Here is a 144,179-nt window from a genome sequence, read left to right on the forward strand (position 1 = left end):
CAAAATCATAAAAGAAAAGTCTATTATATCTCCCAGCTGGGGCAATATAGTTTAATTGTTTAACGTATGAGGATGACTGGCATTAGATTCAATCTGGGCTCCAACAAATCTTCCCTTTTGTAATAAATCACTTCATTCCAAAGAGACACTGTGAAAGAGATAACCTATCAGTTTATGGACTTAAATTTTTTTCCTATCGCTTTAGGAAGACTTTTCTTGATGATGCTCCATTATTTCACTGGAATGTTTCTGTACCACCTCTGACATCCATCTTTTCTGAGTTTTGCTATAGAACGGATTAGTATAATTCCTTTTTATTGGCATAAAAACATGTTGTAGTAGAAAAAGGAAAATACAGATTTTCTCAAAATACATTATCTTTGGGCGGAGTAGTCTTTACTTAGGCAAAGGGATTCAAAACGGCAATAGTTGTTGCCTCCAAGTAAAGCTCTGGAAATATCCATTCTTTTACTTTTGTTCTACTGGAGTTTCTGTTGGCTGGAGAACCTCCATTTGTCCCTCCAGACCTGTTATCCCCTTGCTCTGTGCCCCTGGGGCAGACTGACCTGTAGGGATTGCTTCAGTGTCTGCCTAGCCTTATGGTCACCAGCTTGGTTTGGTCAGTGGGAGGTCCTGGCAGAGACTGCAGGGAGGACAGTGGGCTCAGGATGTTTACTCTGCCTTGTTCTCTAGCTCCTGCCAGGTGGCCCTCCCTACAGCAACTCCTCTCTCTCCAGGATTTGGTAATGGCCCTCAGTTATTGCCAGCTCAGGGCTGTTTCGCCATCCTTGTTGGTTTTCTTCCGCCCACACCTGTGTAAAGAATTGCAATGTTCCCATTTGTGCGTGCTATGTATTTCTGCCTGGGACACCGATATGCAAGTCTTCTTATGACAACCTCTATGGCGAGAGTGGTTATTTGGCCTCAGACTTGTTTTTGGAAATGTTTTCATCATGAACAGAATTTACAGCAAGGCTGTGGACCATTTAAGCACTCCCTGCTGTTTGTCTTTCACTACTAGACTTGTAAATTGTTTACATTCTCACAGAATGTAAAAGAGGAAGGATGCAGTTTTGTAAGGTATATGTACAATTCAACCAGTTCTCAAGCCGGGCTGCTGACATCTTGCTAGAGCTCCCAGAGGCTTGTCAAGTGATGGTTTTACCACCGTGGCCCAGGGTCAGATGAATGTGGTACCGAGTGGGCCCTCATCTCGGCAGTATCTTCTTTCCTGGAGCCACCTGTGCTGCAGGGAGCATGGATGCCTGCTAATTCCCTTACCTGCTTGCTTCCTTACCCCATTACCCTCCTGAGTGCTGACTCTAACACTTCAAGAGAACTCAGGCAAAGTTCCTGAAACAAAGTGCTCTGAAGCTGATTCTAATCACCTGTCCTAAAAGGTGGGGTGAGAAATTCACTCATTTTGAGCACAGTCTTTTTTCAGGTTCATCACTGAAAGAGTTGGGCTTCAAGTTGGTTACTTACGCTATTTCTCTTTTCCCCCATAATTGGGATGGATGACTCTTATTTTGCGAGTGTGATGAGGTCAGTAAATTGTGATCTTCTGATAAATTCTATTAGCAAGGACCACTTCTTGAAAAAACAAATCATAAAATTAGAGAAAGCATTGATATTTAGGCTTATTCCACACATCTTTTTATAGAAACATCTGTAAGTTGTGTGTATTCTGGGTCCCAGATAGATAGATGGAAAAACCTGGGGAAAGGGTCAATGGGTTACATTGACACTGAGAGCCTATGTCCTGATTCCTAAAAGGAAAGTCCTGTAACTTCTCTGTCCCTTGTCTTTCCCTTCAATCATTGGAGGTAACACCTACCTGACAAAACTGATAAGAATACAATGAGATAGAGGATAGTAAAGTGCTTTGAAAATTTAAAGATTCTAAAAACACCAATTATTGTTGTTGCCTAAAAATATATAGTCTAAAACAGTGGTTTTTAACCTTTTTTGGGTGATTAATGCCTTTAGAGACTTGATGAAAGCTACAGATCCTCTCTCCAGAAAAGTACAAGCCATCAGAGGATTTTCTTTTACAATTTCAAGGCATCCATGGATCTTCTGAAGCCCATCAATCCTTGGAACAATTTCATAAAATACATCTTATTTTCTTTTTAAAGATTGCTAAATGCAAAAGTTAATGTGTTAGATATGATTTTCATCAGCATTCATTTATAACACTTGACATTTAAAATTCTTCACAAGATATATAAATTACAAACCAAAAGAAAAAGAATCAAAAGGAAGTATCAAACTATTTTAAGTTCTTGAACAAAATTTAAATGCATTAGGTTATTGAGCTAGAATAATGATGGTTGAAAAGATCCTGAAGTATAAAATCAAGAAAGCTACGTTAATTAATTCATTCAATAAATATTTCTTGAGCACCTGTATGTGTCAAGGGACATTCTAAGGCCTCAGGATACCCTAGTGAATCACACAGTCAGAATATCTAAAATACAGAGGTGGTACCTTCTGTTCATTGCTAAAGCTGTTAAAGCTCCAGGTAATGTATGAATCCTGGCAGCTAATGAGTTCATTAGTTGCACAATTCATGCTTTACTCCTTATGTGGAACAACTGAATAACTTTGTATTGGTCATAAAACTACATTTCTGTCTGGTCATCCCTCTCTTAACATTTAGTTTGCATGTTTTAAATTTATAGCTTGGGACTTCCCTGGTGGCGCAATGGTTAAGAATCTGCCTGCCAATACAGGGGACATGGGTTTGATTCCTGGTCCGGGAAGATCTCACATGCCGTGGAGCAACTAAGCCCGTGCACCACAACTACTGAGCCTATGCTCTAGAGCCTGCGAGCCGCAACTACTGAGCCCATGCACCTAGAGCCCATGCTCTGCAACAAGAGAAGCCACCACAATGAGAAGCCCACGCACTGCAACGTAGAGTAGCCCCTGCTCACCGCAACTAGAGAAGGCCCCTGCGCAGCAACGAAGACCCTATGCAGCCAAAAATAAATAAACAAAAAAATTTTTTAAATAAATTTATAACTACTATAAATCTTCCACATTGAAAGTAACAAAATATTGTGAACTTAATGGTTTCATCCCAGGTATGAAGCTACCACACAGATTACTGTCTTTGGTCCACAGTTAGAATTTACATATTGTTTTTGAAGCAAATGAAATCATTTGCATGAATCACTCTCATTAACTTGAGAAACACCTGAATGACATGAATACTTTCAAACATTTTGAAATATTTTTAGACTATGTGTCTCTGAAATGACTGGAAGGAAAGGAATGAAAAGTATTGTGGCCTTCCTAACTTTGTGGGTTATTTATCATTTTAGTGTTTGGCAAAAAGTCAGAATATTTTCAATTCCATGAGCATTATATAATAAGACACATGTAGTAAAGTATTAGAATCTAGGTCAGAATGTTTTTTCCTGTGTGTGAGAGTTTGTGTATGTGTGTGTGGGTGTATGTGTGTGTGTTGGGGGTAGTAGTGGAGGTGTCACCTTGTCAGCACTGAAATGGGAAGAGGTGTACTTATTAAAAACAATAAATAGGGTAAATATCCCTTTTGAGGTTGTTCACATGGAGTTAGGCTTAAAGAATATTTGGGGTTGATTGGGTATCAGCCCTGCTTTTCACTTTTTCAGGGTTTCCTACTTGAGACATTTTACCTCTCACTGAGTCACCCATCCTTCCCGCTACCTCCTGCCTCTTTTTTTCTTCTCTCCTTGCTCAGCTAATCATATTTACCTGCAAAACGCACCCTTATTTCCCATTCCTACTTTCCAAGGGAATTGCATCACTTGCTACCCTGTGCTCTGTATTGCAACATTAGTAATCTGATTTTCTTACATGAAATTTGCCTTTTTGTCCTGAGAAATGAACAAAATTCAACCTTCCACTAATTAGATTAGGGTCTCAATCTTTGTGTGTGTGTTGTGGTCGTTTTGGAATAATTTTTTAAGTGCATAAAATGAATGAGATTATAAGGACACCAATTAACTTGAAATATAGTTCTCAAAATATTTAAAAATCTATACTATTCATTTAAGTACTTTCAAAATAACACATGAAATAACAACTTAGTGGCAGGTCTAACGGCCACAGTGATTTTGTAGTCATGATGAAGATAAGCCATATTTTGAGATAGCTACAACTATAATGTGTTCTAATAAATCTGTGATTTCTGTGGGTGCCAAAGCCACCAGGTCTGTTAATACTTCTGTGGTTTGTTGACCGTGTTGATAATTGATGTAAATGCTACATTTCAGTTAAAAGTTAGTGGAAATAAAGATGTATTTTTTCCTATCTGAGTTCACAGACCCCTAGAGGGTATGGAGACCCCAGATTAAGTACTGTCCCCCCCTAGACTGCAAGCCCCTTGATGCAGAGACAGGCTTTTTTTTTTTTTGTCCCTGCACAGCCAGTACTTAGCAGTGTCTGACATAGAATAATTCCTCAACAAACATCTGAATTAAGTGAAACGCAAAGCAAGGAAACCGACTTATGATTATTGCCAGGGCTCGTCACCTCTTATCTCAGTGAATCTTCAGTTAACTGCCAGGGAAATATTACCTTTCTCAGATGAGGAAACTGGGACTCAGAGGATAGCTGTGCGGCAGAGCAGAATTTAAACTCAGGTCTGTTTGACTCCAGAGTCCACGTCGTTTCCACCTCATATTTTTGTCTCTTACAAAACTTGTCTGGGTCCAGAGAATAACACAGATGAGGTTATTTCAGATAGTTGTTGTCTCCAAACTTCTTAAAAGGACTCAGTAGAATTTCAACAATTCTCTCCTAACTCAGCAAGTCTACTTTATAGGGATATCTTGTTGAAGTTTTGTGACAATGTCTTAATCTATATGATCTTGTTACTATGAGCATAAATTCTCACCCATCCAGGCAAGACTGTCCTAGAACAGACCAGGACTTGGGTAAGTCAAGCAAGCTGTATTCTGTCTGATGCCTTAATACCCATACCTTGCCCTTTCGTGAGATTTTGTCCCAGGCAGGTTTGCGGTTGTGTTGGCCTTAATGGGGGTCACAGGAGGATCCTATATTCCACAAAACAGTGGCATTTATGGCACAAGAATGGATCAGGCAACATTATCATTTTTTTTTTTTTTTTTTGGCTGTGTTGGGTCTTCATTGCTGTGTGTGGGCTTTCTCTAGTTGCGACGAGCGGGGGCTACTCTTCATAGCAGTGCGCGGGCTTCTCATTGCAGTGGCTTCTCTTGTTGCGGAGCACGGGCTCTAGGCGTGTGGGCTCAGTAGTTGTGGCTCATGGGCTTACTTGCTCCGCGGCATGTGGGATCTTCCCGGACCAGGCCTCGAACCTGTGTCCCCTGCATTGGCAGGTGGATTCTTAACCACTGCGCCACCAGGGAAGCCTGCAACATTATCATATTGCGTTTTCTGCTGCAAAGAGGTTTATCCATGGAGGAATCATGTATAATCATGTACAGTAAGTGGAAGATATTTTGTAGTTTATAGAACTGACATTTTCTGCAATACAGCTGAGAATTTGTTCTCGTAACAACTGAAGTTTCTAGCCTTTCTTTTGAGGGAAGCTCACCAATTTTGTACAACTTGTGTCATAAAAGCACAGATTCCCCCAGCAGTCCCTGGGAAAGCTGGGCCTGTCATTATTTCCTTCAGCTAAGTGCTTTTAACTTCCCTGATTTGGAAATGTCCGCCTCTAGGTTGCCTCTGCTATCTGGCCCACCTGTTCCAGGCCTGACTCTGGGCCGCTGAACCATGTTGGAAAAAGTGACTCCTTTTGCTTTTCTTTCTTCACTCTTCTTGGTTTGCTTCCCCACAACCTTTGTCCCAAAGTCCCTCTGTTATCCTCCAGCTCCCAGCCCAGCCCTTAGCAGGTGACCTGCACTTGACTCCCCCAGGAGGAGAAAGGGTATGAAGTCCACTCCATCACCTGTTCTCCCATCAGAATTTCTCTGCAACACTATTTTTCACATCTTCCTTTTCTCCTGTTTCTGGGAAAGAAATCGCCCCCTCCCCATTCCCTTAGCTAGCTAAGACGCATCAGTCTGCTCTGGATTACCTTCCTCCTGGATTTCAATCCTTTATTTTTTCCCCTCTCCATCCTCTCTCCTCTGTTTATAGAAGTGCTCAGATACGCTCATTTAAAAAAGTATGTAAGGGCCTCCCTGGTGGCGCAGTGGTTGAGAGTCCGCCTGCCGATGCAGGGGATACGGGTTCGTGCCCCGGTCTGGGAGGATCCCATATGCCGCGGAGCGGCTGGGCCCGTGAGCCATGGCCGCTGGGCCTGCGCATCCGGAGCCTGTGCTCCGCAACGGGGGAGGCCACAACAGTGAGAGGCCCGCATACCGCAAAAAAAAAAAAAAAAAAAAAAAAAGTATGTAAAAGAAAACAAAACCTTTCCTCTTTCTTGTTACTCCCTGTGTCTATTCTTTTTTTAAAAAATAATTTTTTTTTTTTTTTTTTCCAGTACGTGGGCCTCTCACTGTTGTGGCCTCTCCCATTGCGGAGCACAGGCTCCGGACGCACAGGCTCAGTGGCCATGGCTCACGGGCCCAGCCGCTCCGTGGCATGTGGGATCTTCCCAGACTGGGGCACGAACCCAGGTCCCCTGCATCGGCAGGCGGACTCTCAACCACTGCGCCACCAGGGAAGCCCTAAAAAATAATTTTAATTAGATTCTAATAACAATGTTAGCTTTGTGTGTGTGTGTGTGTGTGTGTACGCGAGCCTCTCACTGCTGTGGCCTCTCCCGTTGCAGAGCACAGGCTCCGGACGCGCAGGCCCAGTGGCCATGGCTCATGGCCCCGGCCGCTCCGTGTCATGTGGGATCTTCCCGGACCGGGGCACGAACCCGCGTCCCCCGCATCGGCAGGCGGACTCCCAACCACTGCACCACCAGGGAAGCCCTCCCTGTGTCTATTTTTATATCTCCTGCCTTCCCTTCATTGTCAAACGTCTTGGACTGCTCTGTAATCACTGCTTCAGTGCCCACACGTGCCTTCAGCTTTTGGAATCTGGCTTCAGTCTCCACCATCCTACTGAGACCTGTTCTCTGGAAGGTCACTAAGACCCTTGTTTGTCAAATCCAGCGACCTTTTCTCTGTTCTAATTCCTAAGTCTGTGGAATCTGACACTGTTTGTTACCATGTTCTTGAGGCTCACCACCCCCTGGGCTTCCAGAACACCTTTTCACCTCCTGGCTTTCTGGCCGATCTTTTTCTCTCCCTTTGGGAGTTTCTCTTTTTCTATCCCACTCCTGTGGCTTCAGTGGCAACTTCTACATAGATAACTCTCTGATGTTTATCTCCAGGTCCAGCCTATCAAATTTTTAGCATTTCCCCCTGCTTACTGCACATCTCCTCCTGAGCCCAGCATCTCAACATACCTCGTCCAGCAGTCAACATCGCCTCTTATTTAGTTCCTCTCCTGTGCTTTGATTCTGACTTTCAATTCTTTCATCTGCCCCAGATTCAGACACCGGAAAACCCTGAAGTTCTATGGTAACCCTATTTCACTTCTGATCCCTCCCTTCCATTCCCACAGCTGCTTTGGTTTTGGGTTCTTGACTCTTAATTGGTTTCTCTTTCCCTGATTCTAGTTCTACCCTGGTTTGTCCCACAGGTGTTCCAGGTTAAGGTATAAGTTCTGGCTCTTGCCCGCTCAGAACCTTTCCATGGCTTTCTACTAGTGAAGGAGTTAAGTACAGAGCCACAGTTTGGCATTCAAGGCCTTCACAGCAAGGCAGGAAAAGTAAAATGGAATTTTATGTTCTCTAGGTAGTTTGAAAAACACCTGAAATAAAACTTCAAACAAACTAGTTGTCAACAAAACTATAATGTCCCTACACTTTAGTAAAAGGGTTGTAAGAAAAAGAACACTTTTTTTTGCAACAGTGGATACTTTTTTCCCAAATGAAATATTTCTCAGAAATATATGTAAGGAGAATGATAATTTAATCTCTGTGCCAAACAGCACGAATTAGATCCTTCTTTGTGACAGTGCTGTCTGCTGTATTTGCTGGCATCCTTTTTACTCAAATGTGGTGCATTGGGAAGGAGATTTGACTGGGGAATCAAGAGCTTTGTGTTCTAATTTTAGACCTAGATGGTCTGGCTTTTGGTAAGTCACTTAAAATCTCTAGGCATTAGTTTCCACATCTGCAAACTGTTGGTAAGTCACTTAAAATCTCTAGGCATTAGTTTCCACATCTGCAAACTGCAGGTCCGGGACAATGTCAATATCTGGCTGCACATTACAATCACCTGGGGAGTGTGTTTAAAACATAGCCGGTGCAAACTCTCCTCCTGGGGATGGTTTCAGTAGGTCTGGTTAGGGCCCAGATAGGTATATTTTGAAAAGCTCCTCATGTGTAGCCAGGGCTGAGAACCACTGGCTTGGTAACAAGTGCCTTTTCAGCTTTAACATAGAGTCACTCTTGGATTTGCTCTTCCTCTCAGTTACAAGATGGTTTTCATTTGAATTTACTCAGCACATTCTACCTCCTATTGTAATTATGGTTATTTTTGTCCTGTTTCCTATGCTTTAGTTCCCGCAGACACAGAATGTGTCTTACTCATCTTTGTGTGCTTGTTATTCCTTGACACCTGGACTTTAAGTTTGCTAAACTTCATGAAGTTAATAAGCTTACTTAAACAATATCCCTTTTTCTTAACAAAATGAATTACAACTCAAACTAAACAAAAACACCTGATTCTGTGGTTCTTGGTAACTTGCTGGTGAGCTTCAGGAAGGGCAAGCTGAAGGTTCTCAGAGGCTCTTAAAATATTTTCAAAGTGAAATGTTGGTGGAACCATTTGTTCTTACATAATAATGTGGTTTAATTTTATCTACAATTGTGTTAATTATATGTTTGAGAATGTGTGTTAAGTTTTGTAGGCAAATGACCGTTGCAGTTTAAACTCTATTGATGAGTCCTTTAGCAAATAATGTTGCTCTGGGAAGATGGTGGTTATTAAAAATCTCTACATCACAGGAATGGCTGCAAGGGTAAAATATACCACTGATTAGGAAAGAGGTTGTTGATGAGAGGAAGCTATATAAGGTATTTCTCTTCAGTGGCCATAGTGAAGCTATGAGAATACCAGGCATAGTTTTACTAAATGAAGTCACCATCCGAGTTTTAAAAATCCAGTTAAACTCTGAATAATACATTCTTTCTGTTGAAGCTGAGGCATCCGAAACTTCAGACGCCTCAGTGCTTTTTGACAGTTCTAAGAGGTTTACAACTTTTAAAGACTCTCTGTGTTTTTACGGTCATTCGAATTCTTGAAATAAAATTTGAAGTATGAAAAATGCAAGGCAAAGTCTCATTGAGAAAAGCAAAGCTCTCCAGCCAGAAAAATATGACATACTCATGGGGTTTTAGTAATTGGGTAAATGACTTAAGACTATTTGGCTATATTTACATTAAAAAAAGAAATATACGAAACATCACCATATAACATATTCTCTTTGGAACTTTGGCTCATGTAATTCTCCCAGCAGTTTATTTTTTTCCCCATAGCTATGATTTAATCTCTCCCTTACATTTACAATTTACAGTAAAAGCAAACCATTAGAAAATTAGGTTTACCCAATACTAGAGCTAGAAAGTAGTAAAAGAGAGCGAAAAGCAAGGTATCCATGGCTTTTAAAAAAAATAATTTTATTGAAATATAATTGGCATACAACTCTATGGCTTTTCATCATGAATATATGCATGTACTCAGGTAATACATACATTATAAATTTACACATTCACAAATATAAATGAATAGCTGCCTCGAAGACAGGAATAAAAAAAGACATTGTGAAAAAACGATATATGAAAATGAAATTGTCTCAACCTAAACATTTATCTTCCCTGGTGTCTTATCAAGAGTTTGAAGCTGTATAAGAAAAAGTGATGCAGAATCCGTCACTAAGTAGTTCACTTGGTGAGACTTGGGGGTTGACTTAGAAGTCGGCTATAGGAGAAACAGAGACCGAGCACTAGGAGATGCGCAGCCACAAGTACGCCCTCCCGGCTGCGTCCCCGTGACCCGCGCACGCCGCGCCACCGCCTCCCGGCGTGCCCCGAACGTCGCCGAAGTCCCGCAGCCCCAGCCAACCGGCCGCCGCACAGGGGGCGGGACCCGGGGGCCGGCGCGCGCCGCCGCCTCACAATCGGGGCCCGGCGCCGGCGTGACGTCCCCCTTCCGCGGCCCGCCTTCTGCGCCCGGAAAGAGGCGGTCGACCATTGGCTGCGCCGCTGGCGGCCTCGGGGCCAATGACAGGGCGACGAGCGGTGGGGTCTGCCTTGACGTTGTGCTGCTTGCCGTGGGTTTTTTTGGCTCCGGGGCCCTTCACCGCCGCCATTAGGAGCCCGCTGCTCCCGAGGCCACCCCCCCTCCTCTCTCCCCCTCCCCTCCTGTGTCCCCCCGCCTCCGTGCCTGCTCTCCGCCCCTCTGCCCCCGCCTCCGGCAGCGGGAGTCGCGCGCGGGCCCGCGGTGACCATGTCCTGACTGAGGGGAGAGGGCGGAGGCGGCAGCAGCGGGGCGGGCGGCGGCGCGGAGGGAGGCGGAGAGGGGCCGGGCTCGGCTCGTCGCCGCGGGCTGCTCGGGGAGTCGCCGCCGCCGCCGCGGCCGCCGGGCGCCGAGCGTCGGACGGGGAGGAGGATCAGGAGCTGGAGGAAGAGCCACCGCCGCCGCCAGGTAACCGGGCCCCGGGAGGGCGCCCCGCTGCAGGCCCCTCGCGGCTCCGCCGCGGCCTGCCCGGACCCCTCGCTCCCTGATGGCGCCCAGGCCGCTGGGTCTCCCGGGCCGTCCGCCAGCGACCCCCGGGGAGGCGTCGGAGGCGAGGAGAGGGGAGGCGGCAAGGTCTGGCCCCGCCGCGCTTCCATCTTGGGCTTTCCCGATGCGGGGACAGGCCCGGGGCTGTGGGAGGGTGGGTCCGCTCGGCTTGTTTACCGGCCATGGATCAGCCGCGGCTGGACGCGCCGCCTGCCCTGCCACCTCTCTTCCGCCAGATTACCCCCCTTCCCCCCGACTTCTTTTCCTGCCACCTGCGGGCTGGGGAGTGGGGTTTCGCTCGCATTCTGCGGTAGGCCCTAAATACTTGGGTCCATCGCCACAAGTTGGTGCTGGTCCCCAAACTTTGGTCCCTTGGCCGCTTCCTCTTCGCCTCCCGCGGTGGCCTTCCGTTGTTGCCTTTTCTGTTTAAGAAAATAAAGATGGGGGGCGACGGGGGTGGGCTGGGGAGGAGGAGCTGGAACTCGTGGCAAGATCGTCTAGCCCTCTCGCTCTCGATAACGATGGTTCCGTGCAACTCTCTATTATTTTCTCCGCTGTGGTTTGGTGTGGGTCGTTTCACAGACAAAAGGACTGTAATGAATACTTGCGTTAAGCACAAGGGACCAGCAGTTTAGGTTCAGCCTGGAAGTTTGAACCGGCCCATTATCTTTGAGATAACACTGGTGTTTTGAAACTCTGGCTGAGAATTTGGTATTTCAGTCAATTGATTCCATAACTCCGTAGGCTATCAGGTTAAACGCCGTCCCCTCTATCCAATATTTTGGTCTATTTGCTCACCGTATGATCTGTTATGTTGTTGTCAGTAAATTTAATGTACAGTTGAAAAGAAATCTTTATCTCTTGGAAACGTTATATAATGAGTGTTTTTTCTATCCGAAGTCTCTTTTTTTAGTTGACTTCTTTATCACTTTTGCGACCTCAAGGGTACCCATGTTTTGATCAAACGTGGATGACTCAGTATTCAAACCATAAGCCAGGGGAAACCATAAGGAATATTGATCTTGGCTTGTGCCAGGGGTCTTAGGAAAGTCATTAAACTAGGTTTGTGAAAAATTAAGCTGGATCTCTCCTCCTGGTTTATTAATATTATTAATTAAATGAGGCAATTGTAAAGAAATCTAGAATCCTGATTCCCCCTTGATTTTTGGATCTTATGATATGCAGTCACCTTCTTATACTAAAGTTTCCTAAAATTATTTTTATAGGCTGTCAGGGGGACTGAGAGGACAGTAATGGCACATTTTAATCTTTGGGGAGGATATTTGAATGTCATGAGGGATTTTTATTTCTGTTGATGTTTCAACACCTTTTGTTAATGCTTCAGAACATTGAGACACCCATTTATTTACTCTTGAAATGTGTTTGGGTTAGTATGATGAACTCATTCATGGTAGCTTATGGCCTTGATCCAGCTCTGTATGCTGATAAGGGTTTGGCATATTGCATTTAAAGTCTGAGGATTAGCATAGTTTTGGAACTCATGATCCAGATGTAGGATATTTGAGGTAAATTGCCTCCTGTGTGTAACTGATATAGTGAGAGCTCTTCAATGTGCTTTATACTTATATCGCTTTTATAGTAGATGGAGGCTTTAAATAAACGGGCGCTGCAAAAGTAGACCACTGTAGCTTTTTATTTAACTTGGTTCAGTGTTATTATTTGAGCATTGCCGCTCACTTCCCTCCTTCCCCAATAAGAAGCTTTTGCACCTGGGCTTTGAATACGTTTTCTCCCAGTGATGTGTTTCACCTGGAATATTTGTGCTCTGCTAATGCCTTGGGTAAATAATATCTTGCACATGTTAACACTCACCTTCTCACATCACAACATAAAAAGTTCCGGAACTCTCCTTGTTACATGCAAAGTAAGGTTTAAGCTCCTTGGTGTGGTTTTCAGGTTTCTCTGTAATCTGGCCCTGATGCATTCTTCAGTCTTAACTCATTTCTTCCCTTTGTGAATCTTTAGTTCCAGCCAAACTAACTTGTTTGTTGTTCCTGTGAAGTCCCTCCTCTTGGCCTTTCTTTGTGCCTTTCTTTCTGTTTGAAACTCTTTTCTGCTTGTATTCACGGATACTCCCTTTACTCTGGGCCCAGTCGAATCCCAGTCCTGTCTTTTGAGAAACCTTTTTGACTAGTTCAACCCCAAGGGATCTATTCATACCTCTCCTGTGTGGGACTGTTTTCTTCTTCTTCTTTTTTTTTTTCTTAGCATATGCTAGCCTGGATTTCAGTTTATCTTTTTATGTTTTTATTCGGCTTCCCAGTTAGATTTTTAAGACCTTTGAGGAGTGGGTATGAACCCTAAACCATGTATCTGTGGAGATCATATATTAAGCACTGAAGATATGAATACTTTGAAAAAGTATTTTGGGTATAGAGTTGTTCTAGAATATGAAGTTTGTACTCCTCTGAGTATTGGAGTTGCTGATTTCAAAGTTGGACTTTGATGTTTTTTTTTAAAAAATTTACTTATTTATTTATTTTTGGCTGCGTTCGGTCTTCGTTGCTGCGCCCAGGCTTTCAAGTTGTGGCGAGCGGGGGCTACTCTTCGTTGCGGTGCACGGGCTTCTCATTGCAGTGGCTTCTCTTGTTGCGGAGCACGGGCTCTAGGCGTGTGGGCTTCAGTAGTTGTGGCACGCGGGCTTAGTAGTTGCGGCTCGCGGGCTCTAGAGCGCAGGCTCAGTAGTTGTGGCGCACGGGCTTAGTTGCTCCGCAGCATGGGGGAATCTTCCGGGACCAGGGCTCGAACCCGTGTCCCCTGCATTGGCAGGCGGATTCTTAACCATTGCGCACCAGGGAAGCCTGGGCTTTGATGATTTAATGAGACAAAATATTTGAAACCATGGCTGTCTCTAAGAAGTTTTTTTTGGCCAGTACGTTTATATCTATTATCAGCATGGTTCTGTTTCTGTAGAGGATGCTCAACATTTAGATGATGGTATAAGTACTACGGGTCTGTAGTCTACTTCAGATTTGAGTTTGGGGCGGTTACTTTGGTTTGAGTTTGGCACCAGTGCCACTGTCATCATTCCATATTTATACGTAGGTAACGTTTAGCATCATGGGCAGGAGACAGTAATCTGCAGTCTCAGTTTGCATCCTTAACCTCAAATGTTGGCAGCATGTGTCATTGATCATGAGGCAGATGAGACTCAGGAGAATGTGTGATCCACTGCTACCTGTCAGCACTGTTGGAAGAAACACAAACAAGCCCATCCATAGTATTTTTGTATCCCAAGGATAATTACGTGTAATTATGCAGCACATGGGTGGTTGCCGATGTAGTTGGAAAACAGGTGTGTACGTTCCTGTTGAGTTGTATGTGTGAGTGGGAGGCCTGATGTTTTATGGATACATAGTCTCCTAGCAGTAAATCATCTTGATTTACCCACTGCATCTTTGTGGAAACTTGTGTTCTTCCTCCAGTTCATCAAAATATTTTTTCCCCTGAAATTGACTGGTTTTTAGAAACTAGTTTACATAAAAACTTTTTTTTTAAGCTTCAGAAACCTTTTTAGCATAATTGAAGCTAAAATTAATCTGTTAACCTTCCAGAAATACTAAGCATTTTTACTTAGGCTACTTGCATTTGTAAAAGGGACTTGCACAGAATTACATCAGTAATTTCACCACTTGAGAAATCTGGATCAGTAAGCATTCTTTGCTCTCTGGGAGGGTGGTATTTTGGTTAAGATTAAATTTTTGAAAAGAGTCATTAGTTTGAATTTTAAAGTGGAGGTTGGTCAGGAACATAAAATTAATTTTTCAGGTGCCTAGTGAATTGAACTTTTCAGTAATGAAAAAACTAATTTCCTTTATTTTTTATAGTTTATTTATTGAGGGAAAATTGCCCTACCCCCTATCAGCCAGCACAGCACACTTTTGGCTTTTTATTTTGTACTGTTTGGCAAGTCAGATTTTTTTTTTTTTGCTGTACACAGGCCTCTCACTGTTGTGGCCTCTCCCGTTGCAGAGCACAGGCTCCGGACGCGCAGGCTCAGCGGCCATAGCTCACGGGCCCAGCCGCTCCGCGGCACGTGGGATCTTCCCGGACCAGGGCACGAACCCGTGTCCCCTGCATCGGCAGGCGGACTCTCAACCACTGCGCCACCAGGGAAGCTCTTGGCAAGTCAGATTTTTATGTGGATTGAATTTACATAAATAAAAAATATTCGAGTGGATGAGGCATTGTTGGAAATCAGTTGCATATATGTCCGTCTTTTTAAAAATTTTTAACAATAACAGCTTAATTGAGGTTTATTTCATAAAACAAAAAATTCACCCTTTTAAAGTTTGGAATTCATTGGTTTTTAGTGTATTTACAAAGTTTTGTAACCATCACCACTATTCAGAACATGTTCATCACCCCCAAAAGAGAGCTTGTACCCATTAGCAGTCATTCCCTCTTTGCCCCAGTTCCTGGCAACCAGTAATCTACTTCTGTCTTTATGGATTTACCTGTTCTGTACATTTCATATAAATGGAATCAGACAATATCGTTGTCCTTTGGTATCTGTGGGGGATTGGTTCCAGGATCCCTCTTGGATCCCCAAATCCAGGGATACTCAATTCCCTTATATAAAATGGCAAAGTATTTGCATATAACCTATGCACAACCTCCTGTATACTTTAAATCATATCTATATTACTTATAATACCTAATACAATATAAATGCTATGTAAATAGTTGTCAGTGCGTGAAAATTCAAGTTTTGCTTTTTGGAACTTTCTGTATATGACCTTTGGTATCTGGCTTTGTTCACTTAACTTACCGTTTTCAAGGTTTATCCATCTTGTAGCATGTATCTATACTTCATTCCTTTTTATGGCTGAATAATATTCCATGTATGGGTACATACCACATTTTGTTTATATTTATCTATTCATTGATTGATGGGCATTTAAGTAGTTTCCACTTTTTGGCTTTTTATGAAATATGCTGCTGTGAACATTTGTGTACAAACTTGTGTGTGGACATAAGTTTTCTTTTTTTGGGGGGGTATATATTGATACCTAGGAGTGGAATTGCCGGTTCATATGGTAACTCTGTGTTTAACCTTTGAGGAACTTTGTGACTGTTCTCTAAAGTGGTTGTACCATTTTTGCATTTATCCAGCAACGTATGAGGGTTCCATTTCTCTACATCCTCACCAACACTTCTTATTATCTGTCTTTTTTATTATAACCGTCTTAGTGAAGTGGAATCTCCTAGTTTTTATTTGCATTTCCCTAATGGCTGGTGGTATTGAGTATCTTTTCATGTGCTTATTGGTCGTTTGTGTATCTTTAGAGAATGTCTACTCCAATCGTTTGCCCATTTTTCAATTGGGTTATTTGTCTTTTTATTGTTGAGTTGTGAGAGTTTTTTATATATTCTGCATGCAAGTCAGATGACTTGCAAATAATTTGCAAATACTTTCTCCTGTTCTGTGGGTTCTCTCTTTACTTTCTTGATGGCGTCCTTTGAAACGCAGAAGATTTTAATTTTGATAAAGTCCAGTTTATCTGTTTTCTTTTGTCACTTGTGCCTTTGGTGCCATCTCTAAGAAGCCACTGTGTAATCCAAGGTCAAGAAGATTTGCGTTTCTTCTAAGAATTCTACAGTTCTTAGCTCTTACATTTAGGTCGTTGATAAATTTTGAGTTAAGTTTTGTATATAGTATGAGATAGGGGTCCAAATTTATTCTTTTGCAGAGGGTTGTCTAGTTGTCCCAGCATCATTTGCTGAAATTTAGTTAGCTTTAGAAACATAATTATTCTCAGCCATAAATTGATTATTGCAAGACAGCATTCCCTGGATGTATGAAGAAATTATTCTTACTTTGCAGATGGAGAAAAGGATTTCTACTGAGTGTTGCTCATTAAGTTGCAGCAGTACGCTTGTGATTGGGATTCTGAAGGCAAGACATCATTTCTGTAATTTTTTTTTTTTTTTTTTTTGGCCTTGCCGTGAGGCCTATCATTTCTGTAATTTTTTAACAAACCACTTTTAAATCCTTTTCTGGTTGGGGTGGGTAATTAACTTCATTTTTTGGTATTTAATGAAGTTAAAGTTTGTTTTTAAACAGGGGAACGACAGGAATTTGTAGAACTTTAGAGAAATCTGTTTGGAATACTATCCGTTGATACCAGGAGAATATTGAATGGCTTTTTATTGTCTAAGTGATTAGTGAGCAACTGTTTTATAGCAAACACTGTTTATAGAGACGTAAAAGTGAATTTTTCACAGTTGATCATTAGAAACAAACCTTATTCCACTAAACTAAGTACTATGAAGTGGTAAAGAAGTGACTAAATTAGCACAAGATTAGGATTGGGTCAAGAAGGGTTTTACAGAAGTGGGAACATTTGAGCTAGTCTTTGAAGAAGGAGTGACAAGTTTCTAGGTATATATAGAACCAGGTAAGAATGGGAGGTGGGAGTGGGAGAGCATCATGTGCAGAAGCAATCATAGGTGAAGGCATGGAGACATGAAAATTACATGCCACATATAAGGACCAGCAGAGGGTACAGTATGGCTAAAGCATGTGGATGAGGTTGGAATGGCGCTCATAGCACCTGGATATGAATGCCTTATTCCTTCTCCAGTCCCTGATCCTCCTTTTCCCCTTGAGCTCGTATTGTCAAGGAGCTGGGAAATAGAAAGGAGAAGTGATCCTCTTCTGTGTGGATCATCTTTACAGGTGGGAAGAGGGAAGGGTTCTCTGTCTCCGTGTGTGTGTGTGTGTGTGTGTGTGTGTGTGTGTGTAGGGGGATTTGTTTGAGGATATTTGTTGTATTAAGCTTAAAATCTGAAAGCCTTGTTTTTATAGAAATTCATTCAAATTAAGTTAATAATTGTTGGGCACCTGCTGTGTGATCTGAGGTTGTTTAGGATTTTCAAAAAAGTAGATTACATAAAATACTGTTACAAAGACTACCAAGTTAAAACATTTAGTAACGACTTGTTCAGTGTTAAGCATTTTAGAAAGTAATTGTACTGGATGTTCAGATAACCCTACAAACAAGGCAAAGTCTCTGTTACTTGTATTTACCTTCTAGTATAGAGAGAGAGCAAACAAGGAAGAACAAAAATAAAAACAAAAAACCCCCAAACCAAACCCAGGTAGTGATAAGTGCCCTGCAGTTAATATAATGAAAGTAGGGTAATGTGGTGGAGAATGACATCAGTCTGCTGAGGGAAGATCTTTCTGAGGTGTTATTTAAACCTAGCTTTTGATGACAAGAGCTGGCCGTGTGAAAATATGGGGAAAGAGAATTCTAGGCAGAGGAGATCTCTAATACAAAACTCCTACGGTGAGAATGAGCGTGCTTGTAAAAGGAACAGAACAAAACCCGCTTTTATGTAAAGATTTGCAAGAAAGACTGGGGAATTTTAATTTTATTCTGAGTGGGTTGGGAAGCCATTAGAGGATTTTAAGTCCTCGTGTTGTGACCTGGTTTTTGTTTCTAAAGGATCCACCTGGCTTCCATGCGAGGATGGTGGATAGAATAGAAGCAGCAGGATTAGTGGGAAGGTTATGTAGTAATCCATGTGGGAGTTGATGGTGGCTTGGTCTAGGGGTATGGTAGGGTAATCTGGAGAAAAATTCAGATTTTGGGATTTGTTTTGGAGGTAGTGTCAATGTCTTGTAGCTAGAGACAGTAACTATACAGTCAGTCCATCTTGTAACCTAATATTCACATTTCGTTCTAGGGAAATAAGTTTTTGTAACTCTGGAAGGCTGTGATGCATTTGTGAGAGAAAACAGGAGTCAGAATCTGGGCTTTACTTCCTAAAGCTTTGTAACTGTGGACAGGTCATTTCACCTTTCCTGAAGCCACAGATTCCTTGTCATTAAAATGAAGATGCTTGTACTTCAGAAGGATTCTGGGGTACCTTCCAGGAAAGGACCTGAGGGTTCCGAAGGTGAAGTGAAATAGTAGAAGTGTTCTGTGACCTAAAGCTTCATGTAAAATTTAAGGTGGTGTTATTTCACGCTGACATTTGTTCATAATATTAATTATTGGATGTGGATCTTGACAGTATTGGTGTTAGCCCCTGTGTAAGGACAGGTAAGGCATTACCATAATTTTTTCAGATGAAGAGGCTTGGATCTTAAGGGTTTGGCCAATATCCCTGACTTAGTAAGAGGTGGAGAGGGACGTGAACTCACATCTTAAAAAGTGCACTGCATTTTTCTCTTTATGAAATAACAAGAGATGGAACTGATCTTCCCATAGTGAAATAAAGTAGATTTCCCCTTAATAATGCTTTGGTGAAAGGCAGTAAATCGCTGAAGGGAAATATTGTAGGATATTCTTGACACACACATGTGTTTGTGTTTGGAAGGTTCTTTTATGTCCTGTTTAGGATTTTTCACCTTAGTGTTGGGGTGTTGAAATTTTTAAAGCTGCTGAATAACACCACCAGATTTTTTTTTTTTTTTTTTTTTTGGACAGATTACTCTGGCAGAGATGTGGAGTATGAAGGTTGGAAGACCAGTTAGAATAATAAATAAAATATTTGAGAGAAATGAACTAGGGCTTGGTTGTAGGGGTAGAAAAAACAGACAATTCTTGAGAAATTTTTAGATATAGGAGGCCACATCTACTCTCATATAAAAGGACTGTTGTGTACCTATTTCGTGGTTTTTGTCAGAATAACAGTGATGTATGTGAAAGTATTTTTTAAATTATAAGGTTTATTGTGTGATGTGGACATATATAAGTACAAATATATTTTTCCCCCAGAACTGTTTGAAAGTAAATTGCAGACTTGATACCCCTTAAGCTCTAAATATTTCAGCGTGTATTTCCTAAAAACAAGGTCTTTCTCTTATGTAACCACAATAGAGTTATCAAACTCAGGAAATTAACATTGCATGATTAATTCTTCTAAGAATAAGATTCTATAAATCTTATTTAAATTTTGTCAGTTGTTCCATTAATATTCTTTATAAAGACAACAGAAAATCTCAGATCATGAGTTGCAGTCTGTTGCCATGTTTTTTATAGGTTCCTTTAACTGGAACAAAAAAGTCCTTGTTTCATGATATTGATGTTTTTGAAGAATATAAGACTAGTAATTTCGTAGAAGGTCTCTTAATATTGGCATTTCTGATATTTTCTCGTGATCAGAGTCAGAGTATGTACTTTTTAGCAAGAATACCACAGAGGTGATGTTTTGTTCTTAGTACAACATATCAAGAGGCAAATGATGATGTCATTACTGGTGTGGTTAACTTTGATTACTTGGTTAAGGTGTCTACCAGGTTTTGTAACATACCAGTTATTGTTGGGAGATACTTGGAGACTATTTAAATATCCTGTTAATTCTCAAATTTTCACCCACTAGTTTTAACATTCATTGATGATTCTTTTCTGAATCTGCTGTAGAGATTGCCAAATGGTGAATTTCTAATCCAGTTATTCATTTTGCATTTATTAGTTTGATTTCTATTCTAAGGAAGAACTTTCTTCTCCATTATTTGTAAGTTTGTGTGTAGAGTTTTGTATATTTGTTTTAGTCAGTGCTTTAAAAATCCTTTACTGTTGGGCTTCCCTGGTGGCGCAGTGGTTGAGAGTCCGCCTGCCGATGCAGGGGACGCGGGTTCGTGCCCCGGTCCGGGAAGATCCCACATGCCGCAGAGCGGCTGGGCCCGTGAGCCATGGCCGCTGAGCCTGCGTGTCCGGAGCCTGTGCCCCGCAACGGCAGAGGCCGCAACAGTGAGAGGCCCGCGTACCGCAAAAAAAAAAAAAAAAAAAAAAAATCCTTTACTGTTATTATTTATGTGGATGCTTGAGTTAATCCAGATTTGGCCAGTGTGAGCCCTCCATGCTAATTTCTATGTCTTTTTTTTTTTTTGCGGTACGCGGGCCTCTCACTGTTGCGGCCTCTGCCGTTGCGGGGCACAGGCTCCGGACACGCAGGCTCAGCGGCCATGGCTCACGGGCCCAGCCGCTCTGCGGCATGTGGGATCTTCCCGGACCGGGGCACGAACCCGCGTCCCCTGCATCGGCAGGCGGACTCTCAACCACTGCGCCACCAGGGAAGCCCCTCTATGTCTTTTTTTAATTAAAAATTTTAGGTGTGAACATATTTCAGATTTGATTTTAATTTTTTAGAGCAGTTTTAGGTTCACACCAAAAGTTCTTGTGTCCTTTTTTAAAAACTTCCCATCATTCTTCGAGAACTGATTTTTTAAAAAAATGTTTCCTGGATATTAGTGACTAAAAAACATTGTTGAGAAGTAGGTTTTTAAAAATAATCTTTAGTTTTTAGAGCAGTTTAGGTTCATAGCAAAATTGAGCAGAAAGTACAGAGAGTTCTTACACCCTCCCCGCCTCCACACATGCATAACCTCTCCCACTATCAACATCCTGCAACTGAGTGGTACGTTTGTTATGTTGATGAATCTACCATGACACATAATTATCAACCAGAGTCCATAGTTTACATTAAGGTTTGTTCTTGGTATGTACACTTTATGGGTTTTGACAAATGTATAATGACATGTATCTACCATTATAGTATCGTACGGAATAGTTTCACTGCCCTAAAAATCCTCTGTATTCTGCCTATGCATCCCTCCCCCTCGCCAACCCCTGGCAACCAGTGATCTTTGTCTCCATGGTTTTGCCTTTTCCAGAATGTTATATAGTTGGAATTAAACAGTATATAGCCATTTCAGATGGGCTTCCTTCACTTAGTAATATGCATTTAAGGTTCCTCCATGTCTCTTCATGGCTTGCTGGCTCGTTTCTCTTTAGTGCTGAATAATATTTCCTTGTCTGGATGTACCACAGTTTATTTATCCATTCACTTATACTGAACTTTGGTTGCTTGCAAGTTTTGGCAGTTATGAATAAAGCTGCATCCATGTGCAGGTTTTTGTGTGGACTTAAAATTTCAACTCCTTTGAGTAAATACAAGATGCACAATTGCTAGGACATGTGGTAAGAGTATGTTTAGTTTTGTAAGAAACTGCAGAACTCTCTTCCTAACTTGGCTATACCACTTTGCATTCCTATCAGCAGTGAATGAGAGGTCTTGTTGATCTATATCCTTGTCAGCATTTGATGTTGTCAGTGTTCTGGATTTTGGCCAATCTAATAGGTGTAAAGTGGTATCTCGTTGCTGTTTTAATTTGCAGTTCTCTAATGAGGTATTGTTTGCCATCTGTATATCTTCCTTGAAGTGTCTGTTCAGGTCTTTGCCCATGTTTTAATTAGTTTTTTTTTTTTTTTATTGTTGAGTTTCAAGAGTTCTTTGTATAGTTTGGATAACAGTCCTTTATCAGATATGTCTTTTGCAAATATTTTCTCCTATTTTTTTGGCTTATCTTTTGTCATTCTCTTGACAATGTCTTTTGTAGAACAGAACTTTTTAATTTTAACAAATCTGGTTTATCAAGTATATTTTTCATGGATTGTGTCTTTGGTGTTTTATCTAAAAAGTCATTGGCATAGTCAAGGTCATCTAGATTTCCCGTTTAGGTCTATGATCCATTTTGAGTTAATTTTTGTGAAGGGTATGAGGTCTATGTCTAAGAGTCTTTTGTTTGTTTGTTTTTTGTTTTTGCATGTGGATGTCCAGTGGTTTCAGCACCATTTTTTGAAAAGACTTTCTTTTTTCCATTGTATTACCTTTACTTCTTTGTCAAATATCAGTTGACTATATATGTGGGTGTATTTCTGGGCTCTCTGTTCTATTCCATTGATCTGTTTTTCTGTTCTTTCGCCAGTGTTTTGATTACTGTAGTTGTATAGTAAGTGTAGAGGTCAGGGTAGTTAGTCCTCTGACTTTTTTTTTTTTTTTCCTTCAGTACTGTGTTGGTTATTCTTACTGTTTGGTTATTCTGGATATTATGCTTCTCCATATAAACTTTAGAATCAGTTTGTCGGTACCCACAAACTTGCTGGAATTTTGATTGGGGTCGCATTGAATCTTTTGGTCAAGCTGGGGAGAACTGAGATTTTGACAATATTGAGTCTTCTTATCCATGAACGTGAACTGAGATTTTGACAATATTGAGTCTTCTTATCCATGAACGTGAAGTATCTCTCCATTTATTTAGTTCTCGAATTTTTTTTTTTTCGCGGTACGCGGGCCTCTCACTGATGTGGCCTCTCCCGTTGCGGAGCACAGGCTCCGGACGTGCAGGCTCAGCGGCCATGGCTCACGGGCCCAGCCGCTCCGCGGCATGTGGGATCTTCCCGGACCGGGGCACGAACCCGTGTCCCCTGCATCGGCAGGCGGACTCTCAACCACTGCGCCACCAGGGAAGCCCTAGTTCTCGGATTTCTTTCATCAGAGTTTTGTAGTTTTCCTGATATAGATCTTGTACATATTTTGTTAGATTTATACTTATGTAATTCAGTTTTGGGAGTGCTACTGTAAATGGCGATGTGTTTTAAATTTCAAATTCCATTTGTTCATTGCTGGTATATAGGAAAGCAATTTACTTATTTAACCTGTATCCTGCAACCTTGTTATAATCCTGTATTAGCTGCAGGAGTTTTGTCGATTGTTTTGGATTTTCTTCACAGACAATCATGTCATCTGCGAATAAAAACAATTTTATTTGTTACTTTCCAATCTGTATTCTTTTTCTTTTCTTTTCTCGTTTTACAGTATTAGCAGGAATTTCCAGTTTGACCCTGGAAAGGAGTAGTGAGATTACTAATAGCCTTATTACTAATTACTTATTGCTTATTATTACTTATTGCTTTATTACTAATATCAGCTGGAAAGTTTCTCGTTTCTCACCATTAAGTTAGGTGTAGGTATTTTGTACATGCCCTTTATCACATTGAGAAGGTTCCCGTGAAACCTGCTGAGAGGTTTTTTTTTCTTTAAAATCATGTTGGATTTTGTCAAATGCCTTTTCTGCATGTATGCATGTGATCCTGTGATTTTCTTTTTTGTTTTTTTCTTCTTTAGCCTGTTGATAGGATGGGTTACGTTAATTGATTTTTGAACATTGAACTAGCCTTAGCCTTGCATATCTGGAATAAACCCCACTTGGTTGTGGTATAGAATTCTTTTTATACATCGTTGGATTTAATTTGCTAATATTTTGTTGAGGGTTTTTGCCTCTGTGTTCATGAGAGACATTGAAAAGACAGATTTTTATCACTTCAGTTTAAGTCTGTCTTGGTTTCTGATGTGTGATATTCATTTTCAAGTTTAGCATGAAAGAAACTTTGGTTCATATTTTGATATATTTCCTCTGTTTAGTGAACCATACCTGCAACTGGTAAAAAGAAGCTATATTCATAAGTTTTCCAAATGTTTTAACATTGCGTCTCAAATACAAGCTCAGATGTTTTACTAGTAGTTTCAGCAGTCATAAAATTATTCTGTAAAATTGCTATAAAAGTTTGTAAATGCTTACTCTCAGTTTCTCTACAGACTAGTAAACAGTGTGTAGAATAGCACAGGGCCCTGGACTGTTAACAATATACAGTATACTGCTTCTTGCTCCTTTTCTAGTCTTAGCAATCTAAGCCTTAATTCTTAGTCTATAATAGCATTTGTTACCTTCTTGATAGAGTTTTAAAACTTTTCATTATGAAAAATTCCAAACATATATACATATAGAGAGACTAGGAGAATGAATTCTCATGTATCCATCACCCAGTTAACAACATATGGCCAGTCTTGTTTCATTTATATTCTTCTTGCTTCTTCCCAGTGGATTATTTTAAAGCAAATTCAAGCCATTTTATAACATTGTAAATAATTCAGTATGTGTCTCTTAAGGGAAAAGTACTCTTTTAGAAAAATAGGTACCATACTGTTAATCACACCTTAACATTTTAATAACTTCTTAATATCAAATCAGTGTTCAAATTAATTTTTAACATGTATATAAGTTTTAATATACACACACCCATAGGAATTTGCTGATTGCATCTCCACGGAAATCAGTTCGTTCCTCTATCCCCTGTGATCCTGTGAACTGGTAGTTAGATCTAGAAGCTTGATCACATTCAGGTTTGATAACTGTTACTTTTATTTGGCACAGATAATTCATAGGTGGTATGATGTATGGATGTATGATACAGCTTTGTTTTAGAAATAGGATTTTGTTACTGCTTAGATACATTAAGTGATCCTTAATATTAAGTATATATTTTAAAATTTGAGCTTGTCACTTGTCACAGATGGAGCAGGGAAAAGTTAAAAAATGTTTTAATTAACTTTGGAAATAGAGTATTTGCAAAATAAATTGAATAAACAAGATTTTAAAGTGAGTCTTTTAAAAAAAATTTTTATTGGAGTATAGTTGATTTGCAATGTTGTGTTAGTTTCAGGTGTACAGCAAAGTGAATCAATTATACATATATCCACTCTTTTTTAGATTCTTTTCCCATATATGCCATTAAAGAGTATTGAGTAGAGTTCCCTGTGCTATACAGTAGGTTCTTATCTATTTTATATATAAATCCCAACCTCCCAATTTATCGTCCCCCTTAAAGTGAGTCTTTACATAGAAGAATGTGAGACTTTGGAGATTCTGGAGGTCATCTTGTTTAACTCATTTATTTTTTCACAGATGGGAAAATGGAAGCTCTTAGAGATAAAAATGACTTATTAACTATCTCACAGATAGCCATTCTTTGCTTTTCTTTAACACAAGGTCATGTATAGGTAGTGTGATTAATACACACCTGTCATTTGGGGAGACTTTTCCCTTTTTCAGTTGTCTCAATGCAAATGGAGGGCTTTATTATTTTAATTGACGTACAGTGGTTTCTTTAGTAATCTGGGTTAGTGTATTGGTTTAAGAGAAGTCAGGCTGACTTTTATTAATAATATTTTCTTCCCCAGGGATTGCCTCCAAAATAAAAAATACTTAAGGCATTTTATAGTCTAAAGTCGTGATAAATACCTCAGATTGGTGGGGGTTTTTTTCCACTCAATTTTACATGGAAAATTTAGTATATCTTGTTTTATAAATAACTTTTTAGGTCCTACTTACTTAACTTTTTAGGCATTTTGCAGTAGTTCTCAATCTAGATAAGCTTTGGGAAGATTCTCTGTAATTTTGAAAAGCTAAAATGTGAGCAAAATGGGTGTGAACAAGTTTTTTTATTTTTTTAAGTTTGCTTGTTTAGATATTGTATGTTATTGGTTATCTAGGAAAGACTGTTTAGTGAGGCACTGCATGCAGTTTATTAATTGTCCAGATTCTGGATAATGGGAATAAGTGACTGTGGGCTGCAGTATAAATGTATTTTTAGTACATTGTCTGTCTGGTACAGACTTTGGAGCCAGAATGCCCAGGTTCAAATCCTGGCTCTGCCACTTAGTAGCTTTGTGACTTTTGGGCAAGTTACTTAACTTCTCTTTTCCTGTTTCCAGTCTTTAAAATTGGAGATAATAGTAGTACCTGTTTCATAGGGTTCTGAAGATTAGATTACCTGACGTATAGGTACAGTGCTTAGAACAGTGTCTGGCATACAGTAAATGCTTAAGTGTTAGCTATTTTCTTTTCTTAGTTGGACAAGGCTGACCCTGGCAAAGTTGTGAAGTAGACAGAGTTGGCCTGGACATACATCCATCTCTAATGGTTGGGTAAGCAGTCCTTTCAACCTGCTGCTGTCTTTGGCATTCCTTCCCAGGTTGCCCTTTGCTAAACTTTTGCCTACTTATTCTCCCTGTCTCTGCAATGAAAATCCAACTCACAAAATCCCCAGCCTACTTTCCTGTTATTCATTACAGTAGGAATTGTGAAAAAAGTAATCTGATTGAATGACTTCGCACTATTAATAAGTAACACCTGTAAATAATTTGTCTTTATAAAATAAGTGTTTTAATTCAACTAACTTTAGGGGATTAGATGTTAGGGAAAATGACAAAGAAATTTGAACAGAGTCGAGGCGTTGGGAACAAGATGTTTTTGGACAAGACAGTAGCTCTGAGTTGGTGTTGCCTTGGGACATTTCATTCGTTTGTGCCTGCTTTTCAAATCGTTTTCTTTCTTTTGTATTAGAACTCAGTGATTATTTAAAAATTTCTACCCCTCCTTTCTCTGTCACATAGATAACATAATGTTTGGTTTAAAAGGTGGCCTTTAGTTGGACTAGGTTTAGTAGTGACTGTTGGTTGGTTCCTGTGGATATTGTTAATTGGTAATAATTTGTTCAGTGTGAACAGAGAATAGATGCGATGATAAAAGAAATCAACTTCTGAATGAAGTAGCATGTTCACAGCTTTTGCGAAAGTTGTTTTATTATATTTTAAATTCTGGCTTTATATGCAGTCTTGGAGATAATCTCCCCATTTCCATGTACGTTTAAGAAGGCCGTAGTCATCTTTCATCTACTTAAATTGCAGGTGTCCTGAGTACAAGGACAGTATTTTGTCTACGTGGTTATATCTCTCCACGTTTCTGAGTGCGTAGTAGACCTTCAGTAACTTGTCATAGGTTGTTAACGTTCAATTAGTTTTGTTTGGAATTATAATTTGGGTTACGTGATTGACCTCTGATGTCTCTGAAACTGTGTAAAGGAATCATGCTAAGATGGGTTCTACAGTAGCTCAAGATGGATCTATCTATCTATGTATCTATCTGTTACTTCTCCTTTCTTTCTAGTTACTGTCTAGGAACTGGAGAGTACAGAGGAAGTTGATGAAATTACAGATAAAGCCCTAGTATATAAAGAGGTAGAATTCCTCCAGAAATGACTAGAAGATAGATTTTTTAAAAGGAGCATTACTATTGTTTTGTGTAAGATTCGACACACTGTAAGTTAATTTTGTGTCTATATATCTTCCATTCTAATCAGTGGATTACTAATTATCCAGCAGTTTAAAGAAAAACCATTAGCATTGTAGCTATTATTAGTTTTCCTAATTAACACCATGTTGACTTATTGAAATGTAAACTTTGTATTTTTGGTTACATTTTAAGGACTTAGGTTTGGTGGAATGAAGTTAGATGTACTGGTAATTGCCTTAGTTAATTAAGGCATAGTGCCAGTGAGGCCAAGGTCACCATGACAGGTGTTATTTAACTGTTATTATTTTAACTATTATTTTAACCAGATTAATTTTGTCTAGCTTGTCCACACATTCCTTGGAAGGGGCCTTCTTAGCAAATCTCATTAGATGCAGATGACACAGATAACAGTGATCTCTGTATGGGAGGAAGGTCAGCATATTTTTGGGTCTCACTGATGCTTAACCATGTATACATAATTTCACAAAGATTTAGGACTTTCAGAGGACATTTAGTGATCACAAAGGTTTGTGCACTTGTGCCCTTAACACCACAGGACTTGAATAGTTAACCAGCTCATGCGTGCCTTGGCTTGGTACCTAGGTGTTAGAGGCAGACACTTTGTACTGAGGTCTTACCACAGGAGTGGATCCCATCCTCTAGAATTTCTCCTTTTTCTTGAAATTGCTCAAAAGCTCCACTCCTTTCTTTGTTCAGGTCACTCAACATGGTCTCTTCTCTGGATTTCACTAAACATAGGGCTGGTCCACATTCCATGCCACTAGAATCCCTGAGCCAAAGTATGTATGTACGTATGTGTGTATTTATTTATTTATGGCTGTTGGGTCTTCGTTGCTGCACACGAACTTCTCTAGTTGTGGCGAGTGGGGGCTACTCTTCGTTGCGGTGCGCGGGCTTCTCGTTGCGGTGGCTTCTCTTGTTGCGGAGCACGGGCTGTAGGTGCGCGGCCTTCAGTCATTGTGGCGTGTTGGGCTCAGTAGTTGTGGCTCGTGGGCTGTAGAGTGCAGGCTCAGTAGTTGTGGCGCACGGGCTTAGTTGCTCCGCGGCACGTGGGATCTTCCCGGGCCAGGGCTCGAACCTGTTTTCCCCTGCATTGGCAGGCTGATTCTCAACCACTGTGCCACCAGGGAAATCCCTGAGCCAAAGTTTTTGAAAGCTTGACTACCTGATTGAAAATTGAGGGGAGGAAATGATATGGGGAAGACACACAAGTCAGTGTTCCAGAAACGAGCCCCAAGAAGACATACAGTAGGTGCCAAATGTCGATAGAAGTGTGGTTGCTTGGAGTGTACTTGAAATGATTTGAAAAAACTTTACGAGAGAGATGAATTAGAACTGAACCTTAAAGGATGGGTAGGATTCGCCAGAACTGAGCGTGTGCCTTCACGTGTGTATTGGGGAGGAATGGTGGTGCCTGAATGAGTCTGGGGTGTGTGTGGTGCGTTTGTATGCTGGTAAGGAGTTGAGAGTTTATTCTGTTACAGAAGAGCTTCAGAAAGAGGGACTTGTTATTAGGAGGATTATTTTGGTAACGGTGAGCTGGATGGATTTAGAAAGGGAAGGCGCTTAGGAGGCTATTACAGTAGTTCTGAACTGAACTGCAGAAGGGTTGATGGCAGCTGAAATGGAAAGAAAAGGACTGATTGGACAGAAACCACTAGAAAGACTCTATGGGGAGAAGGGAGAAGGCAGAATTCAAGATAAGTCTGGGTTTCTGTGCTGGGTGCAGTAGTATTAGTGGTGTCCTTCATGGAAACTGGAGAGAGGAGTCAGGCTAGGGGGTTGTTGTGAGAGGAAGATAAGAGGATTTTAATAAAGGATGTGACAAGACACTGGAGCCCGGAAATGAGGTGAGATTTGTAGATAGAGGGTTCACCAGTGCTTCTAGTTTTAGCTCTTTTTTAAAAAAGTAAAGTTATTTATTTTATTTATTGATTTTTGGCTGCGTTGGGTCTTTGTTGCTGCGCGCGGGCTTTCTCTAGTTGCGGCGAGCAGGGGCTACTCTTCGCTGCGGTGCGCGGGCTTCTCATTGCGGTGGCTTCTCTCCTTGCGGAGCACGGGCTCTAAGGCGCGCGGGCTTCAGTAGTTGTGGTGCGTGGGCTCGAGAGCGCAGGCTCAGTAGTTGTGGCGCACGGGCTTAGTTGCTCCGCAGCATGTGGGATCTTCCCGGACCAAGGCTCAAACCCGTGTCCCCTGCATTGGCAGGCGGATTCTTTTTTTTTTTTCCGATACGTGGGCCTCTCACTGTTGTGGCCTCTTCTGTTGCGGAGCACAGGCTCCGGATGCGCAGGCTCAGCAGCCATGGCTCACGGGCCCAGCCGCTCTGCGGCATGTGGGATCTTCCCGGACCGGGGCACGAACCCGTGTCCCCTGCATCGGCAGGCGGACTCTCAACCACTGCGCCAGCAGGGAAGCCCCGCTTCTAGTTTTAGCTTTCATCTTTATTCCCCTAAAATGCTTTCTGAGCATTTTTAAATCTTCACAGATTTATGTTAATTAATGTTTATATCAACAATTTATATTAATGAATTAATATTTATATTACTAAATATAGACTTAATATTAATAAAGCTAATATAAAACTGAAAGACTGTCAGTCCTTCCTTTGGATAACTGCTCATCATTTGACACTAACTGACAACTGAACTTCTCTCAGTTTGTTTCACAAGGAGTTTGTGCTTGGTGTGGATCATTTCACTTCTCTAGTTCTCTCTCATAGGGTTTTAGTAGATGGTTGGGGGAATTTGTAGTGTAGCTACAATTTTGAGTAATTGACTTCAAAATAGGTAGGTTTATTCTACATTGTTTAGTAATGCTTCACAAGTATCGTCTAGTTAATTCACTACTAAGCATGACAGTATAAAAAATGTTCAGTTATGAGCCCCTCCCTTTCCTTAGCCATTAATCCATACATCATGATGCTCATGCTTTTATTATTTATTGTTTGAACTGGGAAGTATATAATCAAAAGCAGTTATGAATTTAATACTAGAAAATGGTTGCTATACTTGGAGACATTATTCAGTCTGTCTACAGGTAGAGGTTGATGTATATATAGATTCATGGACTCTTTGATCCACAAGATGGGAACTGCTGATACTGCATTTGAACCAAGGAATATTTGTTTTAAGAGTAGCACTTGTGTCTAGCTCTGCTTAAAGAAGATCCATGTTATACAGATTTTATTGTTGCTTTGTGTACCGATTAATTGAAGTATGATTCACTGGCTAGAATTTGGAAATCTGTATTTTATGCAGAAGTAGACTTGTAAATTAAATTTACTTGGGTATATGAATATATGTTAACTTGAAAGATATTTAGTAATTGTTTTATTTCAATGCACATTATTAACTCTCAGAGCTGTTTGCTATTAAAAATTATTTCATGTTCTTTTTGACATCTGGTAGAAAAAGTGTACTCAGTGTTAATTTCACCTCAATAATGCAAAATCACATAGTTGAACTGATGTTATCTTTACTCTTCCATTCCATTTACTGTTACCACAGGTACAGATGACTCTCTCAGATAATCCTCTCCAATGAATTTTAGCTTTTGGTTATGAAAAAACAGTAATCCTAAGGCAACGTCTTAATTCTCCATAGAGTTGGTACCGTGTACATCGTCATCTAATATAATGCACTTATCTTAAAACTCTTTTTTAATTTTTTGGCCACACCACGCAGCATGTGTGATCTTAGTTCCCCCACCAGGGATCGAACCCGTGCCCCCTGCATTGGAAGCGCATGGTCTTAACCACTGGACCGCCAGGGAAGTCCCAAAACTCTTGAGCTTGGTTTTGGTATTGCTTAGTTACCTGAATTTTTGGGAGGGGTAGGCTATTTACCAGGCATATATGACAATGATTCTTTATTTTTTAATGACAGGTTTCTTTTTTGTTTGTTTTTTGTCAGACATGAACATTTAAGTATGTTATGCTGGCACATTCATTCCATGAAGATTAGTTAATGTAAGGCCACAGAGTATTTAGTTGAGCCTACATCAAAGTAAGACTTAACAAAGCAAGCATGAATTTTGGAATGTGAATATTTTAAATGAAATACTGAAATTACTTATAGCCTTGGATATGTTCATTATGTCATTTGTTTTTTTTTTTAGACTTTATTTATTATTTTCTTTGATGTACGCGGGCCTCTCACTGCTGTGGCCTCTCCCATTGCGGAGCACAGGCTTCAGACGTGCAGGCTCAGCGGCTATGGCTCACGGGCCCAGCCGCTCCGTGGCATGTGGGATCTTCCCGGACCGGGGCATGAGCCCGCGTCCCCCGCATCGGCAGGCGGACTCTCAACCACTGCGCCACCAGGGAAGCCCCATGTCATTTGTTTTTGTCATAAGTTTCTGCTTGCTCATTTTAGTTTACAATAGCATGAGCAAGTAATTTATTTATATTTAATTCCTGAGAAACCAAAGGAAGAAACTGCCTAATGAATATGAAAGTTGCCATTAAATCTCAATTGTCCATCTTATGGATGCTTTTATGATTATAGTCTTTGCCCTTCAACGCACCTTTGGATTGCTGTCAAATGGTGTTTAATCGGTATGTACAAACTAAAGTGAAAAATCTAAGCAGATAAATATAAATTACCTGGGTTAGAGGAAGATAAAGTTGCTGAAGGAGAAGAAGACTTCAAAGTTAAATATAAGCTATATATTTTTGCTTTTTCTATTTACTTGGTTTATGCCCCCTTTCCCCCTTCAATAATAACAAGTAATTCAGTAGGAATTAACTTTTTAGGACTACCAATTTAAGATTAATGATAATCATAGTGCACACACACATATGTTTAAGGTTTTAGGGGAAGATATCTTTCCTATGTCTGATTTGACTGACCAGCCCAATCAGCTGATTTTATTGCTGTGTTAAATTAAAACTCTGAATATAGTAGTCCATTATTAAAATAAATGAGTAGGATTAAAATAGAGAATTTATCACAATAAAGCCTTTTAAAAAAATAAATACTTTTGGATAAAGTAACAGGCTTCAAGTGAAATGCAGTTTTGGTCTCCTTTACAGGAATAGCTATTCACAGTCATACAGAACTACTTATCACGTTTTGCAGTATCTCCTGAGGAAGTCAGAATCTGAGCCAGCATGACGACTGCATCTTGTCTTTGGTCTGATTTATAAGCTGTACTTTTATTCTGACCATGTGCAAGGTGGAGGCTATAGCATGGAAACTAAAATCTTAGTAAGTGTGATTTTTATTTTAGCTGTTAAATAGTAGCCTCTCTTACAGTGAATTTGTCCTCTTAACAAAGTTTACACTGTAAAAGGGGTGAGGACTTGGCAAGCAGGGACATAATACTACACTTATAAAGTGAAAGATTTTGCTTTCCAGGTTCAGGAAAAATCCCTGAGTATGAGAAGGAGAAGCTTCTATTACTCTGCCTAGAATTTCTTTCACTTTTCTGGTTACAAATAGGTGGCAGGATGATACTAATTTAGTTGAGAAGGGATTTAAGAAAATGGAGAGGCTGGCTTTAGTGGCCAGTGTCTAAATTCAGGCCATTTAAAACAATTATTATTACATTTGCTGTGCAAGTTGCTTCATTTATAAATTATTGTCATTAAATACTAGTCTTCATTGTATTGCAGTGTTAGGAAGCCCAGTGTAGAATCCTAGGAGCCTTTTAAATAGTTAATATGTTTTTAATATGAATTGAATTTTGAGTATATTTTAAATATTGACTATTTTGAGTATCAATATTCAGAATTATATTGGAGCGATTATGCTAGCTGTTCTGTCAGGGATGTTTCCTCAGTTGATTGTCCCAAGTACAGGTGATGTGCAGTTTTAATTTTCTGCACTCTAGACAGAACAAGATTTTGAGGATATAGGCTATCAAGGAACTTTATCTCTGTGTCACAGTGTTACTTTGTTAATCGTAAGGCTTACTACTTAACGTCTTTCTTTTGTACCTGTGCTTATTAAGAGCAGGGGATAATCAGCACGTTTAGGCTGCTTTTCTCCCTTAGCAAGAATGATAGAGTTGACTGTTTGATTTTCTGAATTCTTTAGTGAATCAAACATTGTGGTACTATATACCTAGAAAGCATAATAGTCTATGTGGCTCGTAATTTGAGAATGGTTATGTGTTTAAGATACTTGGTTTGTGTTTTGTCCCTTCCCTTTGAATCTTTTAACGATTGGTTATTTTTCTAAATTGATGGTGATGACCTGGCTGAGATTAAACATTTCTGTTAGAGGATTCCTGATTTAACCTCATTCCCTCTTAGAGTAAACCTCCTTTTATCTTCTGCCTTTCCTCTTGCTTTCCAAAGTACAGTTTCATTAAATCCCCAGGTCTAAGACTTTTCTTTGGGAACTTACGTCCAGTATCTCTCTGGAAATGTTAAGAAAAGGTAGTTGAGTGTGAAATGTTACATGCATCTTTTGAGAAATTGAAGTTTTATAAGTTGAAGGGTACTTTTATATTTTGGGCATGTTTTCAGGGGTGGGATTATGTAGTTATTGTTTTAATAACCATGTCCTAATTATTTATAGCTTCCTGCCTGACATAACTCACTTCAAGAAGTGCACAATGTCAGAACGTGGAATTAAGTGGGCTTGTGAATACTGTACGTATGAAAACTGGCCATCTGCAATCAAGTGTACTATGTGTCGTGCCCAAAGACCTAGTGGAACAATTATTACAGAAGATCCATTTAAAAGTGGTTCAAGTGATGTCGGTAGAGATTGGGATCCTTCCGGCACCGAAGGAGGAAGTAGTCCTTTGATATGTCCAGACTCTAGTGCAAGACCAAGGGTTAAGTCTTCGTACAGCATGGAAAATGCAAATAAATGGTCATGCCACATGTGCACATATTTGAACTGGCCAAGAGCAATCAGATGCACTCAGTGTTTATCCCAGCGTAGGACCAGGAGCCCCACAGAATCTCCTCAATCCTCAGGATCTGGCTCAAGACCAGTTGCTTTTTCTGTTGACCCTTGCGAGGAATACAATGATAGAAATAAACTGAACACAAGGACCCAGCATTGGACTTGTTCTATTTGCACATATGAAAACTGGGCCAAAGCTAAAAAATGTGTTGTTTGCGATCATCCCAGACCTAATAATATTGAAGCAATCGAGTTGGCAGAGACGGAAGAGGCTTCTTCAATAATAAATGAGCAAGACAGAGCTCGATGGAGAGGAAGCTGTAGCAGTGGCAACAGCCAAAGAAGATCACCGCCGACTACGAAACGGGACTCTGAGATGAAAATGGATTTTCAGAGGATTGAGTTGGCTGGTGCTGTTGGCAGCAAGGAGGAACTTGAAGTGGACTTCAAAAAACTAAAGCAAATTAAAAACAGGATGAAAAAGACTGATTGGCTATTCCTCAATGCTTGTGTGGGTAAGTTTCTTCATTTTTTGAATGGAATGGGAAAAGATATTAAAAATGACATGAAAGATATAAGGAAGGTCAGTATTATTTAGTATTTAGTTCATTCAGCATGATAGCTATACTCCCAGTATGCATGCATAAGAATCTCTGTATTTGTGATCTTGTCATAATGTTGTCTTAAATTGCCTCCCATTTCATTGTGCATGTGTCTTTCCATCGTTAGAGAGAAAAACTTCTAAGTTATAGCAAAGATTTTTACATATCAGTAGTAAACCGTATACCTGGAGTTTAAAACTGCTACTCTGTTTATTGTAACAAGATGTGACTGAGGAACACCAGCTGCTGCTTCAGAGTGTTTGTAAACAGTGAGAGCGTCTTGTGATGATAGAAGCTTTAGTCAGATGTTAAAAATATCACAAAAATGTGTGACTCCAAGAAGTTGAACAAACATAATATTGACCTTGAAAATACTGATGTTAATTTAACATGAATGTCATGTAGTGAATATTTGCAAACTTTATGGAACTGATTTCACGTGGCCAGCTGATCCATAGTTCAAATTATGATTTGTGTGTTTTATGTTTTAGTGCTTTCCTAAGGAAACTCTGGATATTGGTCTCAGTCTCTGGCTCAGAGCTGTTCAGGGACAGAGACGTGTTGAGAGAGTAAGGTTTCCTCCAGATGTTGACCTTGTGAGTTAGTTATTCGTGATGTACTTCACAAAAGCAGTTGCTGGACTCCTCTGTATTTTTTTCCCTCCCCCTCTCTTTTTTTTTGAATAGGTTAGCTATTTGAATTATGTGATTTAAATTATTTGGATGGGGTGCTTACTTTGACATTAAGTTGTTTTTTTTTTTTTGCGGTACGCGGGCCTCTCACTGTTGCGGCCTCTCCCGTTGCGGAGCACAGGCTCCGGACGCGCAGGCCCAGCGGCCATGGCTCACAGGCCCAGCCGCTCTGCGGCATGTGGGATCTTCCCGGGGCACGAACCCGTGTCCCCTGCATCGGCAGGCGGACTCTCAACCACTGCGCCACCAGGGAAGCCCTGACATTAAGTTTTGTAAAGAAAATTTTGAGTAACTACTAAAGTTAAATCTGTGTGGAACAATAGCTAAGCCTTCAACATGGCTTAGCTGTGTATATATATTTTTTCAGTACTAATTTCTTTTGTTTATCACCCTGAGTATAGCCCCAAGAACATGGAATACATAACTATATGAACCTGCAAGTCCTAAGAGTAGATTTCAAGAAATCTCAGTTTTTTAATTTTAGTTTTGTCCTGGCCAAAAAAAAAAAAAAGTCCCAGCTGATGAGCCCTTCTGAACACCAGACACAGCAGGCACTTAGTAACTGTTAGCTCCAGTGTTCTCCTGTCCTGAGGACGAGGGATGAAAGCACACTGAGCTGTCTTCAGCCATCTGTGCTGTCCCATTACATCCCATTGATTTTTTTCTCTCCCCAAATTGAGGTACCACAGATGGTGTGAATGTCTTTTTTTTTTTTAAACCAGAAGCTACAAAAGGGTTTTATTTATTATGAATTTTTAAAAATTGAGGTCAAATTCACATAACATAAAATTCATCATTTTGAAAATGAACAATTCAGTGGCATTTAGTGTATCCACAGTGTTGTACAACCACAACCTCTGTCTAGTTCTGAAACATTTTCATCACCCCAAAGGAAACTCTATACCCATTTAAACAGTTACTCCACATTTTCTCCTCCCTCAAGTCCCTGGTAATCACCAGTCTGCTTTCTGTTTCAGTGGATATACCTATTCTGAATGTTCCATATAAATGGAATCTTACATTATGTGATCTTTTTTATCTAGGTGTGATTGTCCTTTAATTACCTGTATGCCTTTTGGAACACTCTTAAAATTATTTTTGCAGGCAGTAGCGTACTATGTAAATGCTAACTACAAGATGGTGTTATAGTACATGTAAATTTATAGACGGTAATGAACTACACTGCAGTGATTTTTAATCTCTTTTGGGGTCACTGTTTCTTCAAGTTAGTGTATCGTATGATAAGAACTCTTGCTTTGAATTATTTTCTCCCCTTGACACACACGTTAGACCAATCAATATATCTTTGTCTTTATGATTATTATTTCTTGTCTTTGTGACTGTTGTGTCTTCTTGGTGCTGCCTTTATTTCTTTACATATATCTACTTCTTTTGGGTAACCATCCTTGTACCTCTTTGCATTCTTACAGCTGAACAAAAACTTCTCCCAGTAGGACCAATATTAAATTTGGTCTTATTTCATTTATAAAACAGTTTCTTTGTCATTAAATCCGCATTCCCACATACTCCAGAGTTTCTAGGTTCTTAGGGCCAAGGATTGATTGTAATTGGTTCTTGGTAATGTGGATTCTGTCTTTCCTATCAGCAAATATTTTTGACTATTCACTTCATAATATGGTTCTCAACTGATGTAGAAAGATTATGGCTCTGTCTTTATTGGGTAGTCATATCCTGATTTGTAAATATCCTTGAAATAGGTTAAAAACTTTTAGTTGTTTACATTGTGTTGGGTTAACGGAAGTCCACAAGTATTGAAAATTAATCTTTTTTTTTTGTTTTTTTGGCCACACTGTGTGGCATGCGGGATCTTAGTTCCCCATCAGGGATCGAACCCGCGCCCCCTGCAGTGGAAGGCGGAGTCTTAACCACTGGACCGCTGGGGAAGTCTCCGAAAAGTATTCTTTATTTCTCCCTTTCTACCTGTCTTTTGCTCTCCAGATTTCATTAGATATGGTATATTATGGTTTATCGATGTTAGGCATTTAAGAAAACTATCTTAGTGTTTGCTCTGGCAGCACATATACTTAAAAAATCATCTCCAAAGTACATACACTAAGTATAAAATGTATACTGTGCATAAAATTTATACTAAGTATAAAATGTGAGACTTTCCCATTTGAAATTGAAATAAAAAAAATCTCAGCCTCAGCTTTGTACCTGGTAAAATGGGAATGAGGAAGATTCAGTATTGAGAAGGGTAAAGCTAAAGCTTCCACGGTATTAAGTAAGTGTCTTTTACATGACTGTTGGGTATAAGTTTCACATAGGTCACATTATCTTATGTGCTGAGAGGAGGTTGGGGACGTCCAACGTCCAGCGTTTTACTGGTGCCAAAACCTGACACCAGTAAAAATGGAATCTGGGAGTGGGAGTGAAATGGTAACGGCAGAGGTGTGAATTTAAATGTGCTCGTCTCGGGAGTGTAAGCAGTTTGGTGCCAGGTTACTTTCTGGGAGGTCATGTCAGTGCTAATCATGGTCTACCTTTCCCACTGGACAGATGATAATGTCTCTAGAGATAAGGCGGCACTACCTAACATACCGTGTTAGTCCTGCTGTTGTATTGAATCAGTTGCCCTTTAGAAGAACATTTAAATTTGTGATCCCAAGTTGATCCCTCGAAAAGTTACAGGGTCAGATAAGAATCTCAAATTAAATCTGTATAATAACTTTTGTATGCCTGAGCCCTGGACTCTCATATCCAGCGGCCGCCTATACAACATCTTCTCTTGAATATGTAATATTTCAAACTCAGTGAGGCTAAAAAACTGAACTGGTCTCTCAAATCTATTCTCTCACTCCCCCCATCTCAGTTGATGGCAAGTTCATCGTTTTACTTGCTGCGTCCAGAGCCTTGGTCATCCTTGGTTTTCTTCTTTTTCTCTTATACTCCATTCTCACTGGCTTTGTCTTCAAAATATACCCAGAATCTGGCCGCCTCGCGCTACACTGGTCCAGGCCAGGGTCCCCTCTCTGTCTGTGTCCTCCTTGACACACTGTTCTCTGAAGAGGAGCTGCTCTTGTAAACTTTGCTCAGAACGCTCCAGTGATTCTCGCTGTGTTGCTCAGAGTAAAAGCCAGTTTTATAGGCTCTCTCTGCTTTCTGTGCCACACCTGCTTTCCCCACTTTTATACAAACACACGTTTCCCTCTAACCTTATCTATTACTCTCAACCTCGCTCATTCACTCCTGCCCTCTAGCCACCTTTCTTGTCTGCAAATAAGCCTCAAGCTTCGTACTTGCTCCTTCCTCTGCCCGGATTGCTTTCTCTAGATTGCAGGCTTAGCTAATTTACTTCTTTCAGGTGTTTTCTCACGTCACCTTCTCTGTGAGGCCTCACATTTCAGCCCTGTCCTGTCCTCTCTTCCCCCAACTTTAATTTTCTTCACAACACTTGTTACCTCCTAATACACATGTTAGAAGTCACCTTATGTGTCTCTCTCTTGCTTAGAACTTAAGCTTTCTGAAGGCCAGGAATTTTGTCTGTTTTGTTTGTCTGTTTGCTAGTACCTAAAACATTGCCTGATACATAGCAGGCATTGAAATTTTGGTTAATGAGTGAATAAACATTTGTGGAAACTGGAATCTGGACAAATAGACCTTCCAAAGCAAATAAACGTTTTTGCTTTTCTCCTGAATTTCTTAATTCTTTGCCTTCTTCCTAGCTTTCTGCACTTTTCACCTTACGGACTACCTGGAGCTCAACCCGCTGGGAGCCAACTTGGCTTCTTCCTGTCAGGTGAAGACAGAGCACGTAGGTCCTGTCATAGGGTTTTATTGGAAAGAGTAGAGAGGCCTCAGTTTATCACTAGGCAGTCTGTGGATATGAAGAGTCTAAAGTCAGTTTTCTTTATATTTAATTTCTCCGTCTTCCTGATGAATATTTGATAACTTGGTGAATATATAAGGAAAAAGATCGTAGTGTTTTCTATACCTAGAGTCCTAAATCAAAGTTTTTACTTGAAAAGTTTTTCTTCAGTTGTCATTGGACGTGTTGCTTCCTATTTGGCATTTTGCCTTAAATAGCTGCATCTTTCTTCCATTTAGCTTGTCTAGTGATCCTGCTAACAAAGATGGGAAGGGTTTGAGATTGGGAGGCAGCGGGAGGGAGTGCTGTTGAAGGCGTCGGGGGAAAAGAATCGTGCTCGTGTAACAGGTACACGTTGAAACTGGAATTTTTATGCTGAAATGTTCAGTTTGCCCCATGGCAATGGCATTATGGAGAACATATGAATTAGTAACATCGCCGTTGCTCCCAAGCTTTGGGGGGGCCCGCAGTACGTACTGGTGTAGCCTGTTGAGAATCACTGACTTACGAGCTTAACCAGAATCTCCTTATCAAGGAGCATATGTTGAAATGGAGTCATGAGGATTTTGTAGTCTTCTTACTGAGCAAGGTTTTGATGTGTCTAAAAGTTTATATGATTCTTAAAACGTAGGCAGTACATCAGAATTAACTCTTTCTTGCTCGTGGTCTACAAAAATATTGTTATATTTGATCTAATGTTTCCCCCTTTCTCATAACTGTTGAAAATTAATATTTGTGGCAGTTGTTTTCTGTATTGATGCCAACTGTATTTTGACCCCCTTACTGGAAAGCTGTATACAGTGTTATGTATAGGTGTCCACTCCAGAGTGTCAGATGTAACTGTTGAAGTATCTAAAACTTGCATGGTGTTAAACATGTCAGAATGTATTGATATTTGTGTATTTGGTTTCATTAACACTTTTTTCATTTTAACCAAAATTAGCAGTGTATAGGCTTATTACATTTTAAAATGTTCTTTTCAGTTTACTTTGGTATTGGTATTAAAAATCATGTATATATGGGCTTCCTTGGTGGCGCAGTGGTTGAGAGTCCGCCTGCCGATGCAGGGGACACGGGTTCGTGCCCCGGTCCGGGAAGATCCCACGTGCCGCAGAGCGGCTGGACCCATGAGCCATGGTCGCTGAGCCTGCGCGTCCAGAGCCTGTGCTCCGCAACGGGAGAGGCCACAACAGTGAGAGGCCCGCGTATCGCAAAAAAAAAAAAAAGAAAAAAGAAAAATCATGTATATGGATGGTTTTTCTCAAGGAAGTAAATTTTTAAGGTTGTATTAGTGTTATTTTTCCTCCTCTGGTGAAAAGGGTTCCCAGGCCCAGTTCCAGCGTGTGTGTGTGTGTCTCTGTGTCTGTGTGGTGGGGAGCTTCCTCATACGTCAACAGGCAATTCTCAGACACCAGCAGGGTGTCCAAGAATTCAGCTCAGTTCTGACACTGTCTACCCAGAGGTAGGTGAAGGGCTCAGCCCCACAGGACCTCCCTCCACTTCAGATGCCAGATGCCAGTCACAAGCCCAGGTTGTTGACCTGTACTTCTGACCAATTGGCTATAAATCAGAGGCTCCCACGACCCCCCACCTTGGGTTTGATTAACTTGCTGGAACGCCCCACGTAACTCAGAGAAACAGTTTACTTACTAGATTACTGGTTTATTATAAAAGGGTATATGATAAAGGATACAGATGAACATCTAGATGGCAGAGATGTACAGAGGGCAAGGTCTGGAGAAGGACATGGAGCTTCCATGGTGCTCTTCCCAAGCGTGCCAGTCTCCTCCTGTGTGTTCACCAGCCTGAAAACTCTCCAGACCCTGTCCTTTTGGGGGTTTATGGAGGCCTCATTACATAGGCATCGTTGATTAAATCATTGGTCACTGGCGATCTCTGGCCTCTCTCCCCTCTCTGGAGGTCAGGGTGGCATAGTGGGTGGGACTGAAAGTCCCAACCCTCTAATCCCCTGGCAACCAGCTCCCACCCTGGGGGTGGGATCCAAAAGTCACCTTCCCTGAAGTGTTTTCAGGAGCTGAGGACCAGAAACCAGATACTATCCCACTACTTTTATCACTCAGGAAATTCTAAGGGTTTTGGGAAACTGTGAGCCAGGAATTGTGGATGAAGATCAAACATATATATTTAGTCATCTGAATGATAATTTTTCCTATAAATCACAATATTGCATCTAGAAAAACCTGTTGCAGTGTGTAACCTTCTACGATGACTTTTTAAATTCCTAGTTTTGAGATACAGTGTCTGGTCAGATGAAAGGAGTGTTGTGCACTAACCCAAACAGAATCAGCTTAACGTCAATGGAAGAAAAAGTTGTAGAAGGTGAGTTTTTGAGAGATAGTGGTGCTGTGTGCTGGCGTGATGATAAGTTGGTTTAGACCAAGAAAACTACCACATCAGAACAAAACAGAAAAGGAATTTCTTGACATAAGACACAATGGTGATTTTATCCATTTATTCAGATATCTTTGTGGCTGACTTTTTAACTCTAAAGGTAACTCAGGGCATATAAGTTATTGTAAAGAAAAAATTAGAAGAAACTTGTTTTCTAGTTCAGTAAGTACTCCTTTAGCCTTAAAAATTATTAATTTGCTCCACAGAGGTATTTTATCGATGACTTGTCTAAAAACACAAAACATTAGGTATCTTGAAAAATACAATATTAATGATGAGGTAGTGTCCAAATTTGTATTTTTTACTTGCCCAGTACTTGACTTCCTTGTGGGTGCTTCTCCCCACCCCCTTTGGGTTTTCTCTGATATACATGACTGATTTAAATAGTGTGACAGGTAGAATATTGCACTCCGGCCCCCCAAAATGTCTAAATCCTAATCCCCAGAACCTATGAATATGTTACTTTACTTGGCAAAAGGGATTTTGCAGATGTAATTAAGGGCCTTGAGATGGAGAGATTATCCCAGGTTATCCAGGTGGGCCCAGTGTAATATGGGTCCTTAATCAGCAAAGGAGAGAGATGGGGGAATGAGATGTGACGGTGGAAAAGCAGAGGTTTTAGTGATGCGGGGGCCCTTAGCTAAGGAATGTGGGCAACCTCTAGAAGCTGGAAAAGGCAAAACTCCCTTAGAGCCTCCCTGTGGAGTGCACCTTGATTTTAGCCCAGTGAGACCCATGTGGAACTTCTGACCTCTCCCAAATTTTAAGATAAAAAATTTGTATTGTTTTAAGTCACTAAATTTGTAGTAATTTGTTTGAAGCAGCAATAGGAAATTAATACAAATAACATTAAAAAAAATTACAAATAGCATCTTAATTTGACAATTTCAGAAAAATTTAACTTAACCTTCACTGGTTCTGTGACAAAACAAGAGTCATTGTTTTGTTATTTTATACAGTGGGAGAAACTGAGGCACAGAGAGGCTTACTGACGCAGTGCGATGCAGCCGTGTTGTTATCCTTCTCTAGACAAAGGTGGTATATAGGTGTGTTTGTAAGTAAAAACTCACTTCTTTGTGTCTCTAGCCTTACACTACATTCATAGCAGTAATGGCCACCAAATGTATGTGTGTGTGTCGGTGGGGGCAAGGTGGGAGCAGATTCCCAAACCAAGCTATTCTCAGATTCTCCAGACACCAGCAGGGCATTTTACAATTTAACTCAGTTCTGACTCTACCTGGAAGTAGCATCAGATCCCACAGGTTAAGGGCTCAGTCCCACAATACTGCCTCCCTTCCTCCCTACCCCCTTCAGATGCCAGTTGCTAGTCCAGGTTGTCACCTGTGTTTCTGATTGTAGGCTATAAATTGTAGGTTCCCACAGTCACCTCCTTGGGTTCAAATAATTTGGTGGAACAGCTTTCAGAACCTGGGAAAACATTTTACTTACTAGATTACTGGTTTATTATAAAAGGATATGCCCCAGGATCAACCAGGTGGAAGAGGTGCATAGGGCAGGCTTTCCGTGTCCTCTCTGGGCCGCTACTCTCGCAGCACCTCTATGGGTTCACCAACCTGGAAGCTCTCCAGACCCCGTATCGGGGATTTTTATGGGGGCAAGATGGATTAAATCATTGGACATTGGTGATTGTTTGAGCCTCAAGCCTCTCTCCCCTCCCAGGAGGTGAGGGTGGTGTGGGGCTGAAAGTTACAACCTTCTAATCACTGGGTTTGTTCCCCTGGTAACCAGCCTCCATCCTTAGGGGCTTTCCAGAAGTTACCTCATTAACATAAACTCAGAGGTGCTTGAAGGGGGCTTGCTCTATGAGCAACCAAAGACTCCTATTTATTTCATCTTTATCATTCTGGAGCTATTTAGGAACTGAGAACAAAACTAAATATTACAACAAAAGACACCCTTATGGCTCTTATATAGGAAATTACAAGGGTTTTAGGAGGTATGTGCCAGGAACAGTAGATGAAGACCATATATTTCTTACTCACAGTGGTTCTTCTTGCTTGATATGGTTGAAAGGGATACTCTTACTGGAACTTTTGAATGATGTTTGATGCCTATGAATATTAATGTTTTCAGTCCTTTTTTCCTAGTCAACTAAATAAGTATGCCTATGTGAAGTGGATTGCTGTGTCCCAAGGTAATCTATCACTTGCTAATATTTCTCATCATTCCATAGCTAAGCCACATTATTTGGGCTTGATTTTTAGTATGGCATTTCTCTAGTATTTGTTCTGTTTGCTTTACTTGTGTTTGCTTATACTTGGTGTACCTTAGCTGTTTGGACAATATTTTCCACCTTCAGAATTTTTCCTGCCCTGTAGAATTGCTTCATTTTAAGTTATGGTTGTATGCTGGGCCATTTTGTTTGATTATGAATTTGATTTTATATTGACACCAGACTGTTCTAAAAGATACTCATATTTAGTGTCCCTTTTCCCTTCATATATTGCTTTACATATAAATGAATGTGGAGCCTGAGAAAAGTCTTCTTAGTCTTTGACATTTAAAACCATCGCACTTTTTAAAAACATTAAAAAAAATGGTTTGAGTTAAAATATTCTATTAAAAGCTTTTAATAGAATCCAAAATATATGTGGACTCCTGCAGCAGATCTTTGGCACTGCATCCATAAAAGGAAAGTAAGCTGCTAGAACGCTGGCAGTGCCTTGTATGTCCTTGGCGAACTTTGTGTGATGCTCTTACATGGGATGTGTGCTTGCAGCTCTAAAAACTGCGGTGCCTTTTCACTCCACACACATTCTTGGTTGTGAATCTCCTTCCTGTCCAAGGTAGTTGATATTACAGGTAATAGAATTATTTTTAGCACTGTGAAAGGAGTTTTATCTTCAGCTAGTTCTATCTTGTTTTCAAGTTTCAAAGGATTTCCTCTTGTGCTTTTGGAACTCTGGATTTAAAATAACATTTTATGTCATGGTTTTTAAGTGAATTGTGGGAATTCTCAGCGATGTAAGATTCTAATCTGTAGAGAATACACACACATTTTATTCCCCCTGGCCAGTTTAGTCTGGCTTTTCAAAGTGCTTCCTGACATCTGGGATATGAAAACAAGGAAGCTTCCAGGAATGAGTGTGTCAAGGCAAATGGATAGCAGTGGCAGACATAGAGCCCCTGCAGTATCCTTCTGGTTGCCTTTAGTCTGCCTGAGACATAATTCCCGGCTTTTATAAATGATTGATTACACAGGCCTGCCAGCTAATAATGTGCCTCCTCATGCTGAGAAAGGGAATATGTCTGGTGAGTCTCGATTGTATGACAGTGACATTTGAATATGCATCATTGATTGAGTAAAGGCTTTCATTTTTTAAAAGCACTATATTAAATGAACACATTGAATTATGAAATCCAAAAGTATCGTTTAAATATTAAGTATAAAAAGATGTATTTAGACTCCAGAGACCTTTACTGTTTACCATAAAATAACTTTAATTTTAAACATTAATTAAGTAAACTATGCACGGGGTTATAAAAATCAAGCAGTTATAGAAGGAGTTTATAAAGAAAAGCAAGTTTCTTTTTCTTCCCTCCACCTTCAGTCCTTATCTGTGGAGGTAACCACGCTGTTCCCCATCCATCAGCCTTTCATTCTGAGAAATTTCAAAACCAGTAGAGAAGTTACAAATACAATACATTGAACACCAAATGCTTTTGACCTAGATTTTCCGATTGTTAGTACTTGGCCACATTTGCGAGCTCTATTTGTCTTTCTGTATGAGTTTTTCCTGAACTATTTGAGAGTTAGCTACAGATGTCATGACATTTTGCCCCTAAATATTTCAGCATTGTATGTTTTAAAAACACATTTTCCCTACATATTCACACAATATAATTATCCAGAAACTCTAATATTTGAAGTCCATATTCAATTTCACCAAGTTTCACTAATAGCTATTGCTCCAACCCCATTCAATCAAGGATTATCCATTTTATTTAGTTGTTTTATCTGTTCAGTCTCTTCTAATCTAAATAGTGCCTCAGGTGGGGTTTTGTTTTTTTTCCTGTTTACTCTTCATGTCATTAACATTTTCAGAGGCCAGGCCATTCGTTTTACAGAATAAGCCTCAATTTGGATGTGATTAGATGAAATTTAAACATTTACTTTTTCGTGGGAGGGAGGAGTACTACATAGGTGATATTTGAAGCAGGACCTCTAATATCTCTGAATAATGTCCTTTTATCATTTTTTTCCTTTTAAAAAATTAATTGTGGTAAAGCATACATAACAAAATTTGGCATCTTAACTGTTTTTAAATGTACAGTTCAGTGGCTTTGGTACATTCACATTGTTGTGTAACCATCAATAACAACCATCTGTGTGCAGAACTTTTTCCACGTTGCAGAACTGAAACTGTATACAGTAACAGTAACACCCCAGTCCCCCTTTCCCGGCTCCTGGCAGCCACCATTCTTTTTTCTGTCTCTGTGAATTTGACTACTCTGGGTACCTCATATAAGTGGAATCATACGGTGGTGTTTGTCCTTTTGTGACCGGCTTATTTATTTCATTTAGTGTAATGTCTTCAAGGTTTATTCATGTTGTAACTGTCAGAATTTCCTTCCTTTTTTTAAGTGTGAATAATGTTCCATTTTATTTATATGCCACATTTTGTTTATCCATTCATCTGTTGATGGACATAGCAGTATTTCTTGTTTTATCAAATTTGGCATTATATACTGACTTCCTATAACAGTATATAAGGGTTTAATTCATTTCTAAATAATAAAAGCAGAGCATACTCATTGCAGAGTATGTCAGAGGTAAGAAAAGCTATGAAAAAATATAGTTTTTAATATCACTATCTAGAGGAAATCTCATATTTGTATTTTCAGTTTTTTAATATTTATTTTTATGTAACTGAAATAATGTACATTCTTTTTGTTGAATTTTACATTTTGAAGTAATTAAAATATTTTCATCTTTAAAAAATGAATGTGTAATATGACTTCGAGTTGCTGTACTTTAACATAGCCCTTATTATTGGCCTTTGGGTTATTTGAAAATTTTTTATTCTGATAGTGTTTTGATGAACAAAATCGTCAGCATTTCTAATGATTTTCTTAGGTTCCCAGAAATGGGGTAACAGGATCAAATGATGGAAACGTGTCAAAGGTATTTTGTGCATGTTGGTAAATTGCTGCCTGGAAGGACTGTACTGATTATATTCTCATTGTCAGTGTAAGAGAGTACCTGTGTAGCTGTATCTTTGCTGATGTTTGTTATTAAGGGAGGCAAGCTATCTCAATTAGTCATTTGTATTTTTTTCTGTGAATTGTTGATTTATGTCTTTTGTCCATTTTCCTTTGTGATTTTATCAAGTTGTATGAAGTCTATATGAATATAAATAATGTATATATTACAGATATATACCAGACATATTTGTTGCACATTTTCTTTACCTTTTTTTTGTGGGGAGAGTTATAACATTTTATCTTTGTTTTTCAACAGTTTTTTGGATTGAAATAAGGATTAAAATAGTTTTTACAGATAATTTCCATTAATATGATTTATTAAATAAATTCTTTCCCCATTGATTTGGGTGGTTCTGTCATATATAATAAAATGATTCTGCTTCATTTGTTTTGAGGCTCTTTATTTTGATGTTTTTTTTTTTACATCAGTATCACACTTTTGCTTAAACAATTATGGCTTTATTAGATATCTTAACATCTCAAAAGGCAAATGTCCAACCTGCTCCACCCTCCACTTGCTTTTCAGAATTGTCTTCATTTTCACCTTTTATTTGTTTGTTCGTCCATTCATTTATGCATTCAGACGATCATTGAGTGTGCTTCCAAGCACCGGGAAAGAAGTCAGGACTCTCAGTGAGCTTGTGGTCCAGTGAAGAAATAATTTAACAGGTCAATAATAGTGTGATAAGTTCAGGAGAGGAAGTATAGGGTGTGAGAGGAGGAGTATGTACCCTAATCTCATTTGGACATTTGGAGAGGGCTTTCAGGAAGAAGTGACATCTAAGCCAAAACCTTAGGAGAGGGGAGAGAGTGCTTCTGTCAGAAGGAATTGCATTTGTTAAGACTCCAGAGGGAAGAGAGCATGGCCCATCCATTCAACTGAAAGAAGTCTACAGGGCTGGAGTATAGAATGGGAGCTGTGAGAAATAGCTGCAGGATAATGCTGGACCTTTCAAGGCCTGTTAATCTGGTTGAAGATTTTCACTCTTAATGTAAGGGCAATGGTAAACAGTTGGAAGGAGACCGCCTTAATCTGATTTGTGGTTTGGGAAGCTCACTCTGGTCATAGCCTAGAGACTAGATTGGGAGGGGGCAGCAGTGGAGGCAAGCAGAGCTTTTAAGGAGGAAATTATAGCAATCCAGGTGAGAGAGAGTACGGCCTTGACCTAAGGTGGAGGCAGTGGAAAATGGGGCAAGGAGGATGTATTTGAGAGAGACTTTAAAAAGGTAGGATGGATAAAACTTGGAAGAATTGATATTGGGGCTGAGGGGAGAGTTAAGAAAGATACCCAGGTTTTTTGTTTGGACACTTGGGTTGGATAGCAGTATCATTTTTTCCTAAACGTAGAAAACATGAAGATCAGTTTTAGACATGCCATAGTGAGGATTCTGATGGGTTGTTGGTATGGGCCTGAAACTCTTTGGGGAAACATCTGCCATTCGGTGGTAGATCCATAGTTTTATGTGGATAGTTGTGGGGCCATGAGCATTAACGGAAGCTGTGGAACCTTCTGCAGTAGTGAATTATAGGGACTTTCTTGTTTTGTGCTTCTACTTGGGGACCACATCAAGATGCGCTAACTTTTAAATATCTCTTCTAATTTGATGATTCTCTGTCTTAATTCTGTCAGTATTTTTGGCTAGAAGAAGAGTTATATGGACATAATCTGAATAGTATAAAGTTATGAGAGGTTTTCTTTTTATCTGTCCGTCCCTTTTAAAATGCTTATTTACCCTCTGATTTTCTCACTGGTAAAAGAGAGTGGCTAGACTATTCAGTTCCTCTTAGAAGGCCAATCTAAAATAACATAATTCTAAAAGTCTAATATTTGGTTTCATATTTGGCCAGGATAACTTGACAGATGAAATTTTTACCTGAAGTCAAAAACTTTTGGGACTTGGTTTCAGTGCAGAATGTGGTTTTGACATATACTATTTTATTTGACCAGAACCTCAGATTTTAAGAACTTTAATATCCCTTCAGTTGACTTTTTGGCAATATTTTAAGTAACCTTTCTGATTGTAACTCACATTCATCTTTAACCCATTAACACTGGTCCTCATCTCTGATCACCTTCCCAAAGATAACTTTGTGACATGTTCCTTTATATCCTTCCATTGTGCTTTTAGCAGTAATTCTTCCTGCATGGCAAGATCTTCTTTCTTATGAAGGTACTCTATCAATTCAGGTATTTTTTTCATGACTTTGGGGATTTATATTTTCACAGCAGTTTGGTTGTTAACAATCTGATCAAAGATTTAAGGAGGTAAGAGTACCAAAGTATAAGCTACATTTGGCATAGTTTGTCATGGTTAATAATAGAACATTTAAAGGCCTTATTTAGAGATTATTTTGACTTCCCTATAATTTGAGTTTTTAATTTTTCTGAAGAGGATATTTTCAGGAGTTCCCTGGTGGCCTAGTGGTTAGGATTCTGGGCTTTCACTGCTTTCAATCCCTGGTTGGGGAACTGAGATCCTGCAAGCCGCATGGTGTGGCAATCAATCAGTCAATCAATAAATGTTTTCATAATGGAGTAAGTTTATTGAATGAATTGAATAAAAACCCATCGTGATAAAGTATAGATTAGATTAAGAATTTATTTCCAATTTGTGATTTTCATCTCGGTTTTTTTGAAAAGATTATTGTTCAATAGCACTATTCTAGGACTATAGAAATGGTAGATTTTAACTTGTTGCCTTTGGTTATTATGTAAAAAAATGCATCTGGGAGGTGATTTGTTTGGTCTGCTCAAACTATTTTTGGGATTGCCATAGCTTGTGTCTACTTAAGATACATTTAAAAATATTGAGGTCATTTTATTTAAAAAGAAGGTCATGTTTGAGTATTGAAAGAGATTGCTGTGTCTGTCTAAGCCAAGTTTGTCTTTGAACTGTAGCCAAATGGTTAGGAATATGAAGAAAAAGTATAACTGGGTGGTAGAGTTTCCTTTTTAATATGCAAAGACAGTTAAGTGAATTAAACTCTGAGTAGAGGAAAACTACCCAGACCTCGCAGCTGCCCACATCTGCATCTTTCTGCTGACCATGGTAAAGGACGTTCTGAACATTACCACTTAAAACTAACTTTTCTCTTTAAGGGCTCCTGAAATTGTGCCAGCTGACTCCAAGTCCACCCTGACCCCACAGCATAAACCATGCTGTGATGTCACAGCTACCATAGAACTCCAGGGTAGTGTTGAGCTGGCCCATGTGGGCTCAGGTAAGTCCTGGCTTTTTTTTTACCATTTGGCATTCTTTTCAAAGTTAGTTACCGTTATGGTTTTATGTCAAAAGAAACAAGGCAAAACTTTGAAAACGGTGCCATATATGGGGGAAAAAATAAGTCTCTTTTCTAAACATCTATGAGCCAGCTCCATATTCTAACCAACGGAGTTCCATAGTAGCTGTGAAGTGTCCCCAGTGAGTTGTGACCCGTGACTTCAAAATATGTTAAATTCTACTCCTGGCCCAGCTTACAGAACAATATGAGCTTTTTTTTTTTTTTAATTTCACTTACTCTCAGGTCTTTATGCTTTTAAAGTATATTAGCTTCCCTTTATCTGTAATTATGCACCACCACTTAGCTAGTTGTGTATTTCACTCAATGTTGAATGTATATTGATACTGCAGGTTAGTTTTATAAAGTTAATCTTCTTAGAGTGCCTTCAGCTGTCTTTTTAATTTGCCTTCATAACATGGAAGAGGAAGAGACAGAACATGTAATATTTAACGTTTGTTAAATTTTCAAAACAACATATTAAGATGCTTTAGTTACTCTTGGAGATAGTGTGATATGTCAGTAACCTAGAAAGCATGTGTACGTCACCTCTTTCTCTTCTGCTGGAACTTTCCCGCTTTTTCCTGATCTTTGTTACATTAAGTGAGGTTTTACCACTTAGATTTATTTACTGTATTTTCCTACCTACCAACTCTTTTACTTTTTTTCTGCTTTCCGTTTTATTCCGTAATCTTAAAAGGTGGTAAAAACGTAATGTTATGTGAAGAACTCAAAGACATTTTCTAAGTTGTTTTGCATATAATCTGATGCTTCCCCCCCCAAGTAGAAAACACGTGGTAGCTAAAACTTAAATTATCTCAGTATAGGCCACATTCTTTAGACACCATGTTTACAGTGAAAACCCATCTGTGAAGAAACTTTATAATCACTGGCTCCTCTTGAGCAGTGTGTAATAGAGATACAACAAAAATTAGGACAGTTCATTGACATTCTCATGAAATTTGATTTGTAATAAATTTACTCATCTTTGTAGCCAGAAACTCACCAGTCACTGAAACTGGGAGCTTTTAATTATGGTAATGAAAAGAATGGAGTTATATATTCCCAAACATTAGACAATAAAATAGTTTTCTTTTAAATATTATTTTGTCCCTATACTTAAATTTGTGTTTTTCATGTTCTGGAACGTTTGGAGGTTTTTTATGCTGTGATGAATAGAGAACAGAATCTCTATTCTGTTCACCCTCATTTTCTGCCCTCCTGTGTATATTCCATGCTAGGGGCGGCAGGATTCCCTATTTGCAGTTTAGTGCAGAGCTTGTGGTCAGGGGAAATAATTGTTTTTTATGTCTTGGATTAGGCCAAATAGAAGTCCAGTTTGTGTGTGTATATGTCAGCTTTATTGAGATACAATTCACGTACCATGCAGTTCATCATTTGAAGTTCTGTTTTTATTAAAAACATTTAGTTTGAAGGCAGACTGTAAATCATAATTCCAAAGCACAGTTGCTGACTTTGTTGTGTTGTTTGGTCTGTAACCCTCCCCACCTTTGGCTAGCTAATTAGTTTCTAATTACAGAAATCCTTCAGAAACATTAGAGAGGAAATGAATTCTTAAGCAAGTATTTCTAAGATGAGATTCTTTCAGACATCAGCTATTTGATGAGTTAGCTAAAAATAGTGAAGACAGTGATTTAGAAGGTCTCCCGTCCCTCCAACCAAAAGAACAAAGTTAGTTGACGTTTACCTTTAGACTACTTCATCTTTGTCTTTGGGAAACAAAAAAATACATGTGTGTATTTACACACACACACACGCATACACTTGTACTGTGCAGGTCTTCCTCTTTATCTTTTCAGGTAAATTGATCAGACTTTTTGGTCCTTGTGTTGCTTTTGGAAGTGCCTAGAACATTTCTTACATCATACAAAGAAATTTTATAAATATATATTTTTAGGTTGAAGCTAAAAACTGTAAAAGGTGTGGTGATACTGCACACCCCTAGAAATAGTTATTAATAGCTTTGATAGAACTGAAGTGAACAGTAGTTGCCTTCATAAGGAAATATCTACACACAAAAGGAAATGGAGTAAGGCATGTTCAGTTTGAAAAAAATATACGGCATTAAATTATTCAAAAAGTTACGAGCTCTACTAGATGATTCTCATCTGTTCATTAAAACAAGTTAAGCAGATTTTAGATTTGTGTGTCTGTTCTTCAGGTTTGCCCTTTTGAGGAGGTTCACCTCCCCTTATCTCATGCCAACTATATTACATTTTAGCCTTGATGATTTCTCCAGGGCACTAAGCCTTGTAAGGGTGTGTTGAAGTCCTTTATGTATTGTAGTGGGGGCTATAGCTCTCCTTAGGTGTTTATATTGAGAAATGTATTAAGCTACGTTGCTGTGAAAATAAAAATTTCTATAAGGTATTCTCATTTGAAATCATGGATTGTTAACCTGAAAAATATATGTTTCAGGGGGAGAGGGTCATTTTTCTGGCGAGAGGATCTAGTTTTGCAGAAGGGATCTTTGATCCCAGAGTTGGAAAACTTGGAAGCTGGCTTTTTATGGCTCACAAATGTGATGAAGGACTGTTTTGAGTATAGGAATCATGTTTTTACTGTCTTTATGTTTCTTCACAGTGCCCAGCATATTGCTTTATGTGTCATGGGCATTCAGTGAACGTGATCATCATTTTAAAGCTTTGTTATTTTTAATAACAGGGGAACTTGTTGCATTGTACCAATCTGTAATACTCTAAGGAATAGGTCTTATTTATCTAATTCCTAATTCAAGATAGCAGTTTAAAATGCTTCTTTTAAAGTACCCTAAGAATATTTCTAGCTGGTAGTAGCATTTTGTGTAACAAATTTTTCTTGATGTAATTTAGGAAACAAAGTTATTTAGTCCTACAGTCGTGTGTGTTTGTATGTGTGTTTAATACTATTTGTGGTAAATTTGAAGCTAACCTATACCTTCATTTTTTGCCAAGGCTGTTTATTATCCATAGATGTACTGTACTGCTTAGTAAATAGGATTTTTGTTATTACCTAACATTAATTTGTGTTAAGAATATTAGCATGGTTCAATGGGAATGGAAGGTTCTTTATAGGTTTGGAAAAATTGATACTTGTTTTGTATCTCTACTCCCCAACTGGTTTATAGTGTTTTATTTTAGCCTGTTTCTGTTCAGAATCATCTAGCTCAAGTTTTACTGTATTAATAATTCTTAATGGGTGTAAGGAAGACTTGGCTAAGAGAAATTCTGAAATCCAAATATTACTAACTTTTACTTACATTAAAAATGGTTTTGACTGCTCTAAATTGTCTCCAAGCTAACAAAACAGTAGTGTGGAAGGCTCAGCATTTGTTTTGATCCAGCTTTAAAAATGCAGCATAGGGAAGTCCCTGGCAGTCCAGTGGTTAGGACTTGGCGCTTTCACTGCTGTGGGCCTGGGTTTGATCCCTGGTCGGGGAACTAAGATCCCACAAAGCTGCCCAGTGCGCCAAAAAAAAAAAAAAAAAGAAAAAGAAAGACAGAATAAAGGGCAAAAGCAGCCCAGCACCAACGGGAAGCACATCCCTGTCTCCTTGGTTTCTGCAGAGCCAGGACCAGAACAGGAACTTAGTGTCTTTTGTGAAGTCTAGTTACTCACACTAGATTGTTGATCTTTGATCCAATTAATATATTCTAATAATTTCTCTAAACATTACCAGAGCATGGAACCAGCACTAATGTGATAGTAAGTGCCTAACTAGGCAGTTCTACTTCTGGAAGGAAATGAAAGGGAAAGGAATACACTATAATTTTCCTTATATTCTATAGGACATTTAAGTGATGCCCCGGGATCCAGGAAGCACAAAGAATCAAGAGTTTAGAGTGAATGCTACAGGTTTATGCTTTTTGAAGAAAAATAAAATTGAACTTTTTTCTGTCTTGATGCTTGTTTTAGGGGTTGTAGAAGGTGATTTAGCTGCTATAGAAGCATACAAATCATCAGGAGGGGACATTGCCCGTCAGCTCACTGCAGATGAAGTGCGCTTGCTGAACCGTCCTTCTGCTTTCGATGTTGGCTATACCCTGGTACATCTGGCTATACGTTTTCAGAGGCAGGATATGCTAGCAATATTGCTTACAGAGGTGAGTGTGACATTTTGATTAAACATTCTTTTATATGAAGGAAATGTGTTCTTTAGTTTTCATTTTTGATGTTATAATGTTTCTCAGTTCTTAAATGTTTTAGATTCAATCTTCTATCCTCTTTTAAAAATGACATTAAGCTTAGACTTCAACAGAAGTAAATAATTTTTAAGGATATGTGTTTTTAAAACAGGACATTTTGCTACAATATTTGAGTCATATGTTTGATTTAAAAACAACTGGGATGTATCTGTCATTCATTCAACTAACATTTATTGAGTACCTACTATGTGCTAGGCACTGTGCATAAAAGGGGTATAATTGTGAAGACATTGGCTCTTCCTTCAGTGAATCTCTAGGTACAGTTATTCTGTAGAGAGTGCAGTTTTTTTTCGAAAAAAATTTCTTTCTTTCTTTCTCTCTTTCTCTCTCTCTCCCTTTTTCTTTCTCTCTCTCTCCCTTTTTCTTTCTCTCCCTCTCTCCCTCTCTCCCTCTCTCCCTCGGATCTTCGTTGCTGCGAGCGGGCTTTCTCTAGTTGTGGTGAACGGGGACTACTCTTCGTTGCGGTGTGCGGGCTTCTTGTTGCGGTGGCTTCTTTTGTTGCGGAGCATGGACTCTAGGCACGCGGGCTTCAGTAGTTGTGGCACACAGGCTCAGTAGTTGTGGCTCGCGGGCTCTAGAGTGTAGGCTCAGTAGTTGTGGCGCATGGGCTTAGTTGCTCTGCGGCATGTAGGATCTTCCTGGACCAGGGCTCAAACCCATGTCCCCTGGATTGGAAGGCAGATTCTTAACCACTGCACCACCAGGGAAATCCCCAGAGTGCAGTTTCAGAGATGTAAATGCCAGGTGCTGTGGAGAGTGCTTGAGAAAGTGTTTTGGGGTATCTTACCTTCTTACCTGTAACAGGTAACATTTTAGCTGAGAGTAAAATGAAGGAAGGCGTAGGAGGAATTAGCCTCAAACAGTAGGTGGAGAGAAGGGAGTTGAGGCAAGGGTGTTGGTATTTGGTATTTGTGGCAAATTTGGAACTTGCAGGTGGCTCAGCAGGGTTGTGATGGCAAAGGGGAAGTGAGAGAGGCAAGTAGGGGACGCAGTGTGAAGGCTCTTCTAGGCCAAAGAATTTGAAAATTATTCTGAGGGCAGAATAAGCCTTTAAAAAGGGTTAGGTAGAGGGGCAGGGGGGTGACAAGATCAGAGTGTGCTTTGGCTGCTCACTTTAGAGAGGGGCAAGCCTGGTTAGCAGGACACTGCAGTGATGCTGGCAGGAACTCTGCTGGGACAGTAGTGGCAACAGCAAAGGAAAGAAGTGGGCTGGTTTGAGAGATGCTGGTGATGTAGGCAGAGCTAAATGGATAGATTGGCCATGGGGAGTAATGGTGAGGTAGGGGTCAGAGTTGATTCTGGGGTTTCTGGATTAGATAACTAGGTACCTGTTACAAATGACAGAGGTTGCAGATGAATTAGGATGTGACTATATTATCCAGGTAATTTTTTTAAAATATATTTATTTATTTATTCATATATTTATTTATGCAGCTCCACATCTTATTTGTGGCATGTGGGATCTTAGTTGCGGCATGTGGACTTTTTAGTTGTGGCATGCGGACTCTTAGTTGCGGCATGCGGACTCTTAGTTGCGGCACGCGGACTCTTAGTCGCAGCATGCATGTGGGATATAGTTCCCTGACCAGGGATCAAACCCAGGCCCCCTGCCTTGGGAGTGCAGAGTCTCACCCATTGGACCACCAGGGAAGTCCCCAGGTAATTTTTTTTTTTTAATGATAAGAGAAATAGGGTAAAAGTGCAGAGAGTTAGATCAGTTGTGGATTCAGATCCAATTTGGTCAGTATACTCCTGTGTATACTTACTTGCACATTTAAGTTCGCCAATATCTGGGAACATTTATGTACAAAGCATGGGGTGAGGGGATTAATAAATATGAACGTTAGATGAAAGCATGATTGAGATGGCTAGCCGTATCTTTAGTTTGGTAAGAGTCCAGTGTAACCAGGGGCCACCTGATAGAGCAAAGGAGGGCTTGAGAGACAGCCATGCTGAAAACAAAGGGCAGGCTTACTGAGGATAGGGGAGAAGGGGACTGTTTGAAAAGCAGCTGTGTGATTAGAGAGACCAGAGTTCTGGAACATGGGATGGAACAGTAAGAAGTAGTTCCTGTAGTGTCTGAGGTCTGGCTGCATTTGTGTTGTGACGCCCAGTTGTGTACAGGAAGGGCTGGCATGTGGGGTTATAGTTGCTGGTGGTGGCTGGAGACAGGGGAAAGGAGGCAGCTGTGAACCAAGGCCCAAGTCTTTAGGGGATACATAGGTTTCTCTCAGGCTGGTAGAGGACTATGAGAAGGTTCTGGAGGGACTGGTGTAAGTCACTGGCCTCCTGAGAGCATTCTGGGGACTAACAGCAGGAAGACAGTAGAACCCCAGTGTATTTATTATTTACTGCTGTGTAACAAATCCCCTCAAAACTTAGCAGCTTAAGACAACAAACACTTGTTATCACAGTTTCTGAGAGTAAGGAGTCCAGAGCAGCTTAGCTGAATGATTTTGGCTCAAGGTCTCATGAGGTTACAAACTGCCAGGGGCCCGACGGGGACTAGAGGATCTGGTTCCAAGTACACTCACCTGGTTGTTGGCAGGAGGCTTCAAATCCTTGTTACGTGGGCCCCTCAGTAGGGCTGCTTGTGATGTGGTAGCTGGTTTCACCTAGAGCAAGTGATCCAAGAGAGGGAGAGAGCATGAGAGAATGATTCAAGTGGAAACTGTAGTGTCTTTTCTATATAACCTCATGTAGGGAGCGATATACTATAATTTTTGCTATATTCTGTGGTACACATAGACCACCCTGGTGCAAGATGGGGGAGGTGGAAAGGAGGCTTGTTCTAGGGAAAGAACAAAATCAGTGATGGAATTTAGTCTCAGTGGAGTCGGCACTCTACAGGACAGAGCTGAAGGGGCCAGTAGGGAGACTGGAAGGGGGAGAGCATGAGTCTGGACGAAGGGATGTGTCTGCAGACAGGGCACAGAGCCATAAGTACTTTTGGGATGGCAACAGGAGAACGTTATATTTTGGGAATATGTGTCTGGGCCAGGGGGTTTACTTGGATTTTAGATAATGGATGCTGTTTGTAGTCTGGTGGAACCTATGGACTTCTTTTCAAAATACTGTTTTTAAATGTATAAAATAAAAAATAGGATTACAAAGGAAATCAGTTATATTGAAATAGTAATCAGAATATTAAATATATGTGATGTATAAGAAAATGCATTTTGGGCTTCCCTGGTGGTGCAGTGGTTGAGAATCCGCCTGCCGATGCAGGGGACACGGGTTCGTGCCCTGGTCCGGGAAGATCCCACATGCCGCGGAGCGGCTGGGCCCGTGAGCCATGGCCGCGGAGCCTGCGTGTCCGGAGCCTGTGCTCCGCAACGGGAGAGGCCACAGCAGTGAGAGGCCCGCGTACCACAAAAAAAAAAAAAAAAAAAAAAAAGAAAATGCATTTTAAGTGTAGGCAAGAGGTTAGTGAAAATGAAGGATTTAAATTTAATTGAAATTCCTATTCTAATTCATGGTCCCTTCCCAAGTTCATGGACCCTAAGTTAACCAGTAGCCTAAGGAGATGGTTGAGACTCATGAGGCTGAAGAGGCTAGAACAGCGGTCCCCAACCTTTTTGGCACCAGGGACCGGTTTCGTTGAAGACAGTTTTTCCACAGACGGTGGGGAGGGGAGGCGGGAGTGGGGGATGGTTCAGGTGGTCATGAGAGCGATGTGGAGCGGCAGATGAAGCACCGCTGGCTTGCTGCTCCGCTCCTGCTCTGCGGCCCGGTTCCTAACAGGCCGCAGACCGGTACTGGTCCACGGCCCGGCTGTTGGGGACCCCTGGGCTAGAAGATGAGAGGCAGGCCTCAGGGACATATGCTTAAGGATGGTGGCGGGAGAAGGAAGCTTAGAGGCCGTTCACCAGCTGTAAGGTTTCTCTTGGGGTGTTTGCAATATTCAGGTTTCAGTCCAAGTTGGTTTTGAAAAAAATCTTCCTGGGATTTTGGAAAGGGGCCTAGGGTTAGCACATTGGGATAAGCTATTTTTGAATTTACTTTTGAGATGCATTTTAATACTTTGACTTGAGAAATAGTCCGTTATATTCTGAAAATATTTAATATTTGGTTTTCCACAGTTTTTAGTGTTGCTTAGATTGGGCTCATGGAGATAAGATGTGGTGACAATTTCATTGTTACTGGTAATCCTGGCTAGTAAAGTTTAGGAGAATTGAATTTTTGTGTAGTTTTCAGAATAGGATGTCTAATGGTTGTGTTGGGTACGCAGGGTTTTTGAAATACTGTTTACTTACCTTAATAGTAATTACAATTAAGCTGTCCACGTGTGTGTTACGTAGATGACATTATCAGTAAAACTTATTCTTTGTGTGGCTTGTTGGAAGATCTGCTGCTCCAAGCCCCACTTGTGACCGGAAGTCTGCATTCAGGAAGGTCGTCCAGGTTAGTGGCTGCATCTGTAGTGACAGCAGAGAACAGAGCTAACTGGGTCGCTCAGGGCCACACCAGACTCATTTCCTCTTTAGCAGATACTCACCTTGGATTTCAGAATTCTCTGTATACAGATTTCTTGAGCTCCACAAAAGGAGTACAAGGTAAATGTAAGATAATGCCTTTTCATCGTTTGTTGTTATTCATCATTTAAAAAGGTCAGGAAAGTTCTAGCCACCTCCTTGTTTAGAGGTTCTCTGTGGTAGTGCTCACTACACCGGGGCTCAGATTTCATTCCCATCGAATTGTACTGCTGCAGAGATTTGTTGTCTGTTCTACACTTCTACACTTTTCTTTTTTTTAAAAAGCCAGATGCTTTTTTAAAAAATTAAGAATTATAGGGACTTCCCTGGCGGTCCAGTGGTTAAGATGCCGTGCTTCCACAGCAGGGGCTGCGGGTTTGATCCCTGGTTGGGGAACTAAGATCCCGCGTGCTGTGTGGTGCGGCCAAAAACAGAAAAAAAAAAAAAAAAATCAGAATTGTAACAAGTGGGGAGGGATTTGAAGTCATTGGGAACTAACCGTTTAAAGGTTAGGAATCCACCTGCCAGTGCAGGGGACACGGGTTTGACCCCTGATCCAGGGAGATCCCACATGCCGCAGAGCAACTAAGCCCGTGGGCCACAACTGCTGAACCTGTGCTCTAGATCCTGCAAGCCACAACTACTGAAGCCCGCGCGCCTGGAGCCCGTGCTCCGCAACAGGAGAAGCCACCGCAATGAGAAGCCCGCGCACTGCAATGAAGAGTAGCCCCCATTTGCTGCAACTAGAGAAAGCCCGCGCATAGCAATGAAGACCCAACACAGCCAAAAATAACTAAAAATAAATAAATTTATTTAAAAAAATCATGCGTTTCTTTATTGTAAGTCAAGGTATTTGAACTATTCTTAACAGAGCAGAAGAGTGTGTGTACTTGCCTCTTTCTCCGTGAGCTAGAATTCCGTTTATTAAGAATGTTTTTATTAGGGGCTCGACGGTTATTCTTGCTTTGTTTTCTGTCCTCCCTCCCGCTCCTGTGATGAACATTTGTGAACAACATCATTTTACATAAATTTTTATATGCATCTTTGTGTATTTCCTTGGGATAAACTCCACTAGAAGGTAGAACTACTGAGTTGAGAGGGTAAAGCATTTTTATCACTGTTTTCCAGGGAAGTTGTACTGATATATACTTATACTATTGAGGAAATAACACCCAGTACCTCATATATTTAAAACAAAAACAAAAGCACCTTGAGTTCCTGGGAAATTTTGGTAATTTCTTTTACACACTATTGTTTTCTGCTTCCACTGATGATAAATGAGATGTAGAGGAAAGTTTCTTTTGTATTTAAGGTGTCTCAACAAGCCGCAAAGTGTATTCCAGCAATGGTGTGTCCTGAACTGACAGAGCAAATCCGGCGTGAGATAGCTGCCTCTCTTCATCAGAGAAAGGGGGATTTTGCTTGCTATTTCCTAACTGACCTTGTAACATTTACGTTGCCAGCAGGTAACTCCAAATCTCTGTGTGAAAATAAATTTCCACTTTATTATAATTTTTTGATGTCTGAATGAAAATGTTTCTGTTAGAAAACAGATAACTTAGCTACTATATGTGGATCTTAAATTACTTGATTACCCTGTTTTACTGGAAGTGACCAGTACAAGGGCCATTTATAAAGTAATGCCTTAGAGCTGACAGGAAGACAGCAGCTGATAATAAGTGACTTCTTTGTGGGCCTCAGATATTTAAAAAAGTCTGTTTTATCCATTTATTTTTCTCTTTGTTTTTACTTTAGAATATTATCAGTCTGCTTTTTTTCTTTTTCTTTTCATAGATAACTGTTGGTTACCTGATATTAGGAGATAAGATCAGGACATGAGTTTTTGATGGGTAGAGTCAAGTTATTTGAGTCAAAGATACTGGCATTCTTTTGAAAGTGTCATTACTTTCTTCACTTACTACGTTAATTTCTACTATATTTGTGAAGCAACTTTTTATTTTTCAGTTCCATGACAAGTGGAAATGTCTTCCAGGCTGTTTTTGTCAGTTGGCATTGAATAAATGCAGTAAACACCAAAAGGTTCTAAATAAAACTTACATTTTGGTTTTGAGTGTTTTGAGCTTTTTTTATATTGAGATATGAACAGAGGTATTTACAAAATGGTAGAAAATAACAACTAAGCTTTTAAAAATCAGACAAATTTCATTTGAAATGCACTCTGTATATTTAAACTTAGTACTTCAAGTGATGATTAGATTTTAAGTTGAAAATAGTTCTGAGTTTAAAACATTTTTTGTAAGGGTAATGCTACTTACTCTAGACTACTCAATTAGTAAACTGAACAGGGCATAGAGAATTTGAGAAGGTGAGGAAAACAGAAATCTGCGTGCCAAGATGAATGGCTCAGTAACTTGTATAAGGAGATTCTAAAGTCTGAAAATAACAGTCCTGAGCAGAGGTTGAGAGTGTGGAGGGAAGACAACAGGCAAAAATTTGTTTGTTTGTTGTTGTCGTTATTTTAACTTGAATATTAGACAGCTCTGTTCTTTTTTCTTTTATTTCAACTTTATTAAGTTATCACTGACATAGAAAATTGTAAAATATTTAAAGTGTACTTTGTGGTGATTTGATTTATACATACACTGTGAAAGTTAACTGTTAATTAGTAACTAGATTCCCCCCATCTAGTTAATTAACACATTCATCACCTCACATTTATTTATCTATTTATTTATATTTTGGGTGAGAACATTAAGTTTTGTTCTCTTAGTGAATTTCAATTGTACAATACAGCGTTACTGACTGTTGTTACTATGTTTTGCATTTAATCCTAGCTGTCTTCATTTTATGGCTTATAGTTGGTACTCTTTTAGCAATTTCTCCCTATCCCTTCCTGCCTTGCCCCTGGCAGCTGCTTTTCTACTCTCTGTTTCTATGAGTTTGACTTTTTTTTTTTTAAGATTCCATATGTAAGTAATACCATTACAATATTGGTCTTTCTCTGTTGAGCTGATTTCACTTAGCATAATGTCTCCAAGGCCCTTCTGTATGTTGCAAATGGCATGATTTCTTTCTCATGGCTTAACAATAATGCATTGTATAGATATATCATATCTACTTTATTTATTCACCCATTGATAGACACGTAGGCTGTTTTCATATATTGGCTGTTGCGAGTGATGCTGCAACCAACATGGGGGTACAAATACCTTTTTTATACCCTGTTGTCATATCCTTTGGCTGTGTACCCAGAAGTGAGATTGCTGGATCATATGATAGTTTTAAGTTTTTGAGGATACTTCATACTGTTTTGCATAGAGACTGCACCAGTTTACATTCCCACCACTGGTGCGCAAGGGTTCCCTTTTCTCCACATTCTCATCAACATTTGTTATCTCTTGTTGTTTTGATAATAGCTGTATATAATTACTGGTCCAAATGATTTTCTTTTTATTATTTGTAGATAGATCACAGTTTTGATAATGAAGTACAGAAAGGAAATATTTTACACCTCATAAACACACACACACACACACACACGCGAGATGCATGTTTTTTAAAAGAAGCTATTCGACAGGCTTCAGTGGAAAGGGAGTTATTTTAGAGGAAGTTACTGTTAGATGCTGGCATCAAATTTTTAAAGTTATGAGACATACAAAGATTTTTTAAATCTGGTTTTTCTTTGTAGATATTGAAGACTTGCCTCCAACAGTCCAAGAAAAATTATTTGATGAGGTGCTTGATAGAGATGTTCAAAAAGGTAAGCATGGAATTAATGAGTATAATTTATCTTTTATTGATTTCAATAAACTTTTTGCTTTGTAAGGTTTGGAATAGTTTGGTGTATGGTCAACATATTTTGTATCTCCTTTAAATTGAAAATGTAATGTCCTTAAGAACAGTGTTGTATTGTGCTCTTAGAAGTGCTCATTCATAGCTCTTAACTGTGGTAGAGTGGATAAAGGTATAAACATTTTTAAACCTTGGTTTTCTGTTTCCTATTCTAGAATGAGTATATTTTCATATTAAAAATTTTTAGAAAATAGATCATGAAGAATTTAAAAGTGGAGTAAATTATTCTAGAGCCTTAAGGTGATTATTCTAGAGCCTTAAGGTGTTTCAGCTACTCAAAAGGTTTATATTTCAATTGATCAGAATTATTTTGGTGTTTATTAGTAAATTACATAATAAATATTAACTTGTAGAGAACAGGTTCTTTCTTCCACTGAATATTTCTTAATTGCAGAAGCATGAAAATGAACATTTTATTTATTTATTTACTTATTTATGTTGAAGTATAGTTGATTTACAATATTGTGTTAATTTCTACTGTATAACAAAGTGATTCAGTTATACGTACATTCTTTTTTATGTTCTTTTTCATTATGGTTTATCACAGGATATTGAATATAGTTCCCTGTGCTATACAGTAGGACCTTGTTACCTATCCATCCTGTATATACTAGTTTGCATCTGCTTACCCCAAACTCCCACCCCCCCTTCCCCATTAGCAACCACAAGTCTGTTCTCTATGTCTGTGAGTCTGTTTCTGTTTCGTAGATAAGTTCATATGTGTCGCATTTTAGATTCCACATATGAGTGATATCATATGGTATGTGTCTTTCTCTTTCTAACTTACTCCACTTTGTATGATCATCTCTCGGTCCATCCATGTTGCTGCAGATGGCATTATTTCATTCTTTTTTATGGCTGAGTAGTATTCCATTGTACCACATCTTCTTATCCACTCCTCTGTCGATGGACATTTAGGTTGTTTCCATGTCTTGGCTGTTGTGAGTAGTGCTGCTTTGAACATAGGGGAGCATTTATCTTTTTGAATTACAGTTTTGTCCAGATATGTGCCCAGGAGTGGGATTGCTGGATCGTATGGCAACTCTATTTTTAGTTTTTTGAGCAATCTCCATACTGTTTTCCATAATGGCTGTACCAGCTTACATTTCCACCAACAGTGTAGGAGGGTTCCCTTTTCTCCACACCCTCTCCAGCATTTGTTATTTGTAGACTTTTTAATAATGGTCACTCTGACCAGCGTGAGGTGGTATATCATTGTAGTTTTGATTTGCATTTCTCCAGTAATTAGCGATGTTGGGCACCTTTTCATGTGCCTGTTGGCCATGTGTATGTCTTTGGTGAAATGTCTGTTTAGGTCTTCTACCCATTTTTCAGTTGGGTTGTTTGTTTTTCTGTTGTTGAGTTGTATGAGCTGTTTGTATATTTTGGAAATTAAGCCCTTGTCAGTCAAATCGTTTGCAAATATTTTCTCCCATTCCATAGGTTGATTTTTTGTTTTGTTTATGGTTTCCTTTGCTGTGTAAAAGCTTGTTAAGTTTGATTAGGTCCCATTTGTTTATTTTTGTTTGTATTTCTATTGCTTTGGGAGACTGACCTAAGGAAAAAAATGGTACGATGTGTATCAGCGAATGTTTTGCCTGTGTCCTTTTCTAGAAGTTTTATGGTGTGATGTCTTGTATTTGAGTCTTTTAAGTCATTTTGAGTTTATTTTTGTGTGTGGTGTGAGGGTGTGGTCTAACTTTATTACATGCATCTGTCCAACTTTCCCAACACTACTTGCTGAAGAGACTGTCTTTTTCCCGTTGTATATTCTTGCCTCCTTTGTTGAAGATTAATTGACCATAGGTGTGCGGGTTTATTTCTGGACTTTCTGTTCTGTTCCATTGATCCGTATGTCTGTTTTTGTGCCAATACCATGCTGTTTTGATTACTGTAGTAATTGTCTGAAGTTTGGGAAGGTTAGACCTCCTGCTTTATTCTTTTTCCTCAGGATTGCTTTGGCAGTCCTGGGTCTTTTATGGTTCCATGTAAATTTTAGGATTATTTGTTTTAGTTCTGTGAAAAATGTCATGGGTAATTTGATAGGGATCGTGTTAAATCTGTAGATTGCTTTGGGTAGTGTGGCCACTTTAACAATATTAATTCTTCCAATCCAAGAGCATGGGATCTCTTCCCATTTCTTTGAATCATCTTCAATTTCCTTTATTAATGTTTTATATGAACATGTTATTTAAATTCTTCATACAGAGTTAGAAGAAGAATCTCCAATTATAAACTGGTCCTTGGAATTGGCTACACGTTTGGACAGTCGACTGTATGCACTTTGGAACCGAACTGCAGGAGACTGCTTACTTGATTCAGTACTACAAGCTACCTGGGGCATTTATGACAAGGACTCGGTGCTTCGGAAAGCCCTGCATGACAGCCTACATGACTGTTCACATTGGTGAGCTGACATCCTTCCCTTTTTAAATCCAGGAGTGCACTGGCTGAATCATTTCCTTACAGTGGTGGGATACTTTTTGTCTGTTATATTTTCTGTGGAAGCTAGGGGGAAAAAAACTTCGGTTTTTGACACTGAGACACTTTGAACATCTCAGTGGTTTTTATATCTTTTTGCTAAGCTTTAAAATAGAAACATTTGAAGTTGTAGTAGTGGTCTTAAATATAGAAAGGTCTTTGCTCATTTTTTTTTTTTTTTAGTTTCACCTGTTTATTTTTAGTGTGGCTAGTGGAAAATTGTAAACTACATATATGTACACTGTATTTCATGTCTGTTGGTCAGCTCTGGTGCTCATATTTTAAAGTAGCTTTGATTTCGTATTTCTGTTCAACTTTAAGAGATTATATTGATTGTGTATTACGAGTTTTTCTTCCTGAGACAGGTAGTCTTAAGACCATGTTTTATTTTGCAAATTTTCAAATCCACAGAAAAGTTAAAAAAAAAAATCAGTGCGAGGGACCCCAACATCTCCTTCATTGGATTGACCAGTTGTTAATTGTTAACATTTTGCCACAGGTGCTCCATCTCTGTGTACCTACACACTCCCCTTTGCCAGTTAGTTTTAGGCATCCTGATGCTTTACCCTTCAGTATTTCAGCATGCATCTTTTAAGAACAAGGATCATGTACCAAAATGTTCATTGCAGCTCTATTTACAATAGCCCGGAGATGGAAACAACCTAAATGTCCATCATCCGATAAATGGATAAAGAAGATGTGGCACATATATACAGTGGAATATTACTCAGCCATAAAAAGAAATGAAATTGAGCTATTTGTAATGAGGTGGATAGACCTAGAGTCTGTCATACAGAGTGAAGTAAGTCAGAAAGAGAAAGACAAGTACCGTATGCTAACACATACATATGGAATATAAGAAAAAAATGTCATGAAGAACCTAGGGGTAAGATGGGAAGAAAGACACAGACCTACTAGAGAATGGACTTGAGGATATGGGAAGGGGGAAGGGTAAGCTGTGACAAAGCGAGAGAGGCATGGACATATATACACTACCAAACGTAAGGTAGATAGCTAGTGGGAAGCAGCCGCATAGCACAGGGAGATCAGCTCCGTGCTTTGTGACCACCTAGAGGGGTGGGATAGGGAGGGTGGGAGGGAGGGAGACGCAAGAGGGAAGGGGTATGGGAACAGATGTATATGTATAACTGATTCACTTTGTTATAAAGCAGAAACTAATACACCATTGTGAAGCAGTTATGCTCCAATAAAGTTGTAAAAAAAAAAAAAAAAAAGAACAAGGACATTCTCCTACCCAACCACATCTAAGAAAATCAGCATTGACTCAGTTATCTAGCATACAGTCCAAATCACACTTTCAGCTTGTCTCAAAAATATCCGTTTTTTTAAAAAACATCCAATAGTCAATCAAGTATATGACTAGTCTTGAACTGTACATTCAGATGGTAACCTGATTGGATAGCTACAGAGAGGATGTGTCAGTCAGAACTGATGGTTTAGACATTCCGCCCTTGTCCCGGGGTGAGGACTTTGTGCCTTTTAGTGGAGGGTGACTGCTCTGGATTGATCTGGTAGTGTGGGCAGTACCATTCCTTTTGTGATGCGGGTTCATCAGGCCAGGTAAGGCTGATGTCATTAAATGTTCAGTCTGTCTGACCTCTAGATTGGATTACGTGCTCATCAAACAACATCCTAATGATGATGTGGCTGTTTGTGTGGGCCTGCCCACACCGAGAGGATGAGAGTCGTTTTGGATATTGTGGTTTTACAGGTCTGTCTTGTAGGTTTAGTTAATGTGACTCTGCCCTTGGAAAGATAGATCTGTCCTCTGGGTGTGGATGAGGTCTAGCTGCTCAGCCTGGAAACTAGATCTGGACCTTGGTAAATCTACCATTTTGCAAGTCCTTTTTAAAAGGCAGCTCCAGCCTTTCCTCTGACAGTAATATTCTGACCCTGTTGTAAGGTTGAAAGTGTACTGTAAATTTCAGCAGGTGATACCTACTTTTCCTAGCTGCGAGGGCTTTAAAAAGAAAAAGACATTGGTGGCTATTAATAGTTTGGGAACCTTATGCTACCTGTTTCTCAAAGCTGGCAGTGGGTGATCTTCTGGATTGGAGTTGTCACTTATATTTGTATTAGGACTGAAATTCTAGATTTGAGTCATTTGAAGTCTCAAAAGTCCAATGTGGAAGTAGGGAGAAAAAGAAAAAGATGGCCATAATCTGAGGTAGAAAATGGGCTAGATGGCTATTAAGAGTGAGAAGGACCTAGGTTGTATGAGTGCAGCCACTGGTAAGTGCTGTTGTAGCAGATGGTTTGGTAGTGGAGGCCTTGGTTCTAAAAGGATGCTCTGCTGGCGTATGAACAGGCTTTCTAAAATAAAGAGCACCTTGGAGCCACCTCCTCCAGTCCCTGCCATACAGGGTCTTCACGTGATGTTTTACAGTTAAGGCATAGGAAGCTGCAAGGATTGTAGTGATCACATAGACACCCTTTTCACTGTCTTGGGGTGGAGAGGGATGAAGATTATCAAGTGGGGAGAGAGGAAGCATTGTTGCTGTAGATTCAAGGCATCAGTGATGTGGGTCAAATATATTAGCCTTACTGAATAACGGTTAAATTGTTGACTATTTTGAGTTGTGACAAGTTTGTTGACTGGGCTCTTATATGACTATTAGAAGGTAGAATGAGAGGGCCCTGTCCTAGGTCAGGAGAGGAGCAGCCAGTATATCACTTGTGCAGTCTCCTTTTAAATCAGCTTTTTGCTAGGGTTTCCTTTGCTCATAATCCAAATCAGGTGGGATGAGACTTTTTTTAAGTCATAAAATATCTAAATGAGAACTGAGAAAGTAACTTTCTTTAATTTAAGCCCTTCCTCCTGTCACTTCAAGAGAGGACATTCTTTTTGTGGTGGTAGCTGGGCTGTTCCGTTGGGTGCCTATGATTTGAACCGGCTCAAGTGCTCAAGATGGAATATTGTAGTTGCCTTTGATTGACATGTCAATCCAAATAGAGAGCCAAATGGGAGTAATTAATACAAATAGGGGGAAAAATCAGTTCTTTTGGAAATATCATCTTTGGATAACTTATTATTGTGCCTCTCCATATACATTTTTAGACCTTAATTTGTTGAGAGCAGTTTTAGTTCACAGCACAACGGAAAGGAAGGCACCGTTGTTTGCCATGTCCCCCTACGCATAACCGCCCATTCTGAACATCCCCCACAAAGTGGTATGTTTGTGACAAGTGATGAACTGACACTGACAATATTCTTATTACCGAAAGTCCGTAGTTCACATTAGGGTTCATCTTAGTATACATTCTGCGATTTTGGACAAATGTGTAATGACATGTGTCCACCATTATATTGATAGTATTGAACAGAGAATTACAATTATAGTGTCAGAGAGAGTATTTTCTTTTCTTTTTTTTTTGCGGTACGCGGGCCTCTCACTGTCGCGGCCTCTCCCTTTGCGGAGCACAGGCTCCGGACGCGCAGGCTCAGCGGCCATGGCTCACGGGCCCAGCCGCTCCGTGGCATGTGGGATCTTCCCAGACCGGGATGCAAACCCGCTCCCCCTGCATCGGCAGGCAGACTCTCAACCAGTGCGCCACCAGGGAAGCCCCCAGAGAGAGTATTTTCAGTGCCCCCAAATCCTCTGTGCTCTGCCAGAGTGCATCCTTTCCTCCTCCCTAACTCTGGCAACCACTGGTCTTCTTACTGTCTCTGTTGTTTTTGCCTTTTCCACACTGTCATGTGGTTGGAGTCATATAATATGTAGCCATTTCACATCAGCTGCTTTCACTTCGTAATATGCATTTAGGGTTCCTCTGTTTTTTCATGGCGTAGATAGCTCATTTCTTTGTAATGCTGAAAAGCACTTCGTTGTCTGGATGTACCCATTTTATCCACTCTGAAGGACACTTTGCTTGCAAGTTTTGGCAGTTATGAATAAAGCTGCTGTAAACTTCCATATGCAGGGCTTTGTGTGTTCATAGATTTTCAGTTCCTTTGGGTAAACACCAAAGTTCCTAATAGCTGGATTATCTAATAAGAGTATGTGTTTAGTTTTGTGAGAAACTGCCAATCGATCTTCCAAGGTGGCAGTACTGTCACGCATTCCCACCAGCAATGAATGAGCATTCCTGTTGCTCCATAGCCTTGCCAGCATTTGATGTTGTCAGCATTACTACGTGTAGACCATTGACATTCAGAGTGGTTATCGATACAGTTGGATTCATAACTGCCATGTTTGTAACTGTTTTCTCTCTGTTGCCCTGCTCTGTGTTCCTGTTTTTGTCTTTCACTCTTTTTCTTTCATGTTTCTAGTTGAGCATTTTATGATTCTGTTTTCTCTACTTTCTTAGCATATCAGTTATACTTCTTTTTTTGACTTTTATTAGTGGTTGCCCTAGAGTTTGCAGTATATTTTTACAGTTAATCCAAGTCCGCTTTCAAATAACCCTGTACCACTTCATGGGTTGTGTCATTACCTCATAATAACAAAATAATCCTAATTCCTCCTTTCTGTCCCTTGTGTCTTTATTGTCATTCATTTCACTTATATGTAAGCATACGTAAGCACATACCTGCACACACGCTCATGTGCGCGCACACACACAATATATATATATATACATAAGCATGCATAATCAAATATATTATTATTTTGAATAAACTATTATCTGTTAGGTCAATTAAGAATAAAAATAAAAAGTTTTAGTTCTATCTTCAATTTATTTCTTAATGCTCTTCCTTTTTTTATGTAGATCAAAATTTTTGATCTATGTTATTTTCCTTCTTTCTAAAGAACGTCTTTTAACATTTCTTGTGAACCGGGTCTCTGGCAACAAATTCCCTCCATTTTTATTTGTCTGAGAAAGACTTTATTTCTCTTTTACTTTTGAAGGATAATTTCACAGGATATAGAATTCTAGGTTGGTGTTTTTTTGTCTCAACTTTTAAAATATTTCACTTCATTCTCTTCTTGCTTGCATGGTTTCTGAGAAAGTCGGATATAATTCTTATCTTTTGTTTCTGCATAGGCAGGTGTTTTTTGTTTTTTGGGTTTTTAAAATAAATTTATTTATTTATTTACTTTTGGCTGCGTTGGGTCTTGGTTGCTGTGCGTGGGCTTTCTCTAGTTGTGGCGAGCGGGAGCTACTCTTCATTGCATTGTGCAGGTTTCTCATTGCAGTGGCTTTTCTTGTTGTGGAGCACGAACTCTAGGCACACGGGCTTCAGTAGTTGTAGCACGTGGGCTCAGTGGTTGTGGCTCATGGGCTCTAGAGCACAGGCTCCGTAGTTGTGGCGCACGGGCTTAGTTGCTCTGTGGCATGTGGGATCTTCCCGGATCAGGGCTCGAACCTGTGTTCCCTGCAATGCCAGGCGGATTCTTAACCACTGTGCCACCAGGGTAGTCCCAGGTAGGTGTTTTTTATACTCTGTCTTCTTTCAGGACTTTTTTCTTTAGTTTTCTGTTGTTTGAATATGATATGCCTAGGTGTAGTTTTTCTGACATTTTTCCTTCTTGGTGTTCTCTGAGCTTCCTGGATCTGTGGTATGGTGTCTGACATTAATTTGGTGAGATTCTCAGTCATTATTGTTTCAAATATTTCTTCCGTTACTTTCTTTTTTCTCCCTCTATTATTGTCATTTGTATGTTATACCTTTTGTAGTTGTCCCATGGTTATTTGAAATTCACTTTTTTTTTTCTATATGTGTTATATTTGCCTTTTAGATTTTGGGGTTTGTATTGATGTATCTTCATGAGGTTCTTTGCTTAACTGTATCCAGTCCACTCTAAGCCTATCAAAAATGTTCTTCATTTCTGTTGGTGTTTTTGATCTCTAGCATTTCTTTTTTGCTCGCTCTTAGGATTTCCATCTTTCTTCTTACATTGCCCATCTGTTCTTGCATGCTCTCTTTTTCCATTAGATCCCTTAGCATATTTATTATAGTTGTTTACAGTTTTTAAATTTTAAAGTTTTATTCCTGTGTTTTCATCTAGGAATTTCATAGTTTTAGCTTTTACATTTAAAGTCTGTGACCCATTTTGAGCTAATTTGTATTGAAGGTGTGAGGTAAAGATCTAAAATCATCTGTTTTGCATGGATATCCAGTTGTCCCAGTACTGTTTATTTTTTTTTCCCATTCAAATGCCTTGGTACTTTTGTCAAAAAGTATTTGACCATAAAAGTAAAAGTTTATTTCTGGACTCTCAATGTTTTCCTGTTGATATGTATGTCTGTCCTGATGCCGACATTAGACCTTCTTGATGATTGTAGCTTTGTGGTAGGTTTTGAAATCTGGAGTATAAGTCTTCCAACTTTATACTTCTTTTTCAAGATTCTTTTTGCTATTCTGAATTCTTTGGATTTCTAGATAAATTTTAGGTTCTAGCTTCTGCAGAAAAGTCCTCTGAGATTTTGATAGAGATTGCACTGAATGTGGAATTCATCCATGAATGTGGAATTGACTTTTTTAAAAAATAAATTTATGTATTTTTGGCTGCATTGGGTCTTCGTTGCTGCTCGCGGGCTTTCTCTAGTTGTGGCGAGCGGGGGCTACGGGCTTCATTAGTTGTGGCACGCGGGCTCTAGAGCGCAGGCTCAGTAGTTGTGGCGCACGGGCTTAGTTGCTCTGCGGCATGTGGGATCTTCCTGGACCAGGGCTCAAACCTGTGTCCCCTGCATTGGCAGGCAGATTCTTAACCACTGCGCCACCAGGGAGGCCCGGACTTGACTGCTGAATGTTAAAGCCAAACTTGCTGTCCCGCTTGGTCTTGTATTCCTGGATTTGGTTTTCTTGTCTGTTCTCAGTGAGCCAGGTAGCTTGAGTGTTTAGGTCTTTGTGTGGTGGGTGTGATTATTTGAACATGCTTATTTTTAAAATATATTCTTTGAACACCCTTTTTCTGCAGTCATCTTGAGTTTTGAGTGAAGTCATCATTTGATTTCTGGCAAATTTAGGTATCTCATTCATAAAATGATCCTAGGCAGCAACCAAGAAATTTCTTAACTGCAGCAACTTTCTGTGTTTCATGATATTTCTCCTCGAACTTATTAAAACAATGTATTTTGTCATTGGTGCATTGAAATATATTTCTGTGTATCTTAGGTATTTTAAAAGAGGAATATCCATATTTTATTTTTAAACATTTGGCATTGAAACTTACATTCTTGATTTAAAAAGAAAAAACCTATGGTTATCTGGCATAGAAAAGTTTTTTTTTTCTAATCAAACAAGAGTTAAGCCTCAGTAACATTCTTTTTTAAATCTAAAATATATTAATTTACTTTTTACGGAGCCCTGCATTAAGTTACTCTAAAGAAACGTGTGACACTAAGACATTTAATACCTTAACTTTTCAACAACAGCAAAAGAATGTTTTCTGATCTTTTGATTCTTTTACCTAGAATTCAAATACATAAAAGTATTGGGGGTTTCTGATAGTTCACTACATGTGAGAGGAATGTAATGTTACAAACAGGTTAAATGTCTTCAGAGGTCTTTGCTGGTTAGTTTTGTAAGACAGTGGATCACAGTTTTGAGCATAATTATATCTGGCTTTATTTAATTTGTATACTAGATCTAAAAAAAAAAGAATGTTTTGCTTTTAGTAATTCAGTCTACCAGTGGCCTAGTTTGATTTTTAGTCTTCATAATTTATTAGGCTGAAGTATTTAAAGAGGTATTAAGCATGAAGAAGGGATTGTTCTTGTAGTTACAGTGATTTTTTTGATTGTCATGTGATAATCAAATAATTTTATTTAATGAAATCTCAAGGAAGTGATTTTGATATTCTTGTAAACACATGGGCTATTTCTAGTCTGTGACCAAGTAGTGGATACTATTCATTAATGGAGAAATGTAGTGTCTTTGGTTTTTATCCAACCTCTCAGACAATTTTGAGTGTTTTTATTTTTAATTTGTAAACCAGTAGTAGACAATTGAAATCAACTTCTCTCATCACTAGTGTTTGTAGTTTTGATGAAAATTTGGTGGGTGGTGAATCATATTATGTCTGAGGATATGTTAAAAGATGTCTGCTAGCAGAAAGGAGGCATTTTTAATTGGAAAAATACACTGCAAGCCAGGTAAAATTAATTATTAATCTCTGCATTTGAATTGCTTAAAGACCACATTAAAGAAATGATTGGAACATTAAATGAACTGTTTATAGAAAGGCTTCTTTGTTACTCTGTTGCTTTTAGGTTTTATACACGTTGGAAAGACTGGGAGTCCTGGTATTCTCAGAGCTTTGGTTTACATTTTTCCTTGAGAGAAGAACAGTGGCAAGAAGACTGGGCATTTATACTCTCTCTGGCTAGTCAGGTAAGAGTGCTTCAGGGCGCGTCGCTCCTATGAGAAGAGTGGGGCGGCTGCTCTGAATGCCTTGGTTTACATGCAGACAGTGTGGGAGGCAGTGTGGCGTGAAGGGAAGAGCGCTTGACTTGGCAGCAGGTGACGTGGGCTCTAGTGACTGCTGTTTATCAGCTCTGGGACCATAGGCAGGTCCTCACTGCAGAACAGGGCAGGCAACATGTTTCTTACATTAAGTGATTAAAAAACTGTGCAAATAAAAGTTGTACTTGAGCCTCCCTGGTGGCGCAGTGGTTGAGAGTCCGCCTGCCGATGCAGGGGACACGGGTTCGTGCCCCCGTCTGGGAGGATCCCACATGCCGCGGAGCGGCTGGGCCCGTGAGCCATGGCCGCTGGGCCTGCGCATCCGGAGCCTGTGCTCCGCGACGGAAGAGGCCACAACAGTGAGAGGCCCGCATACCGCAAAAAAAAAAAAAAAAAAGTTGTACTTGGTGATTCTAACCTCTTAAATATTTCCTCAGATTACTCTTCAGTTATATTGTCCTCACAGAAAGGTGACTTTTTGGGATTGACATACACACACTATTATATATAAAATAGATAGCTAATAAGGACCTACTGTGTAGCACAGGGACCTCTACTCAATACTCCGTAATGACCTATATGGGAAAAGAATCTAAAAAAGAGTGGATATAGGTATATGTATAACAGTGCACTTTGCTGTACAGCAGAAAGTAACACAACATTGTAAATCAACTCGACTCCAATAAAACGTTTAAAAAACAATAAATTGACAATTTTAAAAGTGGTGGCTTTATGCCTGCCTTCCCTACCTGCAGGTTCGCTCCCGTTCTGTGTCCGAGGGGACACGTCCCCAAGATCACTGTGCTAGTACTGGGTGCTGATGCTGAGCTGTCAGGCCCCTGAGGATCAAGGTGTGATCTTCATAAGGCTCCCCAGGTGAGGGGCCCCTGTCCACGTGACGTAGGCCAAGGAGAAGGTGCCGTGGACAGGAATGAGCAACTAACTTGGGAATGAACTTCTATGGATGTATTGTGTAGGGCTGTCCCTCACGCTCACGCTAGTTTTATTTTATGAAGCATATTAATATACTTAACTGTAAACTTCAAATATATGCACAACAAACCACTTCTTCTCTTGGCAGAAAGCATCATGATTCATTAGTACCCTCTGAGGGAAGTACCTTCTGTCTTTGGGCCATTTGGGCAGGGTTCACAGTGACTTTTACACCTGAGACATGTACCTCCTGTAAAGGTGCCGTCGGAATCATCATAGGGGGAAGGGAGACCTGTTGCATGTTCTTGCCTTAGGTGATGCAGCCATTTATGTTTGTGTGAAATAACGAAGCTCATTATTATTTGTGTCAGATAACGAAGCTTACTTCGGGTGGACCTTGCTGTAGGTAGTACTTTCACAAGTAACTTAACCAGAAGGCAGTTACATAAATCAACCTTCCTTTGCTGTCTGAATCTCTTGTTTCTGAAATCAATATTTAACCAAATGTGTTCAGTTCTTGAGTTTGGATAATGAAGGATACCTGTACATAAACTTTGCAGATTTCTTTTATTGGACTTTGCTATTTGAGGAATCAAACTCTTTAGTTTGACAGTAGTATTACTATATTTTTTAAATGAATTGAGATAGTGTAATGAAGGAGGGTAGCGTTGTGTTATACACGTCGGTTTTCCGGGGTGGTAATAAATGTTTTAAAGAGAATTTGCTTTCCTTTATTTGGTTCTGTACAGCCTGGAGCAAGTTTGGAACAGACCCACATTTTTGTACTTGCACATATTCTTAGACGACCAATTATAGTTTATGGAGTAAAATATTATAAAAGTTTCCGGGGAGAAACTTTGGGATATACTCGGTTTCAAGGTAAGCCATTATCACGAGTATTTTGGAACTTTCTTGTTTATTATTTTAATGCACATTGCAGTCACATCCTGAAAATCTCATTGTGACTTTCTTCCCTCTTTCCAGGTGTGTATTTGCCTTTGTTGTGGGAACAGAGTTTTTGTTGGAAAAGTCCGATTGCTCTGGGCTATACAAGGGGCCACTTCTCTGCTTTGGTTGCCATGGAAAATGATGGCTATGGTAACCGAGGTGCTGGTGCTAACCTGAACACCGATGACGATGTCACCATTACATTTCTGCCTCTGGTTGACAGTGAAAGGAAGTTACTCCATGTGCACTTTCTTTCTGCTCAGGAGGTAAGAAGCCTGTTTCTTGTATTAATTACTTAAAGTAGCAGCAGTGTACCAGAACCCAGCCTAGTGTGTCTTTCAGGTGCAGTATTATCTGTACTACCACTTACAATTTTGAATTTGGTCGTAGTAGTTGTCACTGTCTATAAATCCTGGCCAGACAGACTTTGAAATTTATCTTTTCAGAACGGCTGTGTAGGATGTGTTGTGCAGAGATAAAGCAGTGAAGACCAAAGTCCTAGCCCTCAGGTAGTGCTGAGTGCTGAGGAGAAAACGTAAAAAGATGGGGTGAGGGGGATGAGGGGGCCACCAGGGGCCCAAGGTAAGGCATCACTGAGGAGGTGACGCCTGAATTGAGACCTGAAAGAGGAAGGAGTCTTGCGGAATCTGGGGGAAGAGAGTTGTAGGTAGAGGGAAGTTCAAGCCAGTGTGGTTTGTGGGGATTGGGCAAGGGGGGAGAGACGAGGCTGAGAGGTTAAGGGGTGGCATGGGGTCGTCAGCGGTCTTTTAAATCTTTGGCTTTATTCTGGGTAAGCTGGGGAGCCAACAGCCAGTTTGCCCAGAAGAGGAATACTGGCAACTCGGTTGAGACTAGATACCTGGGCAGTGGTGGGAACAGGAGCAGGACGCCAGGTGGGAGGTCACTGGAGCTGCGGGGGAGAGGGTGGTGCGCGCCCGGCGGGGGAGGTGGCGAGAATGTGTAAAAGAGCGCTCTCAGAAAGCCCAAATTCTTATAAAATTATTGGTCTTTTATTTCATATACTAGTAATAATTATAAACTTTTTATAACCGTGATATTAAGAAAAAAGTTCATAGATAATTTTTGTAACTTAGGCGTCTATACATTGAGTAAACTTACCTTGTTCTGTTTGAAGCTGCAACTTTCTCTTTCTAGCTTTTTCTTTGCCAGGATCAGCTTATTAGATAACATTTGCTTTTTGCTATTATATCAAACAAATTAACTTATTACTAGGCTATTCTTCCCTCTAGGTTTTCCTGTGAATTTTCCCACTGATGTTTTTTTCTATTTAACCATAGGAAACTGGGTTTTAAACATAAAATTGATGAGAGGTGGAAACCACGTTGAAGCACTTCGTTGCTCTGGCCTTTTTCATTAATCATACCAGCTGTAGGTTTCTGTTAAATTTTTCCTGTCAAGTCTCTGATCTGTTGTATTATTTTCCGTCTTCTTCACATTCCTCTAAAAGCTAGGTAATGAGGAACAGCAAGAAAAGCTGCTCAGGGAGTGGCTGGACTGCTGTGTGACTGAGGGAGGAGTCCTCGTGGCCATGCAGAAGAGCTCTCGGCGGCGAAATCACCCTCTGGTCACGCAAATGGTAGAAAAATGGCTTGACCGCTACCGACAGATCCGGCCTTGTACATCCCTGTCTGATGGGGAGGAAGACGAAGATGATGAAGATGAATGAAAAGAATCAAAGAGCAGAAGAAGAGCAAGGTACCGGCTCTGTGGTGACCTCCGGGTTACTGTGGTGACCTCCGGGTTACCGTGGTGACCTCCAGGTTACCGTGGTGCTCCAGGCAGAGCGCATGGCACGGAATGAAGCGAATCTGGCAGGATCTGCTTGGAAGGGTTTTTCTGATCCACACCCAACGGAGATGATGCGTCTGCTGTGTGAGGAGACAGAACTTTGGGCTGCAGTTTGTAAACAAATGAATTTTATTAAGACAGAACTTTTTTCCTTTCAAACTGTAAATCTGTCTATAAATGTAACGCATGTGGTTGTGTACGAAGTTGTGTAATAGGACAAGTTGTACCAGCATCTTCGTGGTATTGAGAAGTTTCTTCCAGCATGGGCACCTCCAAAAGCACATGGCAGATCCGTCTTTGTTCCTTTGAGAGAATTCTTTTTTAAGTGGAACCTGGCGTTCTACTTGCATCTTAAAAGATCCATTTTACATGATTTCTCACCAGAGCTCGTTAGAGATTTGGAAACTTTTTGTACAAATTATCCACAGCAAAACATAAGAATAAAAACAAGCTTTTATTTTTACTAATAATTTAGTTCCTGTTGTGCCCAATAAAATAAAATCAAATCTTTAAGGAACAAACTGTAAGAAAAGTAAGGATTTTTTATTGAGCAAACTTTGCATAGACATCGTTCCCTTGTTTTGGAAAGGGTTTTGGTTTCTATTATTTTGTCTTTTTTAAAGTTTCTGATATGCCCCTTTTCAGTGTTTAGGTATTTATTTGTTTGGAAGAGTGCCCTTAAGCTGGGGCTTCTTCTACCAGACTCTGGGCAGCAGTCTCTTTGTGAATAGTTATTTGGTGGATGTAAGTGAGGGGAGTGCTGGCGGGGGAGTGCTCGGGGGAGCCGGCCCACTCGTATGTAACTGAATGAATTGTGTGAAATTTGCCCACTTGACTCTGTTGACAATGTTATACTCTCCCAGGGTGCCATGCACAGGGTCTGTGGATTCTTAACTGTCCTTTATCATCAACTCTGCTTTAAGCAAATTGTGTTAGAAAGGCATGCCTTTGCTTGGGCTAATTGGGAATATCAGTTCAGTATAGAATAAAGATTTAAGAACGCAGTAAGGTGGTAAATGCATTGTATAATGAATTTCTCAGTGAGTAGTCTGAGAATTTTTGCATGTTGGTTAATTGTGGCCATTCTTACTTAAAGTTAAGACTATAATCTTAGGTAGGAAAACTTTCTACAAAAAGTATTATTTGACCACTTCAGGTATACATTCAAAACTGGGTAAAAATTTCAGACCTATCTCAGGAACACAAAAAGACTTAGTGTCCTGGTAAGCACTTTGTAGACTATTGATGTGGCAAGGAATTTGGAAAGAAGCCACACACACACACACACACACACACACACAATTTTCCTTCCCTTTGATGAAAAGGCTGTGAAAACCTTGAAATATTTTCTTGTTTTCTTCTAAGTTCTGTTTAGATGCTATTGAAATGTGCACAACCTCAGATTTGATGCTGGAATACTAAAAACAGAAAATTACCTATGAGATGTCATCTCTTCAGTTCTTTCTTCCCTCTCTGAACACTCCTTGAAACGTGTTCCCAGGATGATCGCTTTTGCTGCATGCTAGAACTTGCAGGAAAAATATTTGCAATTTGATTCCATATGAATGAATTTTGATGTACTAATGGTGTATGTTACTGTTTCAAATGGTTAATGTTTTCTTACAAATTGATTCTATGGTTTGCTTTCATTTTGGACAGAATTAATTTTTTAGAAGGCTGCCATTCTGATTACATAGCACAGCATCCCTATAAACTTTTCTCCATATATAGGGAGAGAATTCTTTAGTGGCCAGACATCCTGTTCTAGTTGCTGTTAAGCAAAAACTGCTCTCCCAGTTGAAGAAGCCGAAGAGAAATGTTTGAGGGAAAAGCGTCTAGTTGCTAGGGTCTACGTTACAGTCAGTGCTGCTTAGGAAACTGCAGGCTCGGTCTTTAGCCTTAGCCTCCGTGTGTTGTGTTTGCTGCGTGGTGTGTCCCCTGAGGTGCCTCTTTATTTATTTATTTATAGATCAGTGACCCTGACCACATCTAGTTTAACAGGTACAGCATTCTTCCCTGTGGGAAAGAATTATATATATATATATATATATATATATATATATATATATATATATATATATATATATATGACTCCATTTCTTAGGCTCCAGACAGGGATGGGGCTTTAAATGGTTTTCACAGCAGATTGGCTGGTAAAGGCCAACATTTTGGTGAATCATGCTATGTTAAGCTCTTGAACTATCAAACAGCCATAACTGTTGTCCTAAGATAGAGTTTGCAGTCCTTTCTCAGATTATATATGGCAGGGTGACAGATACTGTATGTCTTTTGGTTGACTCCGGACAGTAATACCTTTAACTGTATGGACTTCATGGTTCTTTTTCTAGGGAGAATACAGTGTGGTGTTTTCTGTCAGTTACAACCCAGGTGCACCATGGATTTGGACCTTTTTATGTTTTTGGCTTTTAGGCTTATCGTGTCACAGACTTAATCTGTGTTAAGGGACTATTGCTGTGCTGTGCATAGGCGGTTGGGGTCTCCTTTTTGTGCATACGTCACCCCCTCACTGATTGCCTGTTTGACAAGTGGTTGACACGTGGTTGTGAAGATGATCTTGAGCTGCCGCTCTGCTGCCCGGAGTGATAGGTCAGTAACCATTTGCTCCGTCTCTGTCCAGGATCTCTCTATCCGTGTCAGGTGGCTTCAGTGTAATTTTTCATGGGAGAGTTGGGATGGGACCACCACCTTAAAGTGAGTGAGGAGGTTGATGCTTTAAGTGGCCGTGACTCTTTTTTTAAATGGGAAAGGGTGGGGGGAGGCGGCTGAAAAGGAGTTCGGTACCTGGAATTGTTGGACGTGACTGACATGTGCAGATATCGCTAGTAGTAAGGGGTTTAATGCTATTTGAGAAGGAAGACCCATAAAATCAACGGAAAGTTCCTAACCTATGGAAATGGCTGATGTTAATTATTTTGCAACATTTCTTTGTAAATATCATTAAAAAAATTTTTTTTTTTGAGATTCACCTCCCTTCCTGCATTAATGCTTGAGCCAGATAATTTTGCTTTTGGGTAAATTAAAATGAAAATTCTAAAACTTGACCAATTTTGTTTCTTGAATTGACTTAGTTCTAACCCACTATTTTGTCTTAAGGATGGCATGATTTGATAAGGATGGACTTATGTGAAGTTTTGATTTTTTCAATTAAACTATCACATGAAGTAATTATCAGCATTCTTGCGTCTGGTTATGGAATAGGTGGATGATAGAAAAGTACTGTAAACCGTGGAGCCTCGGAATAACAAGGGTTGGGAAACTGGCTAATTGAAAATGCAGTTGCCTTTAAACATCTCAAGGAGAGAACTTTTACACTGGTGAGTTGTACTTGAATTTCAGAGCTTAACAGAAATTTTTATTACTTTTTATTGAAAACTGCACTGAACGCTAAATGTCCACCTTTACAATAAACAAATACAGTAACGGTAACTCACACTAAAACAAAACATATTTCTGATAGCCATTATTTTTCTGTTTGGGACAGTTTTAAAGGTTTCTTTTGTCACAAAAACAGGAATGTACCTATACAAAGGCTCAAAATAGGCCATCTTTTTAAACAAAAAGGCGATGATTCACAAAAGACTATGAATATAACATGTAACTAGTTGATACAAATCTAATAGGATTTGTTAAAATCAGTCACATCTAATAACACACCTGAAGTGTTCTTGTATAAAATATCACGTGAAGAAAAGAAGACTTTATCAATGTCTAAAAAAGTGGGTTTGTTCATAGACAATCTGACAAGTTACCATAAAAAGTGTTTCCTGAGACATAAGGAAATGCAACATTATTCTTCTTGAACCCTTTCAGTTCAAGACTTTCCACTCAATAAAATAGCTGAGGATCTGAAACTGAGAAAATATATTTGAGTACAAACAGCTTGTGAAACTTAATACTTTTTTTTTTTTTTTTTTTTGCATCATCATCAGAGGGTTTTTACTGAACTCACAACCAACTTGCCCGCTCAGTATGCAGTTCAGATGGGAGAGACTTCTCTGTACAGGAGCCTGTACTGTCTTCAAGCCTATGCTCGCGGTTGTGTAACACAGGCAAACAGTTTTCTCCCCATTTTGTAGTAATTTAATCTTCCTATTAGCAAAAGAGGTAACCAGCCCCCGTGGACCGAAGGGACTAGAGTCATAGGATGGGGATTTCCTCTTAATATTTTTTATTTTGATGTTTGGAACTCCTGATGCAACATTCTAGAGCAAGGTGTTCAGGACCTGCTGTGTCCAAGGGACTGATAAAGGAAAAAGATCTATTTATTCTTTGTGATTTGATGCACAGATGAAAAACTTAACACACAATAACAGAAGTTGGTCGTTAATAAATCACGTCCTAGTCTCTCTCAGCGCCTCCGCAAGCAGACGACATCTTCAGTTTTCCCACGTCTCGGCTTCGAGCTCTTGTAGTTTTAACACTGCAACGTCAATGATGCGTATGTCCAGGATCAGTTAAAAAGACTGTCAAATTCCTTTTCTCTTAGTTCATCTATTTTCCACTGTCTCTTGGTCCCAGGTGTATCTGAACGGTTACCTTCCGTCACTCTCTGCTATTGCTCGTTGGGGTGCTCGCGATTGTCCCCGTGTTTTGTGGGCTGGTTGGGAGAGGGAGCTTGGGAAGGGTGTGCCACCGTGGGGAGGTTGTGGGTTACCGGGATGCCTCCGGGGATGATCCCTTCCATGGCTGCAGGAAGTCCTCCTGGAGCCACGCCCACGATGCCTGGCGGGTATCTAGGGAGGGCGGGCACAAGAGAAAGGGCTGGTTAAGTTCAGGCCCCAGAAGCTGCCAAGCTCTGCCTTTTTTTATGGAATGGGTTGTCATACTTCCTACCTCCAAAGCAAGGAGAAATCTACATAGAAAATTTAAACATGGACATCTAATTCATAAACAACAAAGCCTATTTAGTCCAATCAAAGCACTAATTTTGTAGCTTTTAGGCAACAGCAATAGACTGTACTAATTGTGTGTGGGGAAACCGTGTCGCATTTGGAAAACGTTTTGGACAGAATAAACTCTCAAGTTTTCCGGCTGCGTTAGAAAGTATTCATCCGTTATCATCCGTTATATCAAAGGCTTTGATGATTTCCTAACACACGGCATGAGGTACGCTTGCGAAGTGTGACTTCCTAGACTGGTTAGTTACCGGCTCCAGTAAACTTAGATGTGGGAGGGGACAAGGCAGCAGCAGGGGAGATGGTGAGCTGGTGACGGGCAGGACGCCTGCCCTCCGAGGGTACCTGGAGGGCACCTGGACGTGGCCTCACCTTATCCTGCAGGCACGGGAATGGCTGTGCACAGATGGGACTCTGTATCTGAACACTGAGGACAAAACATACTTATGAAGCAGGGGCTTTGGAATCAGTCCTTCCTCGCCAAGTTATAAGACCCTTCAAACCTGTGGTAAGGGGGACGGTGTCTCGGCCTGTTACAGTGACGCTGGTCAGGGACTGGCCCGGAGGACTGTGATGAACCGGATCCCTGTGAGCTGCAACCCTCCAGCACAAGCAGTTTTCCAAGGGGCCAAGGAGCCTTGCTCTGTCTAGAGGAATAATTAGGACGTGGCCCTTAAAGGGGAGGCCACCAACACGGACAAACAGGGGAGTCCAATCTGGTGCTGTGCTGGGCTCGAGTGATGCTTGAAAATGCGTATGAGGGTAAAACACAAGTGGGACTTTAACAGAACGTGCTGCATGTAAATAAAGCCATGTGACTTGGGAAGAAACCGCTTAGCTGCTTTGCCCAGAGTAGGAGCTTTCATGTATGGGTCCTTTTACACAGACTATATTTAATCGCCCCCTAGAGCAGCGGTTCAAAACCAGGGATCTCGGGCAGTGTCTGGGGGGCGGTTTTAGTTGTCACCATTGGGAGTGGGAGGTGCTATCGGCATCTAGCGGGTGGGGGCCAGGGCTGCACTATACATCCTACAAGGCACGGGACATCTGGCCCAGTACTGCCAAGGTGAGGCAATCCTGGGTCAGAGTAAGCAAAACAAAAGTTCCCTTCTGGAACTCTACGCTGCAGCTTCTCTCCTTTATGGGGGAGGAGCTATTTCCCTGCAACCGGCCAGAGAACCATGGAAAACGACCACAGACAAAACCCCTGGTCCCTTCCAAGGGTCCTGGCTCGTGTCCCCAGTCACACCCAAACTCTGTCACTGTCACGTGCCCCTGGGGTCAAACTTCCTGCTTCACAGAGAAACAAGCCCCCCCCCCGCCCCCGTCAAATGGACTGGACTTTGGCCAGAATGCTCTCCTTGGACAGAAGGTTCAAGTTAGAAAACAAAATCAGGCCCTCTTCCTTGATGACCTTTTCTGAACCTTTTTGCCTAGAAACCCTCTGGTTTTCAAGCGGCTTTGGAATGAACAGTGATTCAGACCCGCTGGGGAATGCACAACCCACCGTACCCCGCACCCCCTTTAAAATAGGAATTCCACTTCTCTGCTCGGTCCCCAAACTATGTTTGTTCCACAGAAATGAGGAATGGGAGAACCGAGAGGAGGGGACAGTGTGTCATTCCCACTAGCGCTCAGCTTGGCTTAACGTCCCCAAGTCCCCCGTCTCCGCCCTCCCCCAGGGAGCAGGGCTCAGCCCATTCCTCGCCTCACCTGTATGTGGCACCATTGAGCTCTGGATGAATTGCTTGCTGATCTATTACTGACCAGGGAGCTGTTGTGACAAAGAATTCCTTGTTCACACAGTTTCTTAAGCTCTCTGGGATGCGACCTGGAATAAGAATGATTAAAAGTAATCATACGTATTTTTCAAGGTCACAATGACTTAAATGTTATACTCCTCTGTTATGCGGGAACAAGCTACAACGCAAGTCTCTTACTCTTTGATAGGAAGGGCCGGCCCTTGTACTTCCACAACATACGACTTGTTCCAGGGCCTGAACCACACTGGGCTTCGGCCAAACAGAAGGGAGCTGCCCACGGCTCCCCCTGGGGCTCCCCGTCCAGGTTTGCGAGACTCGCACTGGCTAATACAAAAGGGAATTGGCTTCCCCTGAAAGAAAGGGGGCCCAACTCATTCCGAATTTCTTCAACTTGACACCTAGAGACCACCTCTGCCCGCAGCAAAGCCCCACGCCCCCTTCCGCGTGTCCGTCACCGGGATCGGAGGCGGCCAGCGCGGCGGAGGGCTCACCTGTGATGGCCCGGCGGATCTCGGTGGCAGCCGCCTCCCTCATCTCCAGTGAGGCTTGCTCACTGTACCAGGCCGTGTGGGGCGTACAAATGAGATTCGGTGCGTCTTTCAGGGGACCCTGAGCGAAGCTGGATGAGTATACAAAAAACACAGTAGGTGAGGAAAACAACGCACGTCACTCCCTGCCCTGCTCGTCCAAAGGGAGCCCTTGGCCGTGTGGAATGCTGGCTACACAGATAAAACAGAGGGGGATTCTGCACTCTGTTTCCTAAGGGTTGGGACTTTAAGAACATACTCATAAAACTGTAATTAGCGTCAGGCGTCATCAGGGACTCGGAAAGAAGGAACAATTCTAGGGAGGGCCGACTAGCCTGCCTCCAGCCAGAGTGATCCAGGGGACAGAAAAAGCCTGCTCTTGGCCACCACCATTTTTCTTTCTGCCTCTCCCCTTTCTGATCATCTTTGGGGGAACTTCTGGCCCTTTTATACTTGGTGAGAATACAGCCCAGACCTCCGAAGAGCAGAGGCTGTACACCTGGTCTCCAGGCGCCCACCCAGGACCCGTCTGGGAAGCTGCCCCGAGTTCACAGCGGGGCTCCTGCAAGTTCCTGCGCGAGCCCTGAGCTACCAAACCTGCCTGAAAGGCTCCGATTCGTGCACGTCGAGGGCCGCCCCTCGTATCCTGCCTTCCTTGAGGGCTTGGGCTAAGGCTTTCTCATCCACCAGTCCGCCGCGGGCCGCGTTCACTAGGAATGCTCCTTGCCTCATCTGCGAGGGGGAGGGAAAAGCTGGTCAACGGGTGCCGCCGCTGCCGCCTTGGGAGGAGCCTGCACCCAGGTTTGAAGAAGAGCCGCGGCAGTGGATGGTAGCGGGTCTGGGTGGTCGATGCGTGCGCGGCGGCTGCGGGGGAAGGGAGTGCGGAGCCTCGGTGACAGCGGGGGGCCAGGGGGCCGCTCCCGCTGACCCCGAGAGAGGGCTGCAAGCTGGGGCCGCGGGAGCCGTGACCTGTCGACTGGCTGTCTTGGAGGCCAGGCCTGGTCAGAGCAGGGCCCTGCTGGGTCCTGGGCCGGGTCCTGCCCCTCCCCGCTCACCACGGCCCATCTCACGGAGGGGGCCCCGCCCAGCTCCTTGCTGATGTCTTGGGGGACTTTCTTTCCCGCTCACTGGTGTGTCCATGGACTGTTTCCCATTCCCCCTTTGGTTCTGACAGACGTTTCCAGGGTCTGAGACCATTTATTTCAATTTACCTGCTTTATAGTAAAGTCATTGATGAGGTGGTGGTTATGTTCGTTGAGATTACAGTGCAAGGAGACGCAGTCGCTCTGATACAGTAAGTCCTGCAGGGTGTAGACCCTCTGCACGCCCAGGGACCGCTCTATCCCATCCTGCAAGTAGGGGTCATAAAATATGACGCTGAATCCAAAGGCCTTGGCTCGAACAGCAACCGCCTGCCCCGTGCGACCTGTGCAGAGAGAGAGCGTCCAGGTGAGCGAGGCCCCCGCGCCTCCGGCCGACGCGCGTCCCGAGGCCGGGACCTTGCGTGGCGCCCAGCCGCAGCTCTGCTGCCCCCAGCGCTTCTGGCAGTTGGACCCAATCTGTGGTGGTGCTGGGAGAACCGAACGCCCAGGGCCTGGTGCCCCCTGAGGCCAGCACTTCTCCCCAGGTCACGGGGGCCGGAGCCGGGCCAACCCTCCTGGGTGAGCAGGGCGGCGCTTATCACCTGTACTTGCTACCAGAGTAGTTGGTTTTTTTTTCAAGTTCCTATTATGCACATTTTCAAACATAGACATAACTAGAGAGAACAACCTAGTGAACTCCACGTGCCGGCTCCCAGCCATCACCGATGTATCTCCTTCCTATTTCTCTTTCCCCTACTTGTTTGCTTACGTAGGGGGCTTCTTAACCTGAGCTTCATCTCTTTACTGCTGTGTCGAACAGGGACTGTTCTCTTGTGTGACTGCCACCAGGTTTGCTCACGACCAGTGATCGAAACGGACCACTGCAGTCTGGCCTGAGCACCGATGGATGTGGGCAAGTGCTCTGGCTGAGAGGTGGGGCTCTGAGCACGCGTGGAGCGCGGGTCAGGCCTCCAGCAAGTTAGACAGCGACGTCGCCTAACAGGACGCGAAGGCTTCCCTGACTCCTGAGTGGCCGTCATTTGCGCAAACCCGCTGACCCCCATGGACGGCGCCTCTTGCTTCCCAGAGCAGTTTTCAGCTTGAACACAAAATGGTGTGAATGATACCTGGAGGGGCTGATTTGGGGAGAGCGCAGAGTAAACCTGGCTCGAAAACCATCGCTCAAATGTGCAGGAGGAAGACGGGAAGACGGGAAGCCCGCAGGAGGGAGGGCGGTGGGGTGGCGGACCGCCACCGCCTCCTGCTGAAACTGCAATCCAAGTGGGCGGCACTTCCACCACCGCCATGGTCTGGAGGCAAAGCTCTGATAAGGCCGTTCTGATCAGGAGGGACAGCTGCAGGGTCGCCCGCGGTCACACCCCTCGTGCCATCCCTCTTCAGTGTCACCACTTGGACACGGGGAGCCAGGAAGTAGAGCCACACTGCAGAGGAGCCAGCACGATGGCAGGGGCGGGAAGGGACCCAAAGACCCCCCTCTGATGTACCCGAGGTTCGGAACCAAGCGCCCCACCACGCGGCGGCGGGGGCTCACGGCCAGCACCAGCACACCCGCCACCCCCCGCTTTGCCGGCCCTTAGCTGCCCTCCTCCCCCCCGCGTCCTAACACACTTTCACGGACGATGGGGTCCCGGCGGCACTGCCCGGGGCGGAGAGCCACGGCCCGTCACCACCGCCTTCCCCGTGGCTCGGCTTTTCATCAATTCACGAACCCCCATCTTTCCACTGGCTCTCCTTCAGCCATGGGGTTTTCCTGACTAAATTTTGCAAGACCTGATGATGAATTCTCTGACTGACTTGATCAAAACCCAGCCTCAGAGAGGAGAACCCAATTGCCTTGGCCTTAAAAAGATAAAATAAAAATAGTGTCACTGTTGGCAGGCTTTCCCTTCAGATTTTTCATGCTTGTTCCCAACCCGGAGGCTGGCCTTGAGCAGTACCCACCGCCAGCCCGGGCTGGGGTCAAGCTCGCGACAGCGCCCTGTCCAGGCCCCCGCACGGCAGCGTGAGCTGGCTTTGGGGGAACTTGCTGCACACCCCAGGCTCTGCTGCTGCTTCTCGGCCGACTCTTAGGCAAGCGGAGGCTTTCAGCCCCAAACAGTCAGGGCGGCAGCAGGGGCGTGAGGCCGCCTATGGCCGTGCCACCTCCTGCCTCAGCTCTGCGCACAGTTCTGGGAGGCTCCAGAGACCAGGAAAGGTAGCAAGGAAAAACCCAGTGTGCAGGGGGGCACCGGGGCTGTGGCAGTGCCTTGCTTACAGTCTTGAGTAAACAGGGCTGGACTCACGGGACCGGCCTTCAAAAGATGCATGGCAAAGGGTTCAGCCGAAGCAACGTCCCCCGTAAGAACTTGCTGTGATGGCTGCGGTCAGACGCCCCGGAAACAACTGTTCTACCACGTGGCCGGGCCACTCGCAAGGTGAGGCTCTGCACCCTGGCCAGGGCCCACCTGAGAGGCCTGTGCATCGGCTTAAGAACGCACGTTGTTCCAAGAACCGTCTCCAAGACCCACTTCCCAGAGCGGTGGGAAGCCCCGCGGGCACCAGCAGAGGGCGCTGCGGCTCACAGAGCACCAGCATGTCTGAGTCATATTGTATCTTCCGCTCCAGAAAAATGAAGACAGACTCTTTTGCGAAAGGATTAGCTTCCTGAGTGTGATCACCCCTGAAACCTGGGCTCTTAGCACTCAGACCCGGGTGCTGGAAAGATGTGCGCTCCTGGAAGAAGCCCAGCTCCTTCTACTTGTTCCAGCCGGTACCCGGGCCTCCTGGTACCCGGGCCTCCTGGACGAGCTTGCGGGACTGAGGAGGCGCTGTGGCCGTCCCAGAGGTCCTGCCCTCAGTTATTCGGAAACAGAGCTCCAAGCTGACAGCTGACTGGCAGCCTGGGGGGTCTTCTGGAAGCCAAGCCCTGCAGTCACAATGCACCCCGTGTCCTTCCAGGCAGCAACCGTGTAACACTCATTCCCGATTTACAGATCGGAAACTGACGCAGAGAGGTCGAGCCCTGTCCTCAGGGTCGCAGAGCCGGTGAGCGGTGGGACTGAGATTCAGCAACGAGCAAGCCCACCCGGCCAGCTCCCGATTGCCGAGTCGGGGCTTGACTCAGGGCCCAGTGCTGCCAACAGCCGTGGCAGCCAGGCTGCTTTCCACCGCGGCGAACCTCCTCCTGAGGAACCGGCCCCAGGCACTCCCAGGGCCGCCCGCCGTGTCACCGCGGACAGAGGCCTTACCATGCCCCCTCTTGGGGGAGCTTTCTAAGCTGCTGACCTGACCGCGCCACCTTCCGGCGCAAAAATCCTTCAGTGACTCCACTGCCACCCCCACCTGGCACCTGCAGGTGGGCCTTGCCCACTGCCTGGGTCTACACTCAGCTACCAGCCCCTCACCCTCTACCCGGGGCAGTTACGCGCCTTCCTGGGGGCGCCCTCCCGCCGACGTCAGACCCATTCTTCCAGAAACAGCCCAGATCTTACCTCCGGGCGAGTTCCCTGGTCAGTCTTGACCTCTGACCTCCCACCCCAGGCAGCTCGGCCAAGAGCAAGGGACGTCCTCCGGCCCGAGCGAGCTCCTCCCACAGGCACGGCTGCAGCGCACCCCGACTTCCAGGGCCAGGCCTGCCTCCCCCAGGCGGTCCCTGCGGAGCAGGCGCACGTACCGAAGCCAATGAGGCCCAGCGTCTCCCCGCGGATGCGGGCTGCCCCCGAGGCAACCTCCCGGATCTGCTCGACGCTCTGCACCCGCGTGCCTTCCCGCAGCGCCTGGTACAGCCACGTGTTCCGCCGGTACAGGTTCAGGATGTGGCAGATGGTGGAGTCGGCCGTCTCTTCCACTGCCGCGGATGGGATGTTGCATACGGCGATCCCTGGAAACGACAAGAGCCAGGCACTGGGATGAGAACCCCAAGCTCTGTGGGGAAGCACCAGGGCTCCCAGTCCACCCAGCTGAGGGGCTGGGGTGGCAAAGGTGGCCCATTCAGCCACTGACTACGTGTATGGCCCCGGGCAGGTGAGGGTCTCTGAGGCCTGCTTGTCATCTAGAGCACACAGACCGTCTTGCTCTGAGGCCCAGGGACCTCCAGCCCCGTAGCCATCCCAGGAGGACTTCTGTCCGGGGCTTGGCTCACCCCCCCCAGCCCCCTGCTGACCCCATGTCCGGCCCACCCAGTGCTTCCAGGCCCCACGTCCCTGGGAAGCGAGCAGTAGTCCAGCTCCATCCACCATCCCCGTCCAGCGCCAGGAAGCTAGCGTGTAGGGCCCCCTCCTGACGGTCTCTGGGGTCCAGGAGACCAGAGGCTCTTTGCAATGCAACCTCCTGGATCCTCCTCCCAGGCCGGGGCTGGGGTAATGGAGACCGGCCTTTTGTTTTATGGTATTTTAAGAGTCTAATGCAATGAACATGTTATTACTTGTTTTTTTGTTTTTTTTTTTTTAAAGGCCAGACAGAAGAATTAGAAAGTTAACACCTTCCAGGCCCGTGGGCTGGGGCAGGATGGAGCCTATGTCTGAATCCAGCCCCACATTCGCTCAGTGGACTCTAGTCACCCTCCCGCTCTGACAGAAAGACAACAGAGCAGACAGGTGCCCGCCCTGCTTTCTGAAAGAGCTTTCAGGGCTGAGGGCAGCTGGTGAAGATGGTCCCTCAGGCTGTGTGAGGAACAGAGATGAAGGGTTAGCGTCTCCCAGCACCAGGAAGCCAGCAGCTGAGGACCGCAGGGAGCACTACCCCAAGTCTCAGGCAGGAAGGATCCCGGCACTGACCTTCCTCAGTGGGAGGGCGTTTGGGGGAAGAATGCTTGCCAGATGTGGGAGGGGCGGCCACACAGACGGCCGGCGGGCCTAGATGCAGCCCCGCTCCCCTGGCGAGGCCTGGGGTCTGCCAGTCAAGCCGCTTTCCAAGGAGGGACATAGGTAGCCAGGGAGCATGCTGGCCCAGCTCAAAACGTCCCTTTTGGGACCCCAGGAGTCACAGCCAGGGATGCGGGACCAGGCCACCTGTAAGGCGCCTGCATTCCTCTGTCTTCTCGGGTCAGGAGCGTGAGCAGAGAGTACCTGCAGCTCCACCGGACAGAAAACGGGACCAAGTGCGGAGAAACCCTTACCGGCAGCTGGCCGCCACCCCAGGAGGGCTGCCCCGAGGCCCAGGGTCTCAGTGACCCCTCAGGAGGACAGACAGCCCCCAGGGTGAAAGCATCCATGTGCCGCCCCACCTGCCAGGGGATGAGGTTTTGAGGTCCAGGCTGACAAACCTTCCACGAGCTGCAAGTCAATCGTCTTGCAGCACCCACTTCCTTTGAAATAACCAAGCACAGGATCTGGGGCTAGACTAGAAGTCAGGATTACTGCAGTCGGGAGAGGCGGAGGCAGATGCCAGTGGTATAAGAAAATCTTTTGGCAGCTGGGACAATTTCCATTCCTTGTGGGGCTTGATCTGTTCTGCCTGAAGCCCAGGGGGAAGGTCCAGCAGAAGAACAGCCGAGTGTGGACCTTCTGCTGCAGACGCAGTCAACTGCCCAGGCCCAGGGGCCCCCCTGCGCCCTGGGAGGTGGGACGAGATGTGATGAGGCTGGAGGAGAGAATCTGTGTGTCCACGAGAGATAAAGCACCGCACCAGCCCACCCAGGGGACAAGGGACTGCAGTGGGGCCATCTCTCCGCCTTTGCACTACAACTTTGAAATTTAGCTCCTTGGCTCTTGTGCCTGTATGGAGAGCCCAAGACCAAGGTCTGGGAAAGCGGATACATGGGCTTGGGGTGCCCCAAGGCCTGGGAAAGAGGATACATGGGCTTGGGGTGCCCCAAGGCCTGGGAGGAGGTGCTGCTGGCATCCCGAGACCTCCTGCCCTGATGGCTGAAACTCTACAACCTTGACCACCCTCTTGAGGGGAAACTCCTTCTAATCTGTTCTTCATACCTTCAGAGTGATTCTCCAAATGCCATCAGGACCAGCTGCTGGCACCCACAGAGCAAGACTGCAGCCCTCGTGGACCCAAAGTCCGAGCCCAAGAGCTGAGCTGCTTTTCCCCTCAGCTGATGCTTTTGCTCTTTGCTCTAACGCCTTCTGAACTGGACCAGGCTGGACGCCAGATTAACGAGCTTGGCCAGAAAGGCTCCCAGAGTGACAGTGCTCGGTGCTCAGTCTGGGCCCTATAGCTCCCTCCAGCAACCTTCCAACCTCCCACTGCTTCCTCTTGGACCTTGGGGTGACACTACAGATGGGGGGGGGGACCCCTCTACTTTCCCAGGTGCTGTCCTCGCCTGCGGCGGGCGGCCCACAGCCCCTCCCTGCTCTGAACAGGAAGCACCTCACCCATCGTGTCAGGGCCGGAGGCGAGGTGCCCTGGGCCCCGAAGCCTTCAGGAATGGCCTCCAGGGAACGCTGGAGGGGAGCTGCCCTCCCGGGGACACAGGCCGTGGGCCCGGACGTCACCAGGAGGGGCAGAGACCTGAGCCGCCTGCTCTTGTGTCCTCACTACAGGCCAGCTGACCGAGTGAGCTGCCAAGTGCATTTGGAGACAAAGGACGGCTGGACAGGGGCCCATTTTCCTTCTGCAGAGTCCACGTTTGAAAACTGCCTTCAAAACGGCCCAGCAGATGTCCCCGAAGCAGCTCCCTTATCAAATTGGACCAGGATCAATGAAAAGGCCACCGCGGACATGCCGTTTACATCCTTCAACATCGCAGGCCCCCGGCAGGCCTCTGTTGGGGGGACTCTGGGGACACGGCCGCCCTACCCGGGCCCCGAGTCTGCCCGCGAGGCAGCTTCTACAACTGCGGAGATGGGACGTTCCCTCGCGGGCACCTCCGATCCCATCCACCCCCCCTCCCCCGCCCCCCAGAGAGAAGTGGCCGGGACCTGGCAAGGAAGCCCAGTGTCGCACACATTGCGGGTGGCGGTGTCACGAGGGGCAGATGCTGCAGAGACGGGAGGTAGGTGAAGGGAAAGGACCGCGAGCCACCCGGGGTGTCGAGCCACATTCTCTGTCACCGCTCGAACTCGAGATTTCAGCTCCATCAAGAGCACAAAAAACATTTGTTTTCAAACAAAAACATTCTTCTCAGTGCCAGGGAAAACGGGAAAATTTCAGTTTACAGTAGACATGCTTCTGAAGACTCGCATCCTCCCAAGTTTCTCCGTGGCGACAAAGAGGGACTCAGAGTGATGCTGAGGCTGGAAGCAAAGGCTTGGGGTGCATGTGGGAAGCCACCGCTGTCATAACCCCTTCTCCTCTTGTGCAGGGTCAGGTGACCCCCACAAGGAAGGGGGTGAGATGATGGAGACTGGCCAGGGGTGACCCAGAAAAACCAGGATCAATCTTCTGAGCCACCACTGCCCAGCACCCCACTCGGGACGGGAGGGGAAGAACAGCACCTGCGGGGCCATGACCACCTCCTGCCTTATCCGTGGGCTTCACCCTGGGAGGCAGGCAAGCCCAACCTGCCGTAGCCACAACTCCCAGGCCACCCGCCGCTCTGCAGAGCAGCCCGGCGCCATCACGAAGAATCAGACCAGACCCAGCGCCACTCAGAACAGGCCCCCCGAGGCCTGCCCCCCCGCCCCGCCCCGCCCGCCGCCGCGCGCACCCACAAGACTTACCTACCCCGTGGTTCAGGAACTGGGTGCAGCCCCGATGCAAGCAGGGGAACTAACTGCTAAAACAAATCTGCAGCCCTCACTCACACCCTCAGGCTGGGACCTCAAGGGGTGGAGGGAAGGCTGCAGCCCACTGGGGTGCCCTGGGCTGAAGCAGCAGCAGGCGGGTGGGTGTCTGTGGGCTGCGGCCGGAGCCGTCACACCACACGCTTGTGGGCGTTCACACTCAGGTATGGCGCTGAGCTGACCAGGCAAGGCACTGCATACACTTGGCCTGCTTTTGGAGCACTGGCTCCGTGGGGCTGAGAGGCTGGCTTGGGGTGGGAGCAGGCAGGGGCATAAAGGCCTGGGTTCCTGACCATTTTGAGGTACCCCTTCTCAGCCTCATGGCTGCAGGGCACCAGGCAGACCTCAGCCCCACACACTGGGTGCCCGGCCGGCATGTTTCAAAAACAGGAAGGACAGTCACCAGACAGGGGCTAGTCTAGAAGGACCCTTCTGGCTCCTCCAAAGACAGCAGGACAGCCTGGGGACTCCTGCTGTCAAAGCGTGGCCCCTTGAGCCTCTGCGAACGCTCAGAGCCCACGCCAGGTGCCGGGACAGGGAGGCCGCCACGCCAAGGCCCGCCCCTCGGGGCGCCTGCAGCCCGGGGTCTGGAAAGCGGCTGGGAGCCCTGCCTTTGGGTGTCCATCTGCTGCCTCTGCTCTTCTTTGGAAACCCCTAAATGGCAAGGGATGGGCAGGAGGGGCTGTGCAGTGGTCCACCTGCACTGGCCCTGACCTAGGAAGGTTCCTGTGTGGACAGCAGCCCTTGGGGAGACAGTGCCTTCCCAGCACTGGAGGAGACCCAGAAACCCTGAGCTGTGCACCCAGCACAAGTTAACTTCAGGTTGATGGGTCCTGGCCAGTCAACACGGAGGTGCGGCAACTCACCATCCCCTCTGCAGGGAAGGGCCTGTGGCTTGTCTGGCTTAGCATCCTTCCCAAGTGACACAGCCCGGCCCAGCCCCACAGGTCCCAAGGTGAGGCCTCTGAACCCAGCAGGACGCTTCTTCCTGTGTATTTGGAGGTGTGCCTGGCTAGGTTCCCCTTGGAACCAGCCCCCTCGCTCCAGCCGGAAGCAGGCACTGTGCGCTCTCTGTTCTGGCTCGCCTCTGCCCCAGCAGGCACTTACCGGGCACTCACTGGGCACCCGCCGGGCACTTACCGAGCTCGCCTGCAGCCTTGATGTCGACGTTGTCGTAGCCGCTGCCTATCCGCACGATCACTCTCAGGGCCTTGAACTTCTCCAGGTCCTCCCTGGTGAGGGTGATGGTGTGGTACATCATGGCACCGACAGCCTCATTCAAAACCTGTGACGGGGCGAGCAGAGCACAGGTTGGAGGCCCCCGTCGCCCTCGAACACGCAAGAGAGGATTCCAGCGGGAAAACAGGCAGCTAGGACGCGGCCTGGGTGTTGCCAGCTTCCCGCAGGCGAGGGGACCCCGGCTGTGCTGCTCAGGGCCCTGCTTGGGGACGCCAGGGGAGTGGGGGGAGTGGAGGCGTGGTCAGGGAGGCCCACGGAGGTGAGGGGGACTGGCCAGCAGGGACCCGAGGGTGGAAAGGCGGGGGACCCGGCAGGGCAGCGGCGGCACCAAGCACCTGCCCGCGGAATGCCAGTTGCTGCCACCCGGCCTGGGGGAACCAGACCGGCGGGCTGGGTGAGGAGGGGGCCCACCTTCTCGTGGATCTCCTGAGTGGACTGTGCGTCACAGAAGGCCACGGTGGCCAGATCCTTCAGGATGGGCATCTCCACGGTGCAGTCTCTGCCGTCGAGCAGCGCCACCAGGGGGCGCGGGTGCAGGGGGCCGTTCATGATCTGGGGGCGGATACCTGGGAGGTGGGGACAGGACGGGAGGGGTGGGTGAGGGAAGTGGCCGTCCCACGGGGCAGCGCAGCGACCGTGCTTCCCAGTGAGGTACCGCACCCCCCCGTCCATGTGCCTCCCCCTCCGGGGAGGATGCTGGGACAAGCCAAGGAAACCGAGCGGCAACATGTGTGCAGCTCCCTTGCCGCAGGAGCTGAGATGCCTCCATTCGCGAGCACACGTGTAGCCAACAGGCAGCACTGCGGCGCAAGCTCTACAGCCACGTGGAACTCGGGCCCAGGGACCCGGTCAGGCCCACACCTGCCTCTGCCACCACGGAGAGCACGGTGACTACCCGTATGCCCCTAGACCACCAAGGCCCAGAGGCTTTTGGGACACAGGAGGCGGGGCCTGGCCCACGGCTCCCCGGGCCGGCGCAGGCTCCGCCTCTCGGCCCCTCCCTCCGCGGTGCCTCCCGTTCCCACTGCCCTTTCACACACGCACCAGAGGGTCCAAAATGAAACGAGACAATAGAGGCACCAGCATCCCATGGGAGCTTCCTGGAGGAAACCCCTCGGGGGACAGGCGCCCTGGGCACGGCTCAGGGGCCCTCTCACCTGGGCCAAGTGAGGAGAGGAAGCCCGTCCAAGATGCTGGAGAAGGTGTGCGTGTGAGGCCAAGCGGCTTGCCGGGGACTCAAAAGAGCAAACAGAATTTCCCAAAGGACCACAGAGTAAGCATGGTTTGTAGGCAGCCTAGGCCAGCCAGAGCCGTCTCACGTCTTGGTGCTTCTGATGGAGACAAAGGATGCTCGACCCCATAGCTCGGGGGGCACAGGCTAGGGGTGGGCCTCCGTACACGCTGCCTAAGTGCTGGGTCTCCGGCCCAGCGCAGGTGCAGCGCCTGCAACCCAGACGAGGGAGGAGTGTCCGCCCTCCGCCATGGGGACCCGTCACAAGGGGCATGTGAGCGGCACACGCACCAGCCCAGGGCGATTCCTCCTCTCCACAAAACCATTCCTTTCAAGTTCACACGGGAAGGCCTTGGATTTTGGCCCCGATGTTGAATCACCATGACCCCCCCGCCCTGGGCATGGGAGAAACACCCCTGGGCTTCGGGAGAAACTGCAGCACTGAGGTGGCCAGGACAGGGCACCTCCCGTTTTCTCATCAAATCACAAGTGTTTGATGTCACGGAGCACAAGTCACAAGAAGACAGCTTTCCACGCATCCGAGGTTTTCAGATGTTCAGATAAACTCTGATCACGGCCACTGCACCACGCCCAGCTCAGCCCATCTTGTCTCCTTCCCCACACACAGAATCTATTTATCCTCTCCTCTGGTGGCCATCTTGGCCACTGGGCTTGATCGAGCTCCTGCAGGCCAAAGCGGGAGCCGCTGACACGCTTATCTGCGGGACCTCTGCCTCCCAGCTCAGAACGGCTGGCAAGGGCTCCCCCCACTGGCAGCCCTGAGACTGGGTGGGGCCCCTCCTTAGCCACCAGGGCTCGGGACCCAGTGAGCCACACGCTTGGGCTAGACGCTGAAAGAGGAGCACCGCCCCCCGCCACCCCCCCCCCCCGGTCTGGTGCTGTGGCCACAGTGCCACTGGAGCTGCACAGGGCAGGGGGTGGGCATCCCGCATGCCCCCAGACGGCGCTCCCACGCCACAGCTGCAGCATCGGGGGACAATCATCTCTTTGAATGTGGAGCAGAGAAGAGGCTTTTGTCCTGGCCTCCGAAGAACAGGCTGGGGTGGCCGGGGGGAGCACGGCACCTCTGGGCGGCCCCGGGCTGGGCCTCGCGAGCGATCACGGTCCCTCCCAGCCCGCGAGCGGCAGCCAAAGCCCGACCGCCTCCTCAGGACCTGGATCCCCAAGTGGAGCTGAGCCTCCACATTCTCTGTCCTGAGTGGGAACAGGGATCCCCCACCCCGCACCCTCACCAGCCCTCAACTCACACGGCAGGCGGGGAGCAGGCACCGAGGCTGGCGGGCTGCTGGGGGGCTGGCGAGTGCCCTGCTAGCATCCGGCTTTGCCCGACAGGGCCACGAGAGCTGAGGTGCTGTGTGCACAGGAGAGAAGGTTCCCCCAAAGACCAAGGCTGACAGCTTCGGACAGGAGCCCCGGAGACCCCACGGAGGGAGAAGTGGGGAGCAGTAATTTCGCATGGGTCCCACACCTTCTCACTTCACCCTTGAGACACCACCACCGTCCCCCTTAGAGAAGAGGAAACGGAGGCACAAGGTGGCAAGTCCTTCACCGGAGGAAGCAGCTGGAAGGTGGGGCGGCTGGTGCCAACTCGGGGTCGACGCACAAAAGCTCCTACGCCTGCCTTCTCTGCCAAGTGAGATGCCCACGCCCCCAAGGACCCCTTTCCTCCTCCGGATTCTGCCCCCCGCCCCACACACCTCCTACGGAGCCCAAGGTTGGGCTCCCGCAGGGCACCGTGAGCAGATGTGCTCGCCTGCCCCGGGCTGCCCCTCCCACAGGGTGAAGAACACCCTGACTTCACTCTGGGGGTTGCTGGCAGGAGGGTTAATCAGACGACGTTTCTAAAGTTCATGATCACGACTGGAAATCCGAGTTGTTAATTAAAAAGCAACCACATGGGGAAACAACAGTGGGCACAAGGCAGGCGTCTGGAGAGGCTGAGGGGCCGTCACCACAACATGTCCATCCACAGCATCAATGCATGCATCCCGTTACCTGGGAAACAAACTCCGGGTTGCCTAGCGATCGCCTCCCTCCTGGACTTGGGTCGCCTTTCTCTTTGGCAAAACCCACCCTTTGCCCTCATTCAGGCTGGGCATGCAGAATGCAGCTGAGGCTGGTCCACAAGACCCCAAGGTTCCTGAGGCCCGAGGCCTGGATACCGGCTGCAAGCTCTTTATGGTAAGGCAAGAGATGGAGATACAACGGGGATCATGCTGCTCAGAGGTGCTCAGGCTGGGGAAGGATGCTGAGTGGGGGACAGCTCGGTGGGTGGTGGGAGTGGGCGAGATTCACAGGTGTTTTGCATGAGGTGCAGGGACTATAGTGTGGGTATGCTGAGGATCAGGCTTTACGGGGACCACGTGGGACCCCCAGCCCTGAGGATGAGAGACAGCTTAGCCAGGTCACTGCCAAGGTCTGCTTCTACAAAGAAAGAGGCGATACCGTAATACATGCTCCTTCAGTTCCAGGAGGGGCTCAGCCACCTGCACACCTTGGAATCCAATTACTTTCAAGCCACCGTGCCCAGCACCCTCTGCCCCTAGAGTCTTGCTGGAGTCGGGGACAGAGGTACCCAGAAGACCCCAGGAAATGCTGGGAAGATGAAGGTGCAATTAGACTTTTTATCTCACTTCACGTTAATCAACATGCTTCTAACAATTTGAAAAAATTTTAGTGTATCAGAACAGAATTGACACATTATGGATTAAGAGCTGTAGGTATTAAGATGGCAAATGACCCTTTCAGAGACTATGGAAAATGGGGTACCAACCTAGGGGCTGGCTCTCAGGCTGGAGGGAGAAGCCCTATTTCCTCTACGGTCAAGGGAATTTAGGGGAGAAAGGCAAGGCACAACGTTTAATGAGAAGTCATGAAAAACGGGTCTGTGATCAAAAGCTAGGCTGCCAACTACTAGACACTGCTAGGACCCCAAGAAACAAGCCCCACAAACTCCAAGACTGGTAAGAATCACACAACACTGATTGATCTTATTCCCATTTTACAGTCAAGGAGACAAGCTAAGGGAACAAGGAGAACTGCCTCAAACAGCACCAGGGACCCCGCAGAGGCCGAGGAAACACCTGCCAATGAGGGTCAGAGGGTCCTGGTGGCCCTGTAGTCAAGATGACCATTCCCTTTCTACAATCCCCTTTCCAGTGATGAACTCTGTCTATCCATTTCAGAATAATTCCAGCTGCAACTGGACACACCTGGGAAAGTGTACCAGTGCACTGCTTTCAACAACTTGTCCAGCATTGACTTTGCAGGGCAGAGAGCTCAGCCGACTCCCCTGGTGTCAATTACTTGCTGGTTTCAGGCTCCCTTTGGCACAAGCAGGGACGCAGAGCCCCAGCTCGAGGCCAGCTCTGACGTCTGCCCCGGACCTGGTATCGCTTAGAGCTGCAGCTGCACACAAATAATTGTGCAATTAGACACACTCAGTGGAAAACAAAGACGACGCCGGGCTGAGATGCCGGAGTTTTGTTAAGAGTGGCCAGCAGTCCAGTGAATGCCAAGTGCAAAGGCCTCATGAATTCCAAGGTGGAAAGGGGTGGGCCCCAGGGAGGACTTCGGTAACTTTCTGGCCACCCAGCCTTGATGCCACCTTATTTGGATAACAGCACCAGATTTCTTCTTGGAACTGCTCCTTCCCTAGGCGACACAGGCTGAAAGGGCTGCTGTTGGCTAAAAGGGATGACGTACTCCTGCCACGCAAAGCTGCCCTGTGGTGTTTCCGAGACCCACTTTCTGGCCTTTCTGGACACCGTGTGAGTTCAGCTGACATCCTTTCTACAGAGCCATGCGTCATTTCTAAGGTCTGAGTCTGTTTCTGTTGCTTGCAACTCAAGAACCGAACTGTCTCAGGGACATGATTTTGCTGCTTTCAGATTTCAGTTATTGAGCAGTTTTACCCAAAGGAAAATGGCTGCAATAATCGTGTTTGACCCAGCAGGCAGGAAGGCCTCTTTTGTTTTTTGTGGTTTTTTGTTTTTAAGATATTTTTGATGTGGACCATTTTTGAAGTCTTTATTGAATTTATTACAATATTGCTTCTGTTTTTATGTTTTGGTTTTTTGGCCACGAGGCATGTGGGATCTTAGCTCGCTGACCAGGGATCGAACCGGCACCCCCTGCACACTGGAAGGCAAAGTCTTAACTACTGGACCGCCAGGGAGGTCCCCAGAGAGCCCTCTTTTAACAATGGACCAGATTTTATGAAGCCTCCCAACACCACAGCAGCCTCAAAACGCCCATGCTAGCCTGGCTATGATAACGGGATGACGGTCACATGTGCGGATGGCCACATCTGTGCAGGGTCACCTCCTTGCTCACCTGACGGGTTGGCCAAGTACAGCGGGACTACACCTTGAGGGCCCCAAAGGACACACACGTGGGGCTGGGACCACTGAGGAAAAAGGACCTCCCACCACACAGCCCAAGTCCACCCAAAGATCTTCACTGCTGCCCAAGGGCAGTTGCCAGGATCCCCTGGGCAGCACCAGTTGTCTGGACAGCTGACGCCAGAACAAGTACCTGGAAAGGTCCACAGATGGGAGACCCGTGCAGGCCTTAGGAAGATCTGAGACCAACGGCAAATTGCCCTGCACACTTAGCACGAGCCTCTGGAAGCAATCAATCAAACGGATTCTCAGCTCCTGGGACCGGCATGGTGTCCTGGAAGGCAGCATGCACAGCTCCCATCCTCACGTGCAGGTGGCCACGCGGGCAGAGGAGACGCAGCCACACAAAGCCCAGCGTGGTCTGGAGTGGGCAGGGAAGGACCCACCAGGCCCACACGGGCAGCCCTGTAGCCTGAACCACTTCCCAAGGGTCTGATCGTGTCTCCTGCCACCCAAAGAACAGCTTCCCCTTGAATGCAGCTGCTCCCCCAATTAAAAGGCCACTTCCTGCAAAGCAGCACCGCTCAACCCTTACTGGCTGGGCTCAGCAGTCTGATCTCCAGAAGGCCAGACACAGAACCAGATCTGGGGTCCGATAAGCAGCATATTTCACATGCTTGCATTTCCATGACCTAGAGCTGCAACTCGTGACTGGGGCCAAACTGGGAACCAGACGCTGACCTTGGGACATAAATGAGCCGCTGTCTGAGACTCGGCTTTCAACTCGGAAATGTGGCTGTGTTGAGGGGTCTACCCAACCACCCAGGGCCTGCGGTGGCAGAATCCTGCCTGGGAAAGGAGGCTGCGGAGCCTCACGTTGGGGTGGGACATCTCCCTTGCTTTGTAAACATGTTTATCCATGTTATAAAAACTGTTCTAAACTGTCAACAACAAATGTTCTGCAGTTGGCTGGAGTTGATTCAGAAAGCAGTTCTGGAAAGTGAGGGAGGGCAATGACTGTCCCAGACACCCCGGGGAGGTGCCCACCCCACAGCAGCTCCCCTCGCCTTTCACAGGAGGGGCGATGTGAGCAGGCGAAGGGGAACAGGTGGTCTAGAGAGCGGCCGCAAGGCAGTGATTCGCAACACGATGTGTGTTGCTCACACACATGTGGAATCTTAAAAAAGCAGTACTGATGAACCTAGGGGCAAGGCAGGAATAAAGAGGCAGATGTAGAGAATGGAGGTGAGGACACGGGGTGCAGGGGGGGAAGGGTAAGCTGGGATGAGGTGAGAGAGTGGCACGGACACATATACACGACCAAATGTAAAATAGATGGCTAGTGGGAAGCAGCCGCATAGCACAGGGAGATCAGCTCGGTGCTTTGTGACCACCTAGAGGGGCGGGATAGGGAGGGTGGGAGGGAGACGCAAGAGGGAGGGGATATGGGGATGTACGTATATGTAGCTGATTCGCTTTGTTATCCAGCAGAAACTAACACACCACTGCAAGGCGATTCGACTCCAAGAAAGGTGTTTGTTTAAAAAGTGTGTTAAGTGTGGCACTATTTTAAGGTTACAAAAAAATGCAGCTACCGTTGGAAATCTCATCTTTGTTCCCACACTATCTGCCTTTTCATTTGACAAACTGTCTCCTCTCTGCGGTGTCCCTGGGCAGCTCTCCCAGGCCGAGAGAGCTGCGTCCACTTCCCCCCCACACCTCCGGGCCAGTCTGGGATGGGGCCAGGCCGCAGTTTGGTTTTGAAAACTCGGTCAAGTGCAGATATCCTCTCCCCGCACAGCAGAGAACCCGATTTTTCTCAGGTTGCCTCGCTTTTCACGTCTTGTTTTGCACCCAAGAGCTCCCCGCTCCAGGAGGTGTCCTCCTGCCTGTGCCCTGCCTGGCCCGAGGGGGAGTGAGCCTTTTCTTGCTGGCCCAGGATCTTGGGCAGAAACATCTCGGAATGGAGGTGATGACCAAGGAACAGTGTACCTCCAGCCCGGAGGCTGAGGACCAAGAGCAGTTTCTGGCTTCGGGACCTGATAGAACACAGCGTGGTTCCTGGCCAAGGCGGAAGTAAAGGGCAGTTACTGAAGTGGACGTCGGCCCACGGGCTTTCAGCTGCTCATCAGCTGTGTAGGCTGAGGCTGGACCCTCTAGACCCCATCCATCCTCATTCCTTCTCATTTCCTTACCTCCAAGCTCTGACACGTGAGAGCCTGGCCTGGTTCTAGGGACCCAAAGAGTAACCGGACGTGGACGCTCCCTCAGGGACCTCTAAACACACAGGGAATCTGGCTTATGGAAGAAACAGCTCTCGTCAAGGTACTTCAAATCTGGAACATGAGGGAATACCCCGGCAGCCCAGTGGTTAGGACTTGGTGCTTTCACTGCCGGGGGCCCAGGTTCAATCCCTGGTCGGGGAACTAAGATCTCACAAACCACGCGGCACGGCCAAAAAATAGAATTAAATTAAAATTCAAACAAAATCAGGAGTGTGAAGTCCGTTTCAATCAGGGCCGAGATGTGGAAGTCAATTTGTCTAATACAGTACAAGTGAAATCGGAACATCCTGAAATTCAGTGCAGGCTGGAGCTGAATGGCCATGACGAACCTTGGTGTGTTCAGGGCTGAGGAAGAGGAGGAAGTGAAGCAAACCCGGACGACGGATGCAGATACACAACCACTCTTCTTCTGTGCTCATGGCAGGCATCACTAATTGATCCCAGCACTCTTGGCCTCAGAGTCCCTGTTGACCACAATGCCCTGAGGGCTGCCCTGCAAGGCTAGCTGACATCTTGCTGGCCAAGCTTACGTGCCCTCAACCTCCTCTTGGAATGGGTAAAGCAAGGTGAAGGTCAATGTTCCACACATTCCACCAATACTGTGAGTGTGGAAAGAAGCGGGGAGACGTAGGGAGGCCCCAGGGGAAGGACGCAAGGTCCCCGCAGCCAGGAGCAGACCGCAGACCTCCTCAGTCACTCCGGGACAGCCCTCTGTTCTGCTGAGAAGGGCGGGCTTCTGCGGGGGGGGAAGGGGAGAGAGACCCCCGAGTGGGGCTCGGCCCTGCGGCAGGTGCCTGGGTTTGCACCCCCCACCCACAGCAAGGACCTCACCTGTACCTGGCACTGTTCCCGATGGCCTGTGACACCTACCCCCTTCCCAATGTGACTCTGCTGCTCCCCCCGCCAAGAGGGGGGTCCGCTTCCCCAGCCCCAGGAAACGTGCTGGCCTCGTGCTTCAGTCTGACCCACACCGAGTGACAGAGGTGCTGCGGCACCTCTTCCAAGGCTGGGCCTCCGGGGTCAGCGTCACACCATCCAAATTCACACAGGAACCTGAGACTAGCTGGGGAGGAATGGGAGGCACTGGGAGGAAGGACCCTGGGGCCGGGGCCCAGCCGTCCCAGCTGAGGTGGGGAGGCCACCACAGACTGTCCAGTCCCAGCTGAGCTCAGCTGCCTAGAAGCCAGGAAATTCTGGAGCAATCGGCCACACAGCAATAGCTGGCTGATGTGCCCAGCAAGGCAAGGCCAAGGCGGGGAGCCCACCTGTCCTCCACCGGCAGGGACGCATCCCCAGTGCTGCAGAAACCCCCAGAGGCTTGTCCCCAGGCCTTGCCAGGACAGATCAAGGTGAGAGATCCCAGAGGGGATGGACTTCTGCAGGGCAGGTGCCCCAAGCAGGGATCAAGCTGTGGACAGGTCAGTAATGATGAATTCACTGTCACAGGCATCCTTATGTCAGGGCTGGAGCCCCCCTCTCCTTCCCCCAGTGATGGGTTAGGCTGCTTCTTCCCCACGGCACTCGCAAGGGCCCTTCTCCAAGGCCTGGCCAACTGTAGGTTTCAGGATTCTGGTGCAGCCTTTTGAAATGCGGTCTTTTGAAACAGCTCTCCCCTCACTTTCCTGAATGAACCCCCAGCTCTCAGACTTCTCCCCTGGAACACCCTAGAAGCCCTATCTGATGTGAATCAGATGGCCTGGTCACTGGGAGTCTCGTGTCAGTCTCTCCCTCTCTGGAAGGAAGTTTTCTATTCTTCACTCCGCACGTAGGGCACCAAGGTCGGGGAAGGTGACAGGGTTCCTGGGGCGCCCAAGGGGTGAGCACAGGCCAGCTAACCTGAGCTCTGCAGTGTCCACACACCCAGCCATCTAGAACCTTGCCCAGCAGAAAACTTTCACTCGAGCCTGACTGAGCGCTAGCCCCAAGTCAAGTACTAGAAAAACAGCAGGATTAAAGGTTGAAGACAGAACAACCTGGCTTAAAACTAGCACTGGGGAATAAAAAGGAGTGAACTATTTTTTAACGAAAGTGCAGATGGCCGTGCCATCACTGTGTGTAGGAGCAACTACCGGCACATCTCGTTTCATTGCACTTTGCAGGTACCGTGTTGTTTTTCTTTCTTTTTTTAAAAAAAACAAACTGAAGGTTTGTGGTAACCCTGTGTTGAGTAAGTCCACTGTCACCATTCCCTGCGTATTTTTAAATTACGGTGCGAACACTGTTTTTAAAGACAACACTGTTGCACACTTTACAGACTACAGCGTAGTGTAAACATAACTTGTATACGCACTGGGAAACCAAAAAGTTCATATAACTTGCTTTGTTTGCGATATTTGCTGTATCGTGGTGGTCCAGCACAGAACCCAAGTTATCTCTGAAGTATGCCTGCGCGGGCACTGCCCACAGGCCCCCGTGATGAGCGGTGCAGCCAGGTAGGAAGGAAGCCCAGCGGTCACTGCACACGCAGCCCTCTCCTCGCTAGGACTATCAGCAACTTGAATGCTACTTGGTCTTTGGAAGCCGGGCGCCTCTACTCAGCTGTGAATATACTAATCACCACCACACTGGCACGTTGAGAGATGAATGGTATAGGCGTTTGAGTTTATACCTCTCAATAAAGCTATTAAGAAAAAACACAAGTGTGGGGAAATGTGGCCTCACCAGGCCCTCTGAGCACCCAGGGGCTGGGCTGTTGGGGGTGACCCACACTAAGGGGGCTCCCGGAAGGCTGGGTGTGCTCCATGGGGGCGGGGGCTGGGGGGCGGCTGGTTTGAAGCCACTCCTCAGCCCTAATTTTAGTGTTCTCTGCAAAAGCAGCTGGCGGCTCGGTCCACAGATGGCTACAGAGTGCCCTGACAAGTAGATTAGTTTCTTAAATACAACATGGATCTTAACGAGTCACGGCCTCCAAGTAAGATGCTCTCAGGCCATGTAGCTCAGTTAAGAGCTGGGCAGACAGCAGGCCGAGCAGGCAGCCCCCAGGCTCCCGGGAGCCCAGGCCACTGCCCCCTCCCCACTCAAGCCTTGCTGGGTGAACGCTGCTAACCCAGTGTGCACGCACGAGGTGTGTCCTTTAAGCAGGGGTCTAGACTTGTGGGACGCACATCAGCTAGTTAAAAAAAAAAAAAAAGTACAACTTCTGTACCTCCAGAAAGACAAGCATTTGTTGTACTTTGACTCCTTAGAGCTGCCCGGGGGAACTGTCCCGGCAGCCTGAACGGTGCAGGCTCCGTACCTCACCGGGGAACCGGAACAGAGAAAAGTGACAGATACTTTTCCTTTGCCCAGCAGAGCTTAAAAACAAAACCAGAACCCTTTATCAACTTGTTTAAACTCATTCTCTTAGACACTCACACGCTGGCCAGGTGGGCGTGTCTGGAGTCCACACGCCCCCGCCGTGCTGTGCTGGACACACCCTTTCCCGGGTGGCTCCTGGTCTTCAGTGTTTGGGCTCCTTCACCCTCCCGAGTCCCAAGGGAGCCTCTTGTGTTCCTGGTGAATCCCTCTGCCCGGAAGAAGCACCTGATGTTCTGTCTGGAAAGCTGGTGCTTCCCACTGGGGGCAAGGCAAACAGCACCCACTCAGACCAGGTGAGAAAGACCCTCCCAACTGACCGGGCTAGAAAGAACCATGCAGGGCATCACTGAAAAGCAAATACACCGCCAAGGAGCACATTTCAAAGCAGCTGAGGATGCTCGGCCCTGCTTCTACTTGGGGGGAAACGTGATGTATGGTCTGCTTTCCCCCAAAGGCCCAGCCTCACGTGGGTGGCCCTGCAGAACCAGAGGAGGGATAAAGGGATGTGGCCTGGGTGCAAGGGCTGGAGGCTCTGGGCTTGGGGAACAGCAGATCCCCAGGTGCGAGGACCCACTGGCTTCCCGTCCAGGTGAGGACACACCTCTGCATGCTTCTCAACACGGGGGACAGTCCCTGGAGGGGCAAGTGACCGGTAGCTTATGCCTGGGGCGGGGGACAACCTCACCTGCCCCTTCTGGCCGGGAGCACACATGCTCGGCACCTCTTTTCCAACAAACAGCTCCGATGGAGTCCCCTGGCGCTCGTTCTCTTACGGGACTGCCCTGTCTCCGCCAGGACTGCCAGGGGTCAGAAGGCAGCCCAGTGGCCTGCGCCTTCCCCAGGCCCTCCTTCCTTATGGCATCTCCTCCAAGCCTGTCGAAGAGATGAGCCTCAGGACCTCGCCCTAAACCACAGCTAATAGGGCATGAACTTCTCAAGGGCAAAGGGGGCTCCCAGGCCACTCACTGACAGGGTCCCCAACGTTGTGTGTCTCAGTGTCCCTCAAGGGCGCTGACCCAAAGCCAGGGCTCAGCCAGCCAAGCTCACCCACTGCTCCTCGGTCAGGGCCCACCTTACCCATAGCCACTGGCCAGCGGCGCCACAGCAGGAGGTGGAGACTGGCCGTGAGGTGGGCGTCCAGGGCCTGCTCTCCCCCCGTGGTGGCGGCTCCACTCTGGTCCCAGCTTACGAGCCAGGAACCCTGAGATTCTGAACTCAAGGGCGGCTTTCCAAGTCCTGAGCTGCTCTGGAGCTCGCTGGAGAGACCCCACCCCGGCTCAGCGTCACCTGTAGATTCAAACGGCTCTCTGCAGCCCAGGGGTCCCTCCACCACAGTAATCAGACCAGACTGGACGGTGACGTGCCTGGGAGCTGGGAAACACCTGAGACCAGCCTCAAGTTGTAAAGTAAAGTCACGCAGCTGGCACCGCTGCCCTCAGACATTTTCCCTTAATTGACTTGCAATCTTTCATTGCATCAAAAAAATCACCTACACAGCCCAAACCAGCCCACGCAGGCAACCCAAGGTTTGGGTAGCTGGGAGACGGCAAGCAGGTATGAGGACACTGTCCACGGGGCACCAGGACGAAAAGATAAAGCCAGTCCCGTTGGTTCTCGCCTGTTTAGAAGGGCTGCTGTGCTGGGTGCTTCTCCTGCACTTTCTCATTCAAACCCTGTGTTAGACAAACTCCTTGAGAGCTGTTGCTGTGCTGCCAACGAGGAAGCAGAGACCGTGCGGTGAGAGAAGCTCATCCAAGGTCACAGAGTGACCACGTGGTCGGCCAGCCTCAACCCCAGGGCTCACCGCGGACAATCGGGGACGATCACATGTCACTCCTACATCTCCCTGGGGATCAAGCTGCACACGCCTCACACTGACAGAACGACAGATGCCACCCGCCCGGCCCTGGGACCCACCCACTCTGATGGCAGACAGGTGCTCTCACCTCAGTAGGCTGAGCCAGGTCTCCAGGTCCCCCCTCCGACCCCAGCACTGGCTTGCCTACCCATTACAGATGCTTGGCTGGGAATTCATAAATCAAGAACCATCGTCTGCTGTTTCTCATGGTAGAGACAGACCTTTCCCTTTGGGGTCACTCTGGAGTTTGAGGCCTGAAGGGTCCATCACTGGGGTGGTAACTGCCATGCAATGAAATCCTGTGGCGCCAGGGGAGAGACACAGCCCCTCCATCCTGCATTCATTCCTCCCAAGTTGAGACGTGCCCAGGGCCCACCCCAAGTCCCTCTGGTCTGCTGCTTGCCCCTGGAGCCCTCAGAAGGCTGCATCCAGGCAAGTCAAAGCGCCCACGGGGGGGGGGGGGAAGTGACCCATGAGTACACGGCCCCTCGCCCAGCCATTCTCAGGGATGCGTACTCACTTCGCAAAGTCCTAAGACCCAGCTACACCCATGGGCCCGGCTGATAAGAAACCTGGTCCAGAAGAGGTCAGCTTGGCCCTTGACCTCTGCTCAGCCCCTAAAAGGATTAAGCCAGGACTTCACGTGCCTGTGCCTTCCAGGACCGTCCTTACGAGGAGCAACCTGGAGGCGGCCTCTGGCCAGGCAGGGCTTGCTGAGGCACTGGAGCCCCAGGGCCTCGGGGCTGGATGAGCTCAGAGGACTGAGCTTTGACCAGCTCTGGGCCATGTGGACAAGACAGAGCCGGGGCCCAGATGACCCACAGCTGTTCGGTGTCGCGGGCCTCTCACACCCAGTCACCGCCTCAGACGGCGGGAGGACACGGTCTGTCCCTTCTAAACAGTAGCTGCAGAGACGGCCGGGCCACCAGGCCTCGTCGGAGGACAGAGCTCCTCACGGCAGCATCTTGCTAGAAAATACCCGCAGTGTGTAGCGAGTTACCCTGTCTGTCTCCTTGAGGTTTCAATCAGCCTGGGGAAAAACCCGGTCTACGCCCTTTGCCTCAAGTGCTGGGCGACCTCGCTAGGCCTGCGCCCAGAGCCCTGCCCAGAGAGCCTCCTCGGCCACCTTCTTCCGTTACTGCGCAGAGATTCATTTAACAATTAGCTCATTAATGGTGCCGGATGCCAGGGCTTCGCGGTGGGAGACCGTCCTCGTGAGTGTGTGGCCAACACCAAAGGAAAAGCCACCCATGCTGGCACCGCTGGGTCACCGTCTCCTCTTGGAATTGTGCTTTGCCGCCCTGAGAGCATCGTCCCGGATGGGGGAGCAATCGCTGGTTCTCTTATCAACGCCAAACTCAGCAGCAACTCCAAGGACCACATGCGAGGCACACAAAGTCTGTTCTCCACCCATAGCCTCCCTCAAGCGGGAGGTGTTCAGAAATCCGCGCCCTGCCTGGAGCCCCGACACTGGGCGGGGAAGCCGAGCAGCCCAGACCGGTGTCTCCCCCTGGCCGGGGGCTGAGAAGGGATGGGCTGAGCCTCTGAGCCTCGGGGACTTCCAGGAAGGCCTTGCCCACGGCGTGGGGACCGCCAGCGGAGGCCACTGGGTATTTCACTTGAGTTATTTCTCAAGTTCTAAAAATGTGTCCATGGCAACAACAGAAGGGGGTGTTTAAGACAAATTACGTGAAATAAAGATGAGCAAAGAACCAACGGACGCCAGGAGTCTGGCGGAGGCAGGCGCCGCAGGCCCACACACTGGCCTGAGTGCCACCAGCTTGTCTGTGACGGGCTCATGCCGGGCTGGTGTGACCAGGGCAGGCTGTAGTCGACGCACCGACAGCATAAGTCACCTGCCCCGACCCCTCTCCAGGTGAGCGTCTGGAGGGGCCTGGCACCCAGCAGGTGGGCTACAGCACTGTCGGGACAGACTGGGGCCAGGGAACCCCTTGGAGGGGGTCCCCAACCAGGCCGAGGACACCCCACTCTTCTTGGTGCCTGGAAGGGCCCTTTCTTCCAAAGCCCAGGAAGCAGCAGTGGAACAACACTGGCCCTCCGGGCTCGCCTGGCCGAGGTCGACAGGGGGCCACAGCAGCCGCGTCACTGGAGAGCAGGTCGGCCCCCGCGTGCCCCGCGCCCCGAGCCCTCCTGGGCTGCTGCTTCTCTGGCTGGCCAGCCACCTGGAATCAGATGGACTGACTCCACCAGGGCCCCTGAGGAACAGACAAGATGTCCTTCTCCCTAAAGGCCACTGCAAGAGCCTAGCAGACTCAGGCTTAGTTTTCTAACTGTACTGCCTGGACCGAGGGCCCATAAGAACAAAATACCCCCCTGCTTCTTAGCTATGGCAGCCACCAAGGCCGGGATGGAGACGGAAGAAGCACAAGGCTTTCAGATAACTTAAGTTTTTCCTGTGGCTCCAAAACCCAAAAGGAAAGTGATTCTTAAGGACCCTTTAACAGGCTTGCTGTCCAGCAGGCCAGAGGCCAAGCGTGCTGCCCTTAGGCCCCAGAGCAGCCAGGAAGCTAATTCTCCCAAGTGCAACAGCTGGTGGGACGTCCCCGCCCTGCGCTTTTCCTCTGTAACTTTATGTCTAAAGCGATCCAGGCTCAAAGCCCAGTACATAGGAAAACACTAGAACCCATCATGAAGTCATATTTATTCCTTCAAATATAAAGCGTTTAATAGACAACTCCCCAGCAGAAAAGCCGGTTAGGTTGAGAGGTGAGCTTTAAGCACCGTAGATGGAGGGGGAAGGGACCAGCTCAGGCTGGGCTGCTGGCGACAGCATTCAGCTCCCCAGGCAGAGCCCCCTCAACTGAGAAGAATCGCCACTTCCCTGTGGACTTGCCAATGCCCACCGAGGGCTGGGCTAAGGAAGCAGCAGACACCCTGGAGAGGAAGTCAGCTGTCTGCTGCAGGAGAAGCCCAGCCAGGCCCCAAGCCTGCGCCTGTGAGCTTATCAACTTCGACTGGATAAGGCCGTGGTAAAAATTTTAACAAAATTTTTAGATGAGATGCAGGAAGTTGTCACAAGGTAGTAGAGCCTGTGAATGGGAGGGTGTAGGTTGAGGCACGATGGGGAGGGAACACTGCACATCTAGAGTGGACGCTGATTCTTTGGACACGTTGTCGAGGGTGGGAGAAATTCAGCTCGTCATTGCTCAGAAAAAGGATTTTTTTGAGCAAAGGGCTCATTGGTCCCATCTTAGGAGCAACATGAATCTTTCGAGAGATCTCATTTCCCTCTTTACTTTGGTTGCTAGGAAGCTCGGAGTGAAATTCTCACCTGTCCTTGCGCACAGGACCACAGAGTGCTGAGTTCTGGCCTTACCACCCAGCTTCATCTTTTCCTGCGCTTATTTTCCCATCCACTCAGTTTTACCCTTGTGTGTGAGAGCTCTTCCTGATAGCCAGGCTTAAATCCTCTTAGGACCAAAGGACATTTTACATTCCACTTAATCACACAGAAGAATTAATTTCCTTGACTCTCCCAGAGGGCAGCACAGTACAGAGGAGAGGGGCTTGGCTCTGCAACAGAACAGCGTGGACCCAAGTGCAGTCCTGCCGGGTACAACTAGGGACAGGCAAGCGCCAGTAGGTGCCCCTGGGGCCACACGAGCACTGAGCTTACGCATGTGCAAAGCCTGGGCCAGCCCACGTGACGTGGTCCTCAGAGCTCTCCGAGGGGTGAGTAGGTCCATCTTCTCGATGCCACACTTGGGGAAGTGAGCCTCAGAGCACCCTGGGACTCCTACTCTGGAATCACCCTCTTCACTTTCTGTTGCTGACATGGACCTTGGTTTCCAGCATGGGCTGGTGTCCCCCGCCCTTCCCTGACTTCATACCACTGTTGAATTTCCCCTGCTGTCCTAACGTGCTGTGCTTGGTGGTTCATCACGACACAGCGACCAAGCACAAGTTTGGAGTCAGACAGGCTGGCCCAAAATCCCTGTCCTGCTGTGTGACCTGGGGAAGAGTGCTAACCTCTCTGAGCCTCAGAATTTTCATCTTGACAGGGGAAATGCCTACAGTCTTCCTGGGAATTCAGATGAGATAACTGTGGTCAAATGCTGCAGAATGGTGACATTTACTCTTATTTATTGGGCTGTGTATGCCCTAGATGCACTCAAGGCTGGCTTCTCCAGCCCCAGTCCTGGTAGAGAGCAAGAGGCGCATCAGGGGCAACTTGGGGCCAGGGGCTCCCTCTGAGCCCTGCGGGGGGCGACGTTTTCCTACCAAGCCGGTACCGGGAGGACTCGCTCCCCATCGGCCTCACCAGCACCGCACACAGCGGCACTTGGAACACAGGCATCAGAGTGAGTTCGGGCTCTCCTCCCGTCCCCGGGAGCACAGCCCAGAGACCTCATTTACTAGCACGAACTCTGCACCAGAGTTTTCTCACCCAGCTCTCCCACGTTTGAACGAGAAGCTGTTCCGCTCACATTTGCAAACTCTTCCTGGGATCAGTTCTCAACCGCACTCAGAACGCATCCCCAGGAACCGCCCACCCTCTCAGTGGGGACCAGTGTTTACAGGTTTGATTTTATGCTCTCCTAACAATTTGGCAAAGGGTGTTTTATTCATATGCCGAGCACCACTGTTTGGCTAAATTTAACTGCCATGTACCTTCCTGTTCCCTGAGCAGGACGGAGCAAATAAAAGTCAACAGTCTTGGGTTTTTTTTTCCCCTTTACATGAAAAACAACTAGAAAAGTCCTTTGTGTGAGCCAGCCTCAGAGGTGGGTCGAACACACCCATCAGCACATTAACTTAAGCACATTTAGCTTCTATATTGCTAACAAGGGCTAAGCAGTTATGGATTAAAGCATCATTTCCCTTTCATAAACTTAAAAAAAACCAAACAAAACCCATGTACTAGCAAAGAGCCTATCAAATAGCTTCAGAATTCTTGCCTTCTGTAATCGTAGCGGCAAGAAATAGGTTCCAAACACCTGAAAATCTTCCATGTTAGTATATGTTGGTTTTTCTCTTTTAAAAACGGTGTTGGGACAACTGAGTATCCACAGGCAGCAGAATGCGATGGGACCCGTACCCTACTCCAGATTCAAGTCAACTCAGGATGGTTCAAAAGGACCGAAATGTAAGAGCTAACACTACACAAAACTCTTAGGAAGAAAACTGAGGCACAAATCTTCATGAACTTGGATGATGACACCAAAACCACAGCAACCAGAGGGGGAAAAAAAATAAACTGGACTTCATCAATAATGAAAACTTCTGTGCTTCAACGACGATATCAAGAAAGTAGAAAGACAACTGCAGAATGGGAGAAAATATTTGCCAATCAGGTGTCTGGTACCAAAAACCAGTGAGGACTTTGAGTTTTGCTTCCTGGGCCCCATGGCCCACCCAGGTCCACCCAGTAGAATGTAGGTTAGAGAAGCCCAGTGTCCAGTGGACACTGGACTCTCAAGGGCAAGGGTCATGTAAAGAAGTAATGTGGCGAGGGGGTCTGTTGGCTTTGCCTTTTCTTGGGCAGATAAATGCACCGAGGCTCACCCCATCTGTGCATCGGGCTCAGGCACTTGTGTCCCCTGGAAAATCTAAGTGGCGCCGTGGACGAGACTGCCACCTCTTCTAAGCATTTCAGAGAGGCAATCATCCCTGGAGGAGTCTGGGGTTGGAAAGAGATACTAATACACAGAACTGTTACCTAGAGACCAAAGCCACGTCAGACAGGCCACTTTCTGAAGGCAGAGGCCAGTGAGGCCCCGATCTCTATTACTCAGGGCCACTCTGTAAAACTGGAAGACCAAACGCCCATCTAGAGATGAGAAGGCATGGCCAGCCTGTGCCGGGCAACTTGGTGCTGCTCAGGCCACACGAAGAGGGTCTGGTGACAGGAGCACGGGCACAGCTGCCCGGTGTCCAGCAATAGTCTTAGCCCCATCTCCCTCTGAGAGAACACAGATCAGTTCCCTTAAGCTAACTCGCAGGAAAGCACAGCAAGGAACAGCTTCATTAACCACCTTCTCTGTGTCTCCCATCACATTAGGCAGAAAACCTACAATGACCTCAGAGCCTCCAAGTGGCCGGGAGCCCATTTCACCAGTAAGGGGGAGGGTGGGGGGTATTCCCAGATTATTAGGCAGAGAACTGGGGTCCAAACCAAAGTTGCCACAGATCACACTCCTTGTACGATCACTGATACACACCCCTGCAGAGGGGGTCTGAGCCATCAGGGTTAGGGGTGGGGTGCCACAGAAGAGGTGAATTGACAGAAGGGTCCAGATACCCAGTTCTGTGAAAGGCCCATTAAGCTTTTCTGTGACTCAGGCCTGCCAGCGTGGCCCTCTGCCCTGGCACAGATAGCAGCTGGGACGCCTCCAGGCCACCAGACCACAGCTTACCTAGACGCTGTCCTCCACGGACAGAAGGACCAAGTCCACACCCAAAAGGTCAGAGCAGGCTGTTTTGAGGGACAGGTCGCTGTGGGATAAGCCCAGTCTCTGAGCCGAGTGCGCCAAAGCCAGAGTCCTGCCTCCCGGCCTGAGAAGTAACCAAGGAACAATGACAATGATAAAAGCACCACTTTCAAAGCTGGCCCAGCAAAGGGGGGCACCCTGAGTGAGGAAGGGAAGAAGAGTGAACCAACCAAAGGGCGACCTTGGACGCTAAACCCACGCACCCTGTGGCCAGCCCGAAAGACCCTCCAAGTGCAAAAGCAAAACAAAAGCCTGTCGATTTTATCGACCTTGGACTTATTTCAGGTGTTCTACTTGGAATGGCCTAGCTGTCAGCATCTTGGAAGTACATGGATCCTTCCCGGGCTCCATCTGGAAGGGAGACCGTTGGGGAGAGGGGCCCCGGCCAGAGGAGGCGGCGAGCCCTGCTAGGTGACCCTGGACGAGTCCCCTGCCAGCTACACGTGGCTAGGATTTCCTGACCATGGAGGTGTATCACTCTTGAAGAAAGCCCGTTCCAGGGAGTCACTGGGCAACAGCCAGGACCGCGACAGCCTTCTCGGGCTACACCTACGCGTACACCCACCCTCGTGCTGGTTTGGGCAGCGTCCTCTCCCTTAGCCCCACCACAACGTGTGCAGTTTGACGGTCATTCTGGACTTTGACCCCTGCCCTCAGCCTCCCCTGCCAGAGCACTCACGCTCCTCGGGGATGCTTCCCCGAGTGTTGCAGGCTCCCCACGTGTGTCCCTATCCTGGCCCTTGTTTCACACTGCAGTAACTGTTCTTTTATGTATTAACTGGGCGGAGGGTGGGGGGATGCACCTGAAGCCCAGGCTGGGGTGCATCCACTTGTGAGCACCAAACATCTGACCCCAAGCCCGGAACACAGCAGGGGCTGGAGCAGTGCTGAGGGGACCAGCCCCCAGGGGTCTGTGCTCAGGAACCCTGCCCTGGACCGCAGCCCGGGAGAGGTCTACTTCCTTTACACATCTCCCTGGGCAGGCTGCAGGATCTTGACAACGGAAGAGCTGGTGTCACCATCCCGTTGCTCTGCGGGGCCAGCTCAGGGGCACGGTCCCCACATACTGACATGCAGGGGTCTGGCTGAGCCCACCCTTCTTGGGCTGGCTCTGCTTTGGGGGTGGGGAATGGGTGTGATCAACTGGCTTGGCAGGAGGGTGTCTTTGGGGCCTCATGGTGGCCTCCTCCAGGCTGATGGTTTGAGGGTCATCACCCTCAGAACCAGTGAATCGTCTGGACCCCATTCCCCAGCACAGATCTTCACGTGCAGAGGGACCTTCAAAAACAAAGGCAAGGACGCGGGCGGAATCACCAGGCGTGCGTGGGCCTGACAGGAACAATCCTCCATTCTGATTCTGATGGGACTTCCTACCCAGGAGACCCGGCATGCACTCCCACGGTGCTGGAAACCAGTGCCAAGATATCAGTATCACATCAAACACTGCCACGCAAGTGACCAGCTCTGGTGACAGATAACACTGTGACACCAGCAGCCTCTCCCACACCCCCAGTATAAATGGGCTGCAGACACCCCTGTCTTGTCCTGTCCTGAAGGGTCCTTGGGCAGTGCCCCCGGCAACTAGATGGGGGCCACGGATGCACTTAACGGAGAAAAATGCCTGGAAGGGAACTGAAAAGGGCCAGAAAGAGAGCGGGCTGGGGCTGCATCTCTCACGTTGGAAGCTCTGAGGCCCCTGCAGCCCGTGTGTGGCGCTGTATTCGCAGGACAAAGCCGTGAAGATGGCTGCAGCACTGCTGTTCACACGACGCACCCGCTGCGCCCGGCACAGGGGGGACTCGGGCGACGGCAAATCCTTGGCCGAGGTTGACACCATGTGACGTGCGGGGGAGGGGGCATCGCTGGGTTAGAGCCGCTGCCAGAAGGTTCCGCAGCTTGTGCCCCAGTCGAGCAGGTCAGTGTGTAAACGACAGCAGATCCACTGGGTACCGATACTCCCGTGGGTCTGACACGCGGCCCCACTCATCCCGCGTCACGGGGGCTGGGGCCTGCCCTGGGGCCCGTCCTCACCTGGTCACCCTCCACTGCCCGGTCCATGCACTAGCAAACAGGAGCCTGGTATTTAGAGCAACAAAGCCAACCAAGATGAAGCAGGTAGTTCATGGACCGAGCAAAGCAAATATAAATTAAAATATCTACTCCAGGATGTGTTGTACAACACAGGGAATATAGCCAATATTTTGTAATAACTGTAACTGGAAAGTCGCTTTTAAAAATGTACAAAAGATGAAAAAATTAAAATATCCAAAGCATATAAAAATAAAACCAAGCACCTAAAAACGAACAACCCACCCACTGCAAACACTCAGATCACCCCTCCAAAGGGAGGGAGGAGATAAGCCCAACTCCTGGCATCCCCTGCCCCTCCAGGTCAGAGGGAAACACGTGAGTGAAGCGAAAACCAGAATGAAGATTTATTCGAGCTGGTTGTGCCGCAAATGTCCAAGGCGGCTCGATCTGGATTTAAAGATCGCAGTCTCCCGTTTCAGCTCAGCAGCCGCAGCGGTAGGGCTGCCCCTGTGAGCTTCAGGTTTCTAGACCCGAGGTCTGCAGTGGTTTCCTTAACCATGAATGTTATGGACTGTAGGTTCCGACAGATCCCAACCTGGCTATTGACTTCATGAAATCTGCCACACAAAATGCCATGTATCCAGGCTCAAAGCTCCCGGGGAAGCCAAGCTCCTACCCCGGTCCCTGACACACTGTTTTTGGGGGAGGGCTATGATGACACAGTGAACGTTCGAGAAGGAATGAGAGGAACCACTGCTACGGGACAGATCATCTGACAGAGAAATTTTTTGGCTGGCAGACTTCCGACTGCAGACTTCTTGGCACTGGCTTGCTGCCATGCAAATGAAACAAAAATCAATATCCCTCGGTCTGCAAAACCGTGTGTTAACGATCACACTCCAAACAACTTAAATAAGATCCCTCACCCCCGTGCCCAAATAACAGCGACTGTTTTTGTTAGAAGGCAGTGCAAAATAAACAGAAAAAGAGAAGAAAAGAAGGCAATTTAACAGGTCCTCCTTAAGCAAAACCTTTCCAGGACTTCAGCGTGGAGATAATCTTTCTGTGATTATGACCAAACCCTCCCGTTGCTTAGCAACACATAATTAAGGAAATGTTTTCAGATCCGCTTTGCAAGCCCAGCCATTATCAGATGAAATTACTGAAGCAACAAATGTCATCGCCATGCAAATTAGTTGGTTGCAAAGAAAGAATGTTTGACTGTGAAAGGGAAGACACAGGGCCTGGGAAATATTGTCTGACTTTCCTCCTGTCACACACTGATTTAAAAAAAAAAAAAAGTCAAATAAATTTTATGATAAGACTTAAAAAGAAAATCCATACATGAGACAAAACCACAACCTACAGGGAGAGACAACAGAAAACTCCAACCAGCGTCCCTTTGGAAATAAGAAAGAAACGTGTGTGGAGGTCAGCATGTAAAGCAACAGCCATTTCAGTCTATGAGTAGCCAAATCATCAGCGGCTTCACCAATATAACAGATAACCCTAATGCAATATCTCAGAGCTGCAAGATCAGACTCCCAGTCCCCACCCATGGCTATTTAAGGGGTATTTTCAAACAGGTACATCTTATTTTTACCACGATTTTCGTCCCACTATCTCCACCCTATAATGCTAGTTATTCAGGAAAAAAAAAATTCATTTAAAAGATTCAGTTTTCTAAACTATGTTGGGGAGGACAGGGGAAAGAAAGGAAGAAAGCTGATTTACAGCTTCAATGGCCAGGAAAGATTCTAGAGTCAAAATAAAAATTCTTAAGTGTTGCTCAGAGGATGCCCACCTGGAACTTTATCCAGACGCCCAGGGAAACACATGCATTCTATTACACTTGTCTCGTGTTCTGAAGAGAACAGCTAGGATCCTTCTCTCTTTCCTCAACTTGGAAATATATTCTTCCCTACAAGTAAGCAGAATTCCCAACCGTGTTTTCCAATATGTGAGGCTAAGTCTGTTTTTGAAACAGGGAGTTCTAAGGGATTTCAACATCTTGCTTTGTTTAACACACAATTCTGGAAGCACACCCGTTTTTAGCTCTGCAGTGATTAATTCTACCTCTGATGCTGGGTAGACCCTTCAGAGGTGCGTTTCCATGCTATCATGCACTTCTAACGGCAAGTGAACGATGAACAATTTACGGGAGGCGTTGGACAAATATCCCACCTTCTCCAAAGCCACTGAATGTGAACTGGAGAGAAACTGCCACCGCTTGTGAGCTGAGGGTTTCATCCTGTTCTGAATGATTTCTGGGTTTCTCCCATAAACACAGTTGTGTTTCCTTACTGGAAAGGGAAATCCACAAATCGGCTTGAGCTCAACTAGAGAAAAGGGGAGGCAATGCCAACCCAGTGGGTCAGCCTGAACCACAAATCTATTTCACCCAAGAGAACCCTCGCCAGTTGGCTAGCTGGCCGTGGTGCCCGGTTCAGCGGAGTGTGCGTGTAAGCGTGAGTAAGTCCAGGGGAGGGTTGGTCTCTCCGCGCTTGGCCAGAGAGCAACAGGAACACGAGGACCTACTGTCCTGTGCTCAAATCTCTGCCCCCACCGTCCCCTCCACGTCCCAAATGAGGAAAGGCAGGGAGGGGGTGCATTACTTGGTTCCGGTGCAAGCATGGTGGACACAATGATGGGGGCCCCCGTCCGCCGGGCCACCTTCTGGTAGGGCGGGTGGGGCGTGTGGAGGCTCTGGCTGGCTGGCAGCAAGGTGGAGGGCTCCGGGGGGACGCTGGGCTTCCGCAGGAGCTGGGGGCTGCTGTGGGAGCTCGGCAGGGGAGACGCCACTGCCCCGCGCTCACGCTTCAGCAGCTCCATGGGCACCGTGTACGCCGTGGAGTAGGCAGTTCTGGGACCCGGGTTAGTCAAGGCCACCCCGGCCTGCGGGGGGTATGCAGGGCCCAGCCGCGCCGTCAGGGCGCAAGGGGTGGGAGAACTGTACCCAGAGTTGGAGGGAAGGTGGGGGACTTGGGCGCCCACCCCCGGGGCAGAGTAGGTAGCCGCGGTCTCCAGGAGATGCTGGGATGGCGCACTGGAGGGGCGGCGAGCAGGATCTGCAGCCTGGGGGGAGGTTGCCTGCAGGGGCCCCGCCGGCTGGGGCCGCAGGGCCGAAGCGTCCAGACCAGACAAGTCACCGTGGAGCTCGCTTCGGTGGCTCAAGCTGCCGGAGCGCGCCCGGGGCAGGGAGCCTCCCCGGCCCTGCCTGCGCAGCTGCATCTCCGTCCTGCAGCTGCTGGCCAGGCGGCTCAGGACGCGGGCCTGGCCCAGGTTGGGCGCCACACACTTGATGTCCGCATCCTCCATTGTGGACAGGACGGCCGGTGAGTCGAAGCCCTGCTGCAGCAGGGCCACCAGCGTGGCCTCGGCCACGCCCTCCGCCCTCAGGAAGGCCAGGAACTCGGGCATCGCACTCCTCTTGCTGCTGCCGGGCCCCCGGAAGGCGGACAGGTCGGCCTCGCAATTCTCATAAGGCGTCCTGGGGTAGACGCTTTCCCGGGCAGGTCCGTAGCCTCGGTTCAGGGCGCCCGGGGCTGTTCCCAGGCTGGCCTCGGAAGCAGCAGCCGCTCCAGGGTCCACGACCAGGCACGTGGGGGCCGCCTGCCTGGTAGCGGTGGCAGGATCCACAGGCCTCTCGCCCACATCGCTGTAGACCTGGCTGGCAGGGTAGGCGGGCGCCTCCGCCCCAAACCTGCTGTCGGCCAGCTCCCCCGAGTACCGCGCAGGCGATGGGGCCTCGCTCTGCGATCGCTGCCCCTGAGGGATCATTTTACCTCTGGGATCGCGGTACAGGTGACCGGTGTCCTGCAGGACAGGGGCCCGGCCTTGCACTGGCTCCCATGTCATCCTGCTGCCCAGGGCTCCATAATCGGGCAGCAGCTGGCCAGCTCCCGGGTCGTGATGGTGCTGAGGCTCTCTGGGGGCCCGGGCGGCTCTGGCCGGGTCGCTGTAGTAATCCCGCGGCAGCAGGGCCCTGCGAGCTGACATCACCGCCTGTCTGCTGTCGTAAAAGGCGAAGTCGGGAACGGAGCTCTTCCTTCCGGCCACCGAGTTGTAGAAGGCCTCCCGGTAGCGGCCAGGCTCGGCGGCCCCGGGCATGGTGACATCCTGCAGCCCAGGGTTCGCCCGCTCGTACCAAGGTCCCTCTCCGCCTCTGTCTGTCAGGGAGCTTCTCCTCCCCGGAGCCTCAGCGATCTCCCAGGGGTCCTCGTACCACCCGGCAGCATCCCAGCTCTGAGATCGACCGATATTTATATGCCTGCTGGGAACCGGCATTGGAAAAAAAAAATGACTGCGGCCAAGGCAGAGGAGGAAGCCTTTCTTTACAAATCTTCAATTACATACATCAAAACCAGACCTGGCTGTATTCTATCCCTTCCAAGACAGCAGGAACAACCAACTGTGGGTTTTCTGTTTCAAAGTATGGCCTAAATTATTAATCCTCCGAAACCTTAGTAGACAAAACACAACACTCACGGTAACTTTGCCTCACTCTCCAGTGGTAGCGCCAGGTCTTTTCTTTACGGCTCAGTCCCAGAAAGGAGGCTACATCCAGCCCGCCGGGCCCCCCTCCCGGCTGGTGCGCTCACATGGACCTCGGCTCTCTCAGCGTGCGGATTAGGAGCTAAATAAAACCCCGAAAGCTTTTGTTCCATGTGACATCTCGTTAGACTGATGAAACCGGCTGCGGGCTCCAACCAGGCCTCCCGACCCGCAACTGGGACTTATTTTCACACTGAAGCTCCGGCTTATCTCCCCCGTCCTCACCAGGGCACTTTTTGGACAAGTGCTCCCTCCCCATCCCGAAGGGGCCCCCACCCCGGCCTCTGATCGCCTAACAGTGACAGGAGGAAAACAGAAAAAGACTGCTTTAATGTCGATTCACTCTTAATCTACCCTGATGAAATGTTAATCCATTGCACACGGCTAAGAACAAATTAAATGTGAACAGGCAAGCGGGATAAAAAGAAAAAGTCTCGCACAGTTCTAGAGCATGAGATTCCCCAAGAGATGGGCCAGGTCTGCAGCCCGATGCTTTGCCAATATTGAAATCTGGCTCTGAGATGACTCTGGTTACGAATCAAACGAGTTATTACATTGCTCAAGTCCAAATGGATTCTTTACCGTATTATCGTAAATCACGGATCCTTTCATACTGCCCGGAAAAACAACAACGGTGACAGAAAAACAACCCATGCGTGTAATCTGGAATTTATCATTTTAAGACTGCAGCAGAGGTCAACAACTAAACCCCAACATTATGAAGCAAAGCTGGGAGGGAGGAGGCTGCATCTGAGGCATGTCTTCCTTTAAATCTGTCTGCAAGGAAAGCAGAATTCTAGCAAGCTTGGCCTGGCTCAGATCTCGTGGATCATTTTCCATGTACCCATGGATTAAGATTTTACATAGCCCTCCAGGGACTTTAGGTGCAATAATGCAAAGAACAGAAGTTATTTAGATAGAGGAAAGCTCCACATAGGAGCATTAAAATATTTTCTTAAACATACAGACAGGTCCCCGAGAAGCACCACCACAGATTGGACCGGGATCTTCCAACTGCAGGTTCCATGACAAAGAATTCACAACGAAAACAAAAGCTGGGAATCGTGAGGCTACAAGGGCTGTGTGCAGTTAGAACGTTAAAAAATGGGACAATTTGCATATTTGCAGCCATTAAACTTGAATGTTTCGTCTTCACCCATATGTCCCTCAACCTAAGATGCAACTAGAATCTTTAGCTAAAGAGAATTAACTGTTTAAAAAAGAATTTTTTTTTTTTTTGAATGAGGAATACTGAAAATTTACTGTGAGGAGGAAAGTGGGTACAAATCCATTTCCGGGAACTAGAGGCACACGGTAACGCAAGACAGTTTAAAAGGGCAGTGCCCCCTCATCCTGAGCAGTACATATTAAACTTTGGGACAAGCTCTGTTTAAACCAATGTTACTCCCCAAAGAGCACTGGTCCCCAAAAGCCAGAGCTCTGTGACCCCCAACTGACTACTGAGGAGGAACTGGCCCAGGCACTGCCTGGGGACACAGCACAGGGACCCCAGTCTGCTGCTGGAACACAAACCATGGCCTCTATTTCTGACCCAAAAATGCCAATAGGGCCTCAAGTGAACTGGGAAAAAGCCCTGGCAGATGGCAAAGAGACTCAAATCCTCCCCCAGTCCCCTCCGTCTCCTAGGATGCATGACAGGAAAAAAAGAGAAAAATGGACGAGCCACACTGCAAAACGCTAGGTTTCCATGTATGAAAGCAGCCTGCTGGTGCCAATTTCTCTAATTCCTCTGCTGGCACATTTGCCATCATGGGCTGAAAGGCCCGGGCAGAGGTGACAGAGGCAACGGGCCTGGCCACAAACAAGACAATATTTACACGTCCCACCGATAGCCTGAGGATGTGTTCACTTAGAAGATACATCAAGAAGGACAGGAAAACGTTAGAGCCCCAAACTCAATGGAAACAGCACTATCTGGTTACAGCAGATCCCTTCCCGGCTCTCTTGGGCAGACGGGTTTTCTCTTTGGGGCACTGTTCAGAGCCAGGCACAGCTTCCTCCCCTCCGGAAAGGGGAGGGTGGAGAAAGATGGGGCAGTCTCGGCGGTAACCCTTCTAAAAAGGACGACAAGCAGACAAGACTGTGTGAGAACAAGTCTGGTCTACGCATCAGGCGGGACACACCTTCACCCCAGAAAAGACACTAACCTGATGACCTCTCCGGCAGCTCCAGCCCATGCTGGCCTTGTCACCCCCCCTCCTCCCGGTCTTGGCTCTTTTGGCCAAGAGGGGCCTTTGAGGCCTCCTAGTGGGGGTTCCATCCCATTGTCGCTTTCCCTGCCACCTCCCGATCCTTCCACCACTGGTCAGAGAACACGGCTAGCTGGGCAGGCAGGGCTGCAGCGTTCCTGCCTGACCCTTCGAGGTGACCAGAAAACAGGGCACCTTTGACATCATCTTTTCCTTGCAGGATCCTCATTAGAGGGCTCCAACGTTTGTTCAGTCTGTACCAGGCCTTGTTCTGGGTGTTTTGGCCATAAACGATTCTACAGGCAGGAATGATTATGTCACATCCCAGGTGCTGGGATGCAGAGCTTAGGTACCGGGCCCAGGGCCACGGTGCACAGGACGCAGCTCAAACTCCAAAAGCCAACGCTCTGCTTTCCGGAATTCCGGGCCCCGACCTGGAGTAACAGTCCTGCTGGTACTGGACAAGGGGAACCTCTCTAACAAAGTAATTCTGTTATTTCCCTAAGGCTTCCCCAAACCCCCAATATAGAGGCCACGTATAAAAGTAACCACTTGAGTATCAGAAAGTAACTCCCAAACAGACAATTGCCTCAACTTCTCGAAACGAGGCGCAGTGGGCCCTTGCCAGAGTCAGGGCCCCCAGACTTGAGCCAACAGATGGCACCAGCCTAAGGCGTCATCAGTATTATACCATCTCGATGCTTCCTTTTTCTTCCTTCCTGTCATAAAGAAACACAACATGGGGTGGAGTTAATGCTACAAAACGTCACTTGTGGTGCAGACGTGTCCCTTCAGAAGTTATCTGTGCCGAATCTTTTTGCAGCGGGGTGGCTGTTGGTAACTCACCCAGAGTACGGATGAACTGAAGCAGTTCGAGCCCTCCACTTCAGCAGGACTACCTAAGAGCATGGCCCCTAAGAAACGAGGAGCAGGTTTTTGAGAAGGTGAGAAGGTGTAATGCCAGGGCAGAACAGCAGTGAGCAGAAGAAGCTTCAGGGAGGCGTCACCCTCCACCCCAGAACCAGGAGGCCCAGGCTCGTTTCCATCAATTTCCGACCCATTCTGCTTGGAAGCCACCCAAACTCACGCAGCCTCAGCTTTGCAATCTGCCAAATATTATGACAGATGTTTTCCTGTGTTAGGTAAAAACACCTGTAACTGGACTTGCACTTTTCTAAACACTCTGGCAGATTTTTTTTTTTTTTTTTTTTTAAAGCTCATGCAGTCTTTAGGAAAGGGCTGATTTTCTGAAAAATCTCGTTTTGACTAAATAAAGCGAGATGGGACCAATTTCTGAAAGATTAATGAGTCTCTCAGACTTAACTTTTTAATCCTGCAAAGAGTCTCACTACAGAAAATTGCATAAAGGAAAAAGCCATCTTCTGAAAACTGAGGAACAGGCAATCCAAATTCTCTTGCAGACAAAATAAACCCAAGGTAAAGCTGATCCTATAGAATCATCTGAACGGGAACCACAAGGCTATAAGCAACATCCCCCCAAAGCCAATGGTTGAATTCCCTGGGCAACATAAGGCATCAATTCACAACTGTAGAGACCTGAAAACTCTGAGATGACCTAGACAGTTCTAGAAAAGCAGGGAAGGAAATCCAGGAGGCGGACGACCATCCATCCCTTCCACCGAGCAGTCCTCGGGCAGATTGCCCACAAGCATTTCATGTTCTGATCAACACGATGACCTGGGAAATTGCTTGAAAAGAATGGGAAATAGAAGGACTGCTCTGGGGTCTAGTCCTCACTTCTTTCTTTAAAACAAACAAAATAATAACAACAATCAGGCATACGGTGGACTCAGCGAATCTCAAGGCCAGACTCACATGAAGGTCACTGGGTCTAACTGCCTGTCCCCTGACAGCTGTGTTGTTTCCGCCGGCCTGGCGGCAAGGGATACTTACCCCTTTCTTAGGAGGAGGCTGGAGCATTACTTGGCCGGCCTTCCCTGTGCCGGACCAACACTAGTCTGAGGTTTTCCATCCCCTGGCTCTCCAGTCCTTGGGGCCAGGAGCCCAAGGCAGCTCTGAAAGCAAAGGCGGAAATAAGAAAGCCCCTGAGATGCCTCCCTGCGCCTGCTGTTTGCCAGGATGAAGCCGCTGCAGCGCCCTCGCCCTCTGCCCCCCACGGGGCAGCATCTCCTGGGGGACACTGCTGAGGTTAGTGGGTTATACTCTGTTTTCCGGCAGAGACGGCCAAAAATAGGCCCATGACATCCCACTTCCTACTTTTAAATGTGTACAGGCTGTGTTGGGTTTTTGTTTCTGTCAAGTGCTTTAGAATTTATGTTTAAAAACAGCTTTCTGCCTTTAAAAAAGTTTTCCTTCCTCCTGTCCCCACAGTGTCCCCTACCAAAGCAACTTACTTGGCTAGTCTGAATCAGAGAGGGGGACATAAACCCCAAGTACACTAGTAAAACGGCAAATAGGGTCTGGCAGGGCTTTAAGACAGCCTCCATCTATCTAAGTGACGTGAGTACAGAGACAACATTAGCATAACCGACCAGATATTTCAGGGATCCCAGGATCGACGCAGCATCAGAGGCTCTTGGATGCAGGCTTTGGACTCCTAATTTCCAACCTGGAGCGGGAGGCTTTACATCATCAGCACAACCCTCCAGAGAAAACCCAAGCCGCGAGGTGGGGCCTTGCAACCAAATGAGCTGCCCTCTGAACAGTCCCAGGCCTCCCGTAACTCACGATTTAGCCATTTTCAGTGAAAACAAAGGCTTGCGCATCGCTCCTGACTTGATTTCTTGACTAGATGATAAAACTTAATGAGAGCCGCATTATGAAAATCAGGCTTGATTCCCACATGTTATGGGATTAAAAAGTCTCTTTAATGGCATGTTTTGAATGTGCCGGTGAAGCAGAAAGTGTGAGCTGAGACCCCAGGTCGGACGCAGGGCCTGGGCAAAGCACAGGGCAGAATCTACCTGCAAAGGCTTTCCTGGATCCTTGACAGCACCGGGCACAAAGTCCGCCTCCGGCTGGTGCTCAGTGACCTCTGCTTCCCTCCAATGACAGCTCTTCCTGCAAAGTCTCAGCATCTCAGGTGACCCCTGACTCCCCCTTGACGTTGCCACTCTCACCCCAATACACTCCTGTGTCATGACCCCTCATCTCTGTTGGGTTCCGAATATCAGGAATGGCTTCCTCTCACCTTGGTTGACGCCCCAGTCATTTCCACCCGCCAGGGTCCACCTCAAATAACCCACCTCCAGGAAGCTTCCTCAATCCCCCGCTGTCTCTCTGTCCCCAGTCCAAAGAAATCTGCCACCTATCAAAGGTGAGAGTACCCAAAAGTCCAGGGCATGAATCCACCTGCAGAGACGTCCCATGGTTTTCTCACTAAGGTGGCAGGGCCCTGTCCCCTCCTGACATGTCCTTCCTGCATTCATCATGTGCTCATCTGTTTGACTCACGGGTTGTAAACACTGACCTGTAGAACAGGACTCTGTACGAGGAACAGGACTTGGTGGCAACAACCAATCTTCGCCCTCAAGGAGAGTATGTTGTGATGGAGAAAAGGACAGGGGTGCACACGACCACCAGGGAGCCCCGGCCCACGGCCGCCCCAGCCTCTGAGCCCAGGTCCAGGCCGAAGCAAGCACAGCCCTCACTTGCAAGGACCTGGGCACAGTGGGCATTCAGCAGAGACAGCAGAGGAAGAGGACAGCCCCCAACGTCCGACACTGCCTGGCAGGGACCCACACTGTCCCGGCCCGCAGCGCTGCTTCTCACCTGGGCCCTGATCGTACAGTAAGAAGATGGGCTTTAAAGACCTTCTGAGGATAAGAAAGGACTGATCGTCCACGCTGTCTGTTTCACCCATTCCAGGGTGCGAACAGGAAGGGAGGACCCTCTGGGCACATACATCTTTCCAACCAGGACTTGGGAAACAAGCTGATGGGTGTTCCAGCCCCTCTGATGTCCACGCAAGAAGGACAGGAAGTGTGGAGACGGCAGTGAGGAGGTGTGCAGCGATGCCCAAAACATGCTCCCCCGGCTACTGCACAGCCCCACTGCTGGTACCCAGGAGGTTATTCCCCGGACCTGGAAGGGGAGCCCGCATTTCAAAAGGGCCGCCCGAGGCCTCTCTGGAGACGGAGGGCACGCCTGAGCTCCAGAGCAAGGGAGCTAAACAATGTTCAGGATGCTCATCAAAAAATGGTTTGGCAAGCTGAGTATAAATCAGTCAGGACAGGAGGCTCACTCCACGCCTGTCATCTGTAAGGTTCTGGAAAAGGGATCAGAGGGCGGGAAGCTGGCAGCAAAGTGCATCTTGGAGTTCTGGCATCACAGTCACCCCAAACGCTTGTGATTAGGTTGAGCTGTGTGGGACAGCCTCTGAATTCACGTGGGGCACCATTTGCGGGCCTCCAGCTCTGCAAAGCCAGGTCGCTCTGCTGTCCTCAGACCTACTCTGACAAAGGAGGCTTGGCCTGGAGGTGTTGGAACCCTGGTTCCTGTGAGGTGTTCATTAGGCCTGGAGCAGACCTCTTTCCTCAAGGTTGCAAATGACCAAAATGAAACGCACCCAGAGCAAAGCAGACGAGGCAGGCAGCTCACACTCGGGAGGCGTGATCCCAAAGGCCACAGAGACAGGTGTCACCCACCTGGGGGAGAGCATGACCCTCCCCAGTGGGCGCTCCCCGGTGGGCGCGAGAGCCAGAGCAACAGCCGCAAAACAAAACCCAGACACTGACAAACACCCACACCCAGCCATGGAGTAAAGTCACCACACCCCAAACCCCAAAGTGGAAACAGAGCAGCCTTAACAGGCTGCTTTTAAAAATGTGGGGAGTTTAAAAAAATCCACCAACTGAGGTGAGAGCCCATCGGCAAATCAACAAGTGCAAAGAATCTGCATTTCACAGATGAGGAACAATGGAGAAATAATACAACATGGAACCTGACTCTCATCTGCAGAAAGCTGAAGGCCAGGTGTGGGTACTCGATGGACCCAATCCCTAGGTGACAGCGGGAACCCCAGGGGAGGGGCCGCTCTCCAAATTTATCTTAAAACCAGGGCCCGATAAGACAAAATATGGATATTTATCCCTCACAAACAATGTCTATGAAGTTTCAACTTGACCATTCCCCCTGCCTTTTCTGATCCTTTGCCTGAGCACAACGTAGCTTCATTATATTCATTTATACTACAAAGTTTTTAAGTCATGTCTGGTTGACTATTGTATATTTACATAGCTAATGTAATTATCACTAATCACATAATTACTGGAAATGTACATAATTGCCTGATCCAAACATATAATTATAATGTATAGCAACATTATGAATCCCATTTTTAAGATCTACATTTTGGGGCTATTTAAAGACATTTATTAGAAATAATCGTGGACTGCCTATAGATGGTCTCGACGCTGTTTCTTGGTAAGGTGCTCCGAGTGCTTTAGAAAACAAAACAAGTAGTGATTCTATAATGCATTTTCTTTTAAGACAGGTGAAACAAAAAGCATACAAATAAAAGACAAAATTATTCTGGCCTGAGTCTATAGATTATGCTCTTCCCGTGGGGAAATACAGGTCAATCCTGACCTGTGGGCTCTGATGGGTGTGAGCCAGGCAATGAGATCCGCCCCCCCACCCCAGTCCTCCCAGCAGGGAGCACTCAGCTGGCCTGGACACCCTCCCCACTCCCACCACCTCGACGACCTAGAAGCTCTTAGACAGCAACTTTGCTTCTTGAATATTCTGGGACCACGAATGAACTTTGTTGGGGGAACGGTCCACTGAGACATACTTTCACAATGGCAAGCTCATCCCATTAAGAAGAGCACAATGACACTGGGAAAAAAGTTTTCTTCCACCTCAGCCCTGCAGCATTTTCTGACTTTTCTTGTCCTCTTGGGGACAAAGATTCCCAGGACTTATAACTATGTGTTTATTTAGACACCGGTTTATTAGACAATTTAATTGACAATAGAGGTTGGCCTCTATTTCTCCCACATCCATCCAACCAACCCGCTCCATCTTCCTCACCGCCTTTTATTCCCTGTTCTCATGAGAACATCCCAAAGGTAAGGAATGTTGAATTCGACTGTTTATTTAAAAGGAGGTTCATATCATTTCTTTTTTTCCTGCAGAGGAAAGAAGTCCTCTCCTGAATTATGTGCTGAAGGGGACTGATTACAGCTCAGCTGATATAATCCTCAGGACCATTTCCCCACACATATGAGACATTCAAACAAAATGAAGTAAGATGAAATATCTACTTTTTTTTCCAAATTACCTTTTCAAAAGCAACAGGAAAGGATGGTGTTTAGTGATTGATTGTACCATAACACACAATAAGGTGTTGTAACAAAAAGTCATCAGCAAGCCCATTGTGGTATATTACAGTTCTACAAACCTAGGCTCCAGAAAAAGCTTTTCTGGGTTACTTTCGCAGTGATGAGGGATAGCAAGCCCTCTTCTCTGGCCAACAAATACTTGGGGCAAATCAAACCAGCGCTGCCATGATGCAGTTACGTATTAAAACTCTCTGACTGGTGCAATTCATAAATGCAATATTTCAATTATGCCAGCAAACTAAACACAGGGGAAAACCAAGACCTACATTATACAACAAAAAGAAGAGACTGCCATTTGGTCTGACCAGTCCATCAGCAGACTGTGCTCCATAAAACCTTTACACAACAGCACTCTAGGATTATTTTATATCAGCCATCAGGAAAGAGCAGAGAACAAACTACAAATATCAAAACAGAAGAATTGCTTTAAGAAAAAAATCTGGCTTTTAAGTCAGCTTGAAAGACCATTATTCTGACGGAGTTGGATGGAGTCCCGAAGACTTCGGGGGGCGAGAAGCAAAGCTATCCTCTATACTTTGCTTAATCTCGAGCAGAAACATCCCCTTAGAGGCGCAAAGGTGCAGACAGATTCTGGGCACATGAAGATTGATGGACCGGGTCACAAGGGGACTGCGGTTCAGAAGGAAGAGACCCCAAGGGCTGCTGTGGAAGGTTTCAGGGAGGAAGGGACTGGGCCTTGGGAGGCAGGTAGGGATTCTGGAAGCAGTCCTGGCACAGGGGTGATGCTCAGATCCCACCACACTGGCTCAGCTGGAGAAAAAAGGTTCATTTTGGGGGTGGGGTGGGGGAGTAGACCCTGGAGGGCATCAGAAGCCTTGTCTGGCTTGGGACCCAAAGCCAGGGATTTGCACTGGGGTTAGCAGCAGGCGGGAGGGAAGAATTTGAAGGAACATGTGTTCCCACCAACCCAAGAGCACGAAGACAGATTTCCTACAAGCCTGGAGCGGAGCAGGGCAGCCTCATGCTTTTAATCATAAAACAGAAACAAAAAGAGAGAGAGAGAGAGACAGGAAGTCCCGGGGGTGTGGGCGGTGGGAAGGAGAGAAGTGTTTGCTGAGCTTGCTGGACTTCCAAGGAGAACATTCAAGAACAGTTAGTTCAGGTTTACAGAACAGAGACTGGTGAGCATCCAAAGCCAGGGATGGAGGTGTGTGAGGCTTTCAGGAGGGAGAAATAACGGAATCCACGTGCCGATTCAAGGGCAAGCCCAAATACCGAAGAGCAGACTGCCTGGGTGCCTGGGTGCAAATCACCGACCGCTCTGTACCTCGCTGGTAGCACCTGGGAAACGGATGTCCTGACCATGAAAGGCACTAAACCAGCTTATAAATACAAGGAGCACCAATGAAGCATCTTGGAACAGCTGTTAGACGTCATGGGACACCAAGTGAATGTTTGGGATCATGGATTGTGAATTACACTTGAGTAACTTTGGATTATAAATTACACTTGAGTAACTTTATGTCATGCATGTAGCTTGATAGTGGCTATTGAGAAATTAAAGATAAAACAAACCACTGCAACTGTCTCAGGAACACCGTTCACGGATAAAGGAGATGCTGGAATTTGTTATAAAAACTACGCTGGGGACTGGTGAACCATGCCTGGGAGAGAGGGTGCGAAAGAACCGCCAATGGTTTTGCTGTCACCGACCACCCTGGACAAGGAGAGGAAAGGCCCCTGGTGCTTCAATCCCATTCTTGTCTCAGATGTGCTACCTCTAGATAAATACTGGGGTTGGGGGTGGGGCCCCACAGACATTCCTGATACTAACCTTGGAAAGTTGATCCACTAGGGCTTTCGGGAATGGGGACTCAGTACCAGAAATGAAGCACCTTTCCACAGGAGGGCAGAAGTACAATTAAAGAACCCCCAAACAATCAGGTGACCCCAGATTGTGGGACATGGTACAAACCTACTGGCTTGGGCTCTTCAATGATGTCAATGCTTCTGAAAGTCAAAAGGACCAGGGAATTATTTTAGACTAAGGAGACCAAAGAGACATGACACTAAATGCCACCTATACCCCTTGACTGGTTTCTGCACACAGGCAAACAAACCAGCTAAAACAGACGTGTGGGGGAGATGTGCATGTGCCATCTATGTTAGATACTGCTGTAATGAGGTCCAGTTTCCTGGGGGTGATGATGGTGGTGTGTTTAGGCAGGAAAGGAGCCTCTAATACATGCCATAGGTACTTAAGAATAAACTGCTGCACTACACATTTCTTTCAGATGGTTCTGGGAAAGTCCATCCATCCATCCTCCATCCATTCATACACACGTATCTCTATAAAAAGAAAGCAAGCGATAACAAATGTTATCAACTGGTAAATACAGCCGATGGGAATGTCAGTGTCCGTTGTACTATTCTATCAGTCTTTCTGTAGGTTTGAAAATTTTTTTAATATTAAAAAAGTAATAAATCCTTGAATCCCAAACCCGTTATACACTGCAGTAGAATCCCAGGGATGTGGAGGGACAGTCAGTGCTCCTAAATTCTTTTAGGTCGGAGCTGTTGCAGGGCAGACAGTCACACAGTAGAACACGCCTTTAATGCCTCCACACCGCTAGCTTGAGCCACATCTACAAACAATTCCATATGGACGGCTCCTGGGAGATGTTTTCCTGGGCCTGAGTGAGCTGGCCAACTGGTGTGCTAGCATATTCGGGGGTCGGGGGCGGGCTGCTGAGCCCCACCCCGCCCAGCGGCTCCCCTCCTGAGAGAAACCCTGCAGTGAGGTCACGGGTAACCACGCCAAGCCAAACCCAGCCAACAGCACGGACACCAGCCGGCTAGGAGCACTTCACGCCAAGCCCAGGTCCACTGGCGCTGGATTTCTAACCACTCCCTAACGAGGAGAGGACGGTGCTCAATCCACATCTCAGAGTTTTGTCCCCAGGTTTCCACTAGATTTTAATTGTTTATTTTTCCTTTCATGAATAAAACACTTCCAGACATTTTTCAAAGATACCAGGGACGTGAACAGATCATGAGGGGCTACGCCGGGCTCCTGAGGAATATCTCAGAATTGCTGGTAAATCTTTTAATTCGAAACAGATAAAGTCCAGAAACTTCCGCAAGTTAAGGAAAAAAAAAAAAAAAAAAAAAAGATGGTCCTAATATGCAGTGTCTTTCTTGTGCAAAATGATCTCGGGACAAAATGGACCTCAGGGCCTGCTTCCCCCAACTTCCATCCTAGCCCCACCCCTGCCCTGGAAGCGGGCCTCAGCCTACTTGAAGGTCAGGCGTACTGACCACGCCAAGGACACCACCAAGGACACTGGCAGAGGGTGTGGGACGGTGGGAGGTGCTGGGGGTGGGGTGTGGGTCGCAGCCTGGCTAGGAGACCAGGTGCAGGATTCCAGGGCGGGTCTACGCGTCTTTGGTGAAAAACCGCCAATCACGCTGGCTCTTACCTTCACAAATTCTGTCCAATCGCTGTCGCTTGACTTTGTGCTTATCCACAAGGGCCATTCTTTATCGAACTTTGCACCTCTCTGATTCAAAAGGCAAAGCGGTCCTCTAAGAACTTAGGGGCCCTCGCAGGAGTCTGCGGGCATTACGCCACTACGCGCCCTGAAACGAGGAGAAAAGAAGCCTTACTCTCTGGACACCCTGGGGGCAAGGACGACAGGTCATTCGGGCTTGGCTGCCACTTGCTACAAGGGGACCTGCCCTTGGGCGCTTGCTCTCCTCCTCAAATGCTGGAGATGGATTTGCTCCAGTCCATGGGACAGTCTCCCGCCTCTGAGGGAAGCACGCCAACACGCACAACTGTGTTTGGTTCCCGAAAGTGGTAAATGGCAGCATCTGGATCTCTTGCTTTTGACTTCGGGGCTGTAAACACCAATTACGGACCAGCCTGAGTCATAATACTTTGTACTCGAATGCCAGAGACCAAGCTATAGCCGGTGGGGCTGGTCCTGTACTTCTGTGAAACACAGAGGGGCAGAGTCACAGATCAACCCACACCTCCTAGGAGCACATCCCAGGGGCCTCTGGACCGAGATGCAGACACCCAGCTGCCACTACTCTCTCAAGGCGTTCTGCCTGGAGGTTCACAAAACCTTTCAAAACTGCCCTTTGGCCACTGCTCAGCACCACACAAGCCCCTTGCCCCACCGCCTGAGAACGGGGCAGGAAGGCATGCACCACCTAACCAAGGTTTGAACAGGGCCACCTCCCGGAGCCTTCCTTGCATCCAGAGGGAGCCACGGCTGGCATCGGCTGCCCCACACCCGTGGTGTTTCAGGCAGAGGAGGAAGGGTCTCCCATTGGGGTTGGGGTACTTGGGCCTCTCCAGAGGGAAATCCACATGCCACGCCACCTGAGAACTGGGGAGCCCAATTCGTGGAGAAAGTCGGGGCTGCGTGTTTGGGAGACCCTGACCTTCATTTCCTGTTCAGCCAATGTACCAGTTGAGGCCACAAATCATCATCTGTGACCCCCAAAAGTCCCACAGCTTTTGACTCATTACTGCAGTTATTCTAACAACTACTGCTACTTCTACTACCACACACACCCACACACACCCACACACACACCCACCCCCACACACACCCCCACACCCCCCACACACACCCACACCCACACACACCCACCCACACACACACACCCCCACACACCCCCACACACACACACACACACACACACACACACCCCCACACCCACCCACCCACCCACCCACACACACACACACACAGCAAGTTGTCCTCAGTTATCCAGCAAATGAGGAGGGGGTTAGGAGACAAATGCGAGGCTCCAGGGTTAATAATGAGGATTATTATGTATGATCATCAGTTACGCAAAACGCTGGGAGTTACTTTATCAACGGTCCGGTCCGGAATGCAGGTCTGACTATGAAAAGGTAGGCGACTTCCTGGAAGTTAATGACTAATTTCTCAGCAATGAGGCTGAAAAGATTTATGGCAATAATTATGTGATTTTTTTAAAAAGAGCTAGGGACAAAAAAAAAAGCACAATTTCTAATCACAGAGATAATTAATGCAACATCCAAGAGACACCAAACCCTTTCCAAACCTGGGATGTTCCCCACACCTGGAATGACCCTATTGGACAAGCGAGGAGATGAAGGCCGTCCTGAAGCAAGCCAGAGCAGCAGCGGGTTGATGGGGTAGGGTAGGCAGATTTCTAAAACTCTGGTTTCACTTTTGCTGGGCTTTATGAAAGGTAATCATGCAAAGGGGGGAAGGTGGTTTCTTACTGGTCAACTTGAGACAGACACACAGAGGAGCAGGACCTCTGATCCAAGGGTTTCTGTCCAAGAGAGACCCTCAGAGGCTGGCTGGCAATTTTGATTTGCTTGGGTCCCGGGCTCTGATCAGCGGACGGCCCCTCCTTGGCTCTGGCGTGGAGACAGACCCCGTGTTAGCCGCCACATCCGGGGAGAGAGAATTAATTAGTTAATATTTGTGAAGTGCCTTGGAGATGAGAAATGACAGCATTATCATCCGAGGCAAGACGGGCTTCACACCCTCCTCCTCCAATTCCCCAAGTGAGGCACAATCATTCTTTTTGCTTTCCTTTGAATTTTAATTTGTATAATTAGATGGCTTCCTGAAAAATTGATAAGTAGAATCTCGATTATGCAATCAAAGGAAAGATCAGGCATCAGCTTACACAAATTGTGTCCTATTATTTAAAAAAAAAAAGGCAACTGACTTGTATGTGTGGCTTTGGGGAGTGGGGTGGGGTCTCTCTGTGGCTGGCCCTTCCACGGGGTCCCCTCCAGCTGCGGCACCCACCCCTGTCTCAGACTGGACATGCTGACAGAGCATCCAGAGTCGTGAGGTCACCGGGCGGAGTCTGGTTTGGACTTTACAGCAGTGACCACGGACTAATTCATGTAGTCTCAATGCCCTCCCCTCAATCGATCCCTCCCCGCCCCAATATTTCTTTTTAAGCAAGAATGTATGACATTCTTGCTTAAAAAGAAAGAATGTGTCTATGTATGTGACATTTTCCCCCTTGGTCCTCTGAAGGAGCGAGCTGTTTACCAGGACTTAATTAACATGACACAGGGACAGGCCCTTCTCAGAGCTGAGCTGCGAGCAGCGTCCCTGGCTGGTGTCCACACCGAGAATGCCGGCACCCTGCTATCCACACTGGCCCTGGGAGCCCTCAGCGGGGCCCCCTAGCGGAAGCCCACCTCTGCCTTTACTTTACACCAGTCTCCACTCATAAATCACGAACTTTTTGCCACTGAAATTATCACTACTATCATCCATTGACACTATCTGGTCAGTGTTTAACCACAAATAGATAAAGGTCCACACAGGGAAGAAAAAGCAGAGGGGGATGTGTTACACTGTCTCACTTTGACTGAAATTGTAAACCTCCACACCATCTTTGTGGGCGGCAAGAGAGTTCTAGAACCTACGTGCAAAATGACTGTGTCTTAGCAGGCTCCATGTCTGTACAATGCAGATGATGGTGCTTACGTTCCAAAGCGGCCCTGAGGATCAGAGGAGAACACGCAGGAAAACATCTGGTGCCCGACAGCAGGCCTCTAAGAACCACTCGTGCCCTCCTCTGGTGAGAGGCCCCCTTGGATGCGGGCGCCGGTCACACAGGAGCAACCCTCCTGCCGAGGCTGGAGGTAAACCTCCGGGGAAACTCAGGAAAGGTCAAAAGGCAATTCAGGTCTTTTCACAAGCAGGAAGGGTGTACCGCTGACCAACCTGACAAGAAAAAAACACTACCTTCTCTCCCAAAAGAGAGATACTAAAATCACAGGGCAAACCACAGAAAGGTCTACCTAAAGTTCTGTTAGCTTGAAGTGAGGGGTGTGATCTAGGGCTGAAAGATTTGGTGTCAGGGAATTCAACTTATTTCAGAAGGGGAAAGATGCTTGCATAAGAAAGCTACTTAGGGATTCTTGATTACTAGAAAGAAGATACCGGTATGGAGGATTTGTCCACTTGTGGGCTTCAAAAAGAAGCATGAGAGTTAAGAAAAGGGAGAACAAAAGGGAAGACTTCATTTTACAAACAAATGCAAAACACCCAAAGTGAGGTCGGGAAAAACAAAAGATTCCCCCTCATCAATCACGGTCTAAAATCTGGGCAGATTATCTTTACTGAATGACTGTTAGCAGCCCCGCCTGCCAGGACCAAAGCACTACAGCGCATGGAAACACAGTCATCACTAATTTACATTCTTAACATCTCAAATAAGTTTTTAAGACTCCCTCAGTTTCTTTATTCTGGTTCCTAGTCTTTGTAAAGATTAGGCAGACGGAGGAATTTACACAAAGTAAATGATGTCTTCAACGATGTCTTTCAAAATGAAAATTCCCCTAAAACCAGTGAAACGTGAGGACAGCCTTCAATTCTTTTAAGGAAATCTACTTAAACACTATGTCAATAGAGAAACCAAGTTTTACGATATGATAATAAATTAATATTATTGTAGTTAAGCAAGTATTGCCGAAGTTCTCCGAGTGAACCCCAGGAGTCTTCAGAATACGTTCCATTGTTAAACCTGCAAGTGAGGGTCAGGGGGAGATTTAATGTCTGAGAGGTTGCCCCGTGACCCAAGGCAAGTAGAAGAAGCTCCTGCAGCCCCAGCAGCGTTGGTGCACGAGGTCTCCCAACTTTCCAAGCCTGGGATCCCTAAAGGAATGACATAACTCCTTGGGTCTCCTCTACCACGGCCTACAAGGCTCTCCTGATGTGGCAACAGGGCCATTTACCAACTTCTGAATGACCCAGCAGGGAGGCACCATCAGGTTAAGGCAACACCAAGCACTTGCTGCCACAGGCAAGGACCCTGCAGGTGGGGTGCCATCCAGCGGATCCACAGGGTTTTCATAGTGCCTTGAGAACGCTGGCCCACCAATGACCAAAAAACCCTCTTGATTCTTCATCTAGTCCCAAAGAAAGCCACAGGGCTTCAGCCTACCTGAAAAGAACTTCTTCCAGAATCTTCAGAAGCCAAACAAAGGTGAACAACAGATGACAAGCTGGATAGAATCCTCTGAACAGGTGGATGTAGGTTTTGTTTCGTCAACTATACCTGAAGGACCAATTAAAATCCAGATGGAACAAAAGAAACGTTCCACAGGGGTGAGGGATCAGTGGGAAAAACACGGGCTTAGCCTTTGGTGAAATGGTTGACATAATACCCCAGTTAATAACAAAATAATTAAAACTACACTTTAAAGAAGAAAAAGAAGCTTTGGGGGAAGATCTGTTGTGGGAAATGAATTTACTGAAGTCAATTCTGTCAATGTCCCAAAATTAACTACTGCTCCCTAATTATAACTCAGTAGCTTTGGGGGCATATTTAGGTTTTGGGGGGAGGAGGAGAAACATATGGTTCAGGCATCTAGGGGCATTAAAAAGTGCACAGGGACGGCTCCCCTCCCCCACCCCAGGGGTTACCAGCAAGACCCTTCGATACACCGGAGCTTCACTCTGGTTCCTAGAGCCTCCCCAGTTGGGCAAGGCGGCTCATATTTCCCCAGGGAATGCCCAGCAGCCCAACCCTAGGGTGACAAGGTCACACCCTGGTCACATGCCCTCCATCTGATCCACGGGCCCCACCCTCTGATCCCCTGGGGCTGATGCAACACCAGTGTCCCAGAGAAAAGTGCAGATAGTTCAAGAGCACCGGGCCACCGCCCTTTCCAACAGCAGAGGTCAGGCAGGCTTCAGAACCCAGATGGAATTTGAAGAAGGCAAGCCAGTGTTTACACCATGTTATGACGGACCCCGAAACCAAGCAATGACATTTCTATACTAGGACATATGAACATGCTTTCCCAACTGGATTAATATACAGAAGATTAAAAATAATTATACACACACACACTCACAATATACAATTCAACAGTTCAGGCCAGGTCAAAATCTGCCACCAAATGGGTTACAAAGAATTAAAGCTTTCAAAGCCTTTTACAGTTTGGATGTGAAGTTAAGGAATTGTGGGCCTGTGACTTTATTTTTTGCCATCTAACCCCCACCAAAATATTCTCTGGGGCTCTGAAGGAGACAAAGAAACGAAAAATGAAGACTCTGTAATCTATGTTGAGAATGTGACAGCCATGAAACATAGAAAGCAAGTCTTTTAGCAGGTGGAATCCCAGTGCTGGTGGAGGAGCGTCCTGTGAGGTTTGAGGCTGCCAAAGTGAAAACCACGCTTCCTGGGACGACCTCCTCGGCCAGTAAATAATTTCTGAGTGAATCCTTCTGCCTGGTTTAGATTTAGAAAATACATCTCCTGGTGTTAAATGCAAAACTCAAGAATTCTAAATATTTTCACTTGCTAAAAGCTTTCATCAAGAACAGAGGACTTGAGCAGAAACAATTCATGATTTTCCTAATTGGCTGTTTTATTTGTGTCATAATGAAAATTAAGTGTTGGTGAAGAAAATAAGATGCTTCTGTGGTAAGGATTTTCACACATTTTTAAAGCAGCTGACTTACAAATATGCTTTAAAAATAAATATATTCGTTCTAATACTACAGCATTCTTTAAAAATAAAAGCAAAACAAAATGAAACAAAGAAGGCAAATAAGCAAACTTTCATCCAAATTAAGAGGTGTCAAATGACACCTTTTATTTCCATTGTGTTGAGACTGAGGAATCATAGAAACACGGATGAATTTTTCCTTTCCCAATTTTCTAACCCTTTCCTCCTTTGGCAATTTTGATCTGTAGCTAAGTTTGGTTGAATAGGGTGAAGGGATGAGCATCCTCAACTTCTGTGTGGACAGAGGAAGTTCCATCCTGACCAGATGACTCATCCTTTTTTACATATTACATGCAAGAAATTATTATAACAAGTTTATATCTGAGCAAGTAAAAGTGAACACCATACAGAGGAAGAATCCAGAATGTCAGAAAGTTTGGAAAGGTCTCATAAAATGCCTGCAGAGGAGCACTGGCCATGGTGAGGTTTTTGGGGTGGCCACTCTGTGCCCCAAAGGTCACCTGAAGGTGATGTCTGCAGGCTGTGAAACGCCTGTGCACCCACATCCATTTGCTGTGATCCAGTGCAGAATAAAGCTTGGATAACTGATGGCCACTAGGGGCTTGGACCTGGGGGCCACCAAGGCAGGAGGAGCCACCAGGAGACAGCTAACTGGAGGTTATATGTTAAACTTGTGCTAAACTTTAAAACAGTCTATGGAATGGAGGTGGAGGTGCCAGGTGGGGAGTAAAGAAGATTTAACATTTTAAAGGCAACTTTGGATTATTTGGCCTATTCTAACATATATGAATTGCACTTGTATTTAAAGAAACTAGTTGGTTATCAAACAAACAGCAATGATGAGATCTTAAATGTTTAAAAATCTTGATTTGAGATTTTTTTAATTAATTAATTAATTAATTAATTTTTGGCTGCATTGGGTCTTCGTTGTTGCATGTGGGCTCTCTCTAGTTGCGGCGAGTGGGAGCTACTGTTCGTTGTGGTGCGCGGGCTTCTCACTGCGGTAGCGTCTCTTGTTTTGGAGCACAGGCTCTAGACACGCAGGCTTCAGTAGTTGTGGCACGCTGGCTTCAGTAGTTGCAGCACATGGGCTCAGTAGTTGTGGTTCACAGGCTCTAGAGCGCAGGCTCAGTAGTTGTGGCGCACGGGCTTAGCTGCTCCGCGGCATGTGGGATCTTCCTGGACCAGGGCTCGAACCCGTGTCCCCTGCATTGGCAGGCGGATTCTTAACCACTGCACCACCAGGAAAGCCCCTGGGATTTTTGAAGACGTCTGCCTCTTGACTTCTTGCCACTGGGTGGCCCTAAATCCTAGACTGGCTACTCGGAGTGTCCACTTTCCTTAGGGGACACAACTGCTTTGCTGTCCTTGTGAGATCCCAGCCCATGTGTCTCTTGACACTGTGCAGTCTGGAAATGTGCAACGGCATGAGCTCTGCAGTCTCGACTCACTCCCAAAGCCAGTGGAAACCACCAGTGAGGCCCACCTTCTGTTCAAGCCCTTCCCTGGAGCAGGTCCACCCAGAGGAGGCCTGGTGCCCAGCGATGGGGCCCTTTGGCCAGCAGAGGGCACTGCACACCCTGCATGGCCTTCCCGAGGCTGCAGAGACCTGAGCTGCTTTGCCAAGGCTCGCCTTGCTCATCTCAATCCCAACTTGAACTCTGCAAGAACCTGGAGAAAGTAAGACCAGATACCCCCAAAAGGAAAGGTCTGAGATGGCTTCAGGATGACACACTGCATGTCCCCTCAATCTCAGGATGCAAAAGGGACAGAAGAGACCTCCAATCTCCCTTAAAGCAACAGGTGTTTAGTCTTCAGCAACACGACCAGCCAAGGGAGAGGAACACAGCGGCTGCCCTCCTGATGTCTATCTCCTAGGCTGGCAACTGAGGTTTGCCCTTTCAGAGCAGAAGTTTAGGCGCTGGAGAGGCGGGTCACGGAGAAGGGAGGCTCTCTCAGCCATGGGCTTGGGGTCCTGATCCAAGAAGGGCCATGGGCCACCCTGAAAGATGATTTTCCATTATATCCATGCTTCCTGTGTAGAGATACATCAACGAGGAAGGAGCCACAGTGATGAAAGATGAAAACAACTTGGCAGAGACGTAATTTATAAAGAGAGGAAAGGCTTGAGGTGGGCCTGGGCAAAGGGTGTCAGGGTTTCCATTACAAACCACAGCTCCCAGGGCACCACACACACCTGTTAACTGGCGATTGCTCAGTTCTCCTCAACCCGGGATCCGTTTGTTGTGAAACATGTATGACCTCAGGATACACAACCTTTTCAGTAGACATTAATTTGGAGAAGTTGGAAAAAACCAGATTTTTCCAACCTTATTCAGGAACTGATTCTGGCCAGTGGCACTGGCTGGGAGGTGGGGCCTTGTCTCTGGGCCCCTGAACCTGAAGGTTGCAACCTTTATGGATGCTGGCTGCCAGCTGCCAGGATGCCTACCTGCCAGGCTGACTACCGCAGAGGGACAGCTGACCTGTCTAGTCTTTTCTGATCACCAAGTTCTAAGAAGCCGACACACTGATGCAGTAAATCAGCTCTCTTCTCCACACCTGCAGGGCACCCAAATGGTTCAGGTTGGAGAAGTAAAGGAGGGGCTGGTACAGTCCATCAGTGCTGAAGTAGGGGACACACACACCCCATCCAACCCCCACGCCTCCACAGGACCAGCGTCCTTTCTCACTACCGTTTCAAAGCCAAGGGTGCCATAGCAACAGATGCCACTGGACCACACGGCTTAGTCTTGACCTGACACGGCAGGAGACACCTTTGGAAGGACCCCACACAGAGATCCGGGGGTGGGATTCTGCCTTCTCCAGGAAGGCTTCTGGATGAGCCGCTCTGCCCTTGTTGCCTTGCGGCTGACACCACAAGCCGCTCCCCATCTCGTTCCAAACCCCATCAAGTGGGGGGGAGGGAACTCTGTACAGCCCACCTCAGGGTGGACAACCCAGTGAGGCACGCAGGCTACCTGGTGGCCTAGGTGAGGCTAAGAGAGGCCAGCAGGTAAGGCCCAGGTCAGGCTGACAGGAGAGGGGGTTCACACTGGTCCAGTAGAGATAAAGTTGTCATCAATGCGAAGGACGGATGGCTGGGACTCTGTGTCTGTTTTCAGAAAGCAAGCGTGCGGAAGGATGATCTCAAACATAGGCAAAAGAGCTCGCTCCAAACCTGACCATGTGCCTGAGGGAGCAGGGACCCAGCCTCCCAAGTTCAGTACCGGACAGGTCACAGAGTCACCAGTCAAGAACCAAACCCAATAAAGGCTTCTGAGCAACCCTGCTCCAAACTTGCAGCCTAGCCTGAGGTGCGCAGGCAGGCTGGGAAGAGAAAACTTCCCAGGAAGACCCGGGCACGACTCAGCTGCAGCTCAGCTCATCACCTCCCAGGTCCCAGGGCATCACTCTAGGGCATGGCAAGGGACAGGAGTGCTCCACGTGCGGGGGCGGGGGGGCATCCTTTATTTCAAGGAGGTGCCGCTGGCACAAAGGCAGGCACGCAGGAAAGCCAACTCAGGCCTTGGGAACAGAGTAATAACTTGGTTTCATGACAACAGATATTCTGCGTCTGGGTCTTTACAAATATCCAAATTCCATCGTCATGTTTCTGTACAAGGAAAGCCACTGGGCTGTAGCCATGGAGGCATTCAGAAGCCCACAGTTCTCACACAAGAGTTTTCTGGAAATGTGAGGCGGGAATCAGACATCCCGAGCTCCAGAAAGTCTTTCGATGGAAAAGCGGTTCTTCCCAGACCTTATCTTTTTAACCCGAGTCATAGAAAGGAAAATCTTAATCTTCTATGTAGCTATTTAACAATACGAGTACAAATTGCGGCCATTCATTTCACTTAACACAGTCTTAATGTGGAGGATGAGGAATATAACGGAACCCAGGGGGAGGCAGGCTTTGTTTGTATCCACGCCGGCCACCCAGGGGAGCGGGTGGCTGGAAGCCGGGCTGGGGGTTGGGGGGGAGAAGCGGGTGACACTCGTGCGTCACACGATTTCATCTTTGCTGATTAAATTCGAGAACTAAAGAAGGGAGCCGCTAACTAGCTCCTTTTGTTTTTGTTAATTTCAGGGTATTCCTGAGGTTAAACAGTCTTCTTGAATTATTTCACCTGTTTTACTGTGGACTCCTGGCTGGCCTCCAAGGCTTTGGTGGGTAAACGATGCCATTTTTGCATTGATTGCAGCCCCAAATGTCCTGTGCTATGGCTAAAATCTCACTTGGTGCAGAGTGGCTGCTGGAACAGGGGAGAGGAGGCAGCAAAGCTCCCTGTGAGAATTTTCTAGGTGTGATCCTGTCATGAACAACTGGATTCTTCACCAACAGGGCGAACACTGGGATGGTCACAGGGAGGACGGGGCACTTGTGAGTACAGTTGCCTGTTTAGACAATTACAGCTGACTGTGTGCTAATGCCCAAGGATCCTCACTTCACATGAAATCCTACTAAAGAACTCTTGACAAGGCGATGGGCATTTAAAAATCTGCTCTGAGCTGACTTACGGGGGCCCCACCAGACCAAGAACAGATATGGACCAAGAACAGACAGGGGAAGGAGGCTCCAGGGAGTCAGCCATCTGGACACTATGTTCATGTCCCCAGACCAGACAACCCATGGAAATGACACAAGATGACCTTCTGGGGAAAGGCAGGCTCCTGACTGCCCCCCTCCCTGCAGCACTGTGCTTCCTGCCTTAGGAGTCCAAACTGCTCATCGGTGAGCTCAGGGTCAGCATACGGACCCCCAAAGGCCTAACACACATTTTCTACTAGCTGCCCACAGCCATACTGCCTTGTTATGGATTGAATTATGCCCCCCTCCACTGCCCATTAGGTTGAAGTCCTAAACCCCAGTACCTCAGTGACCTTATTGAGCCAGAGTCTGTATAGAGGTAATCAAGTTAAACGAAGGCCCTAATCCAATGTGAGTGGGGGTCCTTCTAAAAGGGGGAAATTTAGACAGAGATATGGCTAGAAGACTGCATGAAGGCACAGGGAGAAGACGGCCATCTACAAACCAAGAAGAGAAACCTGGAATAGAGCCTTCCCTCCCAGCTCTCAGAAGAAACAAGCCTGACACCTTGGTCTCGAGATTTCTGCCCTCCAGAACCGTGTGACAGTATATACTTCTGTGGTTTAAACCACCCAGTTGGTGGTGCTCTGTTATGAAGCCCTAGCAAACCACGTCACGCCTACGGATGATATTGGGGTGGCCACTCCCAGAAACCCCTCTGGGATCTTGCACCAATGATGCTTAGGGAAGCTCAGGACCACCTTGGAGGGAAGCCTGGCTGTGGAGAAGAGGCGGCCTCTGCGGGGTGTGATTTGTCACGGGTCCTGGCTTTATTACAGAGCGCCAACTCAAACCACACCCAGCCACGTGCCCCAAAACACAGCAAATATGGACATGCCCATGG

At 46.0% G+C, this 144,179-nt stretch overlaps 2 protein-coding genes across 3 annotated transcripts; one reads left to right on the forward strand and one right to left on the reverse strand.

Moving 5' to 3' along the window:
• Positions 1–10,513: 10,513 nt before the first annotated feature.
• ZRANB1 (zinc finger RANBP2-type containing 1) lies at positions 10,514–80,641 on the forward strand. Of its 2 annotated transcripts, none has more exons than XM_082611387.1 (10): positions 10,514–10,688; positions 34,044–34,894; positions 54,336–54,523; positions 60,413–60,566; positions 62,750–62,821; positions 65,122–65,320; positions 73,573–73,693; positions 75,448–75,577; positions 75,683–75,912; positions 77,115–80,641. In XM_082611387.1, the coding sequence occupies exons 2-10, from the start codon at positions 34,081–34,083 to the stop codon at positions 77,331–77,333; spliced, it is 2,127 nt and encodes a 708-aa protein (XP_082467513.1). In that variant the 5' UTR covers positions 10,514–10,688; positions 34,044–34,080; the 3' UTR covers positions 77,334–80,641. The 2 variants fall into 2 exon arrangements, with proteins under 2 accessions (XP_082467513.1, XP_082467514.1); XM_082611388.1 differs by lacking the exon at positions 10,514–10,688 and adding an exon at positions 50,242–50,363 and having other exon boundaries at positions 34,764–34,894.
• Positions 80,642–81,320: 679 nt separating this feature from the next.
• CTBP2 (C-terminal binding protein 2) lies at positions 81,321–120,460 on the reverse strand (the record flags this gene model as incomplete). The annotated part of the gene is made up of 9 exons (XM_082611386.1): positions 81,321–82,209; positions 84,085–84,202; positions 84,626–84,753; positions 85,254–85,393; positions 85,873–86,087; positions 89,417–89,623; positions 94,557–94,701; positions 95,067–95,221; positions 118,789–120,460. 9 exons carry the CDS (start codon positions 120,458–120,460, stop codon positions 82,029–82,031), a joined length of 2,961 nt encoding a protein of 986 aa, XP_082467512.1. The 3' UTR covers positions 81,321–82,028.
• Between the last annotated feature and the right edge of the window lie 23,719 nt (positions 120,461–144,179).

The sequence above is a fragment of the Mesoplodon mirus genome, assembly GCF_964341445.2.
Source record: "Mesoplodon mirus genome assembly, chromosome: 2".
NCBI lineage: Eukaryota > Metazoa > Chordata > Mammalia > Artiodactyla > Ziphiidae > Mesoplodon > Mesoplodon mirus.

Bases quoted from the DNA above. Each gene is read 5' to 3' on its own strand.
- ZRANB1 (XM_082611387.1), top strand. From the start codon at position 34,081: ATGTCAGAACGTGGAATTAAGTGGGCTTGTGAATACTGTACGTATGAA. The intron at 34,895-54,335 runs GTAAGTTTCTTC...TGCTTGTTTTAG, and splicing joins ATTCCTCAATGCTTGTGTGG to GGGTTGTAGAAGGTGATTTA. The intron at 75,913-77,114 runs GTAAGAAGCCTG...TTCCTCTAAAAG, and splicing joins ACTTTCTTTCTGCTCAGGAG to CTAGGTAATGAGGAACAGCA.